This window comes from Hemitrygon akajei, chromosome 10, assembly GCF_048418815.1.
Source record: "Hemitrygon akajei chromosome 10, sHemAka1.3, whole genome shotgun sequence".
NCBI classification, from domain to species: Eukaryota; Metazoa; Chordata; class Chondrichthyes; order Myliobatiformes; family Dasyatidae; genus Hemitrygon; species Hemitrygon akajei.
Window position 1 is genome coordinate 169,506,696 of NC_133133.1, and position 144,179 is coordinate 169,650,874.

General features: G+C 41.3%; 2 protein-coding genes across 2 annotated transcripts; both read right to left on the reverse strand.

Moving 5' to 3' along the window:
* Nucleotides 1-1,946: 1,946 nt before the first annotated feature.
* On the reverse strand, nucleotides 1,947-65,622 carry LOC140734935 (tryptophan 5-hydroxylase 2-like). Its single transcript, XM_073059654.1, has 11 exons — nucleotides 65,321-65,622; nucleotides 49,453-49,593; nucleotides 42,943-43,126; nucleotides 38,807-38,907; nucleotides 30,901-30,968; nucleotides 25,592-25,788; nucleotides 23,613-23,748; nucleotides 17,563-17,689; nucleotides 12,448-12,543; nucleotides 12,227-12,360; nucleotides 1,947-2,641 (listed from the first exon to the last, which is right to left on the reverse strand). The coding sequence occupies exons 1-11, from the start codon at nucleotides 65,390-65,392 to the stop codon at nucleotides 2,467-2,469; spliced, it is 1,431 nt and encodes a 476-aa protein (XP_072915755.1). The 5' UTR covers nucleotides 65,393-65,622; the 3' UTR covers nucleotides 1,947-2,466.
* Nucleotides 65,623-85,974: 20,352 nt separating this feature from the next.
* tbc1d15 (TBC1 domain family, member 15) lies at nucleotides 85,975-143,143 on the reverse strand. Its single transcript, XM_073059655.1, has 17 exons — nucleotides 143,029-143,143; nucleotides 132,497-132,592; nucleotides 121,979-122,053; nucleotides 120,933-121,074; nucleotides 117,765-117,975; nucleotides 104,652-104,754; nucleotides 102,397-102,588; nucleotides 102,113-102,241; nucleotides 98,786-98,889; nucleotides 98,442-98,536; nucleotides 96,604-96,720; nucleotides 96,174-96,274; nucleotides 94,986-95,085; nucleotides 93,383-93,480; nucleotides 92,139-92,255; nucleotides 90,890-90,976; nucleotides 85,975-87,455 (listed from the first exon to the last, which is right to left on the reverse strand). Exons 1-17 carry the CDS (start codon nucleotides 143,056-143,058, stop codon nucleotides 87,237-87,239), a joined length of 2,016 nt encoding a protein of 671 aa, XP_072915756.1. The 5' UTR covers nucleotides 143,059-143,143; the 3' UTR covers nucleotides 85,975-87,236.
* Nucleotides 143,144-144,179: the final 1,036 nt, after the last annotated feature.

Below are 144,179 nucleotides of genomic sequence, written 5' to 3' on the forward strand. Positions count from 1 at the left end.
TTTTAACAGCGCTGTGCTCTTCACTGTTTTACCAAAGTATGTATAGGTTTTGAGCTTGTCTTGGGATTGGGGCAAGAAGATTTTGACTCAGAAGTGCCAAGGTTAATACCACATGGAAAAGGTCACTTACAGCATTTTTGACAGTATTTTACATTTTATTGGGGACTTCTATCATGAAGGTTCTGGAGTCTACCTGTGCCTACATACATAACTATCCCAGTTACAATGCTATACATTGGTGAACCATCAGTCAATATAAATAGGAACTTTAATTTATTTTTGGAAAGGAGATAAAGTTAATCAATAGAAGTTTTATCATACACTCATCCTGTATTTTTTGTCTAATTGTACAGTGGTAATAGAGTAGGACTAGAAAAGTTCCTCAATACAGGGATCTTCAAAACACGTTTTATCCTTCTATGAGCCCAAAGGACAACAGAATTCCAAGAACGGTCTAGTCAAGACTCTAGGCAGCTTCAGCAAGACAAGTTCATTCGCACAATTCTACAATTCCAAAAGCAGGGCCATCAACAATCAGATTAACCCTGAATAGAGCAATTCTTGCAAATATTTCTAGGCTTCTTGGCACCTGCTGAGAAACTCATTCTCTTGTATTTTGTTGGAATTTTTGTTCTCCCTTGCAATGTATTTTCCAGTTCCAAAGCTGACCCAACCTAGATCAACTGTCATGCCGTAAGCAATATTTATCAGCAGTCAGGATTTCAACCTCTCTGGCTTAAAACAGCAATCTTTCCTTTTCCCAGAACAAGGGGGTTTTGCCAATCTTCTTTCCCTGAAGCCACTTAAAGGGCCAACATTCAAACCGTAGTTTTTTTTTTAACCTAACTATGGTCTGTGACATCTTACATTCTCAGATACAACTTCACGTGTGTGTGTCCCGACTATTTTGCCTTGAATCATGTTTCTCTCAGCTTTCTCACTTCATGATTACCCCAGACTGTTGTTAACAATATCACATGCTCACTACTATATTGGGAACGTCACTCAAGCTCGGTGCACACCTAGGGGGAATTTAATCTGCTTTTTCTTCAGTTCACAGAGGCAGGCAGAGTAAGTGCGAGCCTTTGCCTCCGCTGCAGGCTTCAAAGTACAGTTTCTGAGAATGGGCCATTCAGCCCATCGGCCTGTGCTGGCTTAAGGAACATTACCATTTCCCCACTAATTTTCCATGTAACCTATTCTTCCCAGATTCCTATCACCTCCTCCCATTCCCCAGACTCTACCACTTACTTCCACACTTAAGGTAATTTACAGTAGACCATTAACTTACCAGCCCACACATCTTTGGGATGTGGGGGATGTGGGAGAAAACCAGAGAACCTGGAGGGGATCCAAAGTCACAGGGAGAACGTGCACACCCCACAAAGAAGGTTACAGAGGTTAAAATCAAACCTGGGTTGCTAGTTCTTTAAGCAGAAGTCTCTCCTTCTATGCTTCTCTGCAGACTTGTTGTGACTCCTTCTGAGCAGACCTGGAAGGTCCCATGGCTCCAATAGGAAAGGACAGGAGTGTGGTGAACACTGTTTTCCCCAGCTGGTACAGTTCCCCTGAATCACTGGAAGTACCATCCTACCTGCCGCATCCAATGGCACCATTCCTCTTTAAGAATTAGCAGTAAGGAGCAAGCACACTGCGCTACATCCTTAGAATTGACAGAGCTTTCAACATGTCAATAGGAGTCAGCACACTCAAACCAGTAACGTCAGTGAACCTCGCCACTGTACACAACTTTCACATGCTTTAGTACAACCTAGAACACTGTTTAAATCCAAAAGGAAGAACTGCTGGAGATTTTCCACGCTGCGTACAATTATACTTCAACCACCTTGCAATAAAGCCCACAATCCATTTGCTTTCTGCAATTTCAAGTTCACTGCTTTTTGTCAACCCGCAAATCAGAGTTCCCATAATCACCAACACTTTCAAAATATATTCTGTTTCTCTAGTTTCAAGAACCTATTTTAGAGAAGGCAGTTATTATAAAAATATTATAAAATTATTATTTCTTGGAAGCATAAATAGGTCTTTTTACATTATCCTTTTTTAGGCATTTACTACTGTCATCAATATAACTTACCACGTTTCGGGTAGGTAATTATGCCACATTTTACTGGGAATGTCATTAGGTCCACAGGCTGTAATGAAATGCATTCTCTCTCAAATAAAACTACACAAGATGCTGATATTCTGTGATCAAACTTTGAGCAGTGAGATAGCATCATAATTTCATACATTTTTTGTTAAATTAACAGAATTGATTGAATTTTCCAGTATATTATTTTGTGTCTTGGTGGTGTGGAATACATCCTAGTGTAGATGAAACTTTGCTAGAACATCCAAACAAGTTACTACTATTTCTGCAAACAGGTTACATCACAGGATTCAGTGTCATTTCTGCTAGCCGTGCTTACACCAAAATGGATATGAAATCTGTGCGCACACTCATTAAAGCCCAAAGTCTTTGTTCATCTTTGATAGAGTATCACACACAGTGATGAGGTCACTCCGGATGCCTTGAACAACTTTCTCAATGCTTCTGGTATCTTTCAGCACTTCAATGCTCTGGGTATATGGATCATAGTGTATAGAAAATGGCCGTTTGACTGACTTTGCAAATTCCCTGAAAGAATAAAATAAACCGATATTTTTAAAAAAAGTTTAATTATACCTAAAGAAGTATAACAGGTAACATTTCAACATTCCTCTTTTTTGTCACACATATATACTGAGCATAAACCAATTGATTTATCATGTGCTTTTCATGATCCATATACAAGCTATCCTGCCTGCTACATTCTCCTTACACACTTAATCTGCTGATCCATAAAAGTAGTTCCACAAAAATCCTACATATACAGTATACAATGATCCATTAATAGGACTTTCTGCCCTAACAAAGTCGAAATTTATTATGCACCCATGATGTGACTTGCTGCCTTGAACCACTGTAATCTACATGGTGAAAACATAGAAACGTAGAAAACCTACAGCACAATACAGGCCCTTCGGCCCACAAAGCTGTGCCAAACATGTCCTTACCTTAGAAATTATCTAGGGTTACCCATAGCCCTCTATTTTTCTGAGCTCCATGTATCTGACAAGGAGTCTCTTAAAAGACCCTATCATATCCGCCTCCACCACCACCTCTGGCAGCCCATTCCATGCACTCACCATTCTCTACGTAAAAAAACTTACCCCTGACATCTCCTCTGTACCTACTTCCAAGCACCTTAAAACTGTGCCCTCTTGCACTAGCCATTTCAGCCCTGGGGAAAAAGCCTCTGACTGTCCACTCAAGCAATGCCTCTCATTGCTTCCCTTTTAAAATGTAGGCAGCTCCAAGGTTTTATCCATAGACACTGATAGTCATCTGCTTACCATTCTTTGTTGACTTTAGTAGTTCTAAACCTTTTTAAATTCTTCCATATCTTCAAATGGTCATGCCAACACAAGGACTCCTAATATTTCAACAGCCAATGTCTAGTAAAAATATCAAGCTAATAAAGTTTAAAAAATAACGCCTTGTCATTTGTGTCATGAATTTAGTTTTATAGCTCTGATCATGAAAACTATCCCAAAAGATACAACTTGTGGTAACACAGACAAAATGTTGGAGGAACTCAGCAGGCCAGGCAGCATCTATGGAAAAGAGTAAACAGTTGACATTTCAGACTAGGACCCTTCATCAGGACTGGAAAAGAAAAGATGCGAAGTCAGAGTAAGAAGATGGGGAGGGGAGGAATAAGTATAAGGTTGTAGGTGATAGGTGAAACCAGGTGCAAGAGAGGAGTTGAAGTAAAGAGCCGGGAAGTTGATTTGTGAAAGAGATAAAAGGTTGGAGAAGGTGGAATCTGATAGGAGAGGGTAGAAGACCATGGAAGAAAGGGAAGGGGTAGAAGTACTAGGAGGAGGTGGTGAGCAGGTAAGGAAATAAAATGAGAGAGAGAAATAGGAATGGCCAATGGTGAAGGAGAGGGGAGCAATCACCAGAAGTTCAAGAAATCAATGTTCATGCCATCAGGTTGGAGACTACCCAAACAGAATATAAGATGTTACTCCTCCAACCTAAGTGTGTCCTCATCATGACAGAAGAGGGGATAATGGACTGACATGTTGGAATAGGAATGGGAAGTAGAATTGGAATGGTAATTGCTACATATGAAACAGGAGATGAAACTTACCTGGAATAGATGCATTCCTACATCTCTTAATCACCCAAGAATTAGAGATGAACTAATGATCAGAAAGGCAAAGACAAATCCCCAATCCATTCAAGTACACACAGACATGACTAATTTTAGGAGGAAAACACAATTTTTGACTCAGAATGAATTAAGCATTTCTACAGATAACTTGCTGGACCTGCAATTAAGTGCCTGGCTGAACCTAGAGCAGCCATGTATCTGTTTTCTCTCTGCATTATATTCTGAGTTGTCTGTTTATCATGGTAGTTAGTCATGTTGGTGGGGATGTGGTGGAAGTGGAAGAGGTTTATTTACGTGTTCATGCTTTTTAGAGTGGTTCTGGTTAGTTTAGAACTAGACAGATGGTCGACGTGATATCTATTTGTTGACCATTTAATTTGGTTTAATTTTGTTTAACCATTTGTGTTTAATTTCACTTAACTTTGTTAGTTTTAGTCTCATTAGTTTTATTGCTTCAAGATTTTTTTCATAATGTATCATAATTGGTGGAAACATACATAATTCATAGTCACCGACATTAAGCTGCAGTTCACTTTAAGAGGATGGTCTGACATGATGACATAGTTATGTAAAGGACTTTTAACACGCTTTGTGTTCAATTTTTGGTGTTCAGTAAATGATTGCTACGGTCTTTTCTTAAACATAAAACATCTCTGCCACTTTATTCATGAAAACCTACAGTTCTTTAGCTAGTTAGTTTTGCTAGTTGCTTAATAAAGGATCTAGTTTGGTTTTAATCCTAAATAATGGATCTAGTTTGCTAGTACGGTTTTGTTAGTTGCTTAATAAAGGATCAAATCCATTTCTTCAGCTTTGAACATTATTATTATTGGATTCTATGGACGATGTATTAACTTACCCCACTCCCCCATGCCTAGTCTCTAAGTGGTTTCATCAAGTAGCTGTTCCACAGAGAATAATGTTAGCTGCAGAGCACCAGGGAAGAAATGTATCTCTGATTATACGTGATAAATGTGGAGTATATGTGCATTAAACTACCCCCTGACATTCAAATCATCAAAGTTTGGGGGGAGAGTGTAATAGGTATAGATTTCTACATTGCAGAAATTAGTGCCTGCAGCTGAGGATGAATGTTTACCACTGGATGTTCTTCCATCCTACATGAAACAGCATGACTGATGGGTAAAGAGCAAGGAGAAAATAAAAGGTAAAGGATGCAGTGTATGATTAAAATCAATACCACTTTGATGAAGAGGCAGGTGGTCAATTCCTACAAAAGTGCAATCAAATAAATGTCTTTGGTTTCATGATGGCTGTGGTCTGCAGCCATTGACATGGTGTTGAACTGACTGACTCGGTGGCTGTGACCACAGCCGTCAGCTCCTGGACCATCTCCACTCACCTCAGCGACGTGTGAATGTCGACTCCCTTTCAGGAATTCTGTGATTTGAAGTTTAATATTTTGCATGTTATTTGTTCACTTTTAGTTGTCTGCATAATTTGTTTTTTTTTTGTTGCACATTTGATGGTTTTGATGTGTGTGGGGGGGGGGATCTTTTTGCTATTTACTTACACTTGCATTTGCACAGTTTGTTGTCTTCTGCACTCTGGTTGGTCTTTCATTGATGCTGTTATAACTACTATTCTATAGATTTACTAAGTATGCTCACAGTGTTGTGTGTGTTGGCATATATGTACTTTGATAAAATTTTCTTTCAATGTATGGTCAAGATGGCACCTGCGTACAACACTCTTCTGGATAGATCATGAAACCATCTTTTTCACTTATTTTATGTCTGTTACATTTGTTTCTCATCTTGAATGTGACTCTGGGAACTGCTGAAGCCTGTGTTTTGCTGTTTGGAGATCGTCTGCGTGCTTCAGCACTCTGCAGGCTCTGAGAGAATTCCAGGAGGCAGAGGCAGCATGAGTGAACCTTGTGGTGAGAAGGCAGCAGGATGGGGCAAGAGACGATGTTTGGCTCCATTTCGCTGACTATAGTTTATAGTGCAGGGGTTAGCACCAGCTGCTTGCCTTTTGATTGGTTGCTCTGCACTGAAGAGGGGAGAGCCTGCCGCTGTGGAGAGTGTTTCCCAGGTTTTTTCTGCGTTTTAGATGTGGACTTGGACTATAGATTCTATTTTTCAGTCTCATAGTTTTTATATTCTGTGGGGGTTTTTGACCGATCTTCTCGTTTTTTTTGTGCAGGGAGGAGTATTTGGGTGTCAAAGTGCCTGATCTGTTTTGATCATTATTTTTGTGTGGGAGGAGGAATTTGGGGTCGATGTGCCTGATCTAATTTTGTTCGCTTTTTTGTGTGGGAGGAGGGATTTGGGGGTCGATGTGTCTGATCTGTTTTGTTTTGTTTGTTTTTTTGTGCAGGAGGAGGGTTGGGGGGGGCAATGTGACTGTTCCGCTTTAGTTCAATTTTTTTGCAGGAAGGTGGGATTTGAGGGTTGATGATGTATTTTGAACTTTAGAAATATTATTACCTGGCTGTTATACTTACTAACCAGATAGGTGTCTCCTTTCAATAAATGGGAAATTCATTTCCATTTCTGTGCACAAGCAAGACCAGCTATTGAGTGGGAGCTAAATGAACTAGTGTGCTCCCTAAGGGATCAAGGACTATTCCTGCATAATGCACATCTGTCTCTAACGATAGTCTTTTCTCATCGTCAAGTTCCTATTCATTTGAAGTTTAGCTCACGAGCATCAACCACTGCCATATCCCTTTTTGTCACCTGAATAGGAGCACCCTCACTCCATGAGCAATTTCCCATTCAGGTACAACAGGCACTTACTCATGGAGTGACTCTTATATTATAAGATTCTGGGGGTGGGGTGTTGCATTCCTAGAAAACAGCCTATATCATGATTTTCCAGAACACAAAGCAGTGTTGTCTGTGCAGGTGTGAAGAAATGCATGTTAAAAACAATAACTTTTCTGTTTATTTACTTCGTTTCACATAAATTTCTTTAGAGTGTATTCTTATTTTGTTACTCAGATATTTTGGGAGCGAGTTGTGAGTTCCGTAAGGGTGAATTTCCATAGCCCAAATTGCTAGAACAGTGTGTCACCTGAACAGCTCCAACACCTGTCCGAGTTAACATCTACCACGAGCTTTGCTTAGACTGTCCTTTTCCTGTTGCTGCCATTGGGAAGGAGGTACAGGACCCTTAGGCCCCATACCACCCAGGGTCAGACACCCTTAAACAATCGGTGGAACCAGTGTCGATAACTTCAACACCTCAAATCAGAACTCATTCCACAACCTATTAACTGACATTCAAGGACTCTACAATCTCATGTTTTAAATATTTATTTACTTAGACATTTTTACTTATACTGTTTGTCTTTTCTGATACATTGGCTGTTTGTCAGTCTTTGTGTTTGATAGTAAGTGTACTTCGAACTTTGACTTTATTGACTATGGACCTTCTCAGGTGATCATGTGATGATGGAAACTTCCACCACGCTGAACTTCAGTTTCTTCTCCCTGCCTCTACTCATCAAGTCTTGCAGTTGTGATCTAACCCTGTCTCTTCCCCTGTATGTCCTTCTGCATTGCCTGTAGTCATGACCCCAGGGGGGGCTTCAAGGACATCTGTGGTCCTTGCTGAAGTTCCTGCATCAGTTCCAAAGTTCTTCTTCAATAGCAGGTTTAATGTGATCCCAACTTATCAAACTCTACGTGTGAGCATCATTCACTCTTTCCAGCATGGGGAAAAATGTGATCTAAGTGACTTTGGCCGCAGATGATTCTCGGTGCCAGATGGGGCGCTTTGAGTATCTCAGAAACTGCTGACCTCCTGAGATTTTCACACACAACAGTATTAGGCTTGACAGAGAATGGTGCGATAAATGAGAAACATCCAATGAGTGGCAGTTCTGAGGGCAAAAACCCCTTGTTAATGATAGAGGTCAGAGGAGAATGGCCAGACTATAACAAGCTGACAGTAAGTCATATAACCACACATTCCAACAGTGATGTGCAAAAGAGCATCTCTGAACGCATAACACATTGAACCTTGCAGTGGATGGGTTACACAGCAGAAGACCACATAGACTCAGTATCCAGTTTATTAGATACGGGAGGTACCTAAAAATATGACCACTGAGTGTACTTTCACATCTCACAACATATCTTCTATTGTCTTCATGGAGTTTTGGCTCTTCTTCAGAGCACTGTTAAAATGCTTAACATAAGAGATTCTGCAGATGCTGGAAATCCAGAGTAACACACACAAAATACTAGAAGAACTCAGCAAGTCCAGCTGCACCAGTGGGGAGGAATAAACAGTCAGCATTTCAGGAAGAGATGCTTCATCAGGACTGAAAAGGAAGAGGACAGAAGGTGGGGGGAGACGAAGGAGTTGGCAGGCGATAGGTAAAACCAAGTGAGTTTGAAGGTGGTTGGGGGAGGGAGTGAGAAGTGAGAAGCTGAGAGGCGATAGGTGGAAGAGGTAAAGGACTGATGAAGAAGGATGGTGGAGCATGGAAGAAAGGGCAGGAGGGGCACCAGATCTCAGCAAATTCTCACCTTGCCCTTTGACTTGTGAACATCCAACAAGCTAGGAACAGAAAGAGTACGCATAATCGTTGGGACTGCTTTCTGTACTGACTTTTAACTTCAAGATTCTCCTGAATAGCAACTGGAACATGCCTCTTTTTGCTTCCTGTGCCATGAAAGATGGTATTTTCCCAGCGATATACACAGCTGAAATTGCCCTTTCATGGTTTACCATTCCGTGTTTCAACACATTGCTACTTCCAAGTATAGCTGTATCTTCATTCTGGTCTCCTATAATGAAACCTGCATCCTATTTCTTTTGATTCTTTGGGTTCATCACCTTCTGAGAGCTTCCCAGCAGGTGTGAAAATATCTGCCTTGTTGGTTTAATGGACACAAGCTGGAGATTTAAGACTGGCTTCAGAAAGATATTACATATTACTCCAAAGTAAGTCATTGAAAGCCCATGCACCAAGAGCTAAGAATTATTGAAGCATGGGTGAAGTTGTATTCAACCCATGGTACTGTAGCAGTCAGCGTGATGCTATTACAGCTTGGTGCATTGGAGGTGGGGGTGCAATTCTGGTGCCGTCTGTAAGGATTTTATACATCCTCCCCGTGACTGCATGGGTTTCTTCGGGCTGCTCCAGTTTCCTCACACAGTCCAAAGATGTACTGGTTAATAGGTTAGTTAATCATTGTAAATTGTCCTGTGATTAGGTTAAGGTTAATTAGATGGTTTGTATAGCAGCATAGCTCATTGAGCCAGAAGAGCATATTCTGCACTGCATCTCTAAATAAAATAAAAAATAACCCATATCCCTTTCAAAGCACTGTTATAATTCCACCAACAAGGTTTTGATTTCAAAATGATTAGACATTTGTTAAACTATTCTTCTCTACGTAAATCTTTCTTGCATCCTCTTAACAATTTGAAATCTAAAGAAATTACAATGAATTTCCATAAAACACCAGCTCCCGTAAAATAGCAGCCCTGCAAGAGGAAAATAGTGTTTATTCCTGGGCACCAGAAGTCAGAAAGGATTGGAAAGTAGGGGAGTATGCAGATGACATTTACTGGAATGACATCAAGGATGTGAGGTTTCAGTTTGATGAATAGATCAAGGAATATAGCATCATTCTCCCCAGAGCAGACAAAATTGAGAATGTCCTGGAGAAATGGCCAGACCCTTCAGCCCATTGACTCCATGCCATTTCCATTAATACCAATTTTTAGTCTTCCCACATTTCCATCAACTTCCCCCACTAACCTACACACTGGGCACAATGAACAGTGGCCAACTAGCCTACCAACACACACATCTTTGACACAAGAGGATAAAAGAGTGCCCAGAGGAAACTCACAAACCCACACAGTCACAGAGAGAATATGCATACTCCGCACAGACAGCACCCATAGTCAGAATCCAACCTGGACCTCTGGTTCTACAAGGCAGTGGTTCTACTAACCGTGCCGCAGTGTTGGCCTCTGTTACTGGGTAACAATTTGAGCAGTGTTTAAAGCTATAAAGCACTCAAAGTTTAAAGTAAATTTATTACCAAAATATGTGTAAGTCACCATAGACTACACTGAGATAGATTCTTCACAGTAGATCAAAGAAATACAAAAGCATCAATAAAAAACTACAAAGACTGACAAACAACCAACGTGCAAAAGAAGACAAACTGCGCAAATACGAAAAGAAAACAATAGTAAATAAATAACACTAAGAACCTGAGTTGTGGAATCCTTGAAAGTGAATCCATAGGTTGTGGAATCAGTTCAGAGATGAGGTGCGTGAAGTTACCCACACTGGTTCAGGAATGTGATTGTTTAAGGGTAATAACTGTTCCTAAACTCGTGGTGTGGGACCCAAGGCTCCTGTACCTCCATGCCAATGACAAAGCGAAACCGCTTCCATTGGCAGAAGGGTGAAGGACCAGAGGTTAGAGATTTATGGTGACTGGAAAAGAATTAGAAGGAATGTGAGGAGAAAACTCTTTCTTGCAGCAAGTGGTTACAATCAAGAGCTCATTGCCTGAAGGAAATGGATGTAATTTTAGATTTCAAAAATAAATTTAATGTTTTTTTGGAAAAAAAAATTACATGGCTGTGGGCTGAGTCCACGAATGGGACTAACTGGTATGTTCGTACAATAGAAGCATGGCCTTCTTTCATACTTGAGATGTATTAAATTTTGTAAAATATTAGATGAAAGTCTGAACAATTCTAAGTGACCATTTAACTCTTTGTAAGCTCCCAGCATGAAAGGTGTCTGTACAAGTTAAACACTGTAGGTCTGTTCATGTTTAATGTTTGCTGATGGTGGCTGGATTCTTTCCTGGCCTCAGGCACCAACAGCTTGAGAACAACAAACCAAAGAGCTTGTCTGTGTCGCTCAGTGCTTGTGGGAACTCTGATCAAAACCATGTTAGTGGCATGAGATCAAAAGATCAAAAAGTTTGGCTCTGTGTGTCTTTCTCTACGCTTGTGGAACCCTTATTTATTGGGGGACCTTTCCCTCGGTTCCTGGGGATTCACCTAGACCAAGGAAACTGTGATTGGTGCCTAGGACCCAGCGTGACTTCACAAGTTGGAATTCGAATTTCCTCCGACTCAGCGACAATTAAGTTCCCAACATCTACAATCAAGTGATGACTAAGGATCGTGAACCCTAAAACCTTTGTGAAAACATTTCAAGCTGACTGTATAGTATTTTGTGTGGTTTATTTCTGCTTTCTATTTTATGACATTAAATTAGACTTAAGTTACTTTATTGTGCTTGTATGCTTATTATCATATCACCTGGACCCTCAATTGTTTGGGTCTGATGAAGCCAGCCCATTACAGTACTGTAAGAATTCTAAGATACAAAACTATTACCAAGACCTGGCTTTTTTTAAACACACCACATTTTTCATCAGGCCCAGTAATATGCCTTTCTCATGTTAGAAAATACACTCCTTAAACACAGTCACTGCCCCATAATCATGTAGCCAGGCTTCCATTTCCACCGCTCTGGCTTCCTACCTCTTCTCACCTCCCCTGGGTCCCCTCTTCCTTCCTTTTCCTCTATGGTCCACTTTCCTCTCCTGTCAGATTCCTTCCTCTCCAGCCCTTTACCTTTCTGACCTAACATCACCTTCTAGCTATCCTCCTTCCCCTTTCCCCACCATTCTATTCTGGCATCTTACCCCTTCCTTTCCGGTCCTGAAGAAGAGCCTCGGCCTGAAATGTTAACTGATTATTCAATTCCATAGATGCTGCCCGACCTGCTGAGTTCCTCCAGCATTTTGTGTGTGGTGCTTTGGATTTCCAGCAACTGCAGACTTTGTCATGTTTATGATTTACTGCCTAGGCCATTCAACATGCAGACCAACACTAAAGGGTTGGGGAATTGGACTCAATACGTCCAAGAGAGCACCACCATGAACTCAATAGGGAAAATAATCTCCTTCTGTGACTCTATGAGTCCAACATTGCCAAAGGCTTCTTCTAGATCTTGAAGGAAAGAAAGTACTTGCCTCATTTTCTCCTTGGCCTCCTCAAAACTTTCTGACAAAAAATAGGCTTCCTGGAAGGTGGTGATGAGACACTCCTGGGTACAGGTTGTCTTTGGATCAAAGGGTTTGACGATGGCTTTATCCGACAAGGCATGCTGTGGGAGGGAGTCACAGGTGAAACTGCAATCCAGTGATCAGGCACTCCAGAGACATTGCAATTAGGGAAAAAAATTATTCCTTGCCTTTAGCTCCCCAATAGAAGATAGAAGTCCTGCACCATAAGCCCGTAATTGTCCTTCTTGCTTACACAGCCCAAACTCAACAGTGAAGAAATAGCACTGTAGATATACAAATCAGATATTACTATAACCATGGTCAATTAAAAAAATGTTTCTTTAATTCAGTAAAATGACAAGCGATTACAGTGGTGTGCAAAAGTTTTAGAGAGACAGAGAGAGAGAGACACACACACACACAGACAGGTTGCCTAAGTCTTTTGTTCAGTACTATATTTGTCAATGTGGAGCAGAGAGCTAGTTTGTAAATCTGGTGGGAGCAAAGGATGTTGAGAATGGCGAGGGTGAAGCACCGTGGGTGAGGTGTGGGACAAGTGGTAGAGGAGTGCTACGGATGAGGGTTAGTGCTGGTGCAGACACATCCAGCCCTGAGGCACTAAGCAAGGTCATTTGATTCCAAACAATCAATTTATTGATCATTACAGAATGTCTCTCTGGTGCTCCCCTTCCCCTCTCCCTGCCCCCTTCCCACTTTCAGTCCACAATAGAGATCCATATCAGAATCAGATTTACCATCACTCACAAATGTCATGAAATTTGATTTTTTTTTTTGCTGCAGCAGTGCAATACATAAAATTATCACAGTACTTTGCAAAAGTCTTAGGCACCCCACCTACATATATCTGAGGAGAAGAGTTATGTCATAGTAACTGTGCCAATCATGTTTTCTGCATTGGCAATCGACATAACTATGAATTTGGAGCACTGGGTCTATTCATCACTAACTGCGATAATTACCAAGCTCTTTTACAATCACCCACATTCACAAATACAGAGCAATCAGAACTAAAATGACCAAGGTAATTTGTTCAAAGGGATGTGTAATCAAGTGTGCTATTAAATTGCTCTGTTACAAGGAAGCTGTCAGACATGACAAATTAATTGATAGTTCTGATTATAGATCTTAAAACACTTAACTATTGCATAAGGTACAAAGGAATAGATTCAGTTTTATTTGTCTCGTGACATTGAAACATCGAAACATACAGTGAAATGCGTTGTTTTGCATCAACAACCAACACAGTCTGAGGATTATACTGGGGGCTGCCCACAAGTGTTGCTGTGCTTCCAGTGCCAACGTAATGCGCCCACAACTCACGAACCGTGAAGCTAATGATACTCCTTTGGAATGTGGGAGGAAGCCAGAACATCCAGCAGAAACCAGCATGGTCATGGAAGTGACATCCTTACTCCTTACAGACAGCAGCAGGAATCGAAGCCTGACTGATGATCGTTGGCACAGTAAAGCCATTGTGCTAACCATCATGCTGCAAATATGAATCATTTTCAACATCATTAATTCAGTCTAACTCCTAAATCATTAACTCCTCCCCGAGAAGTGACTTGGATCCACTCCAATTTGCCAACCATCACAATAGGTCCACTGCAGATGCCATCTTATTAACTCCTCACTCAACCCTGGAACATCTGGACAGCAAAGATGCATACACCACAATGCTCTAAATCAACTACAGATTAGCATCCAATACCACAATCCCCTCAAAACTAATCAATAAGCTTCAAGACCTTGGCCTCAGTAACTCCTTGTGCAATTGGACCCTTGATTTCCTCACTTGCAGACCCCAGTCAGTTCGAATTGGCAACAACATTTCCTCCACAATCTCCATCAGCACAGATGTACCACGAGGCTGTGTGCTTAACCCCCTGCTCAACTCGCTTTACACTTATGACTGTGATGCTAACCACAGTTCCAATGCCATATTTAAGATTGCTGACGACACCACTGTCACTGGCTGAATCAAAGGTGGTGACGTATCAGCCTATAGGAGGGAGACTGAAAATTTGGTTGAGTGGTGCCACACAACAACTTCTGAACCTATGTCAGCAAGACCAAGGAGCTGATTGCTGATTATTGACTTCAGGAGGAGGAAACTGCAGGTCCATGAGCCAGTCCTTATCAGGGGATCAGAGGTACAGAGTGGCAGCAACTTTAAGTTCCTCTGCGTTACCATTTCAGAGGACCTGTCCTGGGCCCAGCATGTAAGTGCCATTACAAAGAAAGCATGGCAGTACTTCTGCTTCCTTAGAAGTTTGCTAAGATTTGGCATGACATCTAAAAGTTTGACAAACTTCTATAGACGTGCGGTAGAGAGTAAATTGACTGGTTGCATCATGACCTGGTATGCAAACGCCATCGCCCTTGAATGGAAAATCCTACAAAAGGTAATGGGTATGGCCCAGTCCATCATGGGCAAAGCCCTCCCCACCATTGAGCACATCTACACGGAGCATTGTCACAGGAAAGCAGCATCCAGTGTCAAGGACACCCACCACCCAGGTCATGCTCTCTTCTCACCGCTGCCATTAGATAGAAGGTACAGGAGTTTCAGGACTCACAGCACCAGGTTCAGGAACAGTTACTACCCCTGAATCATCAGGCTTTTGAACCAATGGGGATAATTTCATTGCCCCATCACTGAACTGTTCCCGTATCTTATGGACTCACTTTCAAAAACTCTTCATCTCATGTTCTTGATATTTATTGCTTATTTAATATTTATCTTTCTTTTGTATTTGCACAGATTGTTGTCTTTATCATTCTGGTTGCTTGTCTGTCCTGTTGGATGCAGTCCTTTATTGATTCTATTGTGGTTTTGAATTTACTGTGTATTTACTTGTATTTACTGTGCAAGAAAATGAATCTCACAGTTGTGTACAGCGACCTATATGGTATCTTCGTAATAAATTTACTTTGATTTTTATTATTCCACAAAACACATCCATATTGTGTTACAAGAATTAATGGAACATAGTAATTTTGTGAAATAATTCAGAATGAATTTCTTCTGAATCTCCTTGAAGTTTACTGACACAAGTATGCTTCATGGATTAGCAAATTCTGTGCAGGCAACCCTTGCATGACAGAAGCTTTGTAATAGCTTCTTTTGCTATTTTAAAGGTCATTAGGAGAATTCGGACTCAATTATAATGAATTCCTGTCTAAGAGTATAGCTGCAGGCGCTTGTGTGTCACATAATGCCAGAATATGCATTAGTGCATAAACTTCACATATGTTGTGACTCCATTCGCTATTGACTGAGAGGAGAGAGGAAAAGTCAGCCCTGTTGGAAAATATCACGTACGACAGTCAAAGAGTTTGGGAGATGTCGAGGGAATCAGGAATGTAGGGTCTGTGCAGGAAAGTGGTGCTGAGGTAAAAGGTCAGCGGTGGGCCCATTGGTGGAGCAGGGTGAGGAGCCAAAAGCTGGTATTTATTATGGTCTTATCTGCTGGCAGGGGAGTTGGTAGGGGCAGATACATTAGGGCCATTTAAGACTTAGGCACATGGCTGAAAGAAAAAATTGAGAGCTATGTGAGAGAGAAGGCTTAGATTGAACTGGGAGAAGGTTAAAGTGTTGGCACGTCATCATATGCTGAAGGGCCCACAAGCAATTCTATATTTGCAGGAAATCCAGAGCAACACACACAAAATTCTAAAGGAACTCAGCAGATCAGGCAGCATCTATGGAAATGATTAAACCGTTGATGTTTCAGGCCAAGACCCGTCTTCAGAACTGAAAAATAAGAGGGAAGATCCCAAAATAAGAAGGTGGGGGGAGGGGAAGGAGTACAAGCTAGAAGGTGATAAGTGAAGCTTGGTGGGTAGGGGAGGGGGATTAAGGAAGTGATAGAGTGTGGAAAAGGGCTGGAGAAGAAGAAATCTGCTCTCGGCTCCTATCAGATTCCTTCTTCTCCAGCCCAGTCTCTTTTTCACCTGCCTCTTACTTCATCGACCCTCCCCCCACCCATTTGCTTTATCTATTACCCTTAAACTTTTCATCTTTCACCCTTAACCCATGACCTCTACTTGTAGTCCCACCTGACCTTAGTGGAAAAAGCCTTTTTGCACTTACCCCTCAAAACTTTGTATACTGTACCTCTATTAAGTCTCCTCTCAGTCTTCTACGTTCCAAGGAATGAAGTCCTAACCTATTCAATCTTTGTTTATCGCTCAGGTCCTCCAGGCCTGGTAACATCCTTGTAAATTTTCTCTGTGCTCTTTCAACTTACTTACACCTTTCCTGTAAGTAGGTGACCAAAACTACACACCATGCTACTAACTAGGCCTCACCAATGTCTGAAACAGCTTCAACATAACATCTTGTCTCCTGTACTCAATACATTGATTGATGAGGCCAATGTGCCAAAAGCTTTCTTTACGGCCCTATCTACCTGTGATGTCACCTTCAATGGATTATGGGCCTCTGGATTTACTGTCTGTTCCCAGTCTACAGGAAAACCATGGAATGTTTTCCTTTGAGAAAGATGAAAATTCAGATTGTGTGAGGCGGAGGGGGTTATGGGGATCGATATTCTTGTTGTGTTTTGTGCAGGGGGAGGGGTGTTTGGAGGTGGATATTCTTTTCCTGTTGTGTTAGTTTTTTGTGCGAGGAAGGAGTTTGGGAGTCAATGCTCTTGTTCTGCTTTGTACAACTGGTGGGGGTTTGGAGGGGGTCGATATTCTTGTTCCATTATATACGAGGTAGAGGGTGGGGGGTTGATTTTCTTGAATCATTTTGTGTGAGGGGAGGGGGTTGGAGCGGTGATATTCTTGCTCTGTTTTGTACAAGGGGAGGGGGTTTGGGAGTTGATGCTCGTGTTGCGTTTTGTATGAGGAAAAAGTGTTCAGGGTCAATAATGTTCTTATTGTATTGTGTTAGTTGTCTTCTGGGGAGGTGGGAATTTGCTGTCAATGTTCTTGTTACGTTTTGTGCAAGGAGGGGGTTTGGGGGTCGATGTTCTTGTTGCGTTTTTGCAGGGAGGGGGGGTTGGGGGTCAATTTTCCTGTGTTGTGTTGATTTTTTTCTGTGGGAGGGTGGGAATTTGGGGTCGATGTTCTTGTTGCGTTTTGTGCAGGGTGGGGTCAATGATCATGTTGCTGCTCCTTTTTTGTGCAGGGGGTGGGGGGTTTGCTGTTTCTCTTTGAACGGTTTCCATGTTTTTTTTTGTTTCGTGGCTGTCTGGAGAAGACGAATCTCAAAGTTGTATACTGCTTACATACTTTGGCAATAAATGGACCTTTGAACCTTAAAATCTTACAGTGGCTAACTTCTGCACATCTTCATCTGATGCAGCAAGGGATACAAGACCCAGTTCTTGGGAAAACTCTGCAAAACTTGGCTCTGCCAGCAAGGGGACATGTCCCAGCAGCTCATGACACGTGTCCCTGTAAAATAAATGTTAACATGACGATTATTTTGTACATTTGTAGAACAAAAGTGTTTTAGCCAAATTAGTCATCAGCAAGTACATGAACATCCACACTGTGCTTAGAGAGATAGTTAAAACACTGTGTTCAATGACTGCTTGCTTATCAAGGTAGAGGTTTTTCTAATTGGATTGTTACTCAGATATTGATCGTTTAGCTGGGCTGACATTATAATACTGATTCTGACTAGCTGCATCAGCATCTGGTACCAGGTTGGGGGCTGGGTAGTTACTGCACAGGATCAAAGTACGCTGCCGGGAGTAGTAAACTCTGTCAGCTCCCTCATGGACATTACCCTTCGTAGTATCCAGGTCAGCTTCAAAAGACCATACCTCAAGAAATACAGTGTCCATCATTAAGGACTCCCATCACCCAGGTCATGCCTTGTTCTCATTGTTACCACCAGGTAGGAGGTACAGAAGCCTGAAGACACACACTCAATGATTCAGAAACAGCTTCTTCCCCTCTGCCATCAGATTTCTGAGTAAACATTGAACCCGTGAACACTACCTTACTACTTTTTTATTTCAGTTTTTGCACTACTAATTTAACTTTTATATATATACTTACCGTAAATCACAGCTTTTTCTATATTTATCATGTATTGCATTGTATTGCTGCCACAAAGTTAACAAATTTCACGAGATATACCAGTGATATGAAAGCTGATTTTGATTCTCATTCTGATAACTGATAAAGCTGCAATAGTTCATTCTAAAGACGAGGTCTATCCAGATAGAGAGATACAAACTAATGAGGGGTATAGATTGGGTAAATGCAAGCAGGCTTCTTTCCACTGAGGTAGGGTGAGACTAGAACTAACGGGCATGGATTAAGGGTAAAAGGTAAAAAGTTTAAGGGGAACATGAGGGGAAACTTCTACACTAGAGGGTTGTGAGAGTGTGGAACAAGCTGCCAGCACAAGTGATGCGTGCAAGCTTGAATTCAAAGTTTAAGAGAACTTTGAGTCGGTATATGGATGGCAGGGGTTTGGAGGGCTAAGGTCCCGGTGCAGGTCAATGGGAATAAGAAGTTAAAATGGTTCAGCACTGACTCGATAGGCCAAAGGGCTTATTCCTGTGCTCTACTTTTCTATGACTCTATGTTTGAGCCCCTGAATTTTCTTTCTCTGCTTCTACATCACACAAAAGATTTTTTTTTTAAAGTCTGTTGATAAAAAACACCAACAGGCAGAATTTTCCTCTTCCACTGTGCTCATTTTTCCTGGTGTCCTTACTCCAAAGTTGTTGCATCAAGTAAGAGGTTACAGGCATTTGGAGAAATTAAGCAGGCCAGAATTTCTTTCCTTACAGAGGACAAGGCTGAGGGAGACAGCCACGGGGAAACCCTGCCGACAAGGAAAGAAATGGACAAGAAACTCAGTCACCTAACAGAAACCATCGGAAGGACTGGTGAGAACACGAACTGAGAAGCAGTTCCAGCTAACAACACTGAAACTTTAGTGAGGAGATGAAGTAAACACCTGGGGAAGAAAACCTCTTTCTGTTAATGAAAAAAATGTGGAGGAGGCAGAAACACAAACGTGAATCAGTAGTCCACTGAACAGTTTCTATCCTCAACTCAAAACTTGGCACTGTAGGAATTACCTTCATAGTACAAGAATATGTTATCAATACATTAGTGAGTTTCGGACATATAGGGCTCATCAGCTGGGGTCAGCAGCTCACCTGGAAGGAAAACTCGGATCTCAAACCTCCGCTGCCTTGCAGCTACACCCACTCAAGAAGAAGGCTTCGCAAGCAAGGCCCAAGGGAAAAATCCAGAGCTGGAATCCCTGAGGCCATCCTGTATTGAGTTCAACACTGACTGGCAACTCCTGTGATGCTGCTGGTGCCAAACTGTATTGGTCTCTGCCGTTCCTTTTGGTTCATCAGACGCATGAAGAGAAGGAGCCTGCTGTATGGGCAACAGCTTGCTCTCCATATTGTACCGCCCTGGATTGCATATCTAGACAGCTAGGATGAAACATCCATATTTGACCCTGGCTGATGAATACCTCAACTCAACAGCATCAATGAGTCAGAATATTCATTGGTGCAGTAGTAAAACATGGACCGTATTCTAGATCTAATCACCTTCCAGCATTTCATCAAACTTTCAGCTTCCAAAGTATTCATACTTTGATAAGAAATTTACTTTGAACTTTGAAGACATTCAGCCACAGAATTCCTCCAGCAGAGAGTTTGCTGTTCCACCTGTAACAGATGACAAAACTGGAAGTATCTTTTTCTTACGGACTGCCGTATTCAGGGAGCAGCCTCATCATCAGCACCGTCTCAAGGATGGCCCCTCCATGCAGAATGCATTTCCACCAGAGCTGAAGAAAAATGACATTCCACGATCCTTTGACTAAACTTGGATGTAGAGACCCAGTTTAACAGGTCGCTTTGCCCCAGGATTTCTGGAGACCTGTTTATGGATGCTATATGAACCTTTATACATTGCTGGTGCAGGCCTGTCATAGTACTGATAAAGAGGGTTTAAACCAGGGGTTCCCAGACTTTTTTATGCCGTCAACCCTTATCATTGCCCAGGGGTCTGTGGACCCCAGATTGGGAACCCCTGGTTTAAACTAATTTGGTAGGGGAAGCAAAGAGATAGGGCTGAGGATGGGGCAGTAGGTTTACAAACAGAGGCAGTGTGCACTGAGACTGTCAGGAAGGACAAGCAGATGCCAGGACAAAATTGCAGTCAGTGGGATGAATTGAAGTGTAACATGGGGACAAAAATCAAAAGTACAATGACTACTGGACTGGAGGTGTTACATTTGAATACACATAGATTGTGGAATAAGGTAGCGCGGGTAGAGATTGGCAGGTGCGATGTTGTGGGCATCACTGAGTCAGGGCTGAAAGAAGATCATAGTTAGGAGCTTAACATCCAAGGCCATACCTTGTAATGAAAGGATAGGCAGGCAGGTAGAGGGTGGTTTTGTGGGTAAAAAAATGAAATCAAATCCTTAGAAAGAGGTGACATGGGATTAGTAGATGTTGAAACCTTGTGGGTAGAGTTAAGAAACTGCAAGTGTAAAAAGATCCTGATGGGAGTTATATACGGGCTTCTGAACAGTAGCCAGGACGTGGGCTACAAATTACAGTGGGAGATGGAAAGGGCATGTCAAAAGGGCAATGTTATGTTAGAATGGGTTTTACTATGCAGGTAGATTGGGAAAATCAGGTGGTGCGGGATCTCAAGAGATAGAATCTGTAGAATGCCTACGAGGTGGCACTTTAGAGCATCTTGTGGTTGAGTCAACTCGAGGAAAAGAAATTCTGGATTGGGTGTAATGAACCAGATTTTATTAGAGAGCTGGGTGTAATTTCTATCCAATTTTGGATAGAAACATCCAAAAGATGAAGAAGTATTCTAGAGGGAGGCTGAGGCAACTATGGTTGACAAGGAAAGTCAAAAACAACATGAAAGCAAAAGTGAGGGCATATAATATAGTAAAAATTAGCAGGATCTTAGAAGATTGGGAAGCTTTTAAAAACCAACAGAAAACAACTCAAAAAGCCTTAAGGAGAGAAAAGATAAAATATTAAGGTAATCTAGCCAATATTATAAAAAAGGGTACCAAAAGATTTTTTTGAGATATAAAAAGAGTAAAAGAGAAGCAAGAATAATGGGAGAATAATGGTAGAAATGGTAGAAGTGGCAGACAAAATTACTAAGAATTTTGCGTCAGTCTTCACCGTGGAAGACACTTGCAGTATACCAAAAATTCAAGAGTGTCAGGGGCCAGAAGTGAATGTAGTTGCCATTATTAGGGAGAAGGTGCTTGGGAAGCTGAAAGGTCTGAAGGTAGATAAGTCACCTGGAGCAAATAGGTTGCACCCAGGGGTTCAGAACAAAGTGGCTGCAGAAATTGTGGAGATAATAGTCATGATCTGGAATGGTCCCAGAGGACTGGAAAATAGCAAATGTCACTATTATTTAAGAGAGGGAGGCAAAAGAAAGGAAATTATAGTCCAGTTAGCCTGACTTCATGCTTGGGAAGATGTTGAAATCCATTATTAAGGATGAGATCTTAGGGTACATGGAGGCACATGATAAAATAGGCTAAAGTCAACATGCTTTTCTTTAGGAGAAATCTTGCCAAACCAGTCTGTTGGAATTCTTTGAGGAAATAATAGGCCGAATAGACAAAGGAGAGCCAGAGGATGTTGCATACTTGGATCTTCAGAAAGCCTTTGACAAGGTGCCACACATGAGGCTGCTACATGAGCCCACGGTATTACAAGAAATATACTAGCATGGATAGAAGATTGGCTGACTGGCAGGAGGCAATGAGTGGGAATAAAAGGAGCCACTTCTGATTGGCTGCCAGTGACTACTGGAGTTCCACAGGAGTGAGCATTGGGACTGATTCTTTTCACATTATGACAGTGATTTGGATGACGGAATTGATGGTTTTGTGGCCAAGTTTGCAGATAATACGAAGAAAGGTAGAGGGGCAAGTAGTATTGAGGAAGCAGAGAGTCTTGAAAGTCTTGTGTGGGGAATGTGGACAAAGACTGGGGGCAGAATGGGACAATGACTGAGTAGGAGAGGGGAGCGAACAGTGAGAGCAGGGGAGAGAGGGACAGTTATGGAGGGGGAGAATAGCAATATCTAAGAGGCTTTGAGGCAGACACAATAGAGGGAGAACAGTAGAGGGATGAGGACCACAGTCAGGTAGAGGCAATCAGTTTAAATTGCCATCATGGTCAGCACAGACATTGTGGGCTGAAGGGCCTGTTCTTGTTCTATATTTTCTGTGTTTTCCTGTTTAAGAAGTACTTTGATGAAAATCTAATGTGCTATAATCTACAAGGCACCAGGAGAAGTACTAGGATGTGGGTCCTGACAACTGTTTTTTAAACTCAGCTGAACAAACACTAGCATAGACATATGGCCATCTTCTTTGCTTTGCATTCTATAATTTCACCATACAATTAAATATACTACAAAATGTATTCTGCGTTTATCCTGCTGAACCATTTCATGAATTCTTAGTCATAGAAAAGTACAACACAGAAAAAGGCTCTTCGACCCATCTAGTTCATCCTGAACCAGTTAAACTGCCCACTCCCAGCAACCTGCACTGGGACCATAGTCCTCCATATCCCTACCATCCATGTGCCTGTCCAAACTTCTCTTAAACATTGAAATTGAAATCTCATGCACCACTTCTGCTAGCAACTCATTCCACATTCTCATGACCCTCTGCGTGAAGAAGTTTCCCCTCATGTTCCCCTTGAACTTTTCCCCTTTCACCCTTAACCCACGATCTCTGGTTGTAGTCCCACACAACCTCAATGGAGAAAGCCTACTTGCATTTACCCTATCTATACCCCTCATAATTCTGTATACCTCTATCAAATCTCCTCTTGATTGAAGGAGGGAGCTGAACAACAAGATTTCAACAAAGTTCCAGTTGAAAGACTTACTACCAACTCTGCAGTTAGAACAGTAATGATTACACATTGGCCTGCTTTTCAGAAATGGATTTGCGATCACAAGATCATCACCAATTCCAATGGAATTTCATCCCAAAATTTAATCACCATGCCAACATTAGTAACAGAATTTGTTGAGCAAATGGGGAATTTGGAAAATATTGATACCCAAAAACACTTCTTCAACTCTTGCACATCAGGACTGGAACAATGCAAAGATGTATCATACAGTTGAGGTTTACTCTAACGATTGCAAAATAATATTTGCCTTAAGATTGGTTTGAGTTACAGTAATATTTTGATACTTCTGAAATTAATCATTGCCAAAAGCAAAATACAATATTCATCAATAACCTAAGCTATGTTGTCAAAAGTTTCATAAAGACTTGTTATATAGGTTGGTCAGGTAAACAGAAACTCACGGTTCTGGAGTGTAGAAAGGATCGGAGCCGTGGCGCACGTACTGGGTGCAATGGAAAACCCGGAAAGCTAGTCCAGCTAAAAAGTCTCTTGGGGACAAATATCCAGCCACCGGCCGCAGAACAAAGCCTGATCGTTCTGGAAAATTCAGATGTTAAACAGCTCGTTAAATTCAGTCTATTAACAGGAAATCCATAAACCAGCCATTAATAAGACCCTGATTTTGAGAATGAACTTCAAAATATTGCAGTTGAGACAGAAAAAAAATTGCTTGATTTACTTGAGATAATTTGCAATTATTAGTAAGTATATTCATTTCTGGGAGAAGTAGTTTAAAATAATTGATTTCACATTGATACACGTCTGTTCGCTGTTACCTGAGAAACTACAACTTCCGAGTCCACGCTCCAATCCACTCAACTGTCTGGTTTGGGTTTTGGGGTCTGCGTATGGTGGTCAGAGAGCAGTTACACACTGGAGAGCATTCTGGCTAATTGCATCACCTCCTTTATCCAATGGTCCACTCTCCTCTCCTATCAGATTCCTTCTTCTCCAGCCTATTGACTTTTTTACCTATCACCTCCCAGCTTCATATTTCATCTCCCCTCCCCCACCCATCTGGCTTCACCTTTCACCTTCTAGCTTGGTCTCCTTCCCCACCCCCACCTTTTTATTCTGCGATCTTCCCCCTTCCTTCTCCGTTCTGAAGACGGTTCTCGGCTGGAAACATCAACTGTTTATTCATTTCCACAGATGCTGCCTGACCTGCTGAGTTCCTCCAGTGTTTTGTGTGTGTTGCATTGGATTTCCTGCCAATGTAGAATCTTTGGTGTTTGTGGTTGCTTCATCTCCCGATATGGAGGCTCCATTGCACAGTATCACAAAGAGCAGCGGAGGGTTGTAGACATCTCCATCATAGCCAGTAGTCTCACCAGCACTGAGCATGTCTTCAAGAGGCAACGCCTCAAGAAAGCAGCAGCCATCATTACCAACAGACCCTCACCCTCCAAGACACGCTCTTTTCTCATTACTATAATCAGGGAGGAGGTACAGGAGCCTGAAGACCCACATGCAATGTTTTAGGAGCGGCTTCTTCCCCTCTGCCGTCAGATTTCTGAACAATCCAAGAACCTATGAACACTATCTTATTATTCCTCATTCGCACAATTTATTCTTTATCGTAACCTATCATGATTTTGTATGTTTTCCACAACAAATTTCGACAAACAACAACAAATTTCGTGACTCTAGTCACAGGGAGCAAACCCCACTCAGACGGTACCGGGGGTGGGTTTTGAACCCAGATCTTTGACACTGCGAGACTGCCACTCTACCCACACCCGCAGAAAGCAGCTGCAATCCCCGCAATCACAGCGATGTTGTCACGGCACAATTTGTATTAAACAGGAAATGAACCCGGATCAGAATCAGAGTAAGTATCGCCGGTACATGTCATGAAATTTGTTGTCTTTGCGGCAGCCAGTAGTGCCATACACAATAATAGGGGGAGAAAATGAATTAAACCATGCATAAATAACAATTAAAAAGCAGTGATGTTCATGGGTTCAATGTCCATTCAGAAATTTGATGGCAGAGGGGAAGAAGTTATTCCTGAATCATTGTGTCAGCCTCCTTCCTGATAGTGGCAATGAGAACAGGGCTGTGGTGAACTACATATACCTGTCTGGACTGCTCCTGTGGCTCCTCCCACAGACCCCTGTATAAAGGCGACTGAGGCCTGTTGCCCAGCCTCATTCCCCAGGATGTAGTGTTGTTCATTCTTCCAGTCAATAAAAGCCGATACCTCGCTTCCTACGTCTCAGAGTGAGTTATTGATGGTGCATCAAGGGCATGACCTGGGTGATAGGGTTCTTAATGATGGGTGCCTCCTTTTTGAGGCATCGTTCCTTGAGGATGTCCTAGTTATTACGGTGTAGTCTCCCTTTTGGTAGGCAATAATCCTACCAATGCTGACAAATACCTTTCAAAAATGCAGACACGTCTTCCAGTTGAGGGATATTATCCTCTCTGTAGCCACAGTACTTGGTTAGGAGGGGGAAATTCTTCAGGTACTCTTGGCACGCATGAGTTGGATAAAGCTTTGTCAGCTCTCTGAACACCATTCCCCAGGTGCGAATTTCTTCTTCGGTGTATTCAACTCTAGGAATAGGCTGACCACTAGAGGGCAGTAAGTGGACGTGTTAGCAAACAGTAAATCTCACCAGATTGAAAGTTTAATATTAGCTATAATTATAAAGAATACACACTGAAAATTCATTTTGAGAAGTTATAAATTTTCAATGATTAAATCTACCCTAGTTTTTGTGTTGATTTTGGAATACTCTATCCCAGAGGGGTGTAGAGACTCAATCATTGAATACATTCAGATCAAGACACGTTAGCACCTTCACTCCATCCACTGCATTAGCCCAGATCTTCAATTCCACTACCCATTTCATCACCAACATACTTGTCCATGGCCTCCTTCACTGCCAGGTTGAGGTTAAGCATAAATTAGATGAAAATTACTTCATATTCCACCTGGATATTCTCCAACTTGATGGCGTGAACACTGGCTTCTCTCACTTCCAGTAACTAACTCCCTCTGTTTCTTTCCCCACTTTATTATCCTCCTGATCCAACAGTGCCCCTTCACCATCTCTCTTTTCCTTGCCCCCTCCCCATCCTCTCCATTCGCCCATTATTCACACACTTCTACCTCCTTCCTTTTATTCCATGATCCACTGTTCTCTCCTATCAGATTCTATCTTCTTGGGTCATTTCCACCTATCAGCTCCCAGCTTCTTGCATCATTCCCACCCCGCTCACTCTCTCATCAGCCCATCACTCCCTCACTTGGATCCACCTATCACCTACCAGCTCTTGCTCCACCTCTACCCCACCTTTTCATACTCACTATCACTCCTCTTTCTTTCCATCCCAGAGACACAAAACATCAATCATCCTCTTCCCTTCTGTAGATGCTGCCTAATCTGCTGAGTTTCTCCAGCTCCTTTGTTCAAGACAAACAGAGATCGGTTTTTACAGGTTAAGGGAATAAAGGAATGCAAGGTTAGTATAGAAAAGTGGGTTTTCCTTATAAGATCAACCAGAGTATTGAACAGTGGAGGAGACATGATGTCTTCATGTCTCTCTTGAACTTATGAAATCCATTTTGAAACTTGTGTTCTTTTGGTGCTGTCAGCACCACATAAAGTGAAACCTTTGGAGGTCTTAAGTCTAGGTGAACTAATTCTTTTCAAACAGTGGTCTTCTCCAGGGAAGTCCCTGGAATCGAAGATGATTTACTCCCACTCTGGTCCAATGGGCTCTGAGGTAGTTGATGAAGCCAGTGTGGGAATTGGAGACCGACCAGAGATGGGGGCAGGAGATGGATGTCAGGGTTGGAGGTGGATAGCTTCTGAGGTGACCCATTCCACCTGCTGGTACAGCCTTGTGTTTCTCCTTGCCATCCCAAATGTTTCTTCTCCTCTTTGAACAGTCATGGGCCAGGATTTCCCTGAACCAGTCGGAGAGTTCAAAGAGACTTTGAGCACATCTGCTGACCTCTTTCCTCGAGCAGAGAGCAGAATGCCTATTCTGGTGTCAGGCATGAATTGACATTGCCTGTCCAACATAACCATGAGTTCTGATGAAGGGTCTTCTACCCAAATCATTCACTCGTTTCTCTTTCCACACATACTGCTCGAGTGCTTCTGATGTATCAGGATTGCCACCAGTTCTCATTATCATAGATACATACACTGCCAACGTAAGTCTTGCCGGACATCGCAGGAATTCTGTCTGCGTGAAAGGAGACGAAATCCTCAAGCTGTATGTACCCTTCAGGGGTAGTGTCCTGGACCCACATTTCTGTCAGGATGGGCACACAGCTATCCCTCATCTCTCATTAATTCAATCTCAGATGCAGGTAATCTAGTTTATTTTCCAGAGATCCAATGTTTGAAAGCAGAATCGGTGGGAGAAAAGGCCTGAAAAGTTTTACCTTCAGTCTTACACAAATACCAGGCCATACTCCATCGATGCCTTTGCTACATAATCGCTGTTGGTAGATCTATACTGCAACTCTTTCCATCAACTGGAGATGAACAATTTAAATGAAATTTCCCCAGATCAAGTGCCTGCCTTTTTCCTTGCGCGTGGCTTCCGATGTAGTCTCCCCTGGCTGGCCAAAGCAGATGACAACACAGCACACAATAAGCACCAGCTGCAGAGCATATCTGCTGTCACTAGTGAGGTAGACTTGCATCACTTGGAGCTCTTATTATCTAGCAGAGTCTTGTGATCTTGAGAAAGATGTAAAGGATGTACAATCACACCATTAGTTGGAGCCAGGGTGATCACTGCAACTGGACATCTCGCCATCTTTCAATCACAGAGTGGTTGTGTGTATTACATGGGCATATTGCCCCTTTGTTATGTACTGTGTCACATGACATGACAATCATGGTCTTGCCATGACCATTATTTCTACAAAAGTGGTTTGCCATTGTCTTATTCTGGGCAGTGTCTTTACAAGACGGGTGACCCCAGCCATTATCAATACTCTTCAGAGATCGTCTGCCTGGTGTCAGTGGTTGCATAACCAGGACTTGTGATATGCACCAGCTGCTCGTACGGCCATCCACCACCTGCTCCCATGGCTTCAGGTGACCCTGATTTGGTGGGGGGAGGGGGTCTCAGCAGGTGCTACACCTTTCGCAAGGGTGACCTGCAGGCTAGTGGAAAGGAGTGCCTTACACCTCCTTTGGCAGAGAGGTATCTCCACCCTGCTACCAACATGGCCATTTGCTTGATATAATTGTGCGGTAGGTTGAAAGGTCGGCTTGGAATCATTGAGCAAAGGGCCTGTGTTCTAAATTAACTGTATGCTGTTGGGCTACTGTGAAACACAATGCAAGTGAGTACACTTCAATTTATGCATACACTTAAGTCGTAAGTGAATAGGACTTGTGCTTGTCTATCCATGGACAGTTGCTTAACTGAAGGAACAGCATGGAAGCTCCTTCTATAGCTAAATGGCCAACAAGGAGAGATAAGGTGCATAGATCTGTAATCAGCTGAAATTGCATCAGTCACAGTAAAGTCCTTTGCCAATGCTTTTGAGCAATTTTGCTTTCAGAGCCCACACGTACTGTCCAGTGTACAGGGAGATATGATTTGATGAGATATGATATGAAGGTACTGGATATGAAATCACTGGTGGCAACTTGACCTCCAAATGCACCTATATGCACCTATAACCTATATGATCTTCCCTCGGATAATTCTCTAAATCAGAGTAACTTAGTTCTGAAAGACCTCAGGCCCTCATTAGAGCCACAGCAACTTCCAAAGGTGTGACCACCATGGTTGTTCTTCCTACCTACTCACCGGCCGAAGTCCTGTGGTGGATCTCTCCTGCAATTCTCTACATCAGCCAGAGATGAACAATTTAACTGAAATCTCCCAAAATCAACTGTCTGCAAGAAACTTAAGTCAGCTCCATCACAGGGACTAGCCACCATAGTGCTCCAGGACATCTTCAAGTCAGCTCCATCACAGGGACTAGCCACCATAGTGCTCCAGGACATCTTCAAGTCAGCTCCATCACAGGGACTAGCCTCCATAGTGCTCCAGGACATCTTCAAGTCAGCTCCATCACAGGGACTAGCCACCATAGTGCTCCAGGACATCTTCAAGTCAGCTCCATCACAGGGACTAGCCTCCATAGTGTTCCAGGACATCTTCAAGTCAGCTCCATCACAGGGACTAGCCTCCATAGTGCTCCAGGACATCTTCAAGTCAGCTCCATCACAGGGACTAGCCACCATAGTGTTCCAGGACATCTTCAAGTCAGCTCCATCACAGGGACTAGCCTCCATAGTGCTCCAGGACATCTTCAAGTCAGCTCCATCACAGGGACTAGCCACCATAGTGCTCCAGGACATCTTCAAGTCAGCTCCATCACAGGGACTAGCCTCCATAGTGTTCCAGGACATCTTCAAGTCAGCTCCATCACAGGGACTAGCCTCCATAGTGCTCCAGGACATCTTCAAGTCAGCTCCATCACAGGGACTAGCCTCCATAGTGCTCCAGGACATCTTCAAGTCAGCTCCATCACAGGGACTAGCCTCCATAGTGCTCCAGGACATCTTCAAGTCAGCTCCATCACAGGGACTAGCCTCCATAGTGCTCCAGGACATCTTCAAGTCAGCTCCATCACAGGGACTAGCCTCCATAGTGTTCCAGGACATCTTCAAGTCAGCTCCATCACAGGGACTAGCCTCCATAGTGTTCCAGGACATCTTCAAGTCAGCTCCATCACAGGGACTAGCCTCCATAGTGTTCCAGGACATCTTCAAGTCAGCTCCATCACAGGGACTAGCCACCATAGTGCTCCAGGACATCTTCAAGTCAGCTCCATCACAGGGACTAGCCTCCATAGTGCTCCAGGACATCTTCAAGTCAGCTCCATCACAGGGACTAGCCTCCATAGTGTTCCAGGACATCTTCAAGTCAGCTCCATCACAGGGACTAGCCTCCATAGTGCTCCAGGACATCTTCAAGTCAGCTCCATCACAGGGACTAGCCTCCATAGTGTTCCAGGACATCTTCAAGTCAGCTCCATCACAGGGACTAGCCTCCATAGTGTTCCAGGACATCTTCAAGTCAGCTCCATCACAGGGACTAGCCTCCATAGTGTTCCAGGACATCTTCAAGTCAGCTCCATCACAGGGACTAGCCACCATAGTGCTCCAGGACATCTTCAAGGAATGATGCCTCAAAAAGGTGTCTGACATTAAAGACCCGCACCACCCAGGACATGCCCTCTTCTCATTGTTACCATCAAGGAGATAATCGTCAAGAAGGCATACACTGAGTGATTCAGGAACAGCTTCTTCCTCTCTGCATCTGATATCTGAATGGACATTGAACCCATGAACACTGCCTCAATACTTCTTTTTATTTTTATTTGTGACTATTGATTTAATTTAACTATAATAAATATACTTACTGTAATTCATGTGTTTTCTCTATTATGTATTGCATTGTACTGATGCCCATTTCATGACATATGCCAATGATATCAAACCTGATTCTGAATCCTATGTACTTAAGATTTATAGTTCATAGAACAACCTCCCGTAGCAGTCACTCATTGCCCAATAGAAAACCTGTTCGACACACAAGCTTTATATTGGGACACAGCCATTGTAACCAATGTTAAGGACTATGTGACAAGCTGATCTGAAAACTTTTACTGTCATGTTATCTTCTAACACTTACATTTTGTAATTCATGGCGACATCCACAAAATATTTTCTTCGCCCTCTGTAGACATTATCTTTAAAACCCTGTCAACGGAGAGATTCAAAACTGCATTTACTCTTTTAACAGTAGCAAGAGTGAAACTCTGAAGTCCTTCACATTGATGTAAATGTGTATGCAGCTAAAAATAGAACATTTTAAAGGGTATCACAGAACATGGCAATGTTAACAGAGCAAGGGTTATTTCCATGCTAAAAGCCAGTGACCACTTTATTAGGTACAGGAATGGAACCCAGTGAGATCTTCTGCTGCTGTAAGCCCATCCTCTTCAAGCTTTGACGTGTTGTGCATTCCGTGATGTTCTTCTGCACACCACTCTTAGAGTGCATGCCTATTTGAGTTACAGTCAGCTTGAACCAGTCTGTCCATTTCCCTCCAACCTCTCCCATTAATAAGGCGTTTTCACCCACAGAACTGCTGTTTCCTGCATGTTTTTTTTCTGTTTTTGGTTTTTTTTGCACCATTCTCTGTAATATTTAGAGACGTTTGTGTGTGAAAATCCCAAGATATGAGCAGTTTCTGAGATACTCAAACCATCACGTCTGGCACCAACAATCTTTCCACGGTCAAAGTCACTTCCCTATTCTGATGTTTGGTCTTAACAACAACTGAACCTCTTGACCATGTCTGCATGCTTTTATGCACTGAGTTGCTACCACATGATTGGATAATTAAATATTTGCATTAACGGCAGGTGTACAGGTGTGTACCTAATAAAGTGGCCATTGAGTGATATAGTAGACTTCAAAGTCAAAGTCTAAGTAAATTTATTATCAAAGTATATATAAGTCATCACATATAACCCTGAGTTTCATTTTCCTGTAATCATACTCAGAAAATCTATAGAATGGTAACTAAACAGGAACAATGAAAAATCAACCAGCGTGCAGAAGACAACAAACAGTGCAAATGCAAATATAAATGAATAGTAATAAATAATGAGAACATGAGATAATGAGATAAAACGAGTCCTTAAAGTGAGATCATTGGTTGTGGTAACATCTCAATGGATGGGCAAGTGAATGTAGTTTTCCCCTTTTGTTCAAGGTTGAGGGGTTGTAACTGTTCTTGAACCTGGTGGTGCGAGTCCCGAGGTTCTTGTACTTTCTACGTGCTGTCAGCAGTGAGAAAAGAGCATGTCCTGGGTGGTGGGGATCTCTGATGATGGACGCTGCTTTCCTATGACAGCTTTTCATGTCGATGTGCTCAGTGGTTGGGAGGGTTTTACCCATGATGTACTGAGCCGAATCAACTGCCTTTTGCAGAATTTTCCATTCAAAGGCGTTGCTGTTTCCATTCCAGGCCATAATGCAAGCAGTCAGTACACTTTCCACAATGGAGATTGTGGAGGAGATTACACCATAAAAAAAGGTTTCTAGTCCCTCACATTTTAATCATTTTCAAGAGAGCCCAAATTGGAATTTCCAGGATTCAGGAACAGTGAAAGAAATTGTGGATCTTTAAGCGGGTTTTTGCCACAACTGTACACAACTTCAATGGGGTCACACAGTTTTGGTCTCATAGCTTATACTTGTCCTGAAGATTATGTTCAGAAGAATTTTTTTTTGCTTGAAGATTAAATGGACTGGGAAAATTTCTCTATGGTTTAGAAGAATAACAGTTACTACCCCTCAGCCTTCAGGCTCTTGAACCAAAGGGGATAAATTCACTCAACTTCACTTACCCCATCATTGAACTGTTCCCATAACTAATGGACTCACTTTCATTGACGCTTCATTTCACATTCTTGATATTTACTATTTTTTTGTATTTGCAGAGTTTACTGTCTTCTGCACGCTGGTTGAACACCCTAGTTGGGTAGTCTTTCATTGACTCTGTTATGGTTATTATTCTATAGATTTATTGAGTATGCCCACAAGAAAATGAATCACAGCGTTGTATACGTACTTTGATAATAAACTTACTTTGAACTTTGAAGATGCCTTGAAACAAAAGATTTTGATGGAGGGAGCTGACAATGTCAATGCTATGAGGCTGCTTTCCCTGATCTGGGGGGCATCTCAGAAAAAATAGTCAAAATGTTAAAAGATTGGAGCAACTGGGCTTGTATACACTGGAATTTAGAAGGATGAGAGGGGATCTGATTGAAACATATAAAATTATTAAGGGATTGGACACGCTGGAGGCAGGAAGCATGTTCCCGCTGATGGGGGAGTCCAGAACTAGAGGCCACAGTTTAAGAATAAGGGGTAGGCCATTTAGAACAGAGATGCCGAAAAACTTATTCACCCAGAGAGTGGTGGATATGTGGAATGCTCTGCCCCAGAAGGCAGTGGAGGCCAAGTCTCTGGATGCATTCAAGAAAGAGTTAGATAGAGCTCTTATAGGTAGCGGGGTCAAAGGATATGGGGAGAGGGCAGGAACGGGGTACTAATTGTGTATGATCAGCCATGATCACAGTGAATAGCGATGCTGGCTAGAAGGGCCGAATGGCCTACTCCTGCACCTACGGCCTATTGTCTATTGTCTAATTGTGAATTGTTGGAAAGCCAGAGACAGGTGCACACTGTATATCTAGGCGGAGATGAAGAGATGGAGCTCAGTAGTGAAGATCTTGCCATCTAAAGCCTAAGAAAAAGGGAAAACCTCATAGATTAGGTGAAATAAAATGATTTCTGCAATATAGGGACAGTAGTTAGTACAACGCTTTGTAGTACAGGCGACCCGGGTTCACTTCTTGCCGGTCTGTGTAAGGAGATTGTATGTTCTCTCCACGACTGTGTGAGTTTCTCCCGGGTACTTCAGTTTTCTCCCACAGACCAAAGACCAACTGGGAAGTAGGTTAATCGGTCATTGTAAATTTGATTAGGCTATGGTTAAATCATGGGTTGCTGAGCAGCACAGTTCAAAGGGCCAGAAGGGCCTATTCTGTGCTGTATCTCACTAAGTTAATAAATAGGGAATTGAGCAAGGTGAGACCATGATTAGATCAGGAAAATCTAAATTAAACAGCTGAAAAATGTCACCAGTCTCCAGCGCCATCAGGTGGAAAATACTAATTCTACCTCGAACTTTATTTCCCTCAGCTTAATGCTGCTATGTTTACATTGCCATGCAAGCTATGTATAGTTTGTGTTAATTTATGTGTGTGTGATGTGCAGTGTCTTTTTCATGGAATTTATACCCTTGGCATGCGCAATTAAAATAAACTGCATCTTTGGCAAGTTTTGATCGGCACGGCTTGTTGATAGGACTCTTCAGCTCATGTTATGATGTGTTTCCGGTTTCAAGTCTCTGGTCGCTCCCTTCTTGTTGCTATTTTGTGCAACTTTGAGTGGGGCAGCCTGCAGATAAGGAGCAGCACAGCGCTAGATTGAACCAAGCTGAATATGCCTGGACTCCTTCAATGACTTTGTGGGTTAGCGTTTTTATATTCTGTGTTTCTCACTCTTTATTTTTCCATCTGCATTTTTTGAGGGGGGGGGTGATGTTTTTCTTTGGACGGACTCCATGATGTTTCTTTGTTTTGTGGATGTCTGTGGGAAGACAAATCTCGGGGTTGTGTACCGCATACACACTCTGATAATAAATGTGCTTTGAATCTTAACTGACCAAGTAAGCTTGATGTAAACCTGCTGCGACTCAGTGCACTCATGTTGAATGTTAGGTGCTTCGTCGCCAAAAGCAGAGTCAGAACTAGGAGTGCCCAGTCTTCCCAGTGGTCATTTCAGCTGTTGGAAATATCTACACTGTTAAACCTTGCTACAGTTACCGGGATACAGAGACACCAGGTAGATTTGCAAGTGTTGTTTTTGCCTGTGTTTCCATGCAAAGTTATTGTTGTCTAGAGTATACCCACCAGGTGGATTCCTGAGACGGAAAGATAATGATAAGGTGGGTACTAAGAGCCTTCTGAATGGGGTCTAGAAGTAACGAGCACGTATCCAGTCATTTCAAACTGAGAACAGGAGCAACTTCTTTGCTCAGAGTTATTATTTCTCTGCATTCTTGATGAGTTGTCAAGGACGTAACTGATAGCTTTTTGGACTCTAAAGGAAATCGGGTACTCAGTGGTAGGTAAGTTGATGGAAAAGATCCAGAGAGGCAGGATTTATAAACATTTGGAGAGGCATAATATGATTAGGAATAGTCAGCTTGGCTTTGTCAAGGGCAGGTCGTGCCTTATGAGCCTGACTGAATTTTTTGAGGATGTGACTAAACAAATTGATGAAGGAAGAGCAGTAGACGTAGTGTATATGGATTTCAGCAAGGCATTTGATAAGGTACCACATGCAAGGATTATTGAGAAAGTAAGGAGGCATGGGATCCAAGGGGGCCTTGCTTTGTGGATCCAGAATTGGCTTGTCCACAAAAGGCAAAGAGTGGTTGTAGACAGGTCATATTCTGCATGGAGGTCAGTGACTAGTGGTGTGCCTCAGAGATCTGTTCCAGGACCCCGACTCTTCGTGAATTTTTATTAATGACCTGGATGAGGAAGTGGAGTGATGGGTTAGTAAACTTGTTGATGATACAAAGGTTAGGAGTGTTGTGGATAGTGTGGAGGGCTGTCAGAGGTTACAGCGGGACATTGATAGGATGCAAAATTGGGCTGAGAAATGGCAGATGGAGTTCAACACAGATAAGTGTGAGGTGGTTCATTTTTGTAGGTCAAATATGATGGCAGAATATAGTATTAATGGTAAAACAGACAGACAGACATACTTTATTGATCCCAAGGGAAATTGGGTTTTGTTACAGCCGCACCAACCAAGGATAGTGAAGAAATATAGCAATATAAAACTATAAATAATTAAATAATAATATTAATCATGCCAAGTGGAAATAAGTCCAGGACCAGCCTATTGGCTCAGGGTGTCTGACACTCCGAGGGAGGAGTTGTAAAGTTTGATGGCCACAGGTAGGAATGACTTCCTATGACGCTCAGTGTTACATCTCGGTGGAATGAGACTCTTGGCAGTGTAGAGGATCAGAGGGATCTTGGGGTCCGAGTCCGTAGGACACTCAAAGCTGCTGTGCAGGGAGACTCTGTGGTTAAGAGAGCGTATGGTGCATTGGCCTTCATCAATCGTGGGATTGAGTTTAGGAACCAAGAGGTAACGTTGCAGCTATATAGGACCCTAGTCAGACCCCACTTGGAGTACTGTGCTCAGTTCTGGTCGCCTCCCTACAGGAAGGATGTGGAAACCATAGAAAGGGTGCAGAGGAGATTTACAAGGATGCTTCTTAGATTGGTGAGCATGCCTTATGAGAATAGTTTGAGTGAACTCAGCCTTTTTTCCTTGGAGCGACGGAGGATAAGAGGTGACCTGATAGAGATATATAAGATGATAAGAGGCATTGATCGTGTAGATAATCAGAGGCTTTTTCCCAGGGGTGAAATGACTAGCACGAGAGGGCACAGTTTTAAAGTGCTTGGAAGTAGGTACAAAGAAGACATCAGGGGTAAGATTTTTTACATAGAGAGTGGTGAGTGCATGGAATGGGCTGCCAGCGACAGTGGGGGAGGCGGATATGATAAGGTCTTTTAAGAGACTCCTGGACAGGTACATGGAGCTCAGAAAAACAGAGGGCTATGGGTAACCCTAGGCCATTTCTAAGGTAAGAACATGTTTGGCACAGCTTTGTGGGCCAAAGGGCCTGTATTGTGCTGTTGGTTTTCTATGTTTCTAGGTGGGAAACTGAACTTGAAGTACAGGATTGGTCATGGTCTTCATAGGCCTTTGAGGAAGCCTGTTATTTCTATTTCTAGATACAGAATAAGACATTCTATTTCTTATCTTTCTAGAATGCGCAAATATTCTGACAGAACATTTGTAACACCTGGACCTGAGGCACACATTCCACAGGGGTTCCAGATTTTCTGCCTGAAGCAAACATTTGCTCTGAGACTGTTAGGGTACATAGCAATTATTAATTTCACCAGCAACCAATCTTCAAATTTGAATGTGGATTGCAGATTGAGTTTAAAATACAGCTCAGAACAATTAGACAAATTGAACAATTCATGCATATGCATGAATGCAGCCTAGAGTCAGGAATTAACATTCACCTTGGGTGTCTGGACTGTGGGTGTGAAGAAGGTGTGTGAAAACTGTATGCAATTCAAAGGAAGCATTGTAGATACATTGTAACTATAGAATAGTCCTGCTGTTACCTTTGACCTTTAGCATATAATAATGTCATGTAATATTAGGCTGGGAGGCCTCTTCTTCCAAGAGTGTCTCAATATGATGCCTGCTGCTCATTTTTAGAACATAGAAATCTACAGCACATTACAGGCCCTTCAGCCCACAGTGCTGTGCCATCCATGTAACCTACTCTAGAAACTGCCTAGAATTTCTTTACCACATAGCCCTCTGTTTTTCTAAGCTCCATGTACCTATCTAAGAGTCTCTTAAAATAGCCTATTGTATCCGCCTCTACCACCATCGCTGGCAGTGCATTCCACACACCCTCCACTCTCTGTGTGAAAAACTCTCTGACATCCCCCTTGTACCTATTTCCAAGCACCTTAAAACAATGCCCCCTCATGTTAGCCATTTCAGCCCTGGGAAAAAGCCTCTGGCTATCCACACAATCAATGCCTCTCATCATCTTATACACCTCTATCAGGTCACCTCTCATCCTCTATTGCTGCAGGGAGAAAAGGCCAAGTTCACTCAACCTATTCTCATAAGTCATGCTCTCCAATCCAGGCAACATCCTTGTAAATCTCCTCTGCACTCTCTCTATAGTATCCACATCCTTTTTGTAGTGAGGTGACCAGGACTAAACACAGTACTCCAAGTAGGGTCTAACTAAGGTGCATAAATAGCTATAACATTACCTCACGGCTCTTGAACTCAATCCCATGGTTGATGAAGGCCAACACACCATACGCCTTCTTAACAACACTGTCAACCTGTGCAGCAGCTTTGAGTGTCCCATGGACACGGACTCCAAGATCTCACTGATTCTCCACACTGCCAAGAGTCTTACCATTAATCTTATATTCTGTCTTCAAATTTGACCTACCAAAATGAACCACTTCACACTTATCTGGGTTGAACTCCATCTGCCACTTCTCAGCCCAGTTCTGCACCCTATCGATGTCCCGCTATAACCTCTGACAACCCTCCAGACTTCACCCACCTCAACACTGAACTGACTCCACAATCTATGGACTCATTTTCAAGGAGTCTACTATTCATTACAGTATTCTTTATTTACTTGTTTATTTTTTTATTTGCACAATTTGTCACATTGCTGGTTTGTCAGTCTTTATGTGTATTTTTTCATTAATTCTATTGTATTTTGTTTTACTATGAATGTCTGTAAGAAATGAATCTCAAGGTAGTACATAGATACTAACATAGAAGCATAGAAAATCTACAGCACAATACAGGCCCTTCGCCCACAATGCTGTGCCAAACGTACTTACTTTAGAAATTACCTAGGGTTACCCCTAGCCCTCTATTTTTCTAAGCTCCATGTACCTGTCCAGGAGTCTCTTAAAAGACCCTATTGTATCTGTCTCCACCACCGCCGCCGGCAGCCCATTCCACACACTCACCACTCTCTGTGTAAAAAAACTTACCACTTACCCAAATACATTTATTTTTAACTTGGAACTTTGAACTTAGTGGGGACATAATGGGGTAGATTTAATTCTTGGAATGACTATGCTTTACAAACGAGAAGTGAGCTTATTCTCTGTACTTTGGATGGAATATGATGGACACTCAGTGTAATCAAAATAGTTTTTGCTCAAAGATTCTCTGTGAAAATGAATCTCAGGGCTGTATATGGTGACTTTGTCAATAAAATTTTCTTTGAAATTAGCAGATCTTATGTCTGTATTAACTTTCCTGTGATTTGAAAATGGCTTTTTGCAAGTACTCACTGGATGGTCTGCGTCAAGCTCTGATCCATACATCAGGACTCTCTGGGAACTCTTATCTAATTCGGAAAGCTTTTTTGGAAACCAGACAATTTCGCTCATCTCTAGAAAACACACATTAAAATAAAGGCATTAGGACAGTTGATCTATCAGAATTATTGAATAACTTTATAATTATTAAATGGTTATTGCACAGTCAATTCATGTTATTCACTCTATAGAATGTGCACATTGCTAGTAAGGCCAACATTTATTGCTTATTCCTAATGCCCCTCAAGATGGTGGAAGTGAATCACCTTGAGCAGTAATGCGAGTACTCCCAGAGGGAAATCCAGTATTTTGGCTCAGTGATTATGAAGGGAGAGTAATGCATTTCTAATTCAGGAATAGCATGTGGCTTGGAGGGGAGTAATTTCTTCAGGACTTAATTACATCAACACTGGTGTTGGCACGTGGCCAAGTGGTTAAGGCGTTCGTCTAGTGACCTGAAGGTCGCTAGCTCGAGCCTTAGCTGAGGCTCTGTGTGTGTCCTTGAGCAAGGCACTTAACCACACATTGCCCTGTGACAACACCGGTGCCAAGCTGTATGGGTCCTAATGCCCTTCCCTTGGACAACATCAGTGGCATTGGAGAGGGGAGACTTGCAGCTTGAGCAACTGCCAGTTTTCCATAAAATAAAAACCTTGCCCAGGCTTGAGCTCTGGAAACTTTCCAAGGTGCACATCCATGGTCTCTCGAGACTAACAGAGGCCTACACACACACACATCAACACTGACTTCCTCCATTTCCTCCACAGGACATATTGAGTCATGTCTTCATGATAATGGGCACAAGCTAACCAGTAATATGTCTTAGGCACCCACCTATGCCATTCAATTAGGAACTTCAGTGACTGTAGACTTTATCACTGCCTTTGACTAGCAGAGAGAGGCCCTCAATCTGTCAAAGGGAGGTGTTCCTTACTGTACAAAGATTCCATGTCTTCCCAGTAAATTAATCCACAAGTTCTCTTCTTTGTCGAAACAGGTTACAGCACTGTGTTGACCACAACTACAAAGCAGCATGAATGTTGTGTCTGTGATTTCTTGCCTGTGGTGGGAGAGCCACACAGCCTCAGAATAGAGGTGAGAATGGAGATGAGGAGGCAGTTCTTTAGCCAGACAGTGTGGTGAATCTGTTGAACTCATTGCAGCAGGTGGCGGTGGAGGCCAAGTCATTGGGCATATTTATGACAAAGATTGATAGATACTTGATTACTCAGCACCTGAAGGGAAACGAGTAGAATGCAGGAGATTGGGGCTGAGAGGGAAAATGGATCAGCCATGATGAAATGCTAGAGCAGACTTGATGGGCCAAATGGCCTAATTCTGCTCCTATTTTATGGTCTTATTGCAAACAATGCAGTATTTGTACTTGGCTCTGCCCACGAGCACCCTGGATACCTTCATTGCGGCAGACCAGTGAAATCCCGTCTTAACTGCTTTGAGTCTAGTCATTTCTACTGTTGACATCAGTGTAAAACATGTTGAAATCTATTTATTGATTAATAAAATTTTAGTATAGCTCAATGCAATAACACTGGACAACAAAGATTTTGCTTCCTGAATAATATTTAGTGTATCTTATGGACTTGGGCTGCTGATCATGAAAATCACCATGAAATTTCCCTATCATGCACCATTTTTTTGAAATTTTCTATATTTGCTACTTCAGTTCATAATTCAAATCAGAATAACTGATGTCAAGGTAAGAGTTTCTTAAATGTCCCTAATGCATCTGGCTCTACCACCACCCCTGCATCGTGTTCCTCACACCCACCACTCTGTAAAAAAAAGCTACCTCTGACAAACCCCTATACCTCCCTCCAACCACCTTAAAGTTATGTCCCTTTGTATTAGATATATTGGTACTTGTGGTACTAGTTTACCAATGGATTTCAGATGAGGAATCAGGTTAGTCCATGGGAACCTGAGGCAACAATAGCAGCAGTGCACTTGTGCATCTTATATGTCAATGATTTGGGTAACAGGATCGATGGCTTTTTGGCCAGTTTTGCGGACGTTACAAAGGTAGTGGGTGGGAGCAAGTAGTACTGATGAAGCAGAGAGTCTGCAGAAGAACTAAGACAGATGAGGAGTATGGGCAAAGAGGATGGAAGTGTACGGCCGTATATATTGGCAGGAGGAATAAGACCATAGACTATTCCCTAAACGGGGAGAAAATTCTGAAATCAAAGGTGACAAAGGACATGGGATTCCTAGTGAAGGATTACTTAGAGGTTAATTTGCAGGTTGAGTCGATAGTAAGGAAGGCAAATTGCAATGCTAGCATTAATTTCAAGAGGACTAGAACATAAAGCAAAGAGGTAATGCTGAGGCTTGGAAGGCATTAGCTAGAGCACACTTGGGGTATTGTAAGCAATTTTGGGCCCCTTATCCTGGCTTTGGAGTGGGACCTGAGAAAGTTCATGAGAATGAAAGGGTTCACGCATGTGGAGCATTTGATGACCCTGGGCCTGTACTCACTGGAGTTTAATAGAATGAGAGGGGTGTTTCATTGAAACTTACTGAATATTGAAAGGCTTAGATAGGAAGGATGTGGAGAGGATGTTTCCTATAGTGGGGGAGTCCAGGACCAAATGACTAGGGGACCATCTATTTAGAACAGAGATAAGGATGAACTTTTTTTAACCACAGGGTATTGAATCTGTGGAATTCATTGCCATGGATGGCTGGGGAGGCTAAGTCATTAGGTATAATTGAAGTGGAGGCTGATATATTCTGGATTAGTAAGGACATTAAAAGTTATGAGGAGAAAGCAGGAAAATAGGGATAAGAGGGTTAATAAATCCATCATGATGGAATAGCCAGTCTGCCATTGGGAAAAAGATACAGGATCCTCAGGACTCACGTCACTAGGAACAGTTATTATCTCTCAACCATCAGGCTCTTAAACCAACATCATTCAACTTCTCATTACCCCATCATTGAAATATTCCCACATGCTATGAATTCACTTTCAAGAACTCTTCATCTCATGTTCTCAACCCTTATCGCTTATTTATCTATCTATTTTTTATTATTATTATTATTTCTTCTTGTATTTGCATACTTCATTGTCTTTTGTACACTGGGTGAAAGCTCAAGTTGATGTGGTCTTTCATGTCTATTATGGTTATGTTTCTGTAATGGATTTACTGAGAATGCTGGTAAGAAAATGAATCTCAAGGTTGTATATGGTAACATGTAGATAGTTTGATATTAAGTTTTACTTTGAACTTTGATTCAATGGGCTGAATGGCCTAATTTGCTGCTATGTCTTATGGTCTTATCTTTGGACCTAATGCAGGAGTAAAGAGATCGTGTTCACTATTTCTGGTAAATTGCCTCCTTAGACCAATCGAGCCAGTAATGTTGTATATCTTCGTACTATTTATACAGAACAAACAAAAATAAAGAGGAAACTTAGCACATGATAGTGGCCTTTGCTATCTACCAGAAGACAGAAATAAGCCATCCAAGGTGCAGGTGTAGCGAAGGAATTGACCACTGCAAAGTACCACTGCGTACCGAACCCTAACCTTACTATGTTAGGTGATAAATTCAAAGATTCTGAAGAGCAACTCTTTCTTCATCAATATATTTGTTAAGATTTAAAAGTTAGAGTTATAGAATGATAGACATTCCAGCAGAGAAATAGGCCCTTTGTCCCATCTAGACTGTGCCAAATTATTATTCTGCCCAGTCCCAACAGTCTGCATCCAGACTACAACCCTCCATACCCCTTCCATTTGTGTACCTATCCAAATTTCTCTTAAATGTTGAAATTGAACCCCCATCCACCACGTTCAAAGGCAGCTCGTTCCACACTCGCACCACCCTCTGAATGACAAAGTTTTCGCTCATGTTCCCCTTAAACATTTCACCTTTCACCCTTGACACATGATCTCTAGCTCTAGTCTCACACAACCTCAGTGGAAAACACTTGCTTGTATTTACACTATCTATACCCCTCACCTTGTTTCAAATCCAGTGAAAACTGGACATTTACATAATTCACATCAACATCCACATGCTTTGACCCAGTTCCACTTCTAATTTGGCAATTACAAATAAAAGGCTGAAGATGTGACTTGTACCTTCCTCCTCGATCCAGTTACTGGTCAGTAGATTCAATGAAACAATCTTTGCATGGGCCCTCAGTAACTGAATCAGCTCCTTAAAATCTTCTTTGGCACTGCTGCAGTCTACAAGTACCTCAACTTCTGAATCTCTCCTCTTCGACTTTCTGGACTCTATACGAACAAGGCTGATGTGCTTCTCCTGAAAAAAGAGAATTAGAGTCATGGTCATAATATCATAGAAAAGTACAGCACAGAAACAGGCCCATTGGCCCATCAGATCCATGCTGAATCATATAAACTGCCTATTCCCATTGACTTTACCCAGACCGTAACCCTCCATAGCCCCGAGGCCCTTCTTCAGGACTGGGGGCAGAAGGCACAATAAGGTGGGAAAGATGGGTGGTAAGAGAGAGGGAAGGTGGGTGGGTCAGGGAGAGGGATATTGTGAGAAGATGGGAGGTGATAGATAGAGGTAAAGTCTGGAGAAGAAGGAGAGGAGAATGGACCATAGGAGAAAGGGAAAAGGATGGGAAGCAGAGGGAGATGATGAGCACCTGACAAGTATACTCCTCCCCTCCTCCCACTTATTCTGGCATCTTCCCCTCTCATTTTCGATCCTGAAGAAGGACCTCAGCCTGAAACACCATTTATTCCTTTCAATAAGTACTGTCTGACCTGCTGAGTTCCTCCAGCATTTGTGTGTGTATTGCTCTGGATTTCCTGCATAGGTAGAATCTCTTGATTTTGCTCTCTAAGTGCAACTAGTCAGCATTAATGTAGTAGCACTTGCAGAGGAAGTTGAAAGACAGTCACAAAAAAGAGCTGACTGAATGGTTGGGTTGAGTTGTTCTCCGATTTTAGCAGTTGAACTGCAAACGTTTTGCCTCCGTACGAGGAGACTGCTCATTGTGGTGTTAATTAACAGCGCACTGATGATGTTTCCTCATGTGGTGACAAAATGTTTGCAGATAAATTGCCAAAATCAGAGAACAACTCAACCCAGCCATCAATCACCCAAGCTACACATTTTCTGAATTACTTCCAGTTGACTGAATGAGAAGGGTAATTTGATAGTTACAAGACAAGAATATTGAATGGAGGAAATTCATCTTTGGTTGCTAGCACCAAATCTGTGCAAGTGTATTGGAATCTGGTTCTGTTTATCTCTGTATAGTCATTTCCGTGGGTTCACTGAGCAGAAAGTAAGAATACACGTTCTCCAACTACCAACGATGTTTTCATTTCTCCCCTGGAATTTGCAAAGTTCTGCAACTTCAGTGTTGCCTTAACAACGGGATGCATTTACAGCATAGAATACTTGTGACTTTCTGTGGTCTGCAGAAAATTGTTCCAAAATTCCTCTGAAATATACTTCTTCTGAATTGCTTACACTGCAGTTTGCAATATGTAATTTTCCACCAAACAAGGGGTCTTCTGCACTCTGATCTTTCATTGATTCTGTTGTAGTTACTATTTGCTGAGTGTGCCCACAAGAAAATGAATCTCAGGGTTCTATGTGGTGACATACAGCAAATCTTTCACTTTGGTAATAAAACTTACTTTGAACTTTGTGTAAAGGGGGTTTTTTCTTTTCCTTTGTTACTGTGTATGTAATCAAAATGGCGTCTTTGTTTTGTTAAAAGTAGGAATGCAGGCGCCTTTGTGAAAAGTAGGAATGCTGGCGTCTTTGTTATGATAAATGCTGGAAGCTTGTTTGGGACTGTAAACTGATTGTTGGCGGGGATTTTGGGGGGTCGGCGCGATGGAGTGAGAGAGAGAGGACGGGATGCTGGAAGCTGGGCGACGGAACGGACCCCGAGCGGGGGTCCCCGGCCCAAGGTTTTCGGGGAGGAGAGGAGACGGAGACAGAGGAGTGTGGACGTCTGGTTGACCACCGTGGGGGTCCCAGGAGGCGGGTCGAGGAGTTCGGAGGGGATCGAATGCCAGAAGACTTCAGTAATTGAGCTCCAACGGTTGTGCACGAAGTGGTTTGGACTTTGATAAGTTTGGCGCCTTTTCTTTTTTTTTCTTCTTCATATATACTGTATCGTTAGTAATCGCTTAGTTATAGTAATCTTTATAAATTGTACTCATTTAATCGCATAAGGTGTACTGTCTGTTTTTTGGGCGAGGCGGGGACATCACACAGCGTCCACACCTGCTGATTACCCAGTTTGGCGGGGCCAAAGGCTGCTCCCCCTAGACTAGAACGAGTTTGAGCGATGCCTGAGGCGACCCAGGGGTTACATTGTGGGGGCTCATCCGGGATTGATTTCTGTGGAAGCTGTGTGATTGCCCTCTTTAAATTATGTCTGCGGCGAAGAGCTGGTGTGCCTTTGTGGGTGTGCGATTGCCGGTTATCTCTGCATGTGTGTTGGGTGGGGTGGCTGCTGTTGGTAGCCCGGAGGTCGTTGTTCGAGTTCCGACTAGCGCTGACGAAAAGGTGGTGGGACCATGGGCTGTCCATGCTGTTAAGAGAGCGAGGAAGGTCTGGTTGGAATGTTTCAGCAGTGGTAGGCTCCGCCCGGTTGTTGGAATAATGTCCAGCCCTAAAGGGGCGGAGACATGGGCGGAGCAGACCTCTCAGTTGTTGGGTGAGTGGCAGTGCTTGGCTGAGGGAAAGCAATAGGGATTGGTTGAAAGTTTGAGTAGGCGGGCTGGTAGCGTTGTTAGAACTGTCGGGCACAATTACCTCGAAGTGACAGCTGCCAGTTCTGGGAAAGTGTGGGAAAATGCGTGTGGTTCGACTGGAAGTCAAATGCCGCAGCTGGGGGGCTTATCATATCCGTGGCAGGAGATTGGTGGGAAGTTTTTAGGGTATCCCTTTTGGTTAGGAGGGCAGATAAATTGCTTGCAGAGCCAGGGGGATCTGTCAAGGGGATCAGTTGTTCCGTTGATCCGAGAGGTGTCGGGAAACTTAGAGGAGGCCCAGTGGGGGAACGGCTTGGGGTCTCTGGGGGAGCACGTTCCCAGCAATGTACCAAGGAACTCCCGCAAGGAACAGACCCTATTCCTGAAGGCTTAGAGGGACCACGCACTCAGGTGTTGTTACGGATGGATGGAAGTCAAGTTAAAGCCATCCTCGGCACCGGGGCACCGGTTAAGTTGCTGTACAGTTTGTTTTATAACCGTTTTTGGAAGCCTTTACCCTTGACGACATTGATGGCACTGGAGATTTGGGGTACCAGTACCGGTGATTATAAAGACGACGGTTGTTGGTCAGTGAAAATGGAGTTCTTAGAGGCAAATGTGGAGGTGACTGAGGTTCGTGAATCGTTAATGCTGATGTGTCCGGACACTGTTGAGACGGGCAGCGTTTCGGTTATGGAGAGAACCAATATCCTGTTGGTGCGCTTGGGGGCCTGCCCGGAGGAGGCGGGTGAGCACTGTTTGGAGGCATTATCGATGCACCCAGAGTTTCGAGCTGCTTGTGCGGACGTGTGTAGCAGTATTGGGCCGATACCGAATTCAAACAAGAGCCGGTGGTGGTATGGCCTGGAGGAGTATCTGAGGGTAAGACCCTCTTAGTGGACACTGCGAAATACCACCAGGGAGGGGAGTTGACTGCTGAAGACACCTCGGTGAGGCAGAGGTTGTGGCGACTGGCCCCTACAGCCGTGGCAGACGTAGGCAGAGTGTGTATGGATTATATTGGGCCGTAGAGGCGATGGCCTATTTGTGTGGTGCGAAGAGGTTTAAGGTGCTGGATCTGAGGAGTGGATGTTGCCAGATCCCGATGAGTGAGGCCGACAAGGAGAAGACGGCGGTTATAAGTTCCCTAGGAGTCTTCCGGTCCGAAAAGATACCACAGGGTATCTCCGGAGCCCTTGCAACCTTCCTGCAGGGCATGTGGAAGACCATGGGGGTGTGGAGGCGTTTGGAATTTTGACGTATGTGGATGATCTCTTGGTATTTGGATTTGCCTCAGGAGAATATGAAGTGAGGGCGTTGCAGGAGCGGCTGAGAACTACAGAGTTAAAGTGTTTTCTGGACACGTGCCAGGGCTGGCGAAGGTCGCACCTCGTGAGTGTCTGTCTCTACGGAATCAAGTTTGAAATGAAGACTGAGAGACCGGAGAGAGTGATCTGGAACCATTTGAAAGACTTACAAGTTGGAGAGAACGAAGAAAGTTGTTTGACTGAGGGCCACAGCAAACTGAGAGCCTGGAGAAGGGAGTTTGCGGAGGTGAAGAAATTGCGGACAAATCTCGGAAGGGGGAAGTGGTAGCTTGAAGGGAACCTGAAGATGACCATCGACAGTTCAAATGAAGTGCAAAACCTGAAGGTTGATCTGAAAGAAGTCATGAGGAGAAAAAAAAGCTGGAGAGAAGTGCAGTGAATACTGAACTGGAGGGTGACCAATCTTTAACTGCTGCTTTTCAGGTCGGGGTGGAAGAAGCTGTTGGAGTAACTGCATTCCAGATTGAGATGGCCGGGATGCAGGAGTCAGAACTGCTGAGCCAGGGGCCAGAGAAGATGATAATCTCAATTGCAGGAGGCTGAAGAGACTGCAGGAGCAGTGCAGGCCATGTGTTTCCGTTTGGAGAAGATCAAACAGCAGCTACCGATCAAAGAAATGAGGAAGAATACGGATTCAAAGGCTGATGTGCTGGATGTGTGGTACATGCTGCCTTTTGCTGACTTTCCCTCGATTGAGGAAGAGACCTTTGGCCTTTCTTCCACTGAGTCAGGTGTAGTGGGGAGGGTTAGCTGTGTGCAGTGTGGGGCATGAGTGAGAGGTTGAAAGAGGAGTTGGTAGTGGACCCAAGTTATCCCCAGCTATGTCCTAGCCTAAGGGTTTAGGTGAGGGGGGTACGGAGGTCTCAGAAGGGTTAGGGAACGCCCAGATAGTTGGCCTATATAGCGCCTAAGGAACAGAGCGTGAGGTTTACTGTGTGGGGAGGAGATGTCACTGCTTGTGCTTGGGTTACGGTGTGTTGGCAGGAAAGGTGACGAGTTATCTAATAGTCATGAGGACATGACTTTTATTTGGTGGGGGGAGAGTGTAAAGGGGATTTTTTCTTTTCCTTTGTTACTGTGTATGTAATCAAAATGGCGTCTTTGTTTTGTTAAAAGTAGGAATGCTGGCGCCTTTGTGAAAAGTAGGAATGCTGGCATCTTTGTTATGATAAGTGCTGGAAGCTTGTTTGGGACTGTAAACTGATTGTTGGCGGGGATTTTGGGGGGTCGGCGCGATGGAGTGAGAGAGAGAGGACGGGATGCTGGAAGCTGGGCGACGGAACGGACCCTGAGCGGGGGTCCCCGGCCCAAGGTTTTCGGGGAGGAGAGGAGACGGAGACAGAGGAGTGTGGAGCGTCTGGTCGACCACCGTGGGGGTCCCAGGAGGCGGGTCAAGGAGTTCGGAGGGGATCGAATGCCAGAAGACTTCAGTAATTGAGCTCCAACGGTTGTGCACGAAGTGGTTTGGACTTTGATAAGTTTGGCGCCTTTTCTTTTTTTTCTTCTTCATATATACTGTATCGTTAGTAATCGCTTAGTTATAGTAATCTTTATAAATTGTACTCATTTAATCACATAAGGTGTACTGTCTGTTTTTTGGGCGAGGCGGGGACATCACACAGCGTCCACACCTGCTGATTACCCAGTTTGGCGGGGCCGAAGGCTGCTCCCCCTAGACTAGAACGAGTTTGAGCGATGCCTGAGGCGACCCAGGGGTTACATTTGTATAGGGCAATGCTGTGTCTAATCAAAAGAGAGGATCCTTGCAATAAATTCTGAAATGCAACAGCGCCCCCGTGGAAGAGTATGGTTTCACAGACTAAATCTTCTAGATTTCTGTATTTTAACCTGCAGGTGTACAGACTGCAGAAGTTGCTGCTGGCCTCACAGAGGATTCAAAATGAATGCTGGCCAAGTTTTTTTTTTAAAGTAAAGTTCTACCAAAATAACACAAATAAAGATTTTGGAGGAACAGAAGGTCAGGCCTCTCAAACTCCAACCCCGCGTTCCTGTCATGAGAGGTGGAGATGGGTTAAGGCCGGCCAACAGGCCTCTGGTGAAGTTGTATAGGCCAATTCCCCTGTACAGTGGATGCAATGGATTACAGAAACATTGATGAACTCTAACCATACCATCGGCTTCAGAGGAAGATGGAAACAGGAGGTCATCAATGGCCTAGGCTCCACTTAGGAGCTAAGGGCCCAAATTCAAGTTCAGAATGTCAGGCAGCATCTATTGAAAGGAATAAAGGGTCAACTTTGCAAGCCGAAACCCTTCATCAGGATCCCTGATGTAGGGTCCCGACCTGAAACATGTTGATGAACGATGAGTCCTGACGAAGGGTCTCCGCCCAAAACATCGACATTTTATTCATCTCCACAGACGCTGCCTGACCAGCTGAGTTCCTCCAGCATTTTGTGTGTGTTACTGTAGATTTCCAGTATCTGCAAAATCTTTTACGTTTATAAAGTTCATACCAATACTCTTAAGATATCATGTTAGTCTTCCATAGTTAAAGGTCATCCCTTTGGGGAGAGTTGTTTTCCTGCACACAGCTAAATCTTACCTGAAAGATCTGGAGGGCTTTCACCAGTCCATCTACTTCATTTTTCAAGGCAAACATAAGTGTCGCCCTTGTCGGTTCATTCTTGCTACTTTCTTTCTTACCTTTCTTCTCTTCATATTTGCTGTGACATCCTTTATTTACCTGCAAAGGATTTCAGACAAAATTATTAAATATAGGAGAGAAGTATTTTAGTTGTCAGAAACATAAGAAGGCTTATTTAAGTGTAGAACATGGCTTTGACAGAGTCAGAATCAGGCTCCACCCCGCTTCATTCACATCATCACTGAACTGTTCCCACAACCTATAGACTCACTTTCACTTTTTGCACATTGGTTGATTGTCTGTCCTGTTGAGAGCAGTTTTTCAACGATTCTTCTTGGATTTACTGAGTAAGCCCGCCACAAAACAAATCTCAGGGTTGTATATGGTGACATATATGTACTTTGACAATAAATTTACTTTATAATAATGGATACCACCTTTTTGAGGCACCACCTGTTGAAGATGTTTTTGATACTGAAGAGGCTAGTCCCTGTGGTGGGACTGGTTGAGTTTACAACTTTCTGCAGCTTTTTCCAATCCTGTGCAGTGTCCCCTCCATATCAGACGGTGATGCAACCAGTTAGGATGCTCTCCACGGTATATATTTCCGTGTAGAAATTTCCAAGTGTCTTTGGTGACATACCAATTCTCCTCACACTCCTAATGAAATATAGCCATTGTCGTGCCTTTTTTGTGACTGCATCAACATGTTGGGCCCAGGATAGATCCTCAGAGATGTTGACACCCATGAACTTGAAACTGCTCTCCCTTTCCACTTCTGATCCATCAATGAAAACTGGTGTGTGTTCCCTTGACGAACCCTTCCCGAAGTCCACAATCAATTCATTGGTCATACCGACACTGAGTGCAAAGTTGTTGTTGCGACACCACTCAACCAGCTGATCTATCTCACTCCAGTACGCCTCCTCATCAACATCCGAAGCAGTTGTGTCATCGGCAAATTTATAGATGGCACTGGATCTGTGCTGCACCACACAGTTGTAGGTGTAGAGAGAGTAGAGCAGTAGATCAGCATGCGTTCTTGTGGTGCATTGGTGTTAATTATCAGTGAGGAGGAAATGTTATTTCCGATCCACACAGATTGTGGAGGAAGTCAAGGATCCAGTTGCAGAGGTACAGAAGCCAAGGCTTTGGAGCTTTTTGATTAGAACTGAGGGTATGATTGTGTTGAATGCTGAGCTATAGTCAGTAAACAGCAGCCTGACATAGGTATTACTATTGTCCAGATGATGCAAGGCCATGTGGAAAGCAGTGAGATTGCATCCACTGTAGACCTAGTGAGCCAATAAGAAAATTGTAGCAGGCACAGATCATTGCTGAGGCAGGAGTTGATTCTAGCTATGACCAACCTTTCAAAGCACTTCATCCCAGTAGATGCGAGTGCCAACGGGTGATGGTCATTGAGGCAGCTCACCCTGCTCTTCTTTGGCACTGGAATGATTGTCGCCTTTTTGAAGCAGGTAGGAACCTCCGACTGCAGCAGTGAGAGATTGAAGATGTTCTTGAAGACTCCTGCCAGTTGTTCAGCCCAGGTTTTCAGAGCCTCTTGAAAGATGTTCTGACATCAGCCTCCGAGACAAAGTACGTAGGGTCACCGACTGCTACAGGGATTTGCATAGATGTAGTTTTATTCACCCTTTCAAAGCATGCACCTAGGAGTGAAGCATCACAGCTACTCATGATGTTAGGTTTCACTTTGTAGGAAGCAATGGTTTGTAAACCCTGCCAGAGCCGATACACTTCCAATTCAGCCTTTAACATCAATCGGAATTTGTTTTTAACTCTTAAGATAGCCTGCTGTAGGTCAGCCTGGACATCTTGTATAGCTCTGGATCACCTGTCTTGAATGCCAGAGATCTAGCCCTCAGCAGACATGAATTTCCTGGTTCATCCACGGCTTTTAATTTAGGTATGTCCTGAATGTTCTTGAAGACACACACTCATCCTCACGGGTTTTAATGAAGTCAGTGGTGTATTCGTTCGAATTTGAAGATAAATCCCTGAATATTGCCCAGTCCACTGGCTCAAAGCAGTTACAGTGGTGCTAGAAAATCAGTGAACCCTGTAGAACTTTCTCTATTTCTGCATAAATATGACTTAAAATGTGATTAGATATTCACATGTCCTAAAACTAAATAAAGAGAACCCAATTAAATAAATAACACAAAAAAAACATTATACTTGTTCAGTCGGTACACCTGACTCCAAATAGGTTTTGTAGAAGGATCACACATTTTTTCCAACATATATATGTAATTCAGATCATTTTTCTCAATAAATAAATGAACAGGTATAATGTTTTTTCTGTTACTTGTTTATTTGGGTTCTCTTTATCTAGCTTTAGGACTTGCGTGAAGATCTGATCACATTTTAGATCACGGTTATGAAGAAATAGAGAAAATTCTACTGGGTTCACAAACTTTCCAGCACACCATATGTAAGCACTCTGCCACCCTTGACCACACTTCCTTTGTCCTCACCCCTGGTTCTGCAGTCTTTAGACTCTGCCGATACACTGGGAGTAGAAGTACAGCCAGGTGATCAGACTGTGGGTGTGGGATGGCATGGTAGGTGTTCTTGATGGTGGTGTAACGACGGTCAAGTGTGTTGGCTTCTCTTTTAGAGAGTAAGTCAATGAGTTTGATGTAGTCGATGTAATTTACATACACATTAGACTGCCATGTGGGCATTAGACAAGTCCCACGTGGGAGACTGGGTTCAAAGGTTAAGCCCGGTGGAACCGAGGATTAGTTGACAAACTAGAGTAAAAATTGGCTTTGCAACGGGAAACAGAGAGTGATGGTAGAGGGTTGATTGTACAATTGGATGACAAATGGTGTCCCACAAGCACTGGTGCTGGGACCACTGCTGTTAATGATATGCATGAATGACCTGTATGTGGATGTGGCAGGTGTGATCAATCAATGTGCAGATGACACGTAGATTGGCAGAGTCGTTGATCATGAGGAAAGTAGCCTTATGATGCTGAGAGATATCAATGTGTTGGTGAAATGGGCTGAAAAGTGACAGATGGAGTTTAATCCAAATAAATGTGAGGTGAAACACGCACATGTGGGACAGCATGGTAGCGTACTGGTTAGCAGGGCACTTTACAGTACAGGCAACCAGGGTTCAATTCCCACCGCTGTCTATGAGGAGATTGTACATTCTCCCTGTGACCACGTGGGTTTCCTCCCACAGTCCAAAGACGTACAGGTTGGTAGGTTAATTGGTCATTGTAAATTGTCCCATGACTAGGCTAGGGTTAAACCAGGGTTCTGCTGGGCAGCATAGCTCGAAGGGTTGGAAGGGCTGGAAGGGCCTTTTCCTCACAGAATCTCAGTAAATAAATAAATAAGATGCTGAAGGAACTTTGGACTGAAAACTAAAACATAGCTGCACAAAGCAACACATTTCACGGCATATGCCAGTGATATTAAACCTGATTCTGATTCTAGCATAAAATATTACAACTCTTGAGACCCGGGTTCAATACACCGCTGTCTGTAAGAAAATTGCACATTCTCCCCGACCGCGTGGGTCTTGTCTGGGTGCACTGGTTTCCTCCTACGTTCCAAAGCTGTACGAGCTAGCGGGTTTTTCGACCACATGGGTTATTGGGCAGCGTGAGCTTGTTGGGCTGGAAAGGCCTGTTACTGCACTGTAAAGCTCTAAATCAGGGATTCCCAACCCTTTTTATGCTGTGGACCTCTACCATTAACCATAAAATCTGTGGACCCTGCTGTACGTAGATAAAAAGAAACTAAATAAACTCAACAAGTCAGGCAGCATGTATGGTGATGAATAAACAGTCGATATTTTTAGCTGAGATCCTTTATCAGACCTGGAAAGGAAGGGGGCCGAAGCCAGATTAAGAAAGGGGGAGGAGGGGTAGGAGTACAAGCTGGCAGGTGATTGCCGAGGCCGGTGAGGTGGAAGTGGGAGGTGGGGGAGGGGGATGAAGAAGCTGAGAGGTGATAGGTAAAGTGACAGTGTCATGATGAGGTTGGAGGATGATATTTCTTTGTATTACACCCGTGATCCTTGTCCTTCCAGGTGGTAATGGTTACAAGGAGAAGCCTTGCCAGGTTACATTGCAGTGCATTTTTCCAAGGATGTATAGATTAATTCATCGGAGTCCTTCACTGCTGGAGCCCTTAGGAAGATTAATGAGCCTTTCCCACCTTCGGCTGACCTACACTGCTTCCCATCTGCTTAGCCTTGAGTTACCATCTGTGGCTTTTTAAACAACAAAGCTCCCTTGTGTCTTTGGGGGAGTTTTCAAAAGCAAGCCCAGCACTGAGCTGAAGGCACTCTGACTGTTCCAAGCTAAACACAGCACGGTCACTTCTCACTTCCTTATGCATACTGTACACACACACACACACACACACACACACACACACACACACACACACACACACACACACACACACACACACACACACACACACACACACACACACACACACACACACACACACACACACACACACACACACACACACACACACACACACACACACACACACACACACACACCACTTTGACAGAAGTGCCTCCATAGCAGTCTTCTTGCATTTGCTAACTGAATGTCCAACAATTATATTTCTTCTTTTCACAGAATATAGACCCAAAAATACTTCTATTACATTGTCAACTGAGGTTGTTTGCTTTGGAGTCCTGCTGAAGAATCTCGGCCAAAAACATCAACTGTACTTTTTCCCTTAGATGCTGCCTGGCCTGCTGAGTTCCTCCAGCATTTTGTGTGTGTTATTTCTATTACATTTCTTGTAATTGCAGCCTGGCATGTGGATTCAGTGGAGACTAGCGGCCAGCGCGACAGCAACCTAACAGAACAACGAATCAGACCGATATAAACTCAAGCACTCGGCAGAAACAACACTCTGAAGAGTCAGATCAACTGGTGACGAAACACTTAAGACCTACCCTCCAGGCTTGGCGCACAACCCTACAAACAACTGTGGATCAATGTGCTGATCATCCCTTGCACCTTCTACCTCACTAAAGACACCAGTAGACAGAGATGAAGCACTGTGTTCTTTGCACAGCTGTTCAGTGCGCCCACGTGGAACACAGATCTCAAAGGCAGAATTGAAATGCATTAAGTTTCCAGCTACATAATTAACTTAACTGGCATCTCCACTGAAAAAGCTGCACGTTTGTTGTTCTTATGTCACACTCACATCGGATTCATTCGAAAGAGCAGTGACTCGTTGGAATTCACTACCCAGGAGCTCAATTTTTCAGTTAAATCAAAATGGAGACTTGGTTGCTAAGGGAAACAAAGGTGATGCGGAGTGCAGAAAGACAGTTTAGTGCATCAGCATTATTGAACAGACCTGAAGGTCCAAATAACCTAATTACATTCCTTTGTTTTTAGTTATGTCCTTTTGCCAACTGAGATCGTTGCCTTTGGAACAAAGGATACTGATGGTAGAGTCTAGAAATGCCTTGTTAAGGATGGGGTAAGCAGTTAGGACCTGCTGGCCTGTGCAAGAAGGTCCCGAGCCAGGAGCCATCGACAGTAGAAGGCTAAGCAAGGAATCCATTTCACAGTTGGTAGGGGTCTGTCTGGAACCCACTGCCTGTGAAGAGAGAAACAATCACACATCTAAAAGGTTCCTGGGTGAGCAGCTGAAGAACTATGAACCATGAACTGGTCATAGAAAAGTACAGGACAGAAGCAGGCACTTCAGCCCATCAAGTCTAATCTGCCTACTCCCATTGACCTGCACTGGAGCCACACCCCTACCATCCATGTACCTGTCCAAACTTCTCTTAAATGTTGAAATAAAGCTTGTATGCAACACTGGCACTGGCAGCTTGTTCCAAAATCTCACAGCCATCTGAGCGAAGAAGTTTCCCCTTATGTTCCCCTTAAACTTTTCACCCATCACCCTTAACCCATGACCTCTACTCCTCAGTGGAAGAAGCCTGCTTGCATTTACCCTATATCTAAACCCCTCATAAGAACATAAGAAATAGGAGCAGGAGTCGGCCATCTAGCCCATCGAGCCTGCTCTGCCATTCAATAAGATCATGGCTGATCTGGCCGTGGACTCATCTCCACCTAAATGCCTTTTCCCTTCATTTCCATACTATGCAAAAATCTATCCAATTTTGTCCTAAATATATTTACTGAAGTAGCCTCCACCACCTCATTGGGCAGAGAATTCCAGATTCACCGCTCTCTGGGAAAAGCAGTTCCTCCTCATCTCCATCCTAAATCTACTCCCCCGAATTTTGAGGCTATGGCCCCAAGTTCTAGTTTCAACTACCAGTGGAAACAACTTTCCTGCCTCTATCTTATCTATCCCTTTCATAATTTTATTTGTTTCTATAAGACCTCCTCTAATGAATTCCAGTGAGTACAGTCCTAGGCAACTCAATCTCTCCTCATAGTCTAACACCCTCATCTCTGGAATCAACTTGGTGAACCTCCTCTGCACTGCCTCCAAAGCCAGTATATCCTACCTCAAGTAAGGAGACCAGAACTGCACACAGTACTCCAGGTGCGGCCTCGCCAGTACCCTGTACAGTTGCAGCATAACATCCTTACTCTTAAATTCAATGCCTCTAGCAATGAAGGCCAACGTTCCGTTTGCCATAATTTTCTATACCTATACCAAATCTCCTCTCAATCCTCTATGTTCTAAGGAATAATGTCCTAACCTATTCAATCTTCCATTATAACTCAATTGTTAATTAGTTTGAAGGCAGAACTCCACAAACCTGTTTTTGAGGGGTAATTTAAACATAGAAAACCTACAGCACGATACAGGCCCTTCAGCCCACAAAGTTGTGCCGAACATGTCCCTACCTTAGAAATTACTAGGTTACCCATAGCCCTCTATTTTTACAATTTATGTTGGCTAAATCTCTTTTCAGTGGAAGCTGCAAATGAATGAGGTGTTCTGTGGTATAGAGAAATTAGCCAAGAGTTTTACAGTAAATCAGTGAGAGTAAACCTGATTCAGATTCTAACGCAGTTGCAAGAAACACTAGACAAAGTCATGACGTAAAATAATTCAGATAACAGTGTTTAATCCAAAATTCATTATTTGCTGACATGAGTGCAATTGTGAAACAGACTGCTACTAAATTGTAAATTTCCAAACTTCTATAGAACTTGGCCACTATTGCACACAACTGCAGGCACCATGGTAGCATAGTGGTTAGCACACCACTTTACAGGTGATCCAGGTTCAATTCCCACCACTGGTAGGTTAGTTGGTCATTGTAAATAGTCCTGTGATTGAGCTAGGATTAAATCAGGGGATCACAGGTCCTACTCCATGCTGTATCACGATTAAAAGTAAATAGAAAAAAGGTTTGGAGTTCAATTCTGGCACCGTCTGAAAGGAATTTGTACGTTCTTCTCACGAAATGCTTGTGTTTCCTCCAGGTGCTCTGGTTTCCTCCCACAGAACTAAGGCATAAAGGTTATTTAGTTAATTGGTCATTTTAAATTGTTCTGCAGTTAGGCTAGGGTTAAATCAGTGAGTTGCAAAACGGTGTAGCTGGAAGGGCCTTTTCTGCACTATATCCCAATAAATAAATCAATAGCTCGTAGACCCTAATTGTCAAGTCTTTTTTCAGTAACATTTTATCTTCTATTTCTTTGTAGTGGAATTTCAATTGACATTAGTCATTGTCATGAGGATTCATGGAGTAATAAACACAGGAGATATACTAGACAGAAAAAGGTGTTCTATTTCTCAGTACAGGGTCCTCACACGTCTGTTATCAGGAAGCAATAACCCCTCTGCTCACTGGGGATGCAAGGGGTGGTGTCATTTTACAGTCGTGTATTGTTAGCTAAGGATGAATCTTAGAAACTTAGGCACATGCAGTGCACGACTGCCCAGCCTTTAGTTTAGATCGCTGGGGGGACGGTCAAGCAGCTGAAACTCCCAAACTTACAAAAATGATGAAAGCTCTGTCCCGGGAGGAAGTGATCAGAAAATGATCACAGCATGCCAACAGAATCTTGTATCTACAGTACCTCATCGTTCTATGAAGTCTTAGTCTTTAAAGAAAATAGTAAAAGCAACGTAAAGAAGCCATCTCCATGTATAGTTTTATTTGTTTATTTAGTCATACAGCGCAGAGGAGGGCATTCCAGGCCTTCGAGTCACGCCGCCTCAGCAAACCCTGACAACTCTATTTAACCCTAATCACGAGGCAATTTACAATGACCAATTAACCAACCCAGTACGTCTTTTGGATTGTGGGGTGAAACTGGAGCACCAGAGAAAACCCAGGCATTCCACAGGGAGGACGTACAGCTAGCAGATGGCACTGGAATTGAACTCTGAACCCTTGAATATCCGAACTGTAATAGAGCTCAACACTATGGTGTTAGTCAAGCAGAGCTACATGTGATATGGACATTTTATTCCATAAGTCCAGTTTATTGATTTCAGCTTCAAGGTTAATGAATAGATTTTGTCTTTCTTTGCAAAGATAATTTATTTATATACATATTGTCAAATGTATGAGCAGGGATTAACGATGGTATGTAATGAATTTTCAGACTTATTGACTGAGATGGAGAAACCTGTCAATAACTGATGGCTGAAAAAATATTTCTAAATACTATAAATGATTAAAGTAACAATAATACTGACTACAAAAACAGTAATAATCAGTCATTTTGTTCTAACTGAGAAACAGAATTTATATCATCTAAATACTCCAGGTAGACACAGCATGTACTGTAGGAACTGTGCATCTGTTTTCTATCTGCTCTGTATTCTGTGCTGCACATTTATTATGTTTATTACGGTAGCTAATCACATGGTATAGCGAAGAGTTAATTATGTGTTCATGCTTTATTCTGACAGTTTTAGAGCTAGGGACTGTCAAGTCAAGTCAAGTCAAGTCACTTTTATTGTCATTTCAACCATAACTGCTGGTACAGTACATAGTAAAAATGAGACAATGTTTTTCAGGACCATGGTGTTACATGACATGGTACAAAAACTAGACTGAACTACGTAAAAAAACAACACAGAGAAAGCTACGCTAGACTACAGACCTACACAGGACTGTGTAAAGTGCACAAAAACAGTGCAGGCATTACAATAATAAACAGGGCAAGGTGTCAGTCCAGGCTCTGTGTATTGAGGAGTCTGATTGCTTGGGGGAAGAAACTGTTACATAGTCTGGTCTTGAGAGCCCAAATGCTTCGGAGCCTTTTCCCAGACAGCAGGAGGGAGAAGATATTGTATGACAGGTGTATGGGGTCCTTCATAATGCTGATTGCTTTGCAGATGCAGCGTGTAGTGTAAATGTCCTTGATGGCAGGAAGAAAAACCCCGATGATCTTCTCAGCTGACCTCACTATCCGCTGCAGGGTCTTGCAATCCGAGATGGTACAATTTCCGAACCAGGCAGTGATGCAGCTGCTCAGGATGCTCTCAATACAAACCCTGTAGAATGTGATGAGGATGGGGGGGGGGGGAGATGGACTTCCCTCGGCCTTCCCAGAAAGTAGAGATGCTGCTGGGCTTTCTTTGATATGGAGCTGGTGTTGAGGGACCAGGTGAGATTCTCCGCCAGGTGAACACCAAGAAATTTGGTGCTCTTAACAATCTCTACCGAGGGGTCGTCGATGTTCAGCGGAGAGTAGTCGCTTCGCGCCCTCCTGAAGTCAACAACCATCTCATTTGTTTTGTTCACATTCAGAGACAGGTTGTTGGTTCTGCACTAGTCCGTTAGCCACTGCACCTCCTCTCTGTAAGCTGACTCATCGTTCTTGCTGATGAGACCCACCACGGTCATGTCATTCGCAAACTTGATGATGTGGTTTGAGCTGTGTGTTGCAACACAGTCGTGGGTCAGCAGAGTGAACAGCAGTGGACTGAGCACACAGCCCTGGGGAGCCCCCGTGTTCAGTGTGATGGTGTTGGAGATGCTGCTCCCGATCCGGACTGACTGAGGTCTCCCAGTCAGGAAGTCTAGTATCCAGTTGCAGAGGGAGGTGTTCAGGCCCAGTAGGCTCAGCTTTCCAATCAGTTTCTGAGGGATGATTGTGTTGAATGCTGAACTGAAGTCTATAAACAGCATCCAAATGTATGTGTCTTTTTTGTCCAGGTGGGTTAGGACCAGGTGGAGGGTGATGGCAATGGCGTTGTCTGTTGAGCAGTTGGGACAGTACGCAAACTGTAGGGGGTCCAGTGAGGGGGACAGCAGGGTCTTGATGTGCTTCATGATGAGCCTCTCGAAACATCTCATGATGATGGATGTGAGTGCAACGGGACGGTAGTCATTTAGGCAGGACACTGAAGACTTCTTCGGTACGGGGACGATGGTAGCGGCCTTGAAGCACTTTGGAACGGTGGCGTTGCTCAGGGAGATGTTGAAGATGTCAGTGAAAACATCTGCTAGCTGGTCTGCACATCCTCTGAGCACTCTAGCAGGGACGTTGTCTGGTCCAGCAGCCTTCCGTGGGTTGACCCTGCACAGGGTTCTTCTCACGTCGGCCACGGAGAGACACAGCACCTGGTCATTTGTAGGAGGGGTGGACTTCATCACCGCCACATCATTTTCCGCTTCAAACCAGGCGTAGAAGTTATTCAGCACATCTGGGAGGGAGGCATCACCTGCACAGTCAGCTGATGTTGTCCTGTAATTGGTGATGTCCCGGATGCCCTTCCACATGCGCCGTGTGTTGCCGCTGTCCTGGAAGTGGCTGTGGATTCGCTGGGCATGTGCACGCTTTGCCCCTCTGATGGCTCGGGACAGTTTGGCCCTCGCTGTTGTTAGAGCTGCCTTGTCACCTGCTCTGAAGGCGGAGTCGCGGGTCCTCAGCAGCGTCAGGTGTCCTATCTCTTCTTGACTGCTTAACTTTGCTCAATTACATTTGAAATCACTTAACTCTACTTAACTTTGCTTCAGTCCACTTAGTACATTTAATATCACTAGTTTAAATTTCATAAGCTTCATCATTTCAGGATTGTATGTTTTGCTAGTTCTTAATAAAGGAATGAATATATTCCTACTCCTGCACCTATTTTCTATGCTTCTATGTTTCAACTTTGTGAAATTATTATTGGATTGGATCCAAATGGCACATCATACTGGATAACTCCCTACGCTTGGTCTCCCACAGTGACATTGTTTGTTCAAGTGGTTGCTACATATATTTTATGAGGTCAGTCAGAATGGACTTTGAGGTCGAATGAATATGTTTCTATTGTTTTCAGCCATATGTAAATTTTATAAGATATCTTATCAAATAAAGGTTTGTTCATTCATGAGCAAAACTACAATGGCGCTCAACAGAGCAGAAAATGTTCATACCCAAAGTCGGGAGAAACAATAAAACAATAGATCACATGGATCTACTGGATGAAAAAAGATATACTCAAAAAATTATAGAAAAGATAGCTATGTAAGGAAAACAGAAAAAATAATAATGAAAATATGAGCTATAGGCAAGAGGGAAATTCGAATTGCTAAAAGGCAGGTTGAGAAGGATATGGCTGATGATGCTGATTGATCCCATGAGATTTTTTCAATACTTCAGTAGTAAAAGAAAAATCAAGGAGGAAGTTAAGTGTATTAGGAATAATAAAGTAGTGTTAAATTATGCAGAGAACATAGCCGATACTCTTAACTCATATTTTACTGAAGTATTCACCTGCAAAAATGTTAGCAATATGCTAGTAAGTATTGAGATTGGTTTAAGTGGCTTAGATCTTAGAAAATGAGGTTCTGTTTCAGCTATAAAGGCTGAAAGTTAACAAATCTCCGGAGCCAGACAACATATATGCAAATGTGCTTAAAGAGGTCTGAAATTATATATACAAACACCTAACATGTATTTTTCAAAAGTCAATGAAGACTTGCGAGATCCTTAAGGACAGGAAATGGGCTAACATTGTCCCGGTATATAAGAAAGGTGACCGTACTGACCCTGGTAACTACAGACCAGTACGCTTAATGTGTATTGTAGGTAAGATAATGGAAACATTAATAAAGAATGAGATGGAAAAGCAGCTGATAAGAACAGGCATGTTAGCAGAAAGCCAGCATGGGGAAATCATACTTTACTAATATGCTAGAGCTCTATAAAGAGGCAACTAAAATTCATGAGATTAATAGAGCAGTTGATATCATTTACTTGGACTTTCAGAAGGCTTTTGACAAGTTTTGAAGTTAATCATCAAATTACACGATGTAGGGATTCAGGGTAAGGTGTGCGAATGGGTGCAGAATTGGCTCAAAAACAGAAAACCACGAGTCATGATGAGAGGATCATTTTCACACCTAGAAGATGTTAAATGTGGGTTTCCACAGGGATCAGTTTTGGGCCCACTGCTAGTTTTAATTTACATTAATGATTGGATAAGCATGTAATTAATAAACTAGTAAAGTTTGCAGATAACACAAAATTGGGGGGGGGGGTGGGCTGATAACATTCAGGCAGCAGAATCAGTACAGTTAGATCTAAACAAAATCTATATGTGGGCAGATAAATGGCAGATGAAATCTGATGTAAGTAAATGTAAAATATTACATATAGGAAGTGGAAATATTAGATATAAATATACATTGGGGGTCTTGAGTTAGATGTATGAGAAGGATTTGGTCATCCTGGTAGACTCTTTACTATCAACATCTAGACAATGTACAGAAGCAATTAGGAAGGCTAATAGAATATTAGGCTATAATATTAGAATGTTGGGCTATATAACATGATCAGTGGAGATCACGTCTAGAGATGTTCTCCTTAAGCTATATAATGCACTTATGAGGCCACACCTCGGGTACTGAGTACAGTTTTGGTCTCCATATTTCGTGCAGGATGTGAAGGTACTGGAGAAAGTTCAGAGAAGGGCGATGAGACTCATTCCAGGTCTGCAGGGTATGAGCTATGGAGAAGGATTGAAAGAATTCAATCATTTAGTCTAAGTAGACGTAGAATGAGAGGAGACATAATAGAAGTGTTCAAAATCATTAAGGGTATAAGTAATGTAGATGCCAGCTGCTACTTCAGAATTAATCCATCAACAAGGACACGGGAGGCCATGGGTGGAGACTGGTTAAAGGGAGATTTCAGACTAACATCAGGAAGCATTTCTTTGCACAGCAAGTTGTGGACACTTGGAACAAACTACCTAGTTGTGTAGTTGAGAGTAGTGCCTTAGAGACTTTCAAATCTAAACTCAATAGTTATTTCAACACACTATGTAAATAGGAAGTTGGCAAGCTTTGTTGGACTGAATAGCCTGTTTTTATCAAGATAATAGAAATTGTGAATTACAGTAAGTATAGATATATATAAAATTAAATTAAATAAACAGTGCAAAAAGAAAAGAAGAAAAAGTTAGTCTGGTGGTGTTCATGGGTTCAATGTCCATTCAGAAATCGGTTGGCAGAGGAGAAGAAGCTGTTCCTGAATGATTGAGTGTGTTCCTTCAGGCTCCTGTATCTCCTCCCTGATGGCAGCGATGAGAAGAGGGCATGTCCTGGGTGACGGGGGTCTTTAATGATGGATACAACCTTTTTGAGGCATTGCTCCCTGGAGATGGCCTGGATGTGGGGATGCCCATGGTGGACTGAGTCTACAATTTTCTGCAGCTTATTTCGATCCTGTGCAGTGCCCCCTCCTCCTCACACCAGATGATGATGCAGCCAGTTAGAATGCTTTCCACAGTACATCTGTAGAAATTTGCAAGTGCCTTTGGTGACATACTAACTATAAAAATTTATAATTATTAGAAATACTTTGATATACACTGACTGAATTAGCCAAATAATAATTGATGCACTCTGTTTATGAGCATTGATATGTTCACACCACATATACCTGGCTACCTGCTTTGATTAAGTATTTATACTTAACTGAGCAGTTTATTAGCAAAATGAAGACCAAAGTAATTCTGGATATCATCAAACTTTGGTCAATTTCTTGCAACTACAATCAACTGAATATTCAGGCAAACTAAAAATAATGTCAAACACAGTTGACGTCGATGAATTATATTTATTGCATTACATTATTTCTGTTAGAATTTGCCTTAACTAATTCTCACCTGTCACTATGAATTTTATTCAGAGTTGTGGTAACAGTTTACGTTAGATCTCAATAAATAAAAATATACAAAAGCAAACAGGTCAGGAAGCATCAGTAGAGAGGAATAAAGAGCCGATGTTTCGGGCTGAGATCCTTCATCAGGAACTGATACTGCCTGTCCCACTGAGTTCTTTCAGTGGTTTGTGTGTGGTGCTGTAGATTTCCAGCATCTGCAGAATATCTTGTGTTTACACAAACTCTAGGCATTCTTCTTCTATCAGGCAACATTTTACCATGTTTACTTGTTTCTTAACCTAAACACTCTATCACAGATGAACATTATATAAAAAATATTGCCTACCTGCAATGTGCACATTGAAAATTTACCTCCAGTTTTAAAACTGATAAATAATTAGATGGAGGTGTTCCTTTTCCTTCTGCAATGTTAACTATAGACATCTGCCTCACCTTCTCCTGACATTGCTCATCTCATTATTAATCTACCACCAGCAAATCTGCTATAAATCAATTTCAAACAAGTTCTTAACCTGACTTTGGATTTTGGTCACTATTTTGTTTGATAAAATATAGCTGTCTTTGATATAGTCTAAGTTACATTCATATTGCTAACTATACCGAGCCTAGCTGCTTACCTATTTGTTTCCACATCGGTAAAAGCAAATTAACCTCCAAGAGGACCACGACTTTATCATGGTTTGGAGGCTTGTGTGCTTCAATGACACAGTGTTGGCTGGAGTCAGGGCTTTATGCTTTGGCTGTTGGTAAGGTCACCCATGCTGAACAGGTCAAAGGGCAGAGGCCAGGCTAAAAGTGGTCCACCAGTCCCACAGGTTCGGAGGTTCAACTCGGGGCTAACAACACTAACTAGTGAAACAAAATTGTTATGGAAACTGCAATGAAGAATCCCACTACATCTCATTTTGATGGTATTCCTGAGTCTCCACCAGGGACTTGCATGACTGACAGAAGTGAAATCCAAGGGGAATCTACTAATATGATGACAGAAGCCCTGAACACCCCCAGAGATGGAGGAGCTTCACTGATGTCCAAAATGCCAGCAGCATAACAGACAGCAAGTAAGTATAGAAGCAACTTAACATCATGTGTTTAATATGATTTGGGAACATAGGATTATTTAATAATTCAACACTAATTCATTTACCTAACAGATACCAGTTCAGACCAGTTGATTATCTTTTGATTTCAACATATGAAACAGCATACCCATCATTACTAATATTTTACTAGTGACAATTTGTGTCATTTGAGCAGTCTGATGTAAACAGAGAGAGGAACTGGGCAGTGAATATTGCCATCATCAATATGCCTCTCTCTCTCTCTCTCCCCCAGAATGAATTCAAAGTGATTACCATTTATATGTTGCTCTACTGCTATTGTACGAGCAGCTTTTAACAAAAACAAACAAGAATCGTAGCTCAAGTTCAACAAAAATACTTACAATCTCCAAGTGATTATCACTAATTGACCACTTAACTCAAAGTTTAACCTTGGGATAAGATTGCACAAGTCAGATACAATTAAAGATCTAGAATTCCATTTATTAATTGAAATGGATTGGAATAAATCGCTGGCTGGGAACTCGCTGATTATCATTTATTGATCACTTAGTTCAAAGTTTAATTTTGGGATAAGATTGCACAAGTCAAGTACAATTAAAAATCTAGAATTTACTAATTGAAATGGTCTGGGATAAATCTCCGTCTGGGCACTCACCTGATTCCCTTCCAATAAGGCTGAATCCAGCGACATTCCCCTCTTTGCCCAGTATTTGTTTCCAATCATCATCTTGGCAACGTGTTTAGGGAAAGATCAACAGTTTGGAAAGCAAAAAGATGGGACGCCTTGTTCAGCAGGATCCGAGTGGGTGTTGTCTTTCTTTCTTTCAGTTCTGGGTCTTTAAATAGGCTTCAGTGCTGATGGAATGATAAGAGAATCTGCTGTTCTGCGCATCTTTTAGGCATCATGGAAAAATCCTCACTACACCGCCCTCCTCGCCTCAAGCCCTTTGCACAGAAAGGCCGCATTTATGTAGCAAATATCCTGAATGGTGGACTGTGGAGATCAGAAGGCAATTAAATCTTTTAGGGTACCAGGTCAAATTTAATAACCCTCCCCGAACGGTTGCCTGGGAAGCATTCAGATTTTACCTGAGCTGTTAGTTTTTGGAAGGAAGGAACATACTGAAAGTGGTGCTGGACAACAAAACCATAAAACCAATATGTTCTCAAACTCTGACTTTCATATCAGGACCAAACTTTACATGCATCCCCCTATAAATATTAACTTGAAATGTTCTTTCCACTTTACATGTTGCAAAAATGCAGGATTTTCAACTATACTTTTCACTTCTTTCAAACAGTGATACTTGGAGACTTTTTGATTTCTTGCAACGGGTGCAGAGTAAAGAGGCTTGTTTTCAAAATTGGTCAAGTTTATTTTTTTATAAAAACAAAATATTTAAGTGCAAATATTAATAAAGTGTCATCCTTTTTGCCCAGAAAATGAATAGAAGCAGGATAGCGGAGATGTAGATAGAGAATTATACTCGCGCTCCTCATTGATAGCAGACTCAGTATTGTAGAATTAATTGTATCAGGTTTATCTTTCACTCCTATCCAGATGTAAGCGATCGGCAAATTCCTTCGTTTGATCACCAGTCACTGTTTGAATGAAATAGCACTCTGAAGATTTAAAGTGGAAGGTAAAACCAATGAATTATACAATTCAACGTCTGTGACAGCATGCTCGCAGAATCTCTACCTTACCGTTCTTTTCAATGCACTTCTTCTTTAATTATCTTGAATAAAATTGAAGATGTTGCCAGGAATATTTGCTTGAATAAAGTTGAAGATGTTCCCAGGAATATTTGCTTTCCTTTTACCTACCCGATTTCATTGTGGTCGACATATCTAAACTAAAATCAGAATCAGGTTTAATATCACTGGCATATGTCATGAAATTTGTTGTTATGTGGCAGCAGTGTAATGCAGTACATAATAATAAATACTGTGAATTACTTTGTGTGTGTGTGTGTGTGTGTGTGTGTGTGTGTGTGTGTGTGTGTGTGTGTGTGTGTGTGTGTGTGTGTGTGTGTGTGTGTGTGTGTGTGTGTGTGTGTGTGTGTATACACGCAAATAGTTAAATTCAATAAGCAGTGCAAATAAGTAGTCAGGTAGTTACATTCATGGGTTCAATGTCCATTCAGAAACCTGATGGCAGAGGGGTTGAATGTGTTCCTGAATCCTCTACAGTTTTTGTTTTTCCATTATCTTTTCTCTGGAGTTTGACAGCAAGGACATTTTTTTCTGATAAACTAAATTGCCGTATTGGAAATTTATAATAAATACTGTGAGATGGCAGGTTTGATGATTTACCTAAATCAAACTTCCAACAGTTAGAATAAGCCTGGGTCAGTTAAATCTATCTTGCTTGCATAGTCCAACAAAAAGCAAATACCTTAATCTGTCATCTAAGCAGTTGGAGAATCGACTGTTTGGTTTACAGAAAAGCAGCACACATCAGTACAGTATGGGAGTTCTAGACGTTTAATGTAAAAATGACAAATATTTTATCTATGTCTGTGTAACCAGCTTAACAGGGTTTCTGTCAGCCACAGTGAGCCACAGAAGAGGTCAGATGCGTTGGGGCGAGAAGAAATTCAGGAAAGGATTAGGTTACTAATTGCAGTGCTAATAACCTCGAATATAATGGAAAAAATGCACTCAAGTGGGAGTGGAGATCACAAAGGTTGTTCACCGCCAGGGTTAACATAACACCTTAAAACTACACAATCAAGATCCTCTGGAGTTGGCATCTGAAAAACGGGAAATATTACATGAGCGGCCACATTGAATTGGTTTCTCACTTTGATGTCTGTAGCATTCACGTGCTTGGAAACATAGAAACATAGAAAACCTACAGCACAATACAGGCCCCTCAGCTCACAATGCTGTGCTGAACATGTACTTACTTTAGAAATTACCTAGGGCTACCCATACCCCTCTATTTTTCTAAGCTCGATTTACCTATCTAGGAGCCTCTTACCTACTGAATCTGCCTCCACCACCGCCGCCGGCACCCAATCCATGCACTCACCACTCTCGGTATAAAAATCTGACATCCCCTCTGTACCTTCCTCCAAGCACCTTAAAACTGTGCCCTCTCGTGCTAGCCATTTCAGCCCTGAGAAAGTGCCTCTGACTATCAACACAATCAATGCTTCCCATCATCTTATACATCTCTATCAGGTCACCTCGCATCCTCCGTCACTCCAAGGAGGAAAGGCTGAGTTCACTCAACCTATTCTCATAAGTCATGCTGGTCAATCCAGGCAACATCCTTCTAAATCTCCTCTGCACCCTTTCTATAGTTTCCACATCCTTCCTGTAGTGAGGTGACCAGAACTGAGCACAGTACTCCAAGTGGGGTCTGACCAGGCTCCTATCCAGCTGCAATGTTACCTCTTGGTTCTTGAATTCAATCCCGTGGTTGATGAAGGCCAATGCACAATATGCCTTCTTAACTACAGAGTCAACCTGCGCAGCAGCTTTGAATGTCCTATGGACTTAGACCCCAAGATCCCTCTGATCCTCCACACTGCCAAGATAGGCAGATAGATAGATAGATAGATAGATAGATACTTTATTCATCCCCATGGGGAAATTCAACTTTTTTTTTCCAATGTCCCATACACTTGTTGTAGCAAAACTAATTACATACAATACTTAACTCAGTAAAAAATATGATATGCATCTAAATCACTATCTCAAAAAGCATTAATAATAGCTTTTAAAAAGTTCTTAAGTCCTGGCGGTTGAATTGTAAAGCCTAATGGCATTGGGGAGTATTGACCTCTTCATCCTGTCTGAGGAGCATTGCATCGATAGTAACCTGTCGTTGAAACTGCTTCTCTGTCTCTGGATGGTGCTATGTAGAGGATGTTCAGAGTTTTCCATAATTGACCGTAGCCTACTCAGCGCCCTTCGCTCAGCTACCGATGTTAAACTCTCCAGTACTTTGCCCAAGACAGAGCCCGCCTTCCTTACCAGCTTATTAAGACGTGAGGCGTCCCTCTTCTTAATGCTTCCTCCCCAACATGCCACCACAAAGAAGAGGGCGCTCTCCACAACTGACCTATAGAACATCTTCAGCATCTCACTACAGACATTGAATGACGCCAACCTTCTAAGGAAGTACAGTCGACTCTGTGCCTTCCTGCACAAGGCATCTGTGTTGGCAGTCCAGTCTAGCTTCTCGTCTAACTGTACTCCCAGATACTTGTAGATACTCGTGAGACCATGGATTTGCGCAGGCCTGGGCAGGGTTGTATGGAAGATTGTCAGTTACCCATGCTGCAAGTCTCCCCTCTCCACGTTACTGATGTTGTTCAAGGGAAGGGCAAGGGCCGATATAGCACCGGTGTTGTCGCAGAGCAATGTGTGGTTCAGTGCCTTGCTCAAGGACACAACACGCTGCCTCAGCTGAGGCTCAAACTAGCAACCTTCAGATCACTAGACCGATGCCTTAACCACCTGGCCACGCGCACACTCCCAAGAGTCTTACCATTAATACTATATTCTGACATTATATTTGACCTATGAAAATGATCCACCTCACACTTATAAGGGTTGAACTCCATCTGCCACTTCTCAGTCCAATTTTGCATCCTATCAATGTCCCGCTGTAACCTCTGACAGCCCTCCACACTATCCACAACACCCCCAACCTTTGTGTCATCAGCAAATTTTCTAACCCTCCACTTCCTCATCCAGGTCATTCATAAAAATCATGAAGAGTAGGGGTCCCAGAACAGATCCCTGAGGCACTCCACTGAATCTCCATGCAGAATATGACCCATCTACAACCACTCTTAGCCTTCTGTAAGCAAACCAATTCTGGATCCACAAAGCAATGTCCCCTTGGATCCCATGCCTCCTTACTTTCTCAATAAGCCTTGCATGGGGTACCTTGTCAAATGCCTTGCTGAAATCCATATACACTACATCTACTGCTCTTCCTTCATCAATGTGTTTAGTCACATCCTCAACAAATTCACAGGTTTGTAAGGCGTGACCTGCCTTTGACAAAGCCATGCTGACTAGACGAATCTGGAATGTAAACCAGCCAATGACTGTGCACTTTCTAAAGTACGGGAGCAAGGGTTGTTACAAATTATAGTCCTCCAAAATTAAGGAGCAATAAATAGTTGAGAGCTTTTCAAACGTGAGCAGTCATTGTCAATGAAGAATACTATTGAACTGATGACAATAACACAGAGCAGGTTTGGATTTAGAGGAGCTGACCGGGCTGCAGACTGTGTTGCTGCTGCTACTCAGAAGCAGCGGAGTTGGTGCAGTACCACCGTGGGAGATTGTCTCGGGCACTTCACTTGCGATTGCAAGACTCTGTTGGACAGTGATAATGTAAGCTGCCGCAGGCCCGTTACCCTTGTCTGGAGGGGGGACCGTTGACATGGGAGCTGTGTAGCCTCAGTTGAAGAGAGAGCTAGGCCTCAAGCCTTGGGCTTGCCTGCTGCTGCAGACCAGGTGAGAGACGTGGAAGCGCTACAGCGTTGTTGAGGGGCCTGGCCTCTCCCATCAGTGCTGCCCTCCCGTGTTCGAGAGTTGGAATGACAGGCTAGATTGCATTCATCTAAACACTGCGGAAGACCATACCATCGATTGCCAGACATTGTTGCTCAGGGTTTTGGATTATACATGTTTTTTTTGAGTGAATATACTTCTCTACTCTATAGTTTGATTATATTATTCACTATTTTTGAATGTTTGCTTGCTATTTTGAATATTTTGCACCTTGGCCCCAGAGGAACACTGTCTCGTTCAGCTGTATCTATGCATGGTTTGAATGATAGTTAAACTTGATAAACTTGGTTTGATTTGAAGTTAAAAAAAAAAGTTTACCAAGTCAAGTCAAATCAAATTTATTGCTATTTAACTATATACATGCACTTTACACCACAAGCTGTCGGAGCAGTACTGCCAGGATAATCAAGGACACGACCCACCCAGCCAACACACTTTTTATCCCTCTTCCCTCCGGGAGAAGGTTCAGGAGCATGAAGATTCATACGGCCAGATTTGGGAACAGCTTCTTTCCAAATGTGATAAGACTGCTGAACAGATCCTGACCCGGATCTGGGCCAAACCTTCCAAATATCCGGACCTGACTTGCACTACCTTACTTTCCCTTTTCTATTTTCTAATTATGATTTACAGACAGACAGACATACTTTATTGATCCCGAGGGAAATTGGATTTTGTTACAGCCGCACCAACCAAGAACAGTATAGAAATATAGCAATATAAAAACATAAATAATTAAATAATAAGTTAATCATGCCAAGTGGAAATAAGTCCAGGACCAGCCTATTGGCTCAGGGTGTCTGACACTCCGAGGGAGGAGTTGTAAAGTTTGATGGCCACAGGTAGGAATGATTTCCTATGTCGCTCAGTGTTACATCTTGGTGGAATGAGTCTCTAGCTGAATGTACTCCTGTGCCTAACCAGTACATTATGGAGTGGATGGGAGTCATTGTCCAAAATGGCATGCAACTTGGACAGCATCCTCTTTCCAGACACCACCGTCAGAGTGTCCAGTTCCACCCTCACAACATCATTGGCCTTACAAATGAGTTTGTTGATTCTGTTGGTGTCTGCTACCCTCAGCCTGCTGCCCCAGCACACAACAGCAAACATGATAGCACTGGCCACCACAGACTCGTAGAACATCCTCAGCATTGTCCAGCAGATGTTAAAGGACCTCAGTCTCCTCAGGAAATAGAGATGGCTCTGACCCTTCTTGTAGACAGCCTCAGTGTTCTTTGACCAGTCCAGTTTATTGTCAATCCATAAATAAATTAAATTTATAAATTAAATTCTTATTATATTTAATTTGATTTGTACTTCAGGGAGCACGAAGCGCAGAATCAAATATCGCTGTGATGATTGTACGCTCTAGTATTAATTGTTTGGTGACAATAAAGTATGTAACATATATAACCATATAATGTATATAGTAATGACATAATTTTTCTCCGAACCAGGGTGTAAAGATAGATAGATAGATAGATAGATAGATAGATAGATAGATACTTTATTCATCCCCATGGGGAAATTCAACATTTTTTCCAATGTCCCATACACTTGTTGTAGCAAAAACTCATTACATACAATACTTAACTCAGTAATAATATGATATGCATCTAAATCACTAACTCAAAAAGCATTAATAATAGCTTTAAAAAAAAAAAAGTTCTTAAGTCCTGGCAGTTGAATTGTAAAGCCTAATGGCATTGGGGAGTATTGACCTCTTCATCCTGTCTGAGGAGCATTGCATCGACAGTAACCTGTCGCTGAAACTGCTTCTCTGTCTCTGGATGGTGCTATGTAGAGGATGTTCAGGGTTTTCCATAATTGACCGTAGCCTACTCAGCGCCCTTCGCTCAGCTACCGATGTTAAACTCTCCAGTACTTTGCCCACGACAGAGCCCGCCTTCCTTATCAGCTTATTAAGACGTGAGGCGTCCTTCTTCTTAATGCTTCCTCCCCAACACGCCACCACAAAGAAGAGGGCGCTCTCAACAACTGACCTATAGAACATCTTCAGCATCTCACTGCAGACATTGAATGACGCCAACCTTCTAAGGAAGTACAGTCGACTCTGTGCCTTCCTGCACAAGGCATCTGTGTTGGCAGTCCAGTCTAGCTTCTCGTCCAACTGTACTCCCAGATACTTGTAGGTCTTAACCTGCTCCACACATTCTCCATTAATGATCACTGGCTCCATATGAGGCCTAGATCTCCTAAAGTCCACCACCATCTCCTTGGTCTTGGTGACATTGAGACGCAGGTAGTTTGAGTTGCACCATATCACAAAGTCCTGTATCAGTTTCCTATACTCCTCTTCCTGTCCATTCCTGACACACCCCACTATGGCTGTGTCATCAGCGAACTTCTGCACATGGCAGGACTCCGAGTTATATTGGAAGTCAGATGTGTACAGGGTGAACAGGACCGGAGAGAGTACGGTTCCCTGTGGCGCTCCTGTGCTGCTGACCACTGTGTCAGACCTACAGTCTCCCAACCGCACATACTGAGGTCTATCTGTCAAGTAGTCCACTATCCAATCCACCATGTGAGAGTCTACTCCCATCTCCGTTAGTTTGTGCTTTAAGATCTTGGGCTGGATGGTGTTAAAGGCACTAGAGAAGTCAAGGAATGTAATCCTCACAGCACAACTGACCCCATCTAGGTGAGAGAGTGATTTGTGCAGCAAATACGTGATAGCATCCTCCACTCCCACCTTCTCCTTATACGCAAACTGAAACACAGAACACACAACAACTAATAAAGGCAAGGATAAAATCCACAGATGAATCACACATAAATAACAAACTAAAGTGCATTAAAACTAAGTACTGTAAGATATGGAATAGATTAATCAATGATACTTCAAATACAATGCGGCCGGGAGTTCGGAAGCCTAATGGCCTGGGGGAATGAAGGTGTTTCTTATCCTGACTATCCTTGTTTTTATGCATCGTCGTCCCCTGCCTGATGGTAGAAAGTCAAAGGGGATGCTGGATGGATGGATGGGATCCTTAATAACACTAAGGGCCTGCTAACGCAGTGTTCCTGGTAAATGTCCCGATGGATGGTAGGGAGACCCCTGTGATCCTCTCAGCTGATCTCACAGTCCTTTGTAGGGATTTCCGGTCTGATGCCCCCATACCAGATGGAGATGCAATTTGTCAGGATGCTCTCAATGGTGCTCCTGTAAGACACAGTTAAGATGGGGGTGGGGAGCCTTGCTTGCCTCAATCTTCTCAGTAAGTGGAGGCATTACTGTGCCTTCTTGTTCAGGGAGGTGATACTAAGGGACCAGGTGAAGTCATCCATGACATGAACTCCCAGGAACTTGGTGCACTTGCAGTGATTCTCTCTACAAGGAGCCATGTATTCACAGAGGGAGATGGTTTGTCTGTACCTTCCTGAAGTCCACAATGATTTCCTCTGTCTTCTCCACGCTCAGGCCTAGGTTGTTCTTCTCACACCAATCCACCATCTGCTCCACTTCCTCTCTGTACTCCCATCTCATCATCGTTCTTGATAAGGCCAACTACTGCTGAGTTACCTGCAAACTTGTCAACATAGTTTGAGCTGGACCCTGCAACACAGGCATGCGTCAGCAGCGAGCTGAGCACACAGCCTTGTGAGTCCACGCGCAGTGTATCGTTGAATTTAGTTACATGAATGCAGTAGTAGTCAAAGTTAAACTACCAGAGTAAATGTGCACAGCGTGGTCAGGGGACAGCTGTTACTGTGCTGCTTACATCTTTGTTCTGGTTAAATCTAATTGTTGAGAGAATGTTCAGTTTAAGGTAGTGCTGGTGAAGTGCAGCGATGGCCTACAGGTACAAATAAAACACACAAAACTATAAATTACCATATTAAACACACTTTTTTCTTGAATATGATCACAGCAATCAATAGCCTATAACTTCCCTTTCAGATTTGAGCTTTTGAACCGCCTGTGTGACCTGGATTGTTTATGAAATGAACTGAAGTCTCGAAGGTGCAGGATGGTTGTGGCGTGGCGTGTACAGGCCGATTCAAGGTAAGAGAGCTGATGTTTATCCATTGCTGGAGTGGACTTGGAGGTGATTCGATGTGGCAGAACTGAGGAAAGATAAGTAGAGGCAAGGCAAAGATGGGGCAGCAGAGCCCAGGACGGGTTCAAGAGCAAGAAAATCCTGAGGTTGGACTGATTTAAGCTCCAGGTCGGGCACAGGCTGAGTCGAGGCGGTGAGGCCCGGGCCTGAGAGCATATTGAAGCAGCAGGGCCTGGGTCCGAGAGTGAGGAATGAAGGAAGGTTTGGATGATTTAGGGATCAGACCAGATTGAAAAAGTCAGGGTTTTGGGGCTAGAGGTGAAGGATGCATCGATTCAGCTTGCTGCTCCAGAGGTTTGCTGTTCTCTGTGCTGACATGAGGCTGCGGCCTGCAACTAACAGACTATGAGATCAGCTGCAGTGATGATTTTGTGTTTTTGTTTGCATGCTAGGTGTTTGACAGTCTTACTTTTAATGGGTTGTTTTGGGTTTCTTTGTTTTGTGGCTGCCTGAAGGGAGATGAATCTCAATGTTGTACAACATATACATACTTTGATAATTAATCTAGTTTGAATGTGCGAAGTGTATCAAAGGATCAGGGAAATGTTTGGCTTGGATTTTACTCTTCAGAGTTTGGGCAGCACCTTTGAGCAAATGACCCATTAAGCCTTTTAGGAGAAAGACTCAGAGCAGACTGAAGAGAAAAACTGAAGATTTTTGTTTTGTTCCTCCTTTCTGTCAGGCAATTGAACATGAAAAATGGCATCACCGGGTTAGCATTAATGCTTTACAACTCCAGTGATCAGGGTTCAATTCCCAATGCTGTCTGTAAGGAGTTTGTACGTTCTTCCTGTGACCATGTGGGCTTCTTCAGGTTGCTTTGGTTTCCCCCCCACATTTAAGAGATGTGTAGGTGAGGGTGTGGTGAACTACATATACCTGTCTGGACACGCCCCCTGATGACTGCTCCGGTGGCTCCTCCCACAGACCCCTGTATAAAGGTGATGGAGGTCTGAGCCTGGCCTCTCTGTCTCCAGGATGTAGTATGGTGGTCACTCACTGCTTGTTCCTTCTTCCAGTCAATAAAAGCCGATACCTCGCTTTTACGTCTCAGAGTGAGTTATTGATGGTGCATCAGAGGGTCGGTAAGAGACGGGTAGGTGAGGGTTGGTAAGAGACGTGTAGGTGAGGGTCGGTAAGAGACGGGTAGGTGAGGGTCGGTAAGAGACGGGTAGATCAGGGTCGGTAAGAGACGGGTAGGTGAGGGTCGGTAAGAGACGGGTAGGTGAGGGTCGGTCAGAGATGGGTAGGTCAGGGTCGGTAAGAGACGTGTAGATCAGGGTTGGTGAGACGGGTAGGTCAGGGTCGGTAAGAGACGGGTAGATCAGGGTCGGTAAGAGACGGGTAGATCAGGGTCGGTCAGAGACGGGTAGATCAGGGTCGGTCAGAGACGGGTAGGTGAGGGTCGGTAAGAGACAGGTAGGTGTGGATCAGTAAGAGACGGGTAGGTGAGGGTCGGTAAGGGACGTGTAGGTCAGGGTCGGTAAGAGACGTGTGGGTCAGGGTCGGTAAGAGACGGGTAGGTGAGGGTCGGTAAGAGACGGGTAGGTGAGGGTCGGTCAGAGATGGGTAGGTCAGGGTCGGTAAGAGACGTGTAGATCAGGGTTGGTGAGACGGGTAGGTCAGGGTCGGTAAGAGACGGGTAGATCAGGGTCGGTAAGAGACGGGTAGATCAGGGTCGGTCAGAGACGGGTAGATCAGGGTCGGTCAGAGACGGGTAGGTGAGGGTCGGTAAGAGACGGGTAGGTGTGGATCAGTAAGAGACGGGTAGGTGAGGGTCGGTAAGGGACGTGTAGGTCAGGGTCGGTAAGAGACGTGTGGGTCAGGGTCGGTAAGAGACGGGTAGGTGAGGGTCGTTAAGGGACGTGTAGGTCAGGGTCGGTAAGAGACGTGTAGGTCAGGGTCGGTAAGAGACGGGTAGGTCAGGGTCAGTAAGAGACGTGTAGGTGAGGGTCGGTAAGAGACGGGTAGGTGTGGATCAGTAAGAGACGGGTAGGTGAGGGTCGGTAAGGGACGTGTAGATCAGGGTCGGTAAGAGACGTGTGGGTCAGGGTCGGTAAGAGACGGGTAGGTGAGGGTCGGTAAGGGACGTGTAGGTCAGGGTCGGTAAGAGACGTGTAGGTCAGGGTCGGTAAGAGACGGGTAGGTCAGGGTCAGTAAGAGACGTGTAGGTGAGGGTCGGTAAGAGACGTGTAGGTTAGGGTCAGTAAGTTGTTACCATGCTGTAATGGTGCAGGAAGTGCAGCAACACTTGCAGGCTGCCCCCAACACATCCTCAGACTGTGTTTGTTGTTGACACAAATGACACATTTCACTGTATGTTCGATGTTTTGATATAGGTGTGACAAATAAAGCTCATTTTGATCTATACTGGCTGAACTGGTAGTTCTCTCAACCTTGAGCAACTATGATTCAGGGCCCAGTAACTTGAATGACAAATAGTTTATCCAGCCACAATGGAGGAATAATTTGTCAGTGGCCATGTTTTGGGGAAAAAAACAATAGTACCTACAATGATCTTTACATATGCACTTTAATTTCCTGCTATTTTTAAAGCACAAAGATATACCACATCAATAGGCAACATATACCAGGTTGGTGGTAGATTCCTACTTTTAAGAATACTGAAGAGGAATCGATTGTGGGGTTCAGTTGTATTTAATTTGGTTACATGGAGTGTGTGTGCTCCTAGAATACAGCATCTACGAGGGGTGATCTGTGACTGAAAAGCTTGGGGCATTTTGCCATTTGGGAGCACCAAGGGACATAATTTGATTAGATCTGGCTGAGGATCCAGAGAACTTTAGTCACAAATTACTGTTGGCAGGGTTATTTTAGGCTGACAAACATTCACAATCAGAACCTCTTGCTTGAAATTCAGAATCACTGACATACAGGTTCAAGTTTATTGTCATATATACGGCCAAACGAAACCATGTTCCTCCGGACCGAGGTGTGCAATGCAGTACATATAACTCACACACATCACAAAGTAATATTACCACACATAAATTTACAAATAATAAATTATATTCCAGAAGATTGATGTTTAGTGCAAGGTACATTCATGACACAAGTTAAAAAGTAAACAGTATTACGTTACTGGCGCTTCACACATGATGAGACCAGGGTGGTGGCAGAAAGTTCAGTCATCTCACTGGCTAGAAAAAGAAATTATTCTAACAATCCTTGTCCTAATGCTAAGATACCGGGGGGGGGGGGGGGGGGGGGGGAGGGGCCAAAGAGATTGTTGGATGGATGGGAGGGATTCCTGACAATGCTAAGGACCCCATATACTCAGTGCTCCTGATAAATATCCGAGATGGGTGGAAGAGAGACCCCGATGATCCTCTCACTAGTCCTCCCAATCCTTGCAAGATGCCTTTCAATTCCTTTACCCAGACAGTGATGCAGCTGGTCAGGACACTCTGAATGGTATTCCTGTAAAAGTTGCTTAGTATGGTTGTGAGGAGGGGAGAGGCCTCACTCACTTCAGTCTCCTCAGGAAGTGGAGACGTTGCTGTGCTTTCTTGACGAAAGAGGGGGTGTCAAGGGACCAGGTGAGATCATCCATTATGTGCAGTCCCAGAAACTTGGTGCTTCTAACTCTCTGCGCAAAAGATCAGTGAGGAGTGGTCATCCTGCAGCTTCCTAAAGTCCACAATCATTTCTCTAGTCTTGTTCACCTTGAGACCCACCTCATTGTGCTTGCCCCATTCTACAGACACTCCAACTCCTCTCTGTGATTGTTGATGTGCCCAGCCACTGTTGCGTCAGCAAACATAATGAAATGGTTCAAGCTGTATCTTGCAGTGCAGTCATTTATCAGCAGCAGTGTCATGAAACGCGTTATTTTGCGGCAATGGTACTCATGTTCCTAACTGATGAGAAAGTAACACTCTACACACTAGTATCTTCTTGGTCCTATGTTAAATAATTGATAATATCTTGGGACCTGGATTTATTTGAATCTTAACATTTTGTGCAGGAAATTATAGTAAACAGATAATCACACTCCGTATCAGTGCTGGATGAAAAGATGACTCATTCCATTGATAACTAATGGACGTGATGTAAATATTAGTACTAAATCAAAATTTTTGGTGTCTATATTGTACTCAGTGGTGGGGGGGGAGGCTCAAGTGTTGTACAAGTGGGTATATAACACTCCCCAGTTACTGGACCACTGGCCAATCAGATCTTTTATAAGCAAATATCATTATGTAGAAGGATGGTGGCTATGTTTCTGAATTAATAATAATAATAAAGGGTCTTGTAATTATCCAGAGTTCGAAACCTATTTTAGCAACTGGGAAATTTACATTCAATTAATTTTATACAACTGTAACTGTAAGGTGCTAGCATCAATAAATAGTGGTATTGATAAAACTGCAGCAGTGTTATAAAAAGGGAAATCTGACCATCTTACCTGATCAACACACACAAACTGTCAGAGGAACTCAGCAGGCCAGGCAGCATTTATGGAAAAGAGCAAACAGTCAACGTTTCAGGCCGAGACCCTTCATCAAGTTACTGCCCATTACCACTCAGCCATCAGGATCTTGAACCAAAGGGGATAACTTCACTCAACTTCATTTGCCCCATCACTGAAATGTTCCCACAACCTATGGATTCACTTTCAAAGACTCTTCATCTCATGTCCTCAATATTTATTACGTATTTATTTATATTTGCATTTGCACAGTTTGTTGTCTCCTGGTTCAGTAGCTGAGTCCCAGTGATGACCTGAGCTGTCCCAATCACCTGTTGGAGTGCTTTGGAGAGTAAAAGAAACATCTTAGGCATTCTGTATCTTTTAGCTCCATTACTTTGGCCATTGACAAAACTGGCAGTCATTCCCCATAATAGAAACTGAACAAGGACAAGGATGCAATGCCCTGTCCAGGATTTAAGCATGTCCAGTATTTCACAGTGGGGAAATTGTCCACAGCAAGGTTCTTATACCACAATTTTTAATAAAAAGCAATTTCCTTATAACTGGCAAAGAATATACCACAGCTTCTGGAATGCTATGTAATAAATCTTCTCAAACTAATAAAAAATTTGAAGAGAGGGCAAATTTCACAAACAGCTGAACAATATAACTGTGAGGTATAAATAGAAAGATTATGCCGATTTGTGGTAATTTCCTGGGAAACAGGAAATTAAAACTAAAGCAGACACCAGCCTCCCTATAATTGCCTTTACAAACTGACCAGACTTTCTGGTAATTTATAAATGCTTTCTTAAAACTAAGCAAAACCATTATGTCAAGAACAGGCCCTAAACTTTGTATATGTCCATGGAAATAGCTCCACTGTCTCATTTCAAGATTTTAGGTTGCTTGAGAGATCCACACCTGTAGATGCTAACTGATGTTTCTCAGGTCACGAAAGCACAAAACTTATAGCACAGAAAGAATATTTATCTAAGATATTTGTGCATACTCTCAGAAAGAACTACCCAATTATATTTATTTATTTAGAGATACAGCACTGAACAGGACCTTCTGGCCCAATGAGCCACACCGCACAGCAAACCAGCCATTTAACCCTCGCCTAGCTCAGGACAATTCACAATGACCAATTAGCCTACTAACTGGCATGTCTTTATACTGTGGGAGAAAACCGGAGCTCCCAGAGGAAAGACATGCAGTTATGGGGAAAATGCAAAATTTCCTTACAGGTGGCAAACGCCAATGCCCTGAGATGTAATAGCATCACACTAACCACTATGCCAATGCACTACCCATTTTGTGCCATAACTCCACATTATTCAAAAGAAACATATGTTATCAACTTAAACTTTATTTACATGTACTTTCTTTATTTTGCCTAATCAGAGAATTGACAACAATTAACAATTGATCCACCTGGTAGTTTAATACAGTTGCATCTTCATGTATCCTGTGGGTCAGGCAATTCTGTATTTTGAGATTTTAAAAAATGCTACCATGCTGGAGAGAGAAAAAATAGTTCCCTTTAGAGCTGGGGTTCCCAACCTGGGGTCCATGGACCCCTTGCTTAATGGTATTGGTCCATGGAATAAGAAAGGTTGAGCTAGAGGAATTGCCATGAGAAGATTGAGAGAGGCCTTACTATGAGTACCTGAGATATATTCCACTAAGATTACATCATTTTGAGAGCATATACACACACTACAATATGACTGATGAAATGGGTCAGTTACCTTCACTCAGAGCTAATCACCACACTCTTACAATGTTCAGGCAAGGTACCCCAATTGTACTGCTCCACCCCATATTTGTCATAGACCTTAATTGATAATTAATTGTGCAAAATCAGAACAAAGTATTCCATTGAAAAATAGCACCTCGAGGACATGTTAAGTAGCTTGATTTGTTTGAAAAAAATGCTTTGAGCATTAAGATATGGGGAAAGGATTTTTAAAAATACCTCTACAGAAATCAACCACAAGAGAAATGACACCATTATCATTATGTGCTGTGTCGTATGACGTAGGTGATCTTGGTCTTTCTGTGACCATGATTGTTCTTGGCAAATTTTCCTACAATAGTGGTTTGCCATTTCCAGTTTCTGGGCAGTGTCTTTACAAGACAGGTGATCCCAGCCATTATCAATACTCTTCAGAGATTGTCTGCCTGGTGTCAGTGGTCGCAAAACCAGGTCATGTGATTTGTACCAATTGTTCATAAGACCATCCACCATCTGCTTCTGTGGCTACATATGACCCTGATTGGGATGGGGGGGGGGGGGGGGGTGCTAAGCAGGTGCTACATCTTGCCCAAGGGTGACCTGCAGGCTAGTGGATAGAAGGAACACCTTACACCTCCTTTGGTGGAGACATATCTCCACCCCACCACCAAAGAGAAATTATACCCCTTCAAAATACAAAGCTCTTGGTCAGGGCTGAAGCAATGTGGCATTATAGTTCAGTATGAACATAAATTTCTGTATTTGTCTGGAGATGTACAGCACTGAAACAGAACTTTTGGTTCTCCATGTCCATCCCAATCTTCATGCTCACCTACAGTTCTACTTGCCCGTATTTGGTCTCTAATCTTCTCTGCCTTGTCTATTTATGTGGCTGTTTAAATGACTTTTGAACACAGTGATTGTATCTGACTCCACCACCTTCTCTGACAGCAAGTTACAGATATCAGCCACTCACTCTCTAAACAGAATTACCTTCAAATTCCCCCCCCCCCCCCAGGACAATTTAACTGCTGGGCTAGATTGAAAAGGTCAGGGTGTCAAGATTGGGGGTGAGGGACGGGCTGGCTCGGCTCAATGTTCCAGGACGTTTACTCAGCTCTGAGCTGAACTGAGGCTGTGGCTTGCTCTGGCTGCCGTGACACCTAGGTTCTGAATGTGATTCACTTACTTTTATTGTTTGCATGCTTTTCTTTCTGCACATTGGGTGTTTGCATTTATTCTCAAAGTACATATACATTATACAACCTTGAGATTTGCCTCCTTACAGACAGCCTCAAAACAAAGAAACCCAAAAGAACCTATTAAAAAAAGACAATCACGCTTTGAACTTTGAAGTTCCTTCTCTTACTTTAAACATATGCTCTTCTCTTTTAGATACACTGACCAATTTCGACTATTTACCTCTTCTATTCCTTTTGTATTTGGTATACATCACAATCTGCTCCTCCCTCACTCCAGTAAGTCTAGCCAATTCAATCTCTCCCCATTTAATGTTCATAAGATGGTCTCCTCTACATTAGAGAAACCAGGCAGTGTTTGGGTGACCACTTTACAAAGCCCCTGCATTTTGTTCGTGGAGCGACCCTGAGTTCCGTGTTTTCTGCCATTTTAATTCTCCATGTCATGCACAGTCTTACCTACTTGCCGGTGGCCTTGAGTGCTGGGAAGAGTACAGTGAGAAAGCCCAAGGGACAGCACCTCATCTTCCATCGTGGCATGTTTCAGCTTCTGGATTCAGTAGTGAATTTACAACTTCAGGTAATCTGATTTCTCTATATCTGTGATATTGGATTAGCTTGTTCCCCTTCCATATCCTCTGCACGGCCCCCCCCCACCACCAGTTTTCTTCAGGGAATGGAGAACCTGCCCATTCTCACCTGACAAGTGCATCTTCCAACTCTGTCTTTCACAACTCCCTCATTCATTTGTCCATGTTCTTACTCACTGCAACACAAGAGATTCTGCAGATGCTGGAAATCCAAAGGAACACACACAAACTGCTGGGAGAATTCAGCAAGTCAGGAAGCTTCTGTGGAGGGAAATGAACAATAGATATTTCAGGCTGAAACACTTCATTAGAAAAGTGTGTTTCAACCTGCTCCCATTCACTCCGGCCAGATTACCTTGTTTCCAGTTTATCCCCATGGTCACCCCAGTTGTCCTCTATCCCAGAGATCCCCTCCTTGCAGCTTAATGAGTTTCATTTCTCTCCTGAGTTCTGCCGAATGAGCTTCACCTGGATTTCTCTTCTGACAGATGCTGCCTGACCTGCTGAGAACTCCAAGATTTTCAGTTTTTATACTAGTGGGGTGACCGGAACTACACACGATATCTCTAATACAGTGTAAGCAGTAACGTTGCAACTTTACACGACTCTTATATTATGAACCTCAGTCTGTGAAGGCAAGCATGCCAGATGCCTTCTTCACTGTCTATGATATCACTTTCTGACACTATGGACTGGAACTTCAAAGTCCCTCTGTTCATCAACTTTTCTTAGCACCCTACCACTTACTGATATCTTACATCCCAAGGACACCACTTCTCACTGGTCAGGATTAAATTTTATACCCGATTTACCATCTAATCTATATGCTGCTGTAGCATTAGACAACCGTCACTATCCACAAAACCAGCAACTTCTGTGTCATTTGCACACTTGTCAATACCTCCTACATTCATATCCAAGTCTTTTTATCACACATGGTAAAGGTCTCAAAACTGATCCCAGCTGCAGACAACTGGTTATGGACACCCAATGAAAGTTCAAAGTAAATTTATTATCAAAGAACATATATTTCACCATATACAGTACAACCCTGAGGTTCATTTTCTTGCAAGCATAATCAGTAAATTCAAGAAACATAATAGAATCAATGGAAGACCTCATGCCAACAGGATGAACAACCAATGTGCAAAAGACAACTGTGTAAATACAAAAGAAGAAATAATAATAATAATAATAATAATAAATAAATAAGCAATAAATATCCAGAACATGAGATGGAGAGTGCTTGAAAGTAAGCCCATAGGTTGTGGGAACTGATCAGTGAAGAACAGTTCAGAAGTCAATTCTGAACCAATAGTTCAGAAGTCCAATGTTTAAGGGGTAATAACTGTTCCTGAACCTGGTGGCTCTTGTACCTTTGTCCTGATGACAGTAGTGAGAAGAGAGCATGGCCTGGGTGGTGGTGGTTGTTGATGGATGCTGCTTTCCTGTGGCAGTGCTTCGTGTAAATGTATCCAAAAGTGGGGTGGGCTTTTTCCGCAATGGACTGAGCCATATCCATTACTGTTTGTAGAATTTTCCTTTCAAGTGCATTGTTGTTTCCATACTGGGCCATGATGCAGCCAGTCAATATACTCTCCACCACATACTTCTAAAGTCTCTCAAACTTTTACATGTCATGCTGAATCTTCGCATGCTAAGGAAGCAGAGTCGCTGCCGTGATTTCTTCGTAATTGCACTTACACGCTGGGCCCAGGACAGGTCCTCTGCAATGATTACACCAAGGAATTTAAAGTTGCTGACCTTCCCCACTTCTGATCCCCCAATCATGTGCCTGCATTTCCTCTTCCTAGTCAATAACCAACTCCTTAGACTAGCTGATATTGCATAAGATGTTGTTTTGCAGAACCACTCAGCCAGATTTTCTATCTCCCTCCTATATGCCTTTGATTCAGCCAACGACCATGGCGTCCTCAGCAAACTTAAATATGGCATTGGAGCTAATGGCATATGGCACTTAGTCTAAACCTAGTGGTGCACCTGTGCTGACGGAGATTGTGGAGATGTTGTTGCCAATACAAAGAGACTGGAGTCTGCAAGTGAGGAAATCGAGGATCTAATTGCACAAGGACATACTGAGGCCAAGGTCTTGAAGCTATTGATTAGTTTTAAGAGGATGAAAGTATTGAGTGCTGAGCTATAGATGATAAAGAGCATTCTAATGTACATATGCATCTTTGCTGTCTAGATATTCGAGGGTTGATTGAAGAGCCAGTGAAATGGCATCTGCTGTGGACCTATTGTACCAGTAGACAAATTCGAACAGATCAATCACTTCTCAAAGTCACTTAAGCCATATAGATGTCCATTGCCCTGCCTTCATCTATTTTCTGTAGTATTTTTAAAAAATGGGATAAAGTTAATGAGGCAACATTTCTCCCACACAAAGCCAAATTGATTATCACTGACCTGCTTTTCCAAATGTGCATAAATCCAATCCCTCAGGACATCCATCATTTCTTCCTCCTTAATAATGACCTGTTCCAGGTAGTCCGTGTTTCTCTGCCTGAAATCACTATCTTTGCTGTCCACCTTTTTGGCGAATAGAAAAAACATTTAGGACTATTCTTTATGACATGGGTGTTCTTTCCTACACTATATATTCTTCAAGAAACTCCTTTGATCCTTGTTGAGTATAACCCACCATATTTTTATCCCCCCCCCCAGATTAAACCTTATCCTTTGTCATCCAAGGTTCCTTAATCTTGCTATATTTGCCTTTCAATGTTTTATGGAACAGGCTTGTCCTGTGCTCTTAATAATTTACCTTTACAAGACTTGCACTTGTCAGTTTACAGATGTACCGTGGAGAACATTCTGACAGGCCGCATCAGAGTCTGGTATTGGGGGGAGTGGGGGGGGGGGGGGCTACTGCACAGGACCGAAAGAAGCTGCAGAGGGTTGTAAATTTAGTCAGCTCCATCTTGGGTACTAGGCTATTAAGTACCCAGGACATCTTTAGGGAGCGGTGTTTCAGAAAGACAGCATCCATTATTAAGGACCTCCAGCACCCAGGGCATGCCCTTTTCTCACTGTTACCATCAGGTAGGAGGTACAGAGGCCTGAAGGCACACACTCAGCAAGTCAGGAACAGCTTCTTCCCCTCTGCTATCCGATTCCTAAATGGACATTGAATCTTTGGATACTACCTCACTTTTAAAAAAATATACAGTATTTCTGTTTTTGCATGTTTTTTAAAATCTATTCAATATATGTAATAGATTTACTTGTTTATTTATTATTATTTTTATCTTAGTTATTTTTCTCTGCTAGATTATGTGTTGCATTGAACTGCTGCTGCTAAATTAACAAATTTCACATCACATGCCAGTGATAATAAACCTGATTCTGATTCTACCAACAAGCATCAGTTCCAATCCATTCTCCAGTGATATCTTAACATGAGGACTAACTTCAGCCTTTCTTAACAACCTAGAGGCATCAACAGTAAATTTCATTTTCTAAAGCTAATAATTTCCAAAATATGTAATTATCTTTATAAGCTTCATTTTCACGATTCAGTTGAAGGACAGTATTATATACATTTCATTCTGATCGTCCTCTTCCCATGTAAATAAACTTCAGTATATCTTTTCAGCAGTAAAATGCAAGCAGCACAAGACATTTTTTGCAACTCATATTTGTTCAAAAACTGGTGGTGTGAAGACAAAACTCTAATTATAAAGAGGAAAGCTATATATTACATTTATTGTACATATATTCAGAATACAAAATTTCAGGTTTTATACAATGTTAGAAATTTTGCCACTGTACATTCTTAACAGATAGAAAAATCATAAGGTAGATCAAGGTACATATTTATCAATGTGCTTTATTATACCATACATAAAGTATGGACCAGCAAAGCAACAGCTTAAAAATTAAGCTTCTTAACAAATATTCTTGGCTGAAGAAAAGTTTTGATTTTTTTAAAATTTGAAGTGGGATAGTTAATTTACTAAGGATTTTGTTGATCATAATTTGAGCAAGCTTTTTTTGGCAGATATGATAATCTCCATAACATAAGAAACCTAATTGGGGTCTTGAAAGGTAATGCTGTCAGTAAACCTCAAAGTGGTGAATTAATAGTTTTCTGGCATCATAATTAATAGTATAATACATATGGTTGTTAACTGACATAGTATATAGCACTGCAGTCACAAAAACCTGTTAGGACTTACCTAAATCACTGTAGATTAATTATATTAGAATCATTTGCTGTATTCACAGATCAGTTTATAAACCATTCTGATCAATCATATTAGAACAATAAGTACAGCTGATCAAAAATACAGAGGGTAGCTCAGAACATTTTTACTTCTTAGAATAATTAAAAGTTGCAGAGCTTTTCCAAAGAAGAAAGCTGCATATTGTCATCCAACCATTACGTTTACTTTGCAAAATTCTAATTTTCCTCCAAAACTGGTCACATGAAAATATAAGTTATAGGATGCCCTGTTTTAGATGGAATTAATGAACCATGAACTGAATAAGCCAATTAAGACTTAATTTAATTTTGTTCTGCATATTTTAAATCCAATTAATTGTGAATTTGCATCTGTTGCAGTAGAAAAAGAAAACTTTTTTTTAAATGAAGCAAGACACTAACTGGAGAAACCTCCATGAAGTAACAAAATAGTTCTTATATCAATACAAAACAAAATTGTTGTTTTCCAACATTCATGCAAGTGCCTGATGTGAAGTCTGAAAAATGCATTACCCAATGAAGGCCATTACGGTTTAAGTAATTAGTAAAACATAAATTTCTTCTACATTCATTTTTAAATATTTGAAATTGCAAAAATTGCATTTCCTGTCCTATCATTCTTTCCTACACAGCAGAATGAAACCCCCTGATCAATTCAAACACTGATATATCATGTACAAGGACTTTAGCAATGAGTAAACAAATTGTGGAGTTTTTTCCAGATACTGAAGTCGCAGCATTCAGTTTCACTCTACGACTGTCACTTTGTGCCCATTCTGAGCAGTGTCTCTAAACTCTGTTAAATCTTCAACTGTCTCTGTAAAAGAGGTTGCTGTTGCATCTGAATGGTTTGTCTTCCAGTGAGTTTTGCTAACTCTTGTTTCAGGTACACCAGCTTCCAAATCTGGCGTTACAGTCATACCATCCTTGAGGCCGAGAATCTCAGCAACAGCCTGTGGCAAGTCCTGTACAATAACAAAAAAAAATTGAATAAAAATGTCGTAAGGAAGTTTTAATTTGAATTTATTTCTGTTTTGTATATAATATGCTTATGGTAATAATGATTCAAAAGTTTAGTATAATATTGATAACAATGATAGTACAGAGGAAATTGAAATATGGTAATGTAAGGTTGCTATGGTAAACCTTTTGTCACAGAAATTTCTGCAAATTCCCTGCATGAACTGATAAGGTCGCATGACAACAGATAACCAACGGTTTGCCAATGTAATGGATTTTTGATTAAAAACATTTTCAATGATGAAATTTATCAGTAGATCATTAATAATTTCCAGTAGGTTACATTTATTTTCAAACTTCATTACACCCTGTAACTCTGCAGTAAAAATGATGTATTTTAATAAAAAGACAGTAAATACATATCAGAGAAAGAACAGGACAAGACAGGACAGGGCAGGAAAACGGCCTTCGACAAACGATGTTGTGACAAACTAATCAAACACCGAACAAAACTAAAGCAACGCACACAAAATGCTGGAGGAACTCAGCAGGCCAGGCAGCACCTATGGAAAAGATGAAGGGTCTTAGCCCGAAACGTCAACTGTTTATTCAAGTTTGCCCAAAACTCTCCAATTCAGGTAACATTGGGGTAAACCTCTTCTGAACCCACACCAAAGCCTCTATATTCTTCCTATGCGTCACCTGGACCAGGTGAACTATACCCCCAGAGTTCTGAAAGAGGTAGCTAAAGAGGAAGTGCAGGCACTAGTAGTGATCACTCAATTCTGGAATGGTTCTGGAGGATTGCACAACTGTTAATGTCACTACACTCTTTAAGAAGGGAGGGAGACAATTATAGATCAGGCAACTCACACAAATGCTGCAGGAACTCAGCAGGCTAAGCAACATCAATGGAAAAGAGTACAGTCAACATTTTGGGCCGAGACACTTCGGCAGGACTGGAGAAAAAAAGCTGAGGAGTATATTTAAAAGGTGGGGGTGGGGGTGAGAACAGAGAAACACAACTTGATAGCTGAATCCTGAAGGGGGAGGGATGAAGTAAAGAGCTGGCCGGTTGATTGGTGAAAGAGATACAGGGCTAGAGAAGGGGGAGTCTGATAGAAGAGGACAGAAGGCTGTGGAAGAAGGGGAGAGGAGTACCAGAGGGAGGCAATGAGCAGGTTAGGAAATACAGTGAATGAGGGAAAAGGAGATAGAAAATGAAGTGGGGGCATTACCAGAAGTTTGAGAAGTCAATGTTCATGCCATCAGTTTGGAAGCTACCCAGACTGAATATAAGGTGTTTTCCTCCAACCTGAGTGTGGCCTCATCATGACTGGAGGAGGCCATAGATTGACATATCGAATAAGAATAGGAAGCGGAATTAAAACAGGTGGCCACTGGGAGATCCTGCTTTTTCTGGCAGACAGAGTGTACGTCTTCCAACCTACGTCGGGTCTCAAGAGGACACACTGGGAGCACCGGACATAGTATACAACCCCAATAGAGTCACAGGTAAAGAGTCACCTCACCTGGAAGGGCTGTTTGGGGCCCTGAATGGTAGCGAGGGAAGTGGTGTAGGGACAGGTGTAGCAGTTGTTCCACTTGCAAGGATAAGTGCCCAAAGGGAGATCAGTGGGGAGGAACAAATGGACAAATGAGTCACATAGGTAGTGATCCCTACAGAAAGCAGAAAGGGAGGGAAGGGAAAGACTAACAGTGGTGGAAATTGCAGAAAAGTATCAGCTGGACACGGAGGCTGGTGGGGTGGTAGGTGAATACAAGAGGAACCTTATCCCTGGTAGGGTGGCGGGAGGATGGGATGAGAGCAGACGTGCATGAAATGGAAGAGGTTTGGTTGAGAACCCCCTTCAGGATTCACCTATCACCTTGTGTTTCTCTCTCCCCTCCCCCCACCTTTTAAATCTACTCCTCAGCTTTTTTTCTCTAGTCCTGCCGAAGGACCTCGGCCTGAAATGTTAACTGTACTGTTTTCCATAGAGGCTGCCTAACCTGCTAAGTTGCTCCTACATTTTGTGTATGTTGCTTGGATTTCCAGCACTTGCAGATTTTCTCTTGTTTGAGACTGTAACTATAGGCCAGCTCGCCTGACCTTAGTGGTTGGCAAGATGTTGGAGTGTTAATGCCATTGCCCTAGCACACCACCACATAGAAGTCTGTAGTAGCGACAATAGAGTGGTAGAACTTATGAAGGAAAGGCCTGCATACTCAGTCTTCTCATGAAGTAGAGGCGAATTATCTGTGGAATTTGTTGCTACGAGTGGCTGTGGAAGCCAAGTCATTGGGTGTATTTAAGGCAGAGATAGATAGGTTCTTAATTAGCCGGGGCATCAAAGGGTATGGGTGAAAGCAGGGGGAGAGGGGATGACTGGAAGAATTGGATCAGCCCATGATTGAATGGTGGAGCAGTCTCGAAGGGCCAAATGGCCTACTTCTGCTCCTATATCTTATGGTCTTATGGACTCTGGCCCTTTTTCTACACAGCCTCTCTGTTGGTGCTTCACTCAAGGCTGTCATCCAGGTGCACACCCAGGTACTTGTAGGCTTACCACATTCATGTCCACACCATCAAAAGTAACAGGGAGCAGTGCAGGCTTAATCTCCATCAGCATCTCCTATGTCTTACTAATGTTGAGCCGCAGCACCATTTAACAAAGTCCTTCACCACGGCCCTGTATTCATCCTCCCTTTATTCACCCTATTGCTGAGTCATCAGAGAATTTTTGCAGATGACATAACTCAGTGTTGTATCTAAAGTTCGAGGAATAGAGACGAGGAGGAATTTCTTTAGCCAAATTCTTTAGGCGAATCTGTGGAATTCACTGCCACAGACAACTGTGAAGGCCAAGTCATTAAGCATATTTAAAGCAGAGATTGATAGATCAGGGTGTCAAAGATTATGAGAGACAGCAGGAGAATGGGACTGAGAGGGAAAATAAATCAGCCATGATTGAAAGGTGGAGCAGACTCAATGGTTGGATGACTTCATTCTGCTCCTATATCTCAAGGTGTTATGATGGGCCAACTAGAATTGAATGCAATTCTCTAGACATGGCCTAACGCGAGTTTTATAATTCTGCAACATAATTTCCTGACTTGAACTCAGTGCTTCGACTGATAAAGGCAAGCATGTCATACAAATCATTTACTACCCTGTTATGATGTGCAGTCACTTAGAGGGGGCTGTGAACTTGCACCCAAGATCCTTCTGTGTATAAGGACCCTCCTATTAACAGTGTGCTGTCCCTTGACACTTGATCTCCCAAAGTGCAACACCTCACACTTGGCTGAATTAAACTCCATCTCCCAGGTATATATAGTCATTATTGGATAGTCAAGAATAGTCTCAGAGTTTTCTCACTTCTCAAGTATATTCATAACAGCAGTCTGGTTAAATATTGCCAAATATACTACTAACCTTGCAATTTTTCATTTGGTAATAAATTGCCTCTGCTTTACAAAGCACGTCGTCTATATCCAATTTCAAGGACAGTTCATTGATGTGCTGAAGATTGCAAAAATAAGAAGCCTTTAGTGCAGTCTGGTAGGTACAGGGGAGACAAGTTTATGCTTACAGAGCTAGTAATCCAGGGGCACGGACCAACAGTCCAAAGATGTGAATTCAAACACCATCATGAAAGCTGTTCAACTTAAATCAAAGATAAATATATGGATTTTAAAAATTTGTCATTAGTAATTTCAACTACAAGTTATGGGGAGAAGGCAGGAGGCTGGTGTTGAAAGGGATAATAATCAGACTTCTTGGAACGGCAGAGCAGTCACGACAGGCAGAATGGTCTAATTCTGCTACTATCGGTCTTATGGTTACACTCCAGACTGTTTTATAGTTTTCTAAAGTATGTTTTACCGATGTCCTTCAGGGGAGGAAATCTTCCATCCTTAATTGGACTGGACCTTATGTGTTTCCAAACCCAAAATATGGTTGATCCTTTAATACTTGCTGAAATGACCTAACAAGCCACTTAGTTCAAAGGCAATTGGGAAGGGGCAGTAAATAATTGAGCTTGGTCGTGGTACCAGATCCCTAAGATATCAGCAAAAAATTATGCAAAAATAAAATTATTTCAATACCACATAAAGATTAAGCTTATAAATTAATTTTTACAGTACAGTGCAAATGTCTTAGGCACATGTATATAGCTAAGGCACCTAAGACATTTGCACAATACTGTATTTGTTAACATGGAGCATCGCGGGAGGGGTGTGTGACAGGTGGTAGAGCAGTGCCAGGGTACGCAAGGGTACAGATACACCCAGTCCTGAAACACCAGGCAGGGTCACTTGATTCCAAACAATTGGTTTATTGATCATTACAGAATGTCTCTCTGGCGCTTTCCGCTCCTTCCCTTTTTCCCCAATCATGATCCTCCTCCCCTGCCCCCTTCCTACTCTCAGTTCACAATAGAGACACACATCAGAAATAGCTTTATCATCACTCACATATGTTATGAAATTTGTTTGTTTTTTTTGTGGCAGCAGTACAGTGCAATACAGAAAATTACTACAGTACTATGCAAAAGACTTAGGTGCCCTAGCTATATATTTGTGCTTCAGACTTTTGCATAGTACTGTATATGCTGGTCTGAAATATATGGATAATATGTGGCTCTAATTCTCATTGTAACAGTTCACGAATAAATCCATACCTTTAAAATTTCATTAAAGCCATAATGGTTTTCCATAATCTTCTGTTTCTCAGTGTCTAGTATGGCACAGCATATCAGAAGATGAAAATTCTGGCAAGGCAACCCAGTCCACATAACCTATAAAATACAAAGATTTTTGTCTACTATTATTGGAATTTAAATACATCCATTTAAATGATATAATGTTAGGATTGTGACCATTACAGAAACAAATTAGGAAGCTATGAATAACCATGAAACCATAATTTCTGGAATTTGCATTTCCAAGAAATAACTTCCAAATCTCTGATCCATTTTATGGGTTTTGCTTTTGATCATGGTTGATGCTTATTGGCAAGTTCTCAGGTATAGCTCAACATCTGATTTAAAATACTGGAAATAAATTTCACTCAACACTCGAAGAGACTTATGTCCATGTAAACTAAAAGAAACAACTGCTTGAATGAATAACAAATGATCAAAAGTTCAGAACAACAGTAAAACTTTGTGCCCTTTGATTTTTACCACAAAAGTTTGCTTTTCCTTACTGAAGTAAGTTCTATTGCACCCCAGTGTTCAGGCTTTTGATAAAATTCTACAAAGAGTTTATAGATTAGGATCAATGAGCTTTTTTTTTACTAAAAGGGTTGAAAAGTGCCACAAGTTGAAGTGGAAAATGTTTTTAGTTACGGGCAGAAGAGTGCTTGTTGATAGTGTAGTGGCACGGTCCCAGGTTTGAATCCAGCTGGCTCCCTGCTTGCCTTCCTTAAGTACTGGGTTGAGCATCGAGCTAACAACTCTGCCTTGTAAAACAGGCAACCGCTAAAGAAACGGCAAGGTTGCCGCCTGATGTGCCAATAGGGAGGAACTTTACTTCACTTCAATTTCAGGAGAATTCAGGCATATGATTAGATTCATGGTCAGATTCAAACAAAATACGTTTGCAGTACAAAAAGAAAACATTTTCATAAATGGTAAACCAATAATATATAGATTATAAAATAACACTAATCTCATGTTCTTTGTCTTATATAAATCCAGTACAAAACATGCTTTGGAATGAGCTCCCTGGCTTTTATACTACAGCATACAGCATTCAGCATTCTGTAATGGACCACACAAAGCAGCTGAAAAATCAACAGATTACTGGATGTTTTGTTCCTTCAAAGTGCAGTTAGCTCAGAATAATTCTTCGACTTTCCTTCAAAGATAAATTATAAATCAAGGTGCATTCATACATACAACATACAAGAAATGATTCTAACCTCCCAAAGTCTAAGAGCATCTTGAAAGCTGAATTCCCTTTTGAACCGAATCAGAAGCCACCTGAAGCAGAAGTAGAGATATCCAGATTCTTGAGATTCTAGGAAAACAACTTACTTGTTAAAAAATCCTCTTAGCTAGTTGAAAGGGTCTATCTAAAATCTTCATGCTGTTGCACAAAAATATCTTGCCCTTATTTTTTTTTATCAAATACCAAAGTTTCAATAATCTTAACTAAGCAAAAACAAAATCTTTGTGTACAGACTTCCATGTTCTCCTGATGCCCCAAGAGCTTCTTATGAAGTGTAGTCAGTGCTGTTATGCATGGAAATAGTCAACTATTGTGTGCAAAGAGCGTGGCTAACAGGATTGATCTTCAGAAGAGTTAGCACAATCTCGATGGATCAATTGGCTTTCTTATTGTGCTGCTCTTGGATTCCATGAAATCTTTACATCCTCACAAATAAAATTACCTGCAGGCTCATAGAGGTAAAATGGGATAACCAAACAAAGTAGCTACATTAATAACATTAATCCTTTTAAAAAGTACACTTTTCATTCATGGGAATGTTTTTGAAGTAAAAATGTATTTGTTACAAGGTTACCGCCATCCCAAAGTCTCAGTTTTATGAAGAAAGTAGAAACATAATATGCGACTATTTTATTGAAGTTTCATGTACCAGTTTTGGTCACTAATTGAATCAGAAACAGATTTAAAATCACCAGCATATGTTGCAAAATTTGTTAACTTTGCAGCAGCAGCATAACGCAATACATGATAATACAGAGAAAATATACTGTGATTATGGTAAATTAATATTTTTTTCAATAATTAAATTAAATAAGTAGTGCAAAAAAAATTAAAAAGTAGTGAGGTAATGTTCATCAGTTCAATGTTCATTCAGAAATCGGATGTCAGAGGGGAAGAAGCTGTTCCTGAATCACTGAGTGTGTGCCTTCAGGCTTCAGGCTATCTCTTTCCTGATGGTAGCAATAAAAATAAGGCATGACCCGAGTGATGGGGATCCTTAATGATGGATGCTGCCTTTTTGAGACATTGCTCGTCGAAGATGCTCTGGATACTACGGAGGCTAGTGCCCATGACGTCTGCAGCTTACTCCGATCCTGTGATGTAGCCAGTTAGAATGCTCTCCATGGTACATCTTTAAAAGTTTTCAAGTGTTTTTGGAGTTGTACCAAATCTTCTCATGCTCCTAATGAAATATAGCTGCTGTCGTGCCTTCTTTGTAGCTGCATCAATATGTTGGGTCCAGCTTAGATCCTTAGAGATACTGACACCCAGGAATTATTCTTTCCACTTTAATCCCTTTATGAGCACTAGTGTGTGTTCCTTCATCTTACCCTTTCTGAAGTCCACAATCAGTTCTTTGGTCTTACTGATGTTGAGTGCAAGGTTGTTGCTACAACACCACTCAACTAGCTGATATATCTCACTCCTCTACAGCCTCTCATCACCATCTGAATTTCTGCCAACAATGGTTATATATGGTCCAAGTATAAAGACAGCTTATCTTAGAGAGTATTTTTAACATAGGTTTAAGTTTAGCTCCTTTAGACAGAAACTTTAAAATAAAACATACTTACCAAGATAATTCCAGAACCCAAGATCAAGCAATTTAAGTAATGTACTCAGCTGAGATAATTCTGTTTTCATGCCTTGCATTTGCTCTTCAAAGTTACAATGCTACAAAAAAATCAAATAGAAACAATTTATTTGCTATGATTCAGTAAACATTAACATTACATTTTCAAATAACTGTGAATAAAAAATATCGGATTCATAAAGAGTCTCGGCCCGAAACGTCGACAGCGCTTCTCCCTATAGATTCTGCCTGGCCTGCTGCGTTCCACAAGCATTTTGTGTGTGTTGCTAGAATTTCCAGCATCTGCAGATTTCCTCGTGTTTGCCTAAAAATTCTTATATTATATTTTATTACACATTTTAAAAGAGGCTAATGACAATTGGGTAACATGCAAAATTTTCAGAAACCTTCTACACAAAGCCATGTCTGTATGCTGTGGGAAAGAATTCAGTCAAAAACCCAATTCCTATACCACTGTGAAAAAGCCTTTCTGCACATTTTCTGTGCATGATCAGTTTTATTGCAAATCCTTACATTTCAGGCCTCACTAGTGTAATTCTGGGCAGGTACTGAGATAATGGTCTTGCATCATTCACATTTTGAGGCAAAGATATTTCCAGAATTGGTCATCTATACCACATCCCTGATGAGTTTGCACATTAAGAATAAGGGGTAGGCCATTTAGAACAGAGATGCAGAAAAACTTTTTCACCCAGAGAGTGGTGGATATGTGGAATGCTCTGGCCCAGAAAGCAGTGGAGGCCAAGTCTCTGGATGTAGAGTTAGATAGAGCTCTTATAGATAGCGGGGTCAAGGGATATGGGGAGAGGGCAGGAACGGGGTACTGATTGTGTATGATCAGCCATGATCACAGTGAATGGCGGTGCTGGCTAGAAGGACCAAATGGCCTACTCCTGCACCTACTGTCTATTGTATACATGCACTGTGTTTCTTTCATTTATGAACTAAATTGTGTATTCATAGTCACCTGGTGAGTAACCATCAATTTAAAAAGACAGGCCTTGTATCTCTAAGACATTTTTTTTTAAAGCATTCACTTCTCAAGAACTTGAAATGCACATCGTCCAGGTGTAGATAGATGGGACTAGGCAGCAAAATAGCTCGGCACAGATTAGGTAGGCTGAAGGTCCCATTCTGTGCTGTAGTGTTTTGTGACACTAACTCTTACCATTTGTTCTATGAAGGCAACAAAGCACCAAAAGGCATCCACTTCATTTTCCATCACATATAAGATGGGGGAAAGCAGATCACTCATTCCTTGGACATAGCCTAAAAATTACAATGTTCCCAGTTTAGCATTATTCAAGCTGCATTCTCTGATTAACAAATCCAAAAACTACTGAATTATTTCAAGATATGTGAATTAATAAGTGTGCATTTATCTCCACAGCTTGATATTTCATTTAATCATGAAGCCTCTGTATCTGTAGATTTATCATTTAAAAGAAATTACAACCACTAAATACTCTGCTAGAAAAATGTTATTCTACATGAATATTTATTTGTGAAGCTAAAAACTTTAAATGATTTGTTTAAAAAACATAAAAATGCCTGGGTAAATGCAACTGTGCATAGTTTTCACAGAACATAATACTTACCAAGATCAAAATCATACATGCAGTAGGTCATTAAGATATCATGCAGTAGAATCAATCCAGGATTTTCTTGTCCTTCATAAAAAGGATTTGTTCTATCTGTTCTGTTGACATCTTTTTCTAAATTATTTTTAAAGGAAAAAATACAGTTAAATTTTCCCCACTACTTCCTGACATTAAAGTAGAATAAAAATGTTTATTTCCAAATAAAGCACTTCCATATCTAGGCAAGCTTTAAATAATATCTACAGATTATTTTCTGCATTTCTCCTGTTTTTTAGCGAAGTACTTTATCCTTTTGCAAGATGAAATACCTTAATCAACAATGAAAAATGACACGCTTTTTAAACCAAAGCACTGAACCAAGGTTCTTATCAGGAATTTATGCACTGACATTTCAGCAAAATCCAAATAAAACAACATCAAGGAACAAAACCAATAAAAATGTTAAATCAGCTTAGCAAGACAGTTTAAGAAGCATAATCATTACAACAGTTAAAAATGATTCAGTAAGAGAAAGGTAAAAATGCTAAATCTTGGCTATGAGAATTAATGCAAATGGTATGATTAAGACCATGGACAATCTAGAATTTGATTGGTTAAAAGGAAACTTAATAATGATTAAGAAAAATATAAACAGTCACAGAAAGAAAGTTTTTTTAAGGGAAAAAGTCAGGAATGGACAAATTATCAAAACCAATACTTCTTCAAACAATTTTTTTTTGAAGACTGCATTTTTGTAGAACCGTATGTCGCCTAGCTAAGATGGAAAAAATGGCATCCGTTGCTGCTGAAAAGGAAACATTCAGAAACACACCAGATTAATAGCAGACAAGTCCAAGAACATCTCTGGATGTCAGTGCCAACAGTTTAGAATCATATCTTGACTTCAATGCAATTACTAAGGTTATGAAGCTGAGTGTAATTGAAATTTTGAATTACAGAAAAATTTTCACAGAATAAAAGTGTTGTGCATCAGAATTATTGCCTTGCTATTCTCAGCACCAGCTAGAGATTTCCCTCCCTCCGTTGTATTTCTTACTTCAGTAGTTTGGACATCACTGCTGGTTCAGACAGGAAATTAAATGGAGTGTGACGAGAATTACCATCAGCAAAATTAATGTTTGTTTTAACGGCATCTGTAAGGTCAGTGAAGAATAAGACAAAGCACAGAGGCAATGGAAAGTTAAGACTACTGAAATAAATGTTTTGAAGATCATTTCACCAGTGTTAAAAGTCTGGTAAGGAAAGCTATAAGTTAAATTGCTAAAGTGCATGGAGTTGGGTTTTGTCAAATACTGATTGTGTAGCTTAAAGAATAAAAGTGGAGAGTGCACTGCAGCTTTTTTCACAGAAACTGTGATCTATGAAATTTGTAGTACAACTAAACAACAAAACTTCATATCCTTACGTAGCTAATTGGACAGTTATGCACGTTGTTAGTGAACTGGAGATCAACTTAAAATCCAGATTAAACTGATGAATAATTGTGAACTAAAATTATTTAAGGACTTAACTCAGTTCCTCTGGACATATTGCCAGAAAATTAACTATGCAGTTAATCAGATATCAAAGAAATAATACATTTTGAAAATGAATATATATTGCCACGAGAAAAAGAAAACTGCGGTTTGGATGTACAGCTGGAATACAGGACAGGAAGTAGAATTTTGAAGTTTGTATATATTGTGACATGATTGATGCAAGAAATTGGTACCAAATTTTCTAAACACTTTGTAATTCTTATATTGATCTGTGTAAATGTTGTCACAGAACTAACATCAATTCAATGTGAATGGTTCTCCAAAATTTTTAAGATTTTGATAATAGGTCAAATCTACCTATAAGGCTTCTGTAGTCTTTCAATCTTGAATTCCTTTTTTCTTGTTCTTCGCTGACTGACTTCCACTGTAACTTCATCCTGAAGTACTCATCTCTATACACAAGTGAGAAACACAATAATAGCCAAAATGTGCCGATAGTTGCCTTTGTCATGTCAGCCAGACATGTTCAGTCAGCTTTGCAAAATTAATAAATTCTTTATTAAAATGTATTTTAATGCTCAGTTAAGTTTAGTAGACAATTCTAACGTACTTCAGAAAACACAATGTCTATAAATATAAACTGAAATTTCTCTGCACGAACTAGAAAACTTCCTTCTTGTGCTCAAAGTGAAGATACTTACATTTTCCTTTTGGTTAGCTGTCTTCTACCTTCTTTTGTACTATCCCATGGAAAATAATTCAGAAGAAACTTCCATGCCACTTTTCTAACTGAATGACAAAGTCCCTGAAAAAGAAACATATTATAAAAGGGGGGAAAATCCCATGCAAATAAAGAAATGAATTATTTTGATGAACTAATGTTAATATCCCTTTCTGAAATCATGTTATTCTTCTTGTTTGCTTTCTTTGAATACACAGAATAAAGATTAAAAATAAAATGATTTGTATTCATACTCCTTAGGCATACTTAACCTCAGTTTTGAAAACTACCTTAATATAGGATTTCTATTAAAACTTTACTTTGAAGTTTATCAGAATGTCAAATTATTTATTACATTTCTAGTTTACTTGTAACATAAACAGCAGAAAAAGGGCAGTTCTTTTATTTTATTGCACTACAGCATGTGCTAATTAAACACGGACTTGACTGTAGAAATATATGTACAAGTTAGAGATTAATTTATTTTCAGTTTTCCAGTTTTCTTCACTGTTATTCGTCTAAACAGGTATGAGAAAGAGCTTGAGATACAAGCTAAAAGCCCTAACTAATTAAGTGAATTTTCAATCATAGAAATTGTCTGAGATTTCAGATTAATGGATATTGAGAATTGTAGCTTGATTCCATAATGAAGTTCAGGAAGTCCAAGACAATAACAAAAGGCTACAAATAAAAAGTAAAGTAGACTGCCAGACCCATTTTGCACCTGCAAATGAATAGGTAGTCTTTGTCATTTTCTTGCATGTTACAAACTTTTGTTTTTCATTGTAATAGACTTAAGACAAAAGTTTAAGATTATTAAAAAAACAGAACTGTTTGATAATTTTTATTAGTAGGTTTTATCACTAATTAAATATTGAAGTTTTTCACTTTCCCTTTATCATTCAGTATTTGGAAAAGACAGACAGACAGAAAAACATACTTTATTGATCCCGAGGGAAATTGGGTTTCGTTACAGCCACATCAACCAAGAATAGTGAAGAAATATAGCAATATAAAACCATAAATAATTAAATAATAATAAGTTAATCATGCCAAGTGGAAATAAGTCCAGGACCAGCCTATTGGCACAGGGTGTCTGGCACTCCGAGGGAGGAGTTGTAAAGTTTGATGGCCACAGGTAGGAATGACTTCCTATGACGCTCAGTGTTGCATCTCAGTGGAATGAGTCTCTGGCTGAATGTACTCCTGTGCCTAACCAGTACATTATGGAGTGGATGGGAGTCATTGTCCAAGATTGCATGCAACTTGGACATCATCCTCTTTTCAGACACCACCGTCAGAGAGTCCAGTTCCACACCCACAACATCACTGGCCTTATGAATGGAAAACTGACTCTTCTGCCATTGCATTTTTTAATCTGTTCAACTGGACATAAAACTACAGAAGTCTACAGAACTACAATGAAATTTGAATTTGTTGGTTAAATGCCGGTGGAACGCAGCAGGCCAGGCAGCATCTATAGGGAGAAGCGCTGTTGACGTTTCGGGCCAAGACCCTCCCCACCTAAATCAATACCATAATTTATGCATTCAAAAGACTAATCCTCACTTTAATCTGTGTGTTTAACCTCACAGGAGCTAAATATTACTTACCAAAGGCACGTACAAACATGTGGAAATTAGATTTCCTAAAACTCTATTTTTTGTTCTAATTTCTTGTAAATAAAAAGTGTATAATTTTTCTTCTGAATGCTGCTTATATAATGTTACGTGCCCACGATGCTGATGCAACAAAGTTTTTTATTACACCTGTGCACACTTGCACATTTGACAATAAATGACAGTGGCTTTAAATACCAGCTTTCTAATTAATTATTAAATTATATATTTTGTTACTTCACTTTTGAAGTGCAATGGTTTACTAGCAAATAATTCCAATATCCACAAAAGTAATCTGAGCACAAACCTACTTCTGGAGTCATGAGACCATAACCTCATTATTCATGAAGTCTTCATTTGTAAGGCAACATGATTGAGCCTGTATGGGAAAACTGCAGCCAGTACTAGAACACTGGCTATACAGATTAAAGTGGCATGTTATCAGTCAACGTTATTCACTAGAGTTGATACTGATTCGTGTCTGATCATAATAATATGTAAAACTGTGGGTTTTGTAAATCCTTCTCTTTCAGAAAACTTTATTATCTAATGATGGATGCCTCAAAAAGGTGACATCCATCATTAAAGTCCCCCAACACTCAGGACATGCCCTGTTCTTATTGCTACCATCAGGAAGGAGGTACCGGGACCTGAAGGCACATACTCGATCAGGAACAGCTTCTTCCTCTCTGACATCCGACTTCTGAATGGACATTGAAGCCATGAACACTATCTCATTACTTTTTTTATTTTTACTCTACTTATTTAACTATCTCACACACACACACACACACACGTTCACGTTTTTTTTACTCTATTATGTACTGCATTGTACAGGTTCCCCCCGCTATTCGAAGGTATGGTGTCCCTATGAAACCGTTTGTAAGCCGAAATGTCGTAAAGCGAAGAAGCAATTACCATTAATTTACATGGGAAAAATTTTTGAGCGTTCCCAGAACCAAAAAATAACCTACCATTCATACCAAATAACACATAAAACCTAAAATAACACTAACATATAGTAAAAGCAGGAATGATATGATAAATATACAGCCTATATAAAGTAGAAATATTGCATGTACAGTGTAGTTTCACTTATCAAAATTGGGAAGACAGCGAGCCAAAATCGATATGGAGAAAAAAAAATCGGCATGTACATGCCTACGCACGTACACGCATACGTACATACATGTGTACACATGTACACGCATGCGCACACAACTGCCCGCACAACGCTTCACGTTGTGTAGTTGGTAGTCTTTCTCAGGGTAAGCACACGTATAAAGCAGGCATCTTTTTTCCGTAAAAGCGAAAATCCTCTTTGGTTAGCAAAAACAGGTACTAATGTAGATCTTTCGTAGATCGTAAAGCAAACGTTCGATAAATGGGGGCTACCTGTACTGCTGCACAAAGACAACAAATTTCACAACATATGCCGGTGATATTAAACCTGATTCTGATTCAAATGTGCAAGCTGGTTGTGGTATAAATTTAATGGTTTTGAAATGTAGATGATTTATCAGTACAAAAGAAAAAGTAAATTTCATGACAGAATTTGAGAACAGTTAGGAAATACAAAATACCATAAGAAAACACTATATTTTCATTTCTAACATACTATTTTGTGTTATGTAGCAAAAATAAAACAACAGACCAATAAACTCAAGAGTGAGAAAAAGTTAAGTTACCCCTTTGAATATTATTTCTTTTAGCTTGTCTGGATCCAGGATTTTTTCATCAGTATCCATGTTCTGAGACCACACATCAGCAGAAACTGGTTCTCCTCTTTGAATTTCAGGCCTTGTTCCGAGGTCAATCTGAAAAAAGGTGACATTAGCATGGATTATTTATACTTAATCTATTACATGATTCTCTTAAAAACAAGAGGAAAATTAAAATGCACATTAAAAACTGATCATTCTTAACTTACGCCTTTTAGCAGGTACTTCCGATACATAGCACAAAAACTTACACGTGTGATTACTTCAAATCCTGGTTCTTCTTGATGGTTAATTTCTAGACACGAAATAGAGTCGCTGAGATCCATTTCAGAAGCAGGTCTTTGTTGGGGTGTTACTTCAGAACCACGAAAAGCATCAAGAATGTAGTTTGTAACTTTGGAAAAGCCTCCAAGTGTTGTCATATATGGATCTTTCTTAAATTTCTGTAAAGTTAGCACCATCATAAATCACTATCATAAACATTTCAGCAAAGATGCATTATTTAATAGCTATTAGTACAGAACAATAAAGATGCTCTGCTGAATCTTGGACAACAAAAGATGAGGCTTTAGCAGTTCTGAAATAATGAGCTATGGGATCAAAACTACATATTCTCACTAGAAAAATAATTATTTACATAACTAAGGTTATATAAGGTTAAATTACATAATACTAAGATTATGTCTTTATTTCCACCTTTAATTAAGTTGGGGTCTCTTGTTTCTGGAAAATAAGAGTTACAAGATGGCCTGAAAGAGATCGTTAACAATATGTGAAGACTGGCATTGAAAAGAAGTTTCTACTCAAAACTAGGGGCTATTAAATATTTTTTCCCTTTGTGGTTCCCACCAGGTGCTTCAGTTCTTACTCTTAGAATATTGCAACACACTTCAACCCTGCTCAGGATCAACAAAAAGCTGCAGAATGTTGCAAACAGCCAGCTGCATCATGGGCACTAGCCTCTCTGGCTTCAAGGACATCTTCAAAAAGAGGTGCCTCAAAAAGGATGCCCATGACCTAGAACATACTCTCTTCTTATTATTACCATCAGAGAGTAAATACAGTAGCCTGAAGACACACACTCAATGTTTTAGAAACAGCTTCTTTCCCTCCTCCATCAGATATCTAAACAGACAATGAACGAACTAATGAAAACTACCTCACTACTTTTGCTTTTTTTAAACTACTTTTAAAATTTTTTAAAAATATATAAACTTAGTGTAATTTACAATACTTTTTTATGTATTGCACTCTCCCGCTGCTGCAAAACAATAAATATATGACATACGTCAGTGATATTGAACCTGCTCTTTAACTGAGGTAAAAGAGTTGTCAACAGTATGGGGGCATGGCATTAACAGTTTCCATATTTCTACTGAGAATTTGCCATTTTATCTTTTGAGTGAAATTTGTTGCGATTTTTATGCTGTTCCCATAAGTTAAGCATTTTTCACACTGTCATGTGAGAAAATGAGTATGCATACTGTTCATAATATTAAAAGTGATGGTCTGAACAAAATATTTAAAAATAATTGATCTTATACAGTCAAAGGATGAACGTGGCTGATGCCCAGAGGTTGTTCTTCTTTTCCGAGCTATCTTCATAGCCAGAGAATGCACAACTGGGGCGGGGGGGGGGGGGGGGGGATAATCACAGCATAAGGAATCAGCCATTTAGTATTGATATGAGGCCACAATCCCAGACACCTATGAATGATCAATTATTTAGTATATTGAAGGATGAGATTTTTAGGTTTATGGACATTAAAAAAATTCAGAGATTATGATGATCAGGCAGGATAATGGATGAGGTGCCATGATCACATCAAGTGGAAGATCTGCACATTAACCTACCCCTGCTTTCATTTCTGATATTCTTATGTTCCTGTAATTAATACAGAATAATTTACAAAAAAACCTGTAAATATTACTGTGACAAAGGTTTGCTTAATTTGTTTTAAAAAATGTGCTACTAAATCATGATTACATTTCATGCAAATTAACAAGTTGACAATATTTAATGTAATTTTATAATTTCTCACATTACAAACGTTTTTAATATGTTATCACATAATCCCTTTTTCTCACATACAATTGTTTCCAAGTTGTAAAGCTTTTGACAACTTTTTTTATTTATGTAACTACAGTGATGTCTAACTACTTATCGGTAAATCTGTTATGAAACTGCTCATTAGTCTTGATATCATCTATTACACAAAACAGTCTTTGAAAGGAGAGATGTCAACTGAGACAATTTTAATGAAACTGAAACTCAAATTACTCGATGTTCTTGCTTTCAGTTTCCTTTGGAAAGATTGTAAAGATGCATAGTAGGCCACAAGAAAGACGCAATAGCTAACACATATATCAAGAGCATCCTATTATTTTGCTCCAGATTACTTTAGAATACAATTTAATGCCAGGCAGTATGGACACACTTTTACATCCAAGATACACAAGGTAATTCTTCGTATATTTATACATCTTGAAAATGTCATATACTCACATGTACTAAACCAACTGTATTTTCTTCAAACAGGTTCTCAAAAGACTGAGAAAGTGCTTTGGTATTGTATACAACAAAGTATACTTGGTTATCTTGGGAAGATCTAAGAAAACAGATAGATCACAACCTTAAGATCTTTTGAGTTTAAGTGCAACTGCTGAGTTTATTTGCTTTCAGAGAACAGGCTACACATTAAATTACATAAAAACAAATTTTTAAAGCTTATGTTTAGTTTTCAGATTGAAATTATATTCTCAAACATTGTATTTCTATAATGCTATCTATTTTGTTTCAATAAAATCTTGCAATACCATTATTTTGCAAGGGCTGCTCTTGCTATTCCTTTGCATCCTAGGGCCCACTGGGTGCACGTGCTTTGGGCAGCTGGGCCTGTAACTGCAGCCAAAAGATCAGCAGTCTGTTAGAATAAAGATGGGACGCCTGGCCCATTGTGAAACCTGCAATATTTTCTAACAATTTATTTTTATCTGTCTCTAAAATTCTGAGGCAGTTCAACCATATTTATAGCTAACTAAAATTTTATAATATTAAGAGTCATAGAAAAGTAATAATAATTGTTAATAATAATAATAATAAATACTTTATTGATCCAGAGTGGGAAATCTTTCATTACATCAGCAACATTTAAAAATACACTATCCAAACTTCTTGTAAACATTGAAATTGAGCTTGCATGCACCACTTGTGCTGGCAGCTCATTCTATACCCTTACGACCCCATGGGTGAAGAAGTTTCCCCTCATGTTCCCCTTAAACATTTCACTTTTCACCCTTAGCCCATGACCTCTAGATGCAGACCCACCCAAACTCAGTAGAAAAAGCCTGCTTGCATTTACCCTATCTATACCCCTCATAATTTTGTTTACCTGTTTCAAATCTCTGCTCAATCTTTTACATTCCAAAGAATAAAGTCCTAACCTATTTAATCTCTCCTTATAACTCAGGGCTCCAGTCCCAGCAATATCCTTGTAAATTCCCTCTGTACTCTTTCAACATTATTTACATATTTTCTATAGGTAGGTGGCCAAAATTGCACACAGTACTCCACACAATTTATATTAAAGTAATACAAATCATTTTTTAAACTTCCTTTTTCGCTTGCCTCATTAAAAAACTTTGCACTGTAATACTTTATGAAATCAGCAGTAATTGAGCTGGTGTACAATCTGAAGATAATTCAGCAACTGTCAGTAGGGCCTGGACTTCCCAACCCACTAGCACATGAGCAGAAGTCTGTAACTTCCTTCAGTTTCAATGGGTGAACGTCAACAATTTTAATCAGAACAGCCAACAAAAGTTTCGGTAGATGAAAATAAAAGATGACAGATGAAATTTCATGTTTAAATGATTTGGCTTAGAAATACTTAAGAAATTAGGTTTGATGGGAATTGCTTATGAAAGGGGCCTTTCCATTGATATGGATTTTACAATTAGCGGTAAAGCAACCACACTGAAAGCTGCCCACAAAGATTCCTCTATTCTGATAATGTACATTTCCTCTTTCATGATACCGGTCACTGTCAGGCATCAGCAACATGAGTCTTCTGTTAACCAGCAACAACAAATTTAACAAGCATGCTTAAGAGCTAAAGGCACTTAAAACATAGGAAGCTAACTAGCAAGTAAATATCTCTCATTTTTAACTAACCTTCTTAACAATTAAAAATTCTGAAATATGTCAGAAGAGCATTCAGCCATTACAAATATAGCTTTCTTGGAACAGAGATTTGATAAGCAATAACAATGGCTAAAAATATCATTAAAAATTCAGTTACATCTCATATGACGAAGCTTCATATTTTCAGATTAGTTTCATGGCAGATGTTTGTCATTAACTGAAAGTCTTGTTAATTCACTGATCATAAGTCACTCTGTTCAGGAGAATGGAATCACTGATACTTGCTTCTAGATTTCCATTTAAAAGCAAACGTGCATAACAGAAAAACTGCTGTTAAGATTACTTCCATTCTGACCACTAATATCTGAACTGTTAATCTCACCACACTTTCTAGCAGTACACACAAAATGCTAGAGGAACTCAGCAGGTCAGGCAGCATCAACAAAAGGAGTAAACAGGCAATGCTGCAGGCCGAGACCCTTTTTCAGGACTGAGAAAGGTGGGGGGAGGGGAAAGAGGCTAGCGGTATGTAGCTTTACAAATGAAGATTGCTCCAAAATCGAAATGACAACTATTTACACAAAAAAACTATTAAAAGAAATGCAGTAATTATACATTTAGTGCTATAATTGTTTGTACAAAATGCTAGTTTGTTTGTAATGGCCTTTGGGAGTATGGCAGAGAGCACTCGGTAACTAAACCCCTTTTCTGCTGTCGCTGCGCTGAGTTTACACACTTCAATGTCGTCCCTAGTACATTCACATAATGGGCACTGATGCACCATCAATAACTCACTCTGAGACGTAAAAGCGAGGTATCAGCTTTTATTGACTGGAAGAAGGAACGAGCAGTGATTGACCACCATACTACATCCTACGACTGAGAGGCCGGGCTCAGACCTCCATCACCTTTATACAGGGGTCTGAGGGAGGAGCCACAGGAGCAGTCAGCAGGGGGCGTGTCCAGACAGGTATATGTAGTTCACCACAGGCACTAAACTGAGTTGATGCGCTCAGGTTGGTTTTATGATGGCTGTACTGCCAAACATAACAGAATACTGAATATTCAATATTCCGTTTCTTTAGTAATGGGGTTGTGTAAATGTGTATATGCTGTTTGTATACTGTATTTAAGGTAGATACTTCTGTTTATTTTGTAATATGATTGCAACTACATTGTGGGGTGCATTATATTTTAATTTATGTGTAGACTTAAGTTAACTTTGTGGGTAATTAAAGAAGGTATGTCCAGGTGCCTAATAAACGGGCTCATCGCTCTCAAGATTCAAACAAAGCACATTTATTATACACTTTGAAATTTGCCTGCTTATAAGCAGTCACAAAGCAAGAACCTCAACTAACCTAATTAAAAAAGCAAAAAAACAAAAACCACTGCGCAGAGAAAGAGAGGAAGAAAAAACACTTTGTGCAAACCAACAGTATTCTGAACCAGACTGAATCCCAGAGCAGCTGAAGTAGGCCCTAGCCTTGATCCTCAGTTTTCACACCAGCGGGGCAGAAATGAGTAGCAGCTGGATCAGTTCACAGCTTTGTCACCAAGAAAGAGGAATAAACGTTCACAGGACAGCAAGCGAAATCAACCCGACCCTCACCTCCGGTAACCGATACTCAGGCCTCCAGTCTACGTGGGCCGATGTGTAAATTGTCCAAGCACCAAGGTAGTGCCACTCTCCAGGACCCAAACTGAGGTGCCCCAATACGCCTGGGCTGCCCCACCTGAACCCGTTCTCCATCTCACCAAATCAACTCGGCACTTGGAATGATCCAACTTCACACCCGGATTAGGTGGACGGCCAACAAGCATGTTGTGCCTCGCAATGCCCCAGTACACCTCATCCACAGAACCAGCCTTACCTCCGCCTGTGGCGATAGTTCACCACAATTTGTTCATGAAAACTGTTATAAGTGTTTTTAGTTGATTCTCTTGCCTTATGATCTACTAGTAAACTGTTGCACATCTTCAGTACTGCCATTTTAAACCGGTGAGAGCGAGAGAGATAGAGAGATTGAGATTGTCAGGAGTTCACACTGGACAAAAATAATACGAAGCTATTATTGAGTTTTCTGGTAGATATCTTTTTGAATTGACTTTATTTCTTATATCCTTCACATACATGAGGAGTAAAAATCTTTACATTACGTCTCTGTCTGAATGAGCAATTTGCAAATTATAGTCATTTGTAATAAATAGTATGTACAAGATATACAACAACAGTCAATATAACTTAGAAATGCAATTGTGTCAGTGTGAATTAATCAGTCTGATGGCCTGGTGGAAGAAGCTGTTCCAGAGCCCGTTGATCCTGTCTTTAATGCTGTGGTACCGTTCCCCGGATGGTAGCAGCTGGAACAGTTTGTGGTTGGGGTGACTCAGGTCCCCAATGATCCTTGGGCCCTTTTTACACACCTGTCGCTGTAAATGTCCTGAATAGTGGGAAGTTCACATCCACAGATGCGCTGGGCTGTCCGCATCACTCTCTGCAGGGTCCTGCGATTGAGGGAAGTACAGTTCGCATACCAGGCAGTGATACAGCCAGTCAAGATGCTCTCAATTGTGTCCCTGTATAAAGTCATTAGGATTTAGGGACTCATGCCAAACTTCCTCAACCCACACAGCCGGTATGTACAGACCAAGTGAGGTCCTCAGTGATGTGTATACCGAGGTACTTAAAGCTGTTCACCCTCTCAACCCCAGATCCATTGATGTCAATAACAGCAGTTTTCTTCCCTTGTTTAATTTTTTTAAGTTTGATTTTTGATGCACCTAATAAACACACTTGCACTAAAGTGCAAAATGACGCCAGCCATTTTTTTTTCTTTGGTCATAACCCATGTATCTAAAAGGGAGCTTCAGTTAATTTCAGAGTATAGTTAGTTGTTGTTGGTGAATAGAATAAGAATGTCCCAAGATCAGCACAGCACATCTAAACACCATAAACCTGCTTCACTCAACTCAGTGTACTATTGTCTTCTATTTGTCACAACTCTTATCCAGTTTTCCCAGCTGAGACTTCCAATAAGCAGTTGCTTGCATATGCTCACTGAAGTAAGGATGGCTACGTTGATTTCACACAGTAGTTGTAAAGCACAGAGAACTTCTACTCAATGAACTTGAATTGAATCTGAACCAGCGCCTGAAAGTAAAAGGTTAGGATCAACCTATCGTACCACATTCTGTGTCGTTTACAGTGAATACTTAAGAACAAAATCATTGCAGTTCTTCATTCTAGCATACTCACAGATCAAAATTCTCTTACAATGCAGAGACCAGTGACTGGGAGACTTTGGTAAATCCTGATTTAAATACCACACCAGCTTTGCAAAACCCTGTTATTTATTTAAAGCAGATTTTCCGATTTAAATGTATTAGGAAGATTCCAAACAAGCCTATTTGTGTTTTGCTATTTCTGGCTCAAAGTGTAACAACAACATATTTGCATGAAATTGAACATTTATCTCATCTCTGCTGTTGCTTGTGTGTGGTGGTGAGAGGGGGACTTGGGGCTCTAATACCTTACTGTCATTTATTCCTGGGGTACTTTTTATTTTCACAGATGGCTGTGAAGAGCAAGAATTTCAGGTTGTATACTGTATGCAATCTCAGATATTAAATGGAACCATTGAACAACCTGCACCTACAGACAAAGATTCACTGCCAACTTACACCCATTATAAAATACCATTTCTTAACTATAAAAGGTCATTGTGAGATCCCAAAACTCCGATCACTCCTCATAGCTCTTTTAAAACATATGCCAACCAAATTTTACCAAAAGATTGAAGATATTTGAAGTAGGTGATTAATAACTAATTTAACATTTTCATTTCTTAAAGGTGCAAGTACATAAATTATTGTAGGTGAGAGGGGAAAAGAAAAATCAAAAGAAATGGTATTTTTCAGCATAAAAAGTACACAGAGGCAAGCCCATCCATCCCTTACACTGCCAAAATAAGAGCATACAATATCAGTACTAAACTAGACGATATCATTGTGACTGCTAGATTGCTGATTGCACTTTGTGATTACATTTGATGAAACTGTCTTTCAGACCAAAATATATTAAATATGACTGGTGGAGGATGTGGGTGTAAGATACAACACAAAAATAATATTCATAAGCATTTATTAAACTTTGAACAAATATATGAAATATTTCCTCTGAAAAATCAATGGTTACATATTTTACCTTTTAAGTTCAAAGGAAAATGTATTATCAAAGTACATATATGTCACCACAGACAACCCTGAGATTCTTTTTTTCTGCGGGCAGAACCTGTAAACCGTAACTGTAAACATCAGGAACTGCAAACTGCAAACAAACTGTGCAAATGCAGATAATAAATAATAGCAATAAATAATGAGCATAAAATAACAAGGTAAAAGAATCTTTATATGACTGTAGTTATTCCATTTTCCTATAGAGCCTGATGGTTAAGGGGTATTAACTGTTCTTGAACTTGGTGGTGTGAGTCCTGAGGCAACTGTACTTTCTACCTGATGGCAGCAGCGAGAAAAGAGCATGGCCTGTTTAGTGAGGATCTTTGACAATGGATGCTGCTTTTCTACTGCAATGTTTCATTTAGATGTTCTCAAAGGTTGGGACAAGCAATTCCTTTTGTAAATGGATAGTTTAATTAACTTAGCAAAAATACTTGTATAGGAACTGGTTTTCAATTCAATAGTTGTTACTCCTTGCCTGAAGATTTGCAACCATTTGAAAATTAATGTCGTCATTTCATCTAACTTCAGAGCAATTTAAATGCTGACGAATGGCAGGAGGATTAAGAAGATTGTCTTGGGCAGCAGCCATTTGCAATAGCTGATCAAAATTATTAGTTTCCAAAGATATGGATATCAGAATTCTATTGTGAGTGGCAGTTTCAAATCTGCATTCCACAATTATGATATAATTCCATGTAGTTATTAGCTCATGTAAGTAGCTCTGTTCCCTGTCAGCCTGTGCTTCAAATGCTGTTAGGAGTGACTCTGCTGCTTACATTAAATTCCCAGGGGGTCCAAAGTATCTCTTAGAACTCTTCAAATCTAATCTGACTCTATCTATAAATAATTACTATTTAAAGATGAAGCCAGGTCCATGTGGTAGTATCAAACTGAACCCTTTCCAAAAGGTTGTCACACTCTTCATTCTGTAATCACATCAAACTAAATTCTGAAATTATCCCATTAAGCACATCCTTGGACACACAACTAGTGGCAATGATAATGCTATTAAAATATGCTAAACCCTCACAATTATTTTCAAACGATCAGATTTTACAGTGACATTTTGCAAGCACAATTTGCTCAAATATGCTACTTCAAACATTAAGGTGGGAAATACAGTAATTGATGGAAGAATTATTCACTTTTCAGATTGAAATAATTCCATCAGGAGAAAGACATTTGGAATTAATTGAAAATCCTATCCAAGATTCTTTCAATGTGTATTTGCTGCTTATTTGGAAACTAGCTTTCCAGGCTGTGAATCTGCTTTCTGACTTTTATGTCAGTCAGAGCTGATCATGGATGTTATTTCTAGCTGTCTAGATAAGTAAACCTTGGCAGTATGGTGTGGAGAACAAGCTGTTGTACATGCAGCAGGCTCCCTCTCACCACACAGCTGATGAACCCAAAGAATGGCAGAGACCAATACAGTTCAGCATCAGCGGCATCGCAGGAGTTGCCAGTCAGCACTGAACTCAACGTAGGACTGTCTTAGGACTCCAGCTCCGGATTTTCCCTCGGGCGTTTACTCCTGAAGCCTTCCCCATCAGTGGGTGTAGCTGCAACGCAGTGGAGGTTTGAAATCAGAGTTTTCCTTCTCCTAGATGAGTTGCCAACTACGGCTGATGAACCCCATTTTACCAAAGCGAGTGGTTTTAAGGCACCACTAACCCGCTTTCCCCTTTCTCCTGTCAGTAGAAATGGCTTTACCGGGCTTAGTACCTAAGCCACACAAGAAGGTTAGGAGCTGGACTTGCTTGCCAGAGGCTATTTGAGACACACGCCATTGGGAGCACTTAATAGGTAGTGGGAGCTTATCTCCAGTACCACTCTCGACTATGACAATCTTAAGGACTATTAATATTTATTATTTTGTGTAACATCCAATAAATGTAAATTAAAAATCTGTCTGTTTGGCACTATTAAAGTCCCTAATGCCCTGGATTCTAATATTTCTCATTACTGACCTGGCAACTTCCACTGAATGTGCCTTTCTCAGGCTATGTTAGCTACATCATTAGCATTATATCATTCAACAACAATATATCACATAAAGGGGAAATTTCATTCCCCACCAGACCTTGCTAAATGCTTGCCAATTTTCATATCACCAAAATTTTCAAAAACTGTCTTACCCACATAAAGGAAGTCAAAAGATGTTTAGAAACCACCAAATTCCTGCTCACCCTTGACAGAAAGAATATTAAGAAAAATCTTCATCTTTTTTTTTTAAAAACATACCAGCTAAGAAAGGTCCAGATTTATGACGATGTTTCTGGTAGGATACTTCCATTAATGACTATGTAGTAACCACTTGTAGCCATTGGCATATGCTACGTTTTCTATCCTAGGTAAGCTTATTAAGAAAAGGCCTGAAGGAAGCAACCCATGTGCAGTATGTGCGGCAGTAATGAGTAAATCAACTGCATCAAAGTTTTAAGACTCAAAATCAGTTTACTATATCTTTGTGAAGTTACTGTCAAACTGACATGTAAGTCCACAAAAACTACACATTTGCCCTGTGAACATGATTTCATTTCCCTCCTGAATTTCCATCAGAACAACTGTTTCAAAACTGGGGAACAGAAGTCATGCGATGAGGTACACCTAAAAGGAAGTTGTCTCCCATCAAACTGAAATATTTTTCCAAAAGTTTTAATGGAGGAGAGAACATCAAAGTGAAAGAGTTCAGAAGGTTCACTTCAGGTCTGGTTTCTTGTACACGAGGAAGGACCGCGTTCCCATTGTACATCATCTGCTTTGCAATGCAGTCAAACATGTGTATTGCCATCCTAACTAGTAATTACTAACTTTACAACTCCTGAATAGTCATCTAAAATTCCTCTGAATACCAAAAAATAACAGCTGTATCCACACTGGGGAAAAAATTTTTTTGGCTCTAACCATGCTCCAGAAGTGAATAACCTGACACTGGCCCAAATGCCTGCCATTTGCAATCTTCTTGCCCACTCACTTAAACTTGAACACTTAGCGTCCTCTTTATTAGATACAGAAGTGGAACCTGGTGTCCATCCATTTCAAGTCTCAATGTGTTACACATTCAGTATGCTCTTCTGCACAATACTGTTGTAATGTGTGGGTACTTGAGTTGCTGTCACCTTCCTGTCAGCTTGAACTAGTCTGGCCATTCTCCTCTGACCTTTCTCATTAACAAGATATTTTCAGCAACTGAACTGTCACTCACTGGATTTTTTTTTTGTTTGGCGTGCTATTCTCTGTAAACTCTAGGGATTGCTGTGCATGAAAATCCCAAAAGATCAGCAGTTTCTGAGATACTCAAACCACTCTGTCTGGCTCCAACAATCATTTCACGGTCAAAGTCACTTAGATCACATTTCCTCCCCATTCTGTTGTTTGGTCTAAACAACAACTGAACCTCTTCACCATGTTTGCATGCTTTTATTCATTAAGCTGCTGTCACATGATTGGCTGATTAGATGTTTGAATTAACGAGGTGAGGAGATGTATCTAATAAAAGAGTCACTGAGTGTAAAACATTTAGCAATTCTGCTTCCAACTCGGAAGTTACTTTCACCACTGGATTTTTACATCAGCAATAAACTTGCATATTTTAATAATTTAAGAGAACTGTTAAGTGCAAATTGAGGCCCAAGTACACCACCATTTAAAACCTGACAATCTGAAATTAACCAGTTTACTTCTGCTTCATGGTTTTGCTTGTACACTCAGAGCCCACAGTGTTAAATCATTATAGCACAGTTATTCAATTCCTTATTGAATTTTTTAAAGGACAAAAATTCATTCTAAACAACACTCAAAACTTCTCAAGAACAGCCGCCATTATAGTAAACATTCAATCAGCCAATGAGAGTGCTTTACATACGCTCTGAACCACTCACAGCCAATCACATATAGTTCACGCTCTGCCTCCCCGGCATGTGTTAATGTTCTTGCTCCCTTGCCAACTTATTCCAAATTTTTCACCCATCATACCTGGAAAATGGCCTGCAACTTCCAGTGAGTATAGTACATCTAACATGCCTAGGAAAAGCATTAGCATGGATGTGGAATTGCATTCTCATGGTGAGAACCTTAATAATGAAGAACTTCAAGAATTGACAGAGCAATGATTTCTGGGTAAATCTGAGGGCAAGGGTGGAGAAGAAGAAATACCAGCAAGAAATCTCACCACAAAATTCCTCAGGACTAGCACCACCACGATCACACAAAACATGAACCAGTTCATCGATAACGACCCTGACTGGGAGCGAAGCAATGAGGCAAAGAGAGGTGTTCTCTACGACCGAGAACTGCTCCATAAAAGGAAACTTAAGAAAAGGCAGTCAAATCTTGACACCTACTTGAAGAAGAAGCTAAAGTTAGAGGAGAACCCACAGCTTGGTCCATCCTCTAAGATGTAACCACCACCCACTTCCCTCCCTTGCTGCTGCGATGTGTTGCTTCTCCACTGATGTACAGGTTAGGCCTATTTGTGTGTTTGTTACTCCACGGATTACTGTGTTTACATAAAATAGTATATCATATATTTCTGCTTTGATTTTTTTTTAAAACTCAGGTGCACATGTTCACTATGTCTATGTCTATAATGACCCTACAGAGCTCTGATTTACTTAGCGCTCCATTTCTGAGGAATGTAACCTCAGCGTTAAGCAGGGTCTGAGTGTACTCCAATGCTCTATTTATACCAGGGTTTCCCAACCTTTTTTATGCCATGGACCTCTAATATACTAATATATTATCCACAATCCACTAATAAAGTTAATCTTGTCAGAATTTTTTTTCTTTGGTCTTGGGAAGGAATAAAACTGAGCTTATTGCATAAATGGTTCTGTAACTGTTAAATTACAAGATTAATAATCCAGTGATTTGGACTAATAATCCAAAGATGCAACTTCATTCCTAACTCACAATAGTAGCAATGGAACTTAAAACTAAAACTAACTGCAATAATGTTCACCTGAAACTGCCTGATTGTTGAAAAAAAAATCATCTGATTCACCGTTATCCTTCGAAGGAGGAAATCTGCTATCCTTACCCAATCTGGCCTTAACTTAACTGCACACCTGCAACATCGTGGTTAACCACTGCCTGAAAGCAACTCAGTTGTATCATAACGACTGCATTAAAACAGAAAATGGATAAAAACTTTAAAGAACCCTCAGCACCCAATCTAGACACGAAATTTAAATAAGGCAAAGCTCGTCTCTGCCAAAGTTTGCAAAGTCCCCTCCTCATGAAAAACTAAGACTAGTAGAAATTGGGAGAGCTTCACACAGATTACTCACGTAGAAGCCTGACAGAGTTGTATTCACTGAAACACAGCATGCATAAAATATCCGAATTAGCTTCACTTCTATAAAATTGCTCCACTTCACTTGCAACACCAATATTTGTCCAACAATGTGAAAAACTGGGCAAGTAGATCCTGTTCATAAAAAGCATGACAATCCATTTAGACTAATTACCACTCAGTCGTTTGTCCCAGTTATAAAGTTTAGTGATGACACCTTGAAGTTTAACTCCTATACCGCTTTCTGTCAGAGAGTGTGAAAATACATGAGTTTGTTAAAAAGTACAAATCTTATAAAAAGCATTATTAAAAAAGTGGTTTCCAATAGTATTCACTTGATTTTGGTTTCGCCAGGAGCACTTGATTCCAGACCTCTTTACACCCTTGAACCAAAGAGCTAAAATCCTGATATAAAATGGGAGTGACTGTCACAGATATCAAAGCAGCATTTGACAATGTGAGGCATCAAGAAGCCCTGATAAAAATACATCAATGGGCATCATAGGTGAAACAATCCCATGGTTAGATTTGTACCTCACATAAAGGGAGATGATTGTGGCTATCAGTGGTCAATCAAACTGTTGGGGGTGGACGTAGTATCTAATTACCTACCCTTGGCATGCAATGGAATTACCATTATCAAGCCCTCAACCAGTAACATCCAGAAGACATGGGTGGAGCAGGGACATCACCATGGACCACGTTCAGATGACTAGTTGCATAAATACCATGACTACAACACCAAGTCCCAGGGAGAGCATCCAGTAGTCAGAACTTAGCTGCTAACACCACACTTTCTCGCCATCAGCAAGCCACACGTCAAGAACACAATGAAATACTCACCACTTGACTGTTGTAAGAACATTAAGAATCCTGACATCATTCAGAACAAAACATCCCACTAGACTGGCATACGATCCACAACACTAAACGTTCACTCTCTCCACAACCAATGCACCACATGCCCAGAAGCATAACTCCATCCAAACCAACAACCCCTACTTGTAAGAAGGAAAAGGGCCACAACTGCATGGGAATTCTCCACTCCTCCAGATTCCACACCATCCTAATCTGGTACTATATTGCTGCTACTTCATCATAGAAGTCTAACTTCCTCCCCCCCCCCCCCAACTCACGACTGTACTGGTGCCACTCAGTAGGCAGTACTAGCATTTGAAACTAGCAACAATGGGATAGCAATTCACGGCTGGTCAGCACCATGTTCTCAAGAACTCAGTTACTTTTTGCCTTTATCTGTAATGTAGTTAAGTAAATATTCTTAGAAATCAAATATAATGATAATGAAATTACTAGGGCATGGTGTATTCATTCGTTCATTCACTATGTGCCATGTCATATGACATGAGCGATCATGGTTTTTCCATGACCATGATTGTTCTTAACAAATTTTTCTTCAGAAGTGGTACTGCCATTGCCTTCTTCTGGGCAGTGTCTACAGGATGAGTTGCCCCAGCCATTATCAATACTCTACTGAGATTGTCTACCTGGTGTCAGTGGTCGCATAACCAGGACTTGAGGCATGCACCAGCTGTTCGTACGACCTTCCACCACCAGCTCTCATGGCTTCATGTGACTCTGATCAGGGTGGGCGGGGCTAAGCAGGTGCTACACCTTGCCCAAGGGTGACCTGCAGGCTAGCAGAGGGAAGGAGCACCTTACACCTCCTTCGGTAGAGACTTATTTCTACCCCGCTACCTATACTTTAGGTATAATATACCACCATAGTTAAAAAAACTTTAAAAAGATAAGATCTTTTATTTCAGCAGGGAAGAGCAATAAAAAATTCAGTCAGCCACATGGAAACAATTAAAAATAATAACAAAACTCTAAAATAAGCGCTGCAAATTCAAAAAGATATTGTCAACAGGCATGCACCTTAAAGTAGGATACTTTCTTAAAAACTTTTCAGTACTTACTCACTAAGAAGAATATATCTCTTAAGGCACTGAAATAAATCTCTGCTGCCGCCGTGATGAAAATGCAGAGCTGGTAGACAAGTATCCCCAAGACAAAATACCGTGTATGACCAACCCATGCCTTCTGTATTCATTTTGATGGACTGCAGATCAGTCAGGTTGAAGGAGAATGCCCATTTGCTTCTTTTACTCATGGTATACACTGAATCATCTGAAAACATTAAACATAATATATGAATGAAATGTCAAAAAAAACTGCTCCAGATGTTGGAAATGTGGAAAGTAAGCAAAAAAGCCAATGGAAATATACATGGAGCATTGATAAAGAAACTACTGACAAAAGACTGTCATCCTGAACTTTCCCTCTCCACAAATGCCATATTAGTGCAGGTCATAAACAGAACAAATCTGAGTCACAAAAGGTTTTACACTTAAGTTAAGAAACAGTTAATTTACTATTTGAAAAACATACATGTGATGCCTGAATTATAGCTATTTGGGTTATGGAAATTCCCCTCGCAGAATTCAAAATCACTCTCCAAAACTTTGAGATGCAGAATAAAATTTGCTCTCACAGAATTATTTTAGAAAATAAATAAATCAACACAAATGTTCAATGTATTTTGGATATTAATTTAATATATGGAAATATATACAGAAAATCTGCATTCAGTGAGTTTCTAAGAACACAATTCCCTCCCACACACCCCCAACCCTGCCCCCAGAATGTGGTGCTCATTTGTACAGTGAAACCAACTCTGTAGTTATTTAATTTTAAGTCCAGTATATGTAACTTATCAGTTGAAAGTATTTTTTTTCCAAAGGAACTATCTCCAAAATGCTTTTTATGTTGTCTTATGTTGCCCTTTCCTTAATGTTAATGAGAATATACTGAAAGATATGCCTACGAAGATACTAGAAGGTAGTTCATTTGGCCCAGTACATCAAGGGTAAAGGCCTCCCAACCATTGAGCACATCCACATGAAATGCTGTCATAGGAAAGCAGCATCCATCCATCAGCAGAGATCCCCAGCACCCAGGCCATGCTCTTTTCTCGTCGCTATCAACGGTATCAGATACAAGAGTAGGACTCACACCACCAAGTTCAAGGACAGTTACCATCAACTGTCAAAGATGGATTAACCCGCTAGCCTGGTTACAACATTAGTTCCTCATGTTGACACCTCCCTCTTCTCTCGAACGTTCTGCCCTCTACACTATCCTTCCCATATTTAGTTATTCTATACCTCAAAATGCTTTGTGTGATCAGATCATTCCTTACTTGAACCTTTGTCTAACATTATCAGAGAACAATGTCTAGTATGTCACCTGTTGCTAGGTAAGGTTTCTTTTTAACTTGTCCAGCAACAGTATCATAAATGCATTAGCTAATCATTGTCTTTAATCTATATCCCTCAACTATCAGGCTCTTGAACAAAAGGGATAACTATACTCAATTCTCCATCCTTTGAGATGCTCCCACAACCAATGAACTCATGTTAATGACTCAACTTTTATTTCATGTTCTTGTTACTTAATGCTATTTATTTACATATGTGTTTGCACAGTTTGTTGTCTTCTGCGCTCTACTTGATCTTTCATTAATCCTGTTATAGTTTCTATTCTACAGATTTGCTGAGTATGCTCAAAGGAAAATGAATCTCAGGGCTGTGTGTGGTGACATATATGTACAGTATTCTGATAATAAAATTTACTTTAAACATTATCATTTATTACAATACAGTATTTCATTGTATTTTTGAAAAGTACATCAAATTCTCAATTTATCTTAAAATTTAAATATCTTGTATATGAAAGGCTTTCTTTCTGAAATGTTAACTCTGCTTCTTTTTCCATAGACCCTGCTGAGCATTTATAACATTTTTAACTTTTATTTCAGATTTCTAGCAAGGATAGTTTTTTTTCAGCACTTTCCGAAAGTGGTTGTAATGTGATTCAATCAATAAAACGAATCTTGTAAGAAGGCCTCAGTTAATTTAATGATTCCCTCCAGGAGGCATTTCTAAAATGCCAAAAGTTCTTGATATACAAAATTAAAACACATGGGATTGGGAGTAAGCTATTGGCGGGGATTGAAAAATGACAGACAAGAAACAGAGGAGCAGGATGAATGGATCTTGTTCAGGGTGGCAGGCAGTGACTTTCAGGAATTAATGCTTGGACTCCAGCTATTCAAATGTAGTAACCAAATACAATATTGTGACGTTTGCCAATGATGTGAAACCAGGTGGGATTATGAGCTGTGAAGAGCATGCAGAAAGATTTCAAGGTCATTCAGACAATTGATTATGTGAGTAAATAAATGAAGAATCAGTGTAACAAGGAAATCAAATCTGGTAGGAAAAGCCAAAAAGATTAGCTTTGTCACATGTACATTGAAATGCAGAGTGAAATGTGCTGATTCCATCAAATGAAATCAGCTAGGATTGTGCTGGGCAGCCCGCAAGCGTTGCCACGCTTCCAGTGCCAGTGAAGCAAGCCCATGAACCCCAACTGTACATCTTTAGAATGTGAGAAGGAACCAGAGTGCCTGGAGGAAACCCACGCAGTCACAGGAAGAATGTACAACCTCCTTAGAGACAGTGGCAAAAACTGAACCCCAAGCTTACAGCTGGCACGGTATAGCATTATGCTGACCACTGTTTTATTAAAACAGTGATAGACTGGAAAATGGTGATGTGCAAAGACACCTAGAAATTCTTGTACACCCATCACTGAAAACAAACATGCAGGTGCAGCACGCAGTTAAGATTACGTACAGGAAGAAGGATATCAAACTGCAAACAGAGCTTTAGGGAGATCACACCTTATCAAAATATGCATGTCTCTGAGGGAGTACAAGTATTCACTAGACTGGTTCCTGAGGAGGTGCAGTCTAGACTGAATGACTAGTTCAAGAGAATATCATAAATATTCAAGGATGAATAGACTAGAAGCAGGGAGGATTAATTTCTCTGACTGGAGATTTAGAATCAGGGTCACAGTGTCAAAATGCAGAAGATACTTAGAATTAAAATGACAAGAAATTCTCTAAACTGAAGAACTGGAGGCCAAGTTGCTTAATAGAGTTAAGGAGTAGGCAGATAATTTATTTGCACCAGTGATAGAACAATGTTTTTAATGCATTGTATAAATATTTTACATACCATCACCATTCACAAAGGGCTTCTTTTTGAAGGAAACTGTATTAAGCATATCCCATTCAGCTTCACAACTAATTTGATGTATCATATTTCTGGAAGTTTTTTCCTTAGGGGGCTGAGTCCATTCAACAACTGAACTGGAATCCTAAAAGAATTTCAACAAACATGAAATACAACAGTTTTTATTCCCTTTTACTAAAGATTGTACAGAAAAGTATTTAAATATTTACTTCCTTTGTTCATAACACAAACATATGAAATTATGGGAGAGAACATCTCTGGTACTTTTAAAAGATTTTTCAAAGAAAAAATAATATATAAAATATTGATGTACAATTTGAAATCCACTTTTAGCTTTGAACAGCAGGAAACTAGTAGATTAACTTGTAGCTTTTGAGGCAATGCTTTAATTACTAATTTACAATGTTGTTACAAATTTTTACAAATAAAAATAGACCATTTAGTAAGCCTATTATTGAACATATGAGGAGAACATGTAATCAACATAAGAGCTATATTTAACTGCTGCAAAATGATCATTTAAATCAGGAATTCCCAATCACAAACAAGAGAAAATCTGCAGATGCTGGAAACCCAAGCAACACACACAAAATGCTGGAAGAACTCAGCAGGCCAGGCAGCATCTATGAAAAAGAGTGCAGTCCACATTTCGGGCCAAAAGCCTGCTGGAGGGTCTTGGCCTGAAACATTGACTGTACTCTTTTCCACATATGCTACCTGGCCTGATGAACTCTTCCAGACCTTTGTGTGTGCTATCAGGGGTTCCCAACCTTTTTATGCCATGGACCAATACCATTCAGCAAAGGGTTCATGGGCCCCAGGTTGGGGACCCCAGATTTAGATTAAGGCTAATGTTCAGACAGAAATTAGTTGAATCAATTTCTTCATGGCACAAAATGAAACTACAAAAATAGTCCATAACTGTAACTTGACATAACAGAGAACATGTATGTAGATACTGCTTCTGTTAGGACTTCACCAGAAACAAATTAATTTGATGTATTTTACTTGGTTATTTTCTAAATTACCTTTCCTGCAAAAAATATATTTGATGAATCCAGGGAGTCATCCACTGGTGTCCAATCCACTACAACTCCTGAACCCTGCAAAACAAAAAGAACTTGAGAAATTGGTTGCATCAACAAAAGTTCCATGTTCATTGCTGGACATTTGTGCCTAAGTCTGAGAATGCCTCTGTTTTAGAATTCTCCGTTTTATATCACATTCCTTGTCCCTCTCTTTCTTTGCAACTTCTACCACCCTTTTGATCCAATGCTAACCTCTGTCCTTCACAAATATTCAGCATTCCACCATGAGCAACCTTCTCATCACCTCTGTGTTCAACTTTTGGATCTTCTTGCTGAAACTCTCTCTTTACCTCCAGACAGTCCTTGAAACTTAATCTAGATCATATTTTTAATCACATGCCCAAACAACATTTTAATTTATTTCAAAACACCCCTATGAGGAAGCTTGTAAAGTTTTACATTGGAATCACCCCACAAATGCAAGTTGCCAATGGAAGATAGATCTAGGCTTGGTAGCATTGTGATGAAGTTGTACAATCACAAGAAAATGGCAATATATTCTCTGACAGGCATTGTCCTGCAACAGATGCCCGAATTCTGATTGCATTAGTTGGGGTGCACATGTGCGCACAGAAAATTATGTCGATATGTAGTTACTACCTCTTGTTAGTAGTAATTTCAGTACTAATGAACCTTCCTCATTCAGGTTCACACGCTTGAAGCCACCATGATGTCCCACAAAATCCATGATGTAGAATTTTTACTTAGCAAATGAGAAACGTCTAGTAAGTGGACAGCAAAACAGACTGACTGCTCTGTTTCAGGGTCAGCAATGAGGAATTCAAAACAAGGACTGTACTGAAGTCAAAATACTGGCCATCAGCAGCAGGGTATACCTGGCAATGCAATGGAGCCAAATGTAGGCATGTCTTCGTTTAGAGACATTCTGTGAAACACAGGTATTTATATATCTACAGAAATTCACATCAGCTACACAGTCTGTGGCCACATCAGGGGTTCCAGGACAAATTATAAAGAAACTGCCTGTAGGCACAGCCAGTAGACACCATGTAGACAAGGCCAGCGGACTGCATGCTGTGCATAATTTTAAGAAAATGCAATAATTTCAGTGGGAAAATGTGAACATGTAAATTACTGAAAATACATCTTCATTTGCAAGAATACTAGAAATTACAAATACTATTAAAAAAACCTGTAATTCTTGTGGTTCATTCATTAATGTACTGTGGCAATGAAATATTACATTACAGCCATACAATAACCACACAGGAAATTTCATTATTAATGGTGAAAAAACAGATATTAACTGCCAATTTCCTCTTGGTGACCATTTGCTTCCTTCTTACAATTTGTTTCATTGTTAGTTCTGAAAATGGCGTCACTTTTAATTTTGAGAAGTCTGAGCTTGATCTTTTAGACAGATAGTACAATTCCCCAAAATCAAGCATTAAACTTATTGATAAAAACACAAAATGCTGGCAGAACTCAGCAGGCCAGACAGCATCTACGGGAGGAGGTAGTGACGACGTTTCGGGCTGAAACCCTTCATCAGGAGTGAAGTAACATGGGATGGTCGAGGGGGGATAAGAAGTGGGGGGAGGGGGATAGAGAAGTGATAGGCTGGAGGGAAATGGGCTAAGGGGAAGGTGGAGAATTATGGGAAATAAAAGAGAAAGAAAGGTAGGGCTGGGGGGAGATTATAGTGAGGGGGAAAAAAGAGAGAGAAAGAGAACCAGACTAAAATAATAGATAGGGATGGGGTAAGGGGGGGGGGGGGGCAGGGGTATCAACGGAGGTCTGTGAGTTGAATGTTCATGCCAGCAGGTAGGAGGCTACCTAGGCGGGAGATAAGGTATTGCTCCATCGACCTGCGTGTGGCCTCATCTTGACGGTAGAGGAGGCCATGGATAGACATGTCGGAGTGGGAGTGGTCTATGGAATTGAAGTGTGTGGCCACAGGGAGATCCCGCCACTGCTGGAGGCCGGTGTTCGGCGAAACGGTCTCCCAGTCTGCGGTGGGTTTCCCCAATGTATAAATGGCCACATCGGGAGCACCGGATACAGTACATCACCCCAGCTGACTCGCAGGTGAAGTGGTGCCTCACCTGAAAGGACTGTCTGGGGCCTAGGATGGTGGTGAGGGAAGAAGTGTGGGGGCAGGTGTAGCACTTCTTCCGTTTGCAGGGACGAGTGCCCGGAGGGAGGTCGGTGGGGAGCGATGGGGGGGATGAATGGACAAGGGAGTCATTTAGGGAGCGATCCCTGCGGAAAGCCGAGAGTGGGGGGTGAGGGGAAGATGTGGCTGGTGGTGGGATCACGTAGGAGGTGGCGGAAGTTACGGAGGATTATACGTTGGATCTGTAGGCTGGTAGGGTGATAGGTGAGGACCAGGGGGACTCTATCCCTGGTGGGCTGGCGGGGGGATGGGGTGAGGGCAGAGGTGCGTGAAATACGGGAGACGCAATGGAGGGCAGAGTTGATAGTGGACAAAGGGAAGCCCCTTTCTTTAAAAAAGGAAGACATCTCCTTTGTCTTAGAATGAAAGGCCTCATCCTGAGAGCAGATGCAGCGGAGGTAGAGGAATTGAGAGAAAGGGATATCATTTTTGCAGGAGACAGGGTGCGAGGAGTGTTATGAATGTGACGCAACTCTGAGGGGCCGAAGGGTACAAAGTCGCCCCCTCCTTTTTGAGAATCGCAAGATCGCTATTAATTCGGGTCTGGGACCCAAGAAATGAGAGAGAGACGTCCAGAATACACAAGGTTTGGAATGTGTCCTGACCTCAGCGAAACAGAACCACTGATAACGGCCATTGTCTCTTGGAGACGGAATTGTGTATTGAGTACTGTACTATTCATTGAAACCCCTCAGGGGACAACCAGAGTGGGCTGGTTGAGGGATTGCATCATCCCAACCTGATTGACATCTGAGACCCCGTGGGTAAGAATAAAAGAGGGTCTGGGGAACAACCCCTTTAGACGCACCAGGAGAAACGCTGGAAATCCAGTGACAGGTGAGGGCTCGTGTGCGTCCTCCCTTGCCAGGGTGGCGGGCTCATCACGGAAGAACGGCTTAGCTAAAGGAGAGGCCACAAGTGAACAGCCACACCAACGGGACTCCTGACGGATCGAAATCATAAAAGGAAAGCCGGCAAGTTTTTCTCCAAATCTCTCTCTCTCTCCAACCATTGTAACATAGCGGTCCCCAATGGCTGCAGCCTGCATGAACTGAGTGAACTTTATATTTCCATCGGACAATACATTATCCCCTAGACAACGATAGAGCTTATTTCTTATTATTATTATACCAGCACTTTTAGATTTAGTTTTGACGACGTACATTATCTGTATATTTGCATTGATATTATTTTTGTGTATTTTTACGAATAAATACTGTTAAAAATAGTATCATCAGACTTCAACAGACGTCTCCATCTTTGCTGGTAAGTGACCCAGTTACGGGGTTCGTAACAGGAGGAATAGTCTAGGTAGCTGTGGGAGTTAGTAGGTTTGTAGTAGACGTCAGTGGATAGGCTGTCTCCAGAGATAGAAACAGAAAGATCTAGAAAGGGGAGGGAGGTGTCGGAAATAGAGCAGGTGAAATTGAGGGCGGGGTGAAAGTTGGAGGCGAAGTTAATGAAGTCGACAAGATCAGCATGTGTGCAGGAAGCAGCGCCGACGCAGTCGTCGATATAACACAAGAAAAGAGGACAGATACCGGTGTAGGCTTGGAACATAGATTGCTCCACATGGCCGACAAAAAGGCAGGCATAGCTAGGACCCATGCGGGTACCCATGGCTATACCTTTAGTTTGAAGGAAGTGGGAGGAGCCAAAGGAGAAACTGTTAAGGGTGAGGACTAATTCCACGAGGCGGAGAAGAGTGGTGGTAGAAGGTGAATGGCTGGGTCTGGAATCCAGGAAGAAACGGAGAGCTTGGAGACCTTCCTGGTGGGGGATAGAGGTATATAGGGACTGGTGCTAGGACCCATGCGGGTGCCCATGGCTACACCTTTAGTTTGGAGGAAGTGGGAGGAGCCAAAGGAGAAATTGTTAAGGGTGAGGACTAATTCTGCGAGGCGGAGAAGAGTGGTGGTAAACTTATTGATACCTGGTGCCTCTTTGTTGAGTCATCTCTGATCCTCTGCAAGCTCGTCCTGACCACATTAATAAGATTCCAAAAAGATGAATTAAAGCCCTGTGCATTGTGTTGGCACATGGCCTAGTGGATAAGGCATCGGACTAGTAATCTGAAGATCACTGGTTCGAGCCTCAGCTGAGGCTTTGAGCAAGGCACTTAACAACACATTGCTTAACGACACCAGTGCCAAGCTCGAAGAAATCTGCAGATGCTGGAAATTTAAAATAAAATAATGGAGGAACACAGCAGACCAGACTCTTCCTATAAGGAGAAGCACTGTCGACGTTTCGGGCCAAGACCCTTCGTCAGGACTAACCGAAAGGAAAGATAGTAAGAGATTTGAAAGTAGTGGGGGGGAAGGGGAAATGCGAAATGATAGGAGAAGATTGGAGGGGGTGGGATGAAGCTAAGAGCTGGAAAGGTGATTGGCGAAAGTGATACAGAGCTGGAGAATGGAAAGGATAATGGGACAGGAGGCCTCGGGAGAAAGAAAGGGGGAGAAGCACCAGAGGGAGATGGAGAACAGGCAGAGTGATGGGCAGAGAGAGAGAAAAAAAAAACAAACAACTAAATATGTCAGGGATGGCATTAACAGAAGTTAGAGAAGTCAAGGAGGCTACCCAGCTGGTATATAAGGTGTTGTTCCTCCAACCTGAGTGTGGCTTCATCTTGACAGTAAAGGAGGCCATGGATAGACATATCAGAATGGGAATGGGACATGGAATTAAAATGTGTGGCCACTGGGAGATCCTGCTTTCTCTGGCGGACCGAGCATAGGTGTTCAGCGAAACAGTCTCCCGCTCTGCGTCGGGTCTCACCAATATATAAAAGGCCACACCGGGAGCACCGGACGCAGTATATCACACCAGCCGACTCACAGGTGAAATGTCGCCTCACCTGGAACGACTGTCTGGGGCCCTGAATGGTGGTGAGGGAGGAAGTGTAAGGGCAGGTGTAGCACTTGTTCCGCTTACAAGGATAACAGCCAGGAGGGAGATCGGTGGGAAGGGATGGGGGGGGGAACGAGTGGACAAGGGAGTCGCATAGGGAGCGATCCCTACGGAAAGCAGAAAGAGGCAGGGAGGGAAAGATGTGCTTGGTAGTGGGATCCCGTTGAAGGTGGCAGAAATTATGGAGAATTATACGTTGGACCTGCAGGCTGGTGGGGTGGTAGGTGAGAATCTGCTTGGGTCCTAGTACCCTTCCCTTGGACAACATCGGAAGGCCGATCTTCCATACAACCCTGCCCAAATCCATGGTCTCACTCCTATAAATCCATAACATATTGTGACAACTTCAGAATGTCTTGAAGTGTTTCAAAGTGTCCCAAGTAATTTCAATGTGAACTATACAAAAGAATTCATTACATTATAGATATCTAATTATTCAACTGTGTTACTGTGTGGCTCAAATACCAAATGGTTGCCGACGATGCAACCATTGTTGGTAGAATCTCAGGTGGTGGACGAGAGGACAAGAGTGAGATTTGGCAACTAGTGAGGTGGTGCCGCAGCAACAACCTGGCACTCAACATCAGCAAGACCAAAGAGCTGATTGTGGACTTCAGGAATGGTAAGACGAAGGAACGCCTACCAATCCTCATAGATGGATCAGAAGTGGAGAGAGTGAGGAGTTTCAAGTTCCTAGGCGTCAAGATCTCTGAGGATCTAACCTGCTCCCAACATATTGATGTAGGCAGGACAGCAGCTGTACCTTATTGGCAGTTTCAAGAGATTTGGCATGTCAACAAATAACACTCAAAAACTTCTATGGCTGTACCATGGAGAGCATTCTGACAGGCTGCATCACTGTCTGGTATGGAGGGGTACTGCACAGGACCGAAAGAAGCTGCAGAAGGTTGTAAATCTAGTCAGCTCCACCTTGAGTACTAGCCTACAAACTACCCAAGACATCTTCAGGGAGCAGTGTCTCAGAAAGGCAGCATCCATTTTTAAGGACCTCCAGCAGCCAGAGCATGCCCTTTTCTCACTGTTACCATCAGGTAGGAGGTACAGAAGCCTGAAGGCACACATTCAGTGATTCAAGAACAGCTTCTTCCACTTTGCAATCCGATTCCTAAATGGACATTGACTCTTTGGACACTACCTCAATATTTTTTTTAATATGATTAAACATATTGATGATGTGACTAAACACATTGATGAAGGTAGAGGCATAAATGTAGTGTATACGGATTTTAGCAAGGCATTTGATAAGGTACCCTATGCAAGGCTTATTGAGAAAGTAGGGAGGCCTGAGATCCAAGGGGACATTGCTTTGTGGATCCAGAACTGGCTTGCCCACAGAAGGCAAAGAGTGGTTGCAGGCGGGTCATATTCTGCATGGAGATCGGTCACCAGTGGGGTGCTTCAGGGATCTGTTCTGGGACCCTTACACGTCATGATTTTTATAAATGATCTGGATGAGGAAGTGGAGGGATGGGTTAGTAAATTTGCTGATGACACAAAGGTTGGGGGTGTTGTGGACAGTGTGGAGGGCTGTCAGAGGTTACAGCAGGACCTTGATAGGATGCAAAACTGGGCCGAGAAGTGGCAGATGGAATTCAACCTAGATAAGTCTGAGGTGGTTCATTTTGGTAGGTCAAATATGATGGCAGAATATAGCATTAATGGTAAGAAGATCAGAGGGATCTTAGGGTCCGAGTCCATAGGACACTCAAAGCTGCTATGTAGTTTGACTCTGTGGTTAAGAAGGCATACAGCCTTCATCAATCACGGGATTGAGTTTAAGAGCCGAGAGGTAATGTTGCAGCTATATAGAACCCTGGTCAGACCCCACTTGGAGTACTGTGCTCAATTCTGGTCACCTCACTACAAGAAGGACGTGGAAACCACAGAAAGGCTGCAGAGCAGATTTACAAGGATGTTGCCTGGATTGGGGAGCATGCCTTATGAGAACAGGTTGAGTGAACTCAGCTTTTTCTCCTTGGAGCAACAGAGGATGAGAGGTGACCTGATAGAGGTGTACAAGATAATGAGAGGCATTGATCGTGTGGATAGTCAGAGGCTGAAATGGCTAGCACAAGAGGGTATAGTTTTGAGGTGCTTGGAAGTAGGTACAGAAGAGATGTCAGGGGTAAGTTTTTTTTAACGCAGAGAATGGTAAGTGTGTGGAATAGGCTGCCAGCGGCAGTAGTGGAGGTAGAAACAATAGGGTCTTTTAAGAGACTCCTGGATGGATACATGGAGTTTAGAAAAATAGAGGGCTATGGGTAAGCCTAGGTAGTTCTAAGGTAAGGACATGTTCGGCACAGCTTTGTAGGCCAAAGGGTCTGTATTGTGCTGTAGGTTTTCTATGTTTCTAATATACAATATTTCTGGTTTTGCACTTTTTTTAAAAATCAATATACGTAATTGATTTACTTTTTTATTTATTATTATTTTTTTCTCTCTGTTAGATTATGTATTGCATTGAACTGCTGCTGCCAAGTTAACAAATTTCACTTCACATGCTGGTGATAATAAACCTGACTCTAATTCTGATTCTAAACTTGTTTGAAGATTCTCTTTTCAACATATCCCTGCACAAAATTTCCCTGCGACCTCCAAGATACTTCAATATCTAATTCTCATAATACTTCAAGTAACTAGTTACATATTCTATTAAAAATGCAAAATGGAGCTTAAAAGCGAGAAAACAATAATGAATGGCACTAACATGATGAATGCAGTACACATTAGCAATAAGTATTGAACATCCTCTTTGTAAATATCTAAAATAGTACAGAGGCAGATGGTGGAAAATACACTGAAGATTTGAAAACTGTGCAGTGCCGATGCAATGCTGCAGAATCTACGTTCTCTTCAATATGCATATTTTTATACCAACTAATCTCCAAGACAGCATTAACAGCTCCTATGGCAGCCCAAGAAAGCACCGCAGCTTAATTTTGGGTCTCCTTGCCATGGACACAGAATCAGTAACTGTTGTATCAAATCTTAGGGCACAGTACTTCCATTTGCTGAAACATGAGCACACATATTAAATGCTGCATTCTGGAGCAGAAAATCAATTAAGCAAATGAATGTGTGAGAAATATGTTCAACTAGTGTGGAACAATTTAAATGACATTAATATCCTATTGGAATATTGGATGATTTTTCTCCAATGGATGTTTGTGCGACTTATTGGACCAAGCATCATCTACAGTTTGGTATATGCAACAATGGTGAAAGCCAGACTTTTTATCAAAGCACATAAAACTGTATGCACTTTCAGTGAAATGGTCAACTATAATTACAGAGTAACAGACAGGTAACAAAATGAGCTCAATAGGCTAGTTATATCAGAACACCCGTGGACTCTCCAAAATACAAAGAACCTAATAAATGAATAGTTCTTCCCTGTGCAGGGGGCAGGCTTTCGGGTTCTTGGATCATTGGGATCACTTCTGGGGGAGGTCTGACCTGTACAAAAGGGACAGGTTGCACCTGAACCCGATGGGGACCATTATTCTCCCGGGCAGGTTTGCTAAAGCTGTTGGTGAGGGATTAAACTAATTTGGCAGAGGGATGGGAACTGGAGTGAAGGGAACAGGATTGGACAGATTGTAAAAAACGAAGACAGTATGCCGTCTGACTGTCAGGAAGGGCAGGCAGATGATAGGACAAAATTGCAGCCAGCAGGGTGAATATCATGTATTATGGATGCAGAATGTAAAAGGGTAGCAAATACAGTACTAAAAGTGTTATATCTTAATTCATGGAGTATAAGTAATAAGGTGGATGATCCTGTTGCACTTTTACAGATTGTGTGGCCATCACTGAATTGTGGCTGAAGGATATGTCCATGGGATCTGAATTTCCAAGGCTACACATTGTACTGGGGGTATAGGAAGATAGGCAGAGGGGGGGCATGGTGTGGCTCTGCTGATAAAGAAAGGCGTCAAATCATTAGAAAGATGTGACATAGGATTGGAAGATGTTGAATCCTTGTGGGTTGAGATAAGAAACTGCAAGGGTAAAAGGACTCTGATGGTGGTTACATAAAAGCCTCCAAACAGTAGCTGGGATGTGGACAGGAAAAAGGAAAGGTGTGTCAAAAGGGCAATATTATGATAGTCATAGGAGATATTAGTATGCAGGTAGATTGGGAAAATCAGGTTGGCAATGGATCCCAAGAGAGTGATTTCCCTGAATGCCTACAAAATGGCTATTTAGAAGAGATCGCTCATGGTATTACAGGAAAGTTACTGACGTGTTTAAAGCATTGGCTGATTGGGAGGAGCCAGCAAGTGGGAATAAAAGAATCCTTTTCTGGTTGGTTGCCAGTGACTAGTGCATTCTGCAGGGGTCAATGTTGGGACCACTTCTTTTTATGCTGGATATCAATGATTTAAATGATGAAATAGATGGCTTTGTTGCCAATTTTGAAGATGATACAAAGATTGGTGCAGGGCAGGTAGTGTTGAGGAAACAGGTAGGCTGCAGAAGGACTTACAGACATTAGGAGAATGGGCAAGAAAGTGACAAATGAAATACAATGTTGGAAAATGCACGGTCATGCACTATGGTAGAAGAAGTAAATGCACAGACTCTTTTCTAAATGGGGAGATAATCCAAAAATCTGAAAGGCAAAGGGACTTGAAAGTCAGTTAACTTTATGTGCAAGTTGGTGTTGAGGAAGGCAAATGCATTCATTTCAAGAGGTCTAGAATTCAACTGCAGGGGCGTGATGCTACTTATAAGGCACTTGTGAGATCTCATCTTGAGTACTGTGAACAGTTTTGGGCTCCTCATCTAAGAAAAGATGTGCTGGAATTAGAGAGGGTTCAAAGAAGATTCACAAGGATAATTCTGGAAATGAAAGTTATCACACAAGGAATACGTTTGACAACTCTGGGTCTGTACTCACTGGAATTTAGAAAGATGAGGGGGAATCTCACTGAAACTTTTTGAATGCTGAAAGGCCTAGACAGAGCAGATGTGAAAAGGATGCTTCCCATGGTGGGGGAAGTCTAGGACAAGAGGGCACAAACTCAAGATAGAGGGGCAACCATTTAAAGCAAAGATGTGGAGAAGCTTATTTAACCAGAGGATGGTGAATTTATGGAATTTGTTACCACAGGCAGTTGTAGATGCCAGGTCATTGGATGTGTTTAAGGCAGAGTTTGATACATTCTTGATTGGCCACAGCATCAGAGGTTATGGGGAGAAGGCCGGGGAGTGGGGCTGAGGAAGAGAAAAAGAAAGGATCAGGCATGATTAAAAGACAGTGCAGACTCCATGGGCCAAATGGTTTAATTCAGCTCCTATGTCTTCTGGTCTTATGATAATTCATAAATAGCATAATACTTTTGTTACAAAAATACAACTAGAAAAAAAATTAGATAAAATACCTTATCAATTAATCTCAGAACCCCAGAAAGTGTATCTTGTTCACCATTTCTGTCGGAGTATGAATGAATGAACACACCATCTTGTTCATATACAATCTAGAAAAATAAAGGTGAAACCAAACTTTAAAAATCTATTGATCAAAATATTCCAATATCAAAGATTATGTTTTATTTTTAACTATAATAAAAATGAGTTGAATTGAAATGGAGCTAAATGAAATAAGTCAGTATCACAGGTTCATCTGTTTCCTTCATCCAGTCCACCCACACAGTATGTTGCTTCAGGAAGGTTAGTGGTATCATCAAGAATGCCTACAATCGTGGCCATTTCTTTTTTTCGTTTCTACCTTCTATGTGAAGATACAGGAACTTAAAAGCTAGGACATGCTTCTCCCTATAGATGCCGCCTGGCCTGCTGTGTTCCATCAGCACTTTGTGTGTGTTACATCCAGATTTAAGAACGTTTTCTTCCCCACTGCTATCAGACTTCCAAAGCAACGACCTCTTTCACACCCCTCTTCCCAGTTTTGGTACCACATTTTTGGACTTTTAATTCTGCCTCGCTTGGTTATTCCATTACTGTTATTGCTGAGACCTGACCAGATAAAGAATCATCGGAACTTTTAAACAACAGGATGGCGAATTATTGGAGTTGTAGAGTGGTGAGGAATAGAGGAGACAAAGGGATGGGATGGAAAGGGTGCTGGCTGTAATTGCTCAATGCCATAAATATCAGCTACATTAAAAGAAAGTGTTCTGAATCCAACCATCTTCAGCTGCTTTACTAATTGCCTTTTCTCCCACACACAGACTGAAATGGCGATCTTCATTCATAACTTCAGTGTTGATTTCCGTTCCAATCGCCTAAATCATGCTGCAATCTTTGGCCTTGTAGAGCAATGCTGAAGGAACATTTCAGCAGTCACAAATAGCAGACATACCATGTAAAGATAATAAATCATCTCTGATAAGAGATCTAACCACATGCCATTAGCACTAAGTAACATGGTGATTAACAAATCTCTCATGAACTTTCTTCTATAATCTCTAATATCATGGAAAGTTCAAACATGGAAGAGCAAATTACAAAGCTGGGACTAAGATAACTACCTTAATACCATACTAACTTTTGGGAAAGCAGTGATTAGGAGATTCGTCGGACAGGCTACATAAGCAGCAAGCATTAACGTCAGCATTCAGATCTGACTGAACAGGAGCCACCATCCCCCACTCACACCCTTCCTCCAAAGTTCTATCAGCAGCTACAGCAGGGGTTCACATCTTTATTATGCCATGGTCCAATACTAATATATTAGTATATATTAATAAGAAGGGGCCTATGGACCCCAGGTTGGGAACGCCGATCTACAATGATAAAGCTCAAGTTAGAAATGTGTTGGACCATCTGCGTGAAAGCAACTCCAACAATACTGAAGAAACTCTAAACTGGCACATTCTAACTCCTTAAAAGTTCATTTTCTCAGCCACTTTTTGCCAAGTTTTGCTGCAGGAACTGAACAAGGCTTCTTCAACAGCAATGCCAAAACCTGCACCTGCTACCAAATGCATGAAAAATAAGCTTGTGAATTCCAGCATATCCAAGTTTCTTTCCACGTCATCCATCCTGATATGGAAGGTTATTGCCATTCCTTTGTCATCACTGATCAAAACCACACAATTCCCAACATACCTGCACTGCAAAGGCTCCTTTTTCAAATGGACCACCACACTGTCACTAACACAATAATGCACAACAAATGCTGGCCTTGACAGTGTTACCCTTATCTAACTATTTTTTTCGGCCCTCTTTTATGGATCAAGCTTTTCTTTTATGGAAAACAAAAGGTATAACATGTTTTCGTGATTTGTTTTTGGATGATAGCGTTATGTCCTTTGAACAGCTATCTAATAAATATAATTTACCTAAAACCCATTTTTTTAGATATTTGCAAGTTAGAAATTTTTTGTATAATGAGTTACAGTCTTTTCCGAAACTATGTCCATTGGACATTATGGAAAGAATTTTAGCTCTGAATCCTTGTCAAAAGGGTTTAGTAGCTGTCATTTATAATATGATCATGAAAATACAGCCAGAAGTATCAGAAAAAATTAAGAAGGAATGGGAAGAAGAACTTCATTGTCTTATATCCACTGAGCAGTGGGAGAAAATTTTACTATTAGTCAATTCGTCCTCTATTTGTGCTAAACATGCCCTAATACAATTTAAGCTTGTACATAGAGCTCATATGTCTAAGGATAAACTTGCTCGATTTTATTCTCATGTTAATCCAACCTGTGACAGATGTCATTCTGATGTTGCTTCATTGACCCATATGTTTTGGTCTTGCCCTTGTTTACAAAATTACTGGAAAGATATTTTCAGTCTCATTTCAAGAATTCTGAATATCAATTTCCAACCACATCCTATTACTGCAATTTTTGGTTTATCAATGGTGGATAATAGTCGTTTATCCTCTTCATCTCGAAGAATGATTGCATTTGTTACATTAATGGCTAGAAGATCTATTTTATTGAATTGGAAAGAAATTAATCCTCCAACTATATTTCTGTGGTTTTCTCAAACTATTTCTTGTTTGAGCTTAGAAAAAATTAGAAGTGTTGTTTTTGATCCTTCAGTTAAATTTGAAGAAACTTGGAGACCATTTATTCAACATTTTCATATGAGTTAAATTGTCTTTTCCTAAACCTCACTTTTATTATCCTTAATTATTTGGATGGAGATTCGGGGTTATTGGCACTACTGTATATATCTGACATTATGCAATGGCCCATGTTGGTTAGTGTTTTTTTTTCTTCTCTTTTTTTGGGGTTTTTTTTCTTTTCATTTCTTTTGTTCATAAATACTATGAGTTTGGGAGGCTATATATATTGATTATTATATATTTGAATGTCTACTTAAACTATCAACTATGTACTCTCAAACACTTTGTATTCATGTTTCATTTATGTTTGCTTAAAAGTTAATAAAAAGATTTAAAAAGAAAGAAAGTGTTACCCAGAAGCTTTGAATGAACTAAAGAAAATACAGTTCTGCAAACGCAAAATCAACCAGTTTGCATGGACCAAACTGGAAGAGCTCATGGTTATTTGTTTTCTAAAAGCCAGTCTTTAAAAGGGTCTGCACATCTTTGTCAAGATTTCATCACAGCAAAATATGATACCAATTTCACAATGTTCAAGTCACTCCATATAAATCTGGTTACATCCATATTAGCAACCTTTACACAACAGTTCCTGATAAGACACCATCCTCTGATGAAAGCACTTACAGCAATTCTCCTTTGCTCATGCCAATTTTTATGTTCTCATTGCTTTCAATTTTATGTCTTTCTTTTGAACTTTTATCTCAATAAAGTAAGCATAGATGACTCCACAGTCAGACATTTGACTTGTCTGTTTCGAGAATTATCACTATTTCAGTATTTTCAGATTGCATACTATTAAACCATTATTATGCAATTATGCTATAGTTCTAATTGTTACATAACTTTCAAATGAATTGCAATATATTCAACTTGAAAACACTATGAACATATTTTTCTGTTTCTTTTGCAGTTAAGATGTCCTTTGTTCCTCTCAAAGCTTTTCAACATTTCTAATATTAGCACTGTCAAATGCACAAAAATTGAAAATGAGTAATGAATCCTTAATCTATCACAAGATCAACAATATGTTTCTCTCTCTAACAGGGAGCTTTACAGAAGCATTAGCAAATAGAATCTGGCACAGCTATTTAAAACAGTTTTAGGACAGGTGGCCAAAAGTTTAATTAAAGACAATGCATTCAAGAGGGAAATAGAGAGATAGCAGCTCAGGGAGAGAATTCCAGAGAATTGTTCCTGGACAACTGAAAGCATAACACTTAGGGCACAGTGATTAAAATTAGAACCTGCAAGAAGTCAGAATTATAGCAATCCAGAAGTGTGAGAACTGTATGAAATGGTAAAGTAAGTTAAATGAGTTAGGAGATGGGTCTGCTCTAAGGCCCCTGAGGGGTATGGAGATGTATGATTTCAATTTATTTAGTAACTTTAGTGAAATACTACATTCTAACACAACTTCAAACCAATCTAATAAATATTCACTTCAGTTTACAGGAAATAAACTGACTGGAAACCTGAGTGATGGTTACCAAAAAACTTGTGAAGGCTTCCACCATATATCTTCACCAATACTAGCTGAAATTAAGCTACCTGTCCTTTCTCATTTGTCCAACACCTTTTACCTCTTTCATTTCTCACTTTCTACTATCGATTCACATGTTAACCCTGCCTGTGGCCTTCTATTTCTTATAAGAGAAGTAGAGTACACTGTTCAGCCCTTCATGCTTGCTTTGCCATCCAATAAAATAGTAAATACTTTTTTTTAACCCAAGTAGCTATTTCCTGAATTAACCGAAACATGAGAAACATAAAGGCCTTATCTGGGATCTAACTGCTGCCCCTCAACAATATCCAAAATACAGCGTCAGATCATCCAAAATACATTTGACCATGACAGATGCCAAATTCTGCCCATTAATCATGTAAAGTTGTACTGGGGGGCATTTTGTTATGTTGTGCGATGTTGTGTGAAATTTTGTTTGTTATTATATATATCTATTTTTAAAATAAGAGCTGAAAAAGGCACTTGACCCACATTGTCAATACTAGCTGCCACCAATTTTACCTCATATCACCTAATGATAACTATTGCCATTTATAAAATACCCACAAGAAAAATATCCAAAACATATCACACAAAAAGAAAACCTGATGCTGAATCACAAGGTGATAATAGGGGCAATTCACCGAGCTAGATCACACGAGAGCATCTTAAAGGAGGAAAAACAGGTTTAGAGGGGGAAATTCCAGAATTAAGTTACTTGGCAAATTAATTAAAAATAAAAAGGCCAGAGGAGACTACGGAGTTGGGAAGAGCGAGGCTGTCAATGGATTGGGAATGGATGAAAACTGTAAGTTTAAGACACCGTAGTATTAGAAGTAAAAAAACAAATATAAGTTGACCACTGATTTTCTGGATAGTTGATAGTTTGGCACCTCTTTTAATTCTGATGAAATTACAAGGCCGAGTATCAGTCACTTTTCATGAAGCATTTGTTAGATAAGGTGAATGTGAATGCTGGCAATTCTGAACAACCATTTATTAAAGAATTTAACATGAAGGATGTTCTTTGGTTCATGGCTTGGCAGTGGGAAAAGGTAGAACTTTCAACACTAAAGAAGGGCTGGCACAAGCTGTGGCCTGTCTTGGTGTTTGATAATGCTCCTGAAGAAAAGTTTGACGATGATTTTACAGGATTTTGAGTACCAAAGTATACGAAAGTAATTTTCATGATTTGCTTGTGTACACAGAAAATATTACAGGATCTGCCTTCAAAGATATAGGAAGCAATTTTAATGAAGAATATACAAGTGAGTGGATGATTGTCGATGACGAAACATCTGTTGTGCATCACCTTACAGACTCAGAAATTATAGACTGTATTGATAAAAACACTGCAAGTGATGACGATGGCAGTGATGATGATGAAACAGATGAAACTGAATGATTTACTACTGACAAGTTAATTGAGTTCTTGGGTGATTTAATCAAAGGGTTAAAGAAACTTACCTTTGTGACAGAACAACAGCTAATGAATTTTTATGTAATGTAAAAATATTACACAGGGAGAGATCAAAACACATGAAACTACTTTGCCTGGATGAAATATTTATAAAGATAACCGAGAAGCAATATTCTTTGTAAGCAGAGGCTGCAGAGCCAGATAGCATCCCAGGGCAGGTACTCAGGATGGGCACAGCACAACTGGCAGGAGTGTTTACTGATATTTTTAATCTCTCCCTCTCCCTCCTGCTTCCAAACATCCACCATTATTCCTGTAGCAAAAAAGACCAACGTAACATGTCTGAACGACTGGCGTCCTGTCCCACTCACCTCAATAATAAGCAAACACTTTGAGAGGCTGGTCAAAGATTACACTTGCAGCATGGACCCCCTACAACTTGCCTACCGACACAACCAATTGACACTTGAAGCAATAGCCATAGCTCTACACACCGTCCTTACACATCTGGAGAAGAGGAATGCTTATGTGAGAATGCAGTTCGTGGACTACAGTTCAGCATTCACCACCGTAATTCCATCCAGGCTCAACAAGAAGCTCAGAGGCCTCGACCTTCACCCTGCCTTGTGTAGCTGGATCATGGATTTCCTGTAAGATCGTTGGCAGATGGTAAGAGTGGGCTCCCTCACCTCTACCCCTCAAAACAGGGCTGTGTACTAAGCCCCCTCCTTTATTCTCTGTATACCCATGACTGTGTTGCCACCCACAGCTCCAATCTGCTAATTAAATTTGCTTACAACACTACATTGATTGGCCTAATCTCAAATAATAATGAGGCAGCCTACAGAGAAGTCGTCCTCACCCTGACAGAATGATGTCAAGAAAACAAAGGAGCTGGTTGCGGACTACAGGAGGAATGAAGACAGGCTAGCCCCTGTTGACATCAATGGATCTGGGGTTCAGAGGGTGAACAGCTTTAAGTTTCTTGGCATAAACATCACTGAGGATCTCAAGTGATCTGTACATACCAACGGTTGAAGAAGTTTGGTGTGGGCCCCCAAATCCTAAGAACTTTCTATAGTGGCACAATTGAGAACATCCTGACTGGCTGCATCACTTCCTGGTATGGAAACTGTACTTCCCTCAATCACAGGATTCTGCAGAGAGTGGTGCGGACAGCCCAGCGCATCTGCAGATGTGAACTTCCCACTAATCAGGACATTTACAGAGACAGGTGTGTAAAAAGGGCCCAAAGGATCATTGAGGACCCAAGTCACCCCAACCACAAACTGTTCCAGCTGCTACCATCCTGGAAATGGTACCGCAGCATAAAAACCAGGACCAACAGGCTCCGGGACAGCTTCTTCCACCAGGACATCAGACTGATTAATTCACACGGACACAACTGCATTTCCATGTTATATTAACTATCCTATTGCACATACTATTTATTATAAATTACTATACATTGCACATTTAGACAGAGATGTAACATAAAGAACATAAGAAATAGGAGCAGGAGAAGGCCATCTTGCCCATCAAGCCTGCCCCGCCATTCAATAAGAACACGGCTGATCTGTCTGTAAACTCAGCTCCATCCACCTGCCTTTCCCCCATAACCCTTAATTCCCTTACTATGTAAAAACCTATCTAACTGTATCTTAAATATATTTAGTAAAAAAGCCTCAACTACTTCCCTGGGCAGAGAATTCCACAGATTCACCACTCGCTGGGAAAAACAGTTTCTCCTAAATCTTCTCCCCTGAATCTTGAGGCAATGTCCCCTAGTTCTAGTCTCACCACCAATGAAAACAACTTTCCTACTTCTATCTTATCTATCCCTTTCAAAATTTTATATGCTTCTATAAGATCCCCTTTCATTCTTCTGAATTCCAGAGAGCATAGTCCCAGGTGACTCAATCTCTCCTCATAAGTTAACCCCTTCATATCTGGAATCAACCTGGTGAACCTCCAAAGCCAGTGTATTCTTCCTCAAGTATGGAGACCAGAACTGCACACAGTACTCCAGGTGCGGCCTCACCAGTACCCTGTATAGTTGCAGCATGACCTCCTGCTCTTGAATTCAATCCCTCTAGCAATGAAGACCAACATTCCATTTGCCTTCTTAATAACCTGTTGTACCTGCAAACCAACTTTTTGCGATTCATGCACAAGCACTCCCAAGTCCCTCTGTACAACAGCATGCTGCAATCTTTCACCATTTAAATAATAATCTGCTCTTCTATTATTTTCACATTTACCAACGTTGTATTCCATCTGCCAGACCTTGGCCCACTCACTTAACCTATCTATATCCCTCTGCAGACTCTCCGTATCCTCTGTACAATTTGCTTTTCCACTCAATTTAGTGCCATCAGCAAATTTTGCTAAACTACACTCAGTCCCCTCTTCCAAATCATCAATGTAAATAGTAAACAGCTGCGGGCCCAGCACCGACCTTGTGGCATCCCACTCACCACTGACTGCCAACCGGAGAAACACCCATTTATACCAACTCTCTGCCTTCTATTGGTTAACCAATCTGCTATCCACACCAATACACTTCCTCCGACTCCATGCATCCATATCTTATTTATAAGTCTCTTGTGCGGCACCTTATCGAACGCCTTCTGGAAATCCAAGTATACGACATCCACCTGTTCCCCTCTATCCAATGCACTCATTAGAGTTTTTACTCCTCATGTATATAAAGGATGTAAGTAATAAAGTCAATTCAATTCAAAGTAATTAATACATTTACATTTAATTTTTAATTAATAATTCTTTTTAAGCTTCTAGTCTATTTTTGCCATTATTATTGCATGACCTCTTTTAATCTGGCATGGCTCAGGAACCGTGGGTGCCAGAAAATCAGTGGTCAACCTGTAGAACGTATGAATAGGATATAATGCACATTAGGATACGCTTAGAACAGGGGCTTCCAATCAATTTTATACCATGGACTCATATATTAAGCAAGGGTCCGTGAACCCCAGGTTGGGAACCCCTGGTTCAAAAAATCCAAGTTTTAAGATATAGTCGGCCCTCCTTATCCGCGAGTTCTGCATGCATGAATTCAACCAACCGCGAATCGAGAAAACCCGGAAGTGCTCTTCCAGCACTCGTTGTTCGAGCATGTACAGACTTTTTTTCTTGTCATTATTCCCTAAACAATGCAGTATAACAACTATTTACATAGCATTTACATTGTATTAGGTATTAAAAGTAATGTAGAGATGATTTGAAGTATATGGGAGGATGTGCGTAGGTTATCGTGGATCGGGATCGAAAAAAATCGGAAGTTCTCTTACTAAGTAAGTCGGAACAGCACATCCAGTATTATGTAGCATCAGTTAGTCAAACATTTGTCTTAGAAAATAGTATATATTTTACCTTTCTATGCATATAAAACCCTTAAGAAATGTATGTATTTCAATAATTAAACCACTGCGTTGCTTAGTAATAATTGTAGCTTTCATCGGGGCAGGGCCTTTCTCACTTTATCCTTTAAAATTGTTCCGATCGTTGACCGACTATAGCCTAATGCTTTACCAATGATTGATGGTGTTTCACCTCTTTCTGATCGCTTTATTATTTCCACTTTATTTTCAATCATGATTGTGATTATTTTCATGAACAGAAACACTGCGGATTCAGAGCTCTGCCGGGTCCCAAAGACCACCGCTGAGACAGGTTAAATAAGGTCAGGGTTCCGCTGAGTCCTAAACTCCACTGCACTGAAACAGATTAAATAAGGGATTTGAGCATCTGCGTTTTTTGGTATCCACGAGGGGTCCTGGAACCAATCCCTCGCAGATAAAGAGGGCCGACTGTATGTTGAAGAATGGAAACTGGCTTGAACAGCATTGCCATAGTCAAATCTATATACAATAAAATTCCAAAATCCTGGCATCTCAATACTTCGGCACTGCTGAACTCATGGATTTTCCTTTTGTTGTTCTTTTTCCTTTTATTACTTTTATGATATAACAACACTTTATAATTAATTTTTTAAAGTTGCTGCACAGTTAGCACCTTACATTATAATAAATTTAAAGTGAACCATCTAAATTTAACAAGAGCACGCAAAACAATCGTTTAGTTCAAAATATATATAGAAAAATGATCCTGGTAAGTTTAAAAGGAACATGGGAACAGAGTCCAAGTGAGTTTAAAGGGAATATTGGAATAACAACCAAGTGAGTTTAAAAGGAGTGTGGAACTAGTGGGTCACCAAACATCATCCACATTGACTTGACAATACTGTACATGTTACAATAATAAACAAATTTAATTTATTTTATTGATGCCATGCTCTTTATAATTGACTTTACTGTTCTGCCTATTTCTGGTTTCAGATAAACACTTCTCTTAAATAGTGAAGTTACATCTGATAACTTCCAATCGGCAGGAACTATTCTGGAATGTGGGGAAAAAGACTGAAATCAATTTGATTTCATGTTCAAACAGCAATCAATTGCAGTCTTGAAATTGTATCAGGTAATCAGGGACCTAATCAACAGTACTTTCCGCTCATGCATATGAAGATTATAAAACTGCAATGTTTTTCAACGTATCAAATTCAAGTTAATGGCGACTTGGTCACACTGTGAAATATACAGCAGGGAATCCTCCAGCCCCATTCGCCCCTGGGTCTGACAAGGAGGGTGTGTGTAAAAGACTGGTATTTCCAGCACCACGCAAAGTGTTGCCTGCACTCGTGGCACTTCCACTGACAAGTTGTCAACACAGAGCTGCTTCCCAGCTTCGTCTCGGCGTGGACTGTTTACAGGTAACAGGAGCAAAGCCTTCCATGCTCAGCGATACAGCAAGAAGCCCAGATGAATCCAACAGAGAGAACAAAAACAAGCCGGGGGGCGCTCCCCGATCGATCCGGGTGATGCAAAGAGCGGAGGTAAAAGGAACAAGCCAGCACAAACACTACCTTCCCCGTCGCCGTCCCTGCCGCCGCCATGATGTCGCCTGCGGTGACGTGACGCACTCACGTGCCTCGGCGGGGAAAACAGTTGAGCTGCGTGCGCACCGCGACTCGGCATCTCTGCGAACGGCAGTCGAGACCAACGGAGGCGGCCAAGATGGGCGCCAAGAGCGAGCGGGCTGGCGCAACTGCGCCACTCCCTCTGCCGCACCCTGGTGGCACATTGATGTAATTGCCGATGTGTTCGGTTCTTGGTACTTCCTGACACAGTACTTTTACCAAATAAAGTCAAAAGCAGAATAATGTAGAAACTAGAATTCTGAAGGAAAAACAGAAAATGCTCAGTTCAATGTAAATTTTATTACCAAAGTACATATATGTCACTATATACAACCCTGAGATTCATTTTCTGGTGGGCATACTCAACAAATCTATAACAGAATCAATGAAAGACTGCCTAAGTACTGGAAAATACAAAAACTAAAGAACTGATTGTTGACTTCAGAAAAGTAGAGGGGTGAATTTTAGGGTTGGTAATGGATAGGATCAGCTGCTTTAAGTATCTCAGCGTTAACATATCAGATGACCTGACGTAGGCCCAGTATATGTCAGCATCTTTACTTTCCGAAAAGATTTCAGAAGTTCAGCTTGTCACTGAACATTCTTAACAAATTTCTACGGATTTGCTGATCGAAGTATCCTGACTGCTTGGATTGTGGTCTTGTACGGCAATTCGAATGCATGGGAACTGCAGAGTGGTGCACTCAGCCCAAAACATCACGGGCACATCCTTGCCCACCATATGAGACTCCGCCTGTAACACCCATCATCAAAGATCCCCACCGTTTGGGACATGCCATCTTGTTGCAACTACCATTGGGCAGGAGGTTCAGAAGCCACCAAGTTAAACCACCCGGGTTTAAGAACAGCTATCTCTCTTCGGCCATTTGGTTCTTGAACCAACCTGCATTACGCTAATCACTACCTCAGTTTAGCAACACTATGGTCACGTTGCACTTCAATTGATTTTGCTTTGCTTTTGATCTAATTGTGTTTTCTTGAGTAACACTGGACAACATTTTTTTCAAAAGTATTGCTTCCTCAAAATTTTTGTTTTTGATTTATAATAGAACACTTGAAGATGAACACAAATATCT

Bases quoted from the DNA above. Each gene is read 5' to 3' on its own strand.
- LOC140734935 (XM_073059654.1), bottom strand. From the start codon at position 65,392: ATGATGATTGGAAACAAATACTGGGCAAAGAGGGGAATGTCGCTGGAT. The intron at 43,127-49,452 runs GTAAGATTTAGC...CTCTTTTTTCAG, and splicing joins AAGCCCTCCAGATCTTTCAG to GAGAAGCACATCAGCCTTGT. The intron at 38,908-42,942 runs GTACAAGTCACA...TGTGTTTTCTAG, and splicing joins TAACTGGATCGAGGAGGAAG to AGATGAGCGAAATTGTCTGG.
- tbc1d15 (XM_073059655.1), bottom strand. From the start codon at position 143,058: ATGGCGGCGGCAGGGACGGCGACGGGGAAG. The intron at 102,589-104,651 runs GTGAGTATATGA...CTAACTTTACAG, and splicing joins ATACAGTTGGTTTAGTACAT to AAATTTAAGAAAGATCCATA. The intron at 90,977-92,138 runs GTATGGATTTAT...TGCAATCTTCAG, and splicing joins GCTTTAATGAAATTTTAAAG to CACATCAATGAACTGTCCTT.